A 144,179-nucleotide genomic window follows, 5' to 3' on the forward strand; every position below is an offset into this window, starting at 1 on the left:
ATTTTATTGGAAATCATAAATCTAGTTAATTATTATTATAATTGATTATTGTTTGAGATTTATACAATATGATTTTTTGTGTTTCAGATGCAGGAGGTTTCATTTAACTACTGTACTTATTTTTAAGTTATGCCATTTTCAAGCCTTTTGACCTGATTACTATATCCTGTTCAGTATAATTTAAATAGCGGTAATGTACAGTTTTGTTAGCATCGTCATATTAACTAACAGTATTTTTAGATATGAATATTAGATTTTATTCGGTAATAGGCACATAGATTAATAATAACATCAAACATTTTGGGTTTAAGATTTTAAAATTATTTTTATTTTTTTTTGGTTTCAGATTTAATTGTTACCATTTAACACTCTAATCATTTCAAAAATTAATGCTTTCAAGACTGCTTGACTGGGAGGAAACTACGAGGGCCGATCATAAAGTAAGTTACACCTGGTCTATGAAACAAACATATTTATAAGACATTTATATCGTTTTTACAACTCTATTGCACTTGTTCTGTGTGTGTTTAATAGAAGTGCCTAGAGAAGTGTTCGTTTGTAAAAAAGAATGTAGTTAGGATGCTAATAATACGGTCAGCTGTTCAAAAGTCCAGCCTGATTCTAATCCTGATCCTAAATTTATAGATATCGTTAGTGATAATTATTCACTATCATCACCATATTTTCTATCAGGTAATAATAAGTTTTTTATGATAAGTATTAGATAATATAACTATTGTTTAAATAATATCATCAACATTATATATCTGACGAGTCAATTTTTTTTTTCAGGTACATGTGTTACATATAAAATCTTTTGCTTCATAATAAATTCATCCTGTTTCAAAGAGTTGTACGGTGTTACTAATAAATACACGATGTTCAGTATTAATTCCACAAAGGTAGTAAACATTTTTGTCAGTAACTTAGTGCTATATATATTGTTGGTTTACACATGTTGATTTACAATTATAAGATTTTATTGGAAATCATAAATCTAGTTAATTAATATTATAATTGATTATTGTTTCAGATATTTAAATATGTTTTTTTTGTGTTTCAGATGCAGGAGATGTCATTTAACTACTTTACTTTTTTTTAAGTTATGCCATTTTGAAGCCTTTCGTCCTGATTAATTTATCCTGTTCAGTATAATTTAAATCAAGGTAATATACAGTTTTGTTAGCATCGTCATATTAACTAACAGTATTTTTAGATATGAATATTAGATTTTATTCGGTAATAGGCACATAGATTAATAATAAAATCATACACTTTTGGTTTAAGTTTTTAAAATTATTTTTATTTATCCTAAATTTATGGATATCGTTTGTGATAATTATTCACTATCATCACCATATTTTCTATCAGGTAATAATAAGTTTTTTATGATAAGTATTAGATAATATAGCTATTGTTTCATTATCATCATCAACATTATTTATCTGACGAATCAATTTTTTTTTCAGGTACATGTGTTACATATAAAATCTTTTGCTTCATAATAAATTCATCCTGTTTCAAAGAATGTTCGGTGTTACTAATAAATACACGATGTTCAGTATTAATTCCACAAAGGTAGTAAACATTTTTGTCAGTAACTTAGTGCTATATATATTGTTGGTTTACACATGTTGATTTACAATTATAAGATTTTATTGGAAATCATAAATCTAGTTAATTAATATTATAATTGATTATTGTTTCAGATATTTAAATATGTTTTTTTTGTGTTTCAGATGCAGGAGATGTCATTTAACTACTTTACTTTTTTTTAAGTTATGCCATTTTGAAGCCTTTCGTCCTGACTAATTTATCCTGTTCAGTATAATTTAAATCAAGGTAATATACAGTTTTGTTAGCGTTGTCATATTAACTAACAGTAATTACAGATACGAATATTAGATTTTATTCGGTAATAGGCACATAGATTAATTATAAAATCATACACTTTTGGTTTAAGTTTTTAAAATTATTTTTATTTTTTTTTGTTTCAGATTTAATTGTTACCATGTAACATTCCAATCATTTCAAAAATTGATGCTTTCAAGACTGCTTGACTGTGAGTAAAATATGAGGGACGATCATAAAGTAAGTTACACCTGGTCTATGAATGAAACATATTTATAAGACATTTTTATTGTTTTTTCAACTGTATTGCGCTTGTTCTGTGTGTGTTTAGTTGAAGTGCCTAGAGAAGTGTTCGTTTGTAAAAAAAAATGTAGTTAGGATGCTAATATACGGTCAGCTGTTCAAAAGTCCAGCCTGATTCTAATGCAGATACTAAATTTATAGATAATGTTTGTGATAATTATTCACTATCATCACCGTATTTTCTATCAGGTAATAATAAGTTTTTTATGATAAGTATTAGATAATATGACTATTGTTTAATTAATATCATCAACATTATATACCTGACGAGTCAATTTTTTTTTCAGGTACGTGTGTTACATATAAAATCTTTTGCTTCATATTAAATTCATCCTGTTTCAAAGAGTTGTTCGGTGTTACTAATAAATACACGATGTTCAGTATTAATTCCACAACGGTAGTAAGCATCTATGTCAGTAACTTAGTGCTATATATATTGTTGGTTTACACATGTTGATTTTTAATTATAAGATTTTATTGGAAATCATAAATCTAGTTAATTAATATTATAATTGATTATTGTTTGAGATTTTTAAATATGTTTTTTTTGTGTTTCAGATGCAGGAGGTGTCATTTAACTACTGTACTTTTTTTTAAGTAATGCCATTTTGAAGCCTTTCGACCGGATTAATTTATCCTGTTCAGCATAATTAAAATCAAGGTAATATACAGTATTGTTAGCATCGTCATATTAACTAACAGTAATTACAGATACGAATATTAGATTTTATTCGGTAATAGGCAGATAGAATAATAATAAAAGCATACACTTTTGGTTTAAGATTTTAAAATTATTTTTATTTTTTTTTGTTTCAGATTTAATTGTTACCATGTAACACTCCAATTATTTCAAAAATTGATGCTTTCACGACTGCTTGACTGTGAGTAAAATATGAGGGACGATCGTAAAGTAAGTTACGCCTGGCCTATGAATGAAACATATTTATAAGACATTTATATTGTTTTTTCAACTGTATTGCGCTTGTTCTGTGTGTGTTTAGTTGAAGTGCCTAGAGAAGTGTTCGTTTGTAAAAAAGAATGTAGTTAGGATGCTAATATACGGTCAGCTGTTCAAAAGTCCAGCCTGATTCTAATGCAGATCCTAAATTTATGGATATCGTTTGTGATAATTATTCACTATCATCACCATATTTTCTATCAGGTAATAATAAGTTTTTTATGATAAGTATTAGATAATATAGCTATTGTTTCATTATCATCATCAACATTATTTATCTGACGAATTAATTTTTTTTTCAGGTACATGTGATACATATAAAATCTTTTGCTTCATAATAAATTCATCCTGTTTCAAAGAATGTTCGGTGTTACTAATAAATACACGATGTTCAGTATTAATTCCACAAAGGTAGTAAACATTTTTGTCAGTAACTTAGTGCTATATATATTGTTGGTTTACACATGTTGATTTATAATTATAAGATTTTATTGGAAATCATAAATCTAGTTAATTAATATTATAATTGATTATTGTTTCAGATATTTAAATATGTTTTTTTTTGTGTTTCAGATGCAGGAGATGTCATTTAACTACTTTACTTTTTTTTAAGTTATGCCATTTTGAAGCCTTTCGTCCTGATTAATTTATCCTGTTCAGTATAATTTAAATCAAGGTAATATACAGTTTTGTTAGCATTGTCATATTAACTAACAGTAATTACAGATACGAATATTAGATTTTATTCGGTAATAGGCACATAGATTAATTATAAAATCATACACTTTTGGTTTAAGTTTTTAAAATTATTTTTATTTTTTTTTGTTTCAGATTTAATTGTTACCATGTAACATTCCAATCATTTCAAAAATTGATGCTTTCAAGACTGCTTGACTGTGAGTAAAATATGAGGGACGATCATAAAGTAAGTTACACCTGGTCTATGAATGAAACATATTTATAAGACATTTTTATTGTTTTTTCAACTGTATTGCGCTTGTTCTGTGTGTGTTTAGTTGAAGTGCCTAGAGAAGTGTTCGTTTGTAAAAAAAAATGTAGTTAGGATGCTAATATACGGTCAGCTGTTCAAAAGTCCAGCCTGATTCTAATGCAGATACTAAATTTATAGATAATGTTTGTGATAATTATTCACTATCATCACCGTATTTTCTATCAGGTAATAATAAGTTTTTTATGATAAGTATTAGATAATATGACTATTGTTTAATTAATATCATCAACATTATATACCTGACGAGTCAATTTTTTTTTCAGGTACGTGTGTTACATATAAAATCTTTTGCTTCATATTAAATTCATCCTGTTTCAAAGAGTTGTTCGGTGTTACTAATAAATACACGATGTTCAGTATTAATTCCACAACGGTAGTAAGCATCTATGTCAGTAACTTAGTGCTATATATATTGTTGGTTTACACATGTTGATTTTTAATTATAAGATTTTATTGGAAATCATAAATCTAGTTAATTAATATTATAATTGATTATTGTTTGAGATTTTTAAATATGTTTTTTTTGTGTTTCAGATGCAGGAGGTGTCATTTAACTACTGTACTTTTTTTTAAGTAATGCCATTTTGAAGCCTTTCGACCGGATTAATTTATCCTGTTCAGCATAATTAAAATCAAGGTAATATACAGTATTGTTAGCATCGTCATATTAACTAACAGTAATTACAGATACGAATATTAGATTTTATTCGGTAATAGGCAGATAGAATAATAATAAAAGCATACACTTTTGGTTTAAGATTTTAAAATTATTTTTATTTTTTTTTGTTTCAGATTTAATTGTTACCATGTAACACTCCAATTATTTCAAAAATTGATGCTTTCACGACTGCTTGACTGTGAGTAAAATATGAGGGACGATCGTAAAGTAAGTTACGCCTGGCCTATGAATGAAACATATTTATAAGACATTTATATTGTTTTTTCAACTGTATTGCGCTTGTTCTGTGTGTGTTTAGTTGAAGTGCCTAGAGAAGTGTTCGTTTGTAAAAAAGAATGTAGTTAGGATGCTAATATACGGTCAGCTGTTCAAAAGTCCAGCCTGATTCTAATGCAGATCCTAAATTTATGGATATCGTTTGTGATAATTATTCACTATCATCACCATATTTTCTATCAGGTAATAATAAGTTTTTTATGATAAGTATTAGATAATATAGCTATTGTTTCATTATCATCATCAACATTATTTATCTGACGAATTAATTTTTTTTTCAGGTACATGTGATACATATAAAATCTTTTGCTTCATAATAAATTCATCCTGTTTCAAAGAATGTTCGGTGTTACTAATAAATACACGATGTTCAGTATTAATTCCACAAAGGTAGTAAACATTTTTGTCAGTAACTTAGTGCTATATATATTGTTGGTTTACACATGTTGATTTATAATTATAAGATTTTATTGGAAATCATAAATCTAGTTAATTAATATTATAATTGATTATTGTTTCAGATATTTAAATATGTTTTTTTTTGTGTTTCAGATGCAGGAGATGTCATTTAACTACTTTACTTTTTTTTAAGTTATGCCATTTTGAAGCCTTTCGTCCTGATTAATTTATCCTGTTCAGTATAATTTAAATCAAGGTAATATACAGTTTTGTTAGCATTGTCATATTAACTAACAGTAATTACAGATACGAATATTAGATTTTATTCGGTAATAGGCACATAGATTAATTATAAAATCATACACTTTTGGTTTAAGTTTTTAAAATTATTTTTATTTTTTTTTGTTTCAGATTTAATTGTTACCATGTAACATTCCAATCATTTCAAAAATTGATGCTTTCAAGACTGCTTGACTGTGAGTAAAATATGAGGGACGATCATAAAGTAAGTTACACCTGGTCTATGAATGAAACATATTTATAAGACATTTTTATTGTTTTTTCAACTGTATTGCGCTTGTTCTGTGTGTGTTTAGTTGAAGTGCCTAGAGAAGTGTTCGTTTGTAAAAAAAAATGTAGTTAGGATGCTAATATACGGTCAGCTGTTCAAAAGTCCAGCCTGATTCTAATGCAGATACTAAATTTATAGATAATGTTTGTGATAATTATTCACTATCATCACCGTATTTTCTATCAGGTAATAATAAGTTTTTTATGATAAGTATTAGATAATATGACTATTGTTTAATTAATATCATCAACATTATATACCTGACGAGTCAATTTTTTTTTCAGGTACGTGTGTTACATATAAAATCTTTTGCTTCATATTAAATTCATCCTGTTTCAAAGAGTTGTTCGGTGTTACTAATAAATACACGATGTTCAGTATTAATTCCACAACGGTAGTAAGCATCTATGTCAGTAACTTAGTGCTATATATATTGTTGGTTTACACATGTTGATTTTTAATTATAAGATTTTATTGGAAATCATAAATCTAGTTAATTAATATTATAATTGATTATTGTTTGAGATTTTTAAATATGTTTTTTTTGTGTTTCAGATGCAGGAGGTGTCATTTAACTACTGTACTTTTTTTTAAGTAATGCCATTTTGAAGCCTTTCGACCGGATTAATTTATCCTGTTCAGCATAATTAAAATCAAGGTAATATACAGTATTGTTAGCATCGTCATATTAACTAACAGTAATTACAGATACGAATATTAGATTTTATTCGGTAATAGGCAGATAGAATAATAATAAAAGCATACACTTTTGGTTTAAGATTTTAAAATTATTTTTATTTTTTTTTGTTTCAGATTTAATTGTTACCATGTAACACTCCAATTATTTCAAAAATTGATGCTTTCACGACTGCTTGACTGTGAGTAAAATATGAGGGACGATCGTAAAGTAAGTTACGCCTGGCCTATGAATGAAACATATTTATAAGACATTTATATTGTTTTTTCAACTGTATTGCGCTTGTTCTGTGTGTGTTTAGTTGAAGTGCCTAGAGAAGTGTTCGTTTGTAAAAAAGAATGTAGTTAGGATGCTAATATACGGTCAGCTGTTCAAAAGTCCAGCCTGATTCTAATGCAGATCCTAAATTTATGGATATCGTTTGTGATAATTATTCACTATCATCACCATATTTTCTATCAGGTAATAATAAGTTTTTTATGATAAGTATTAGATAATATAGCTATTGTTTCATTATCATCATCAACATTATTTATCTGACGAATTAATTTTTTTTTCAGGTACATGTGATACATATAAAATCTTTTGCTTCATAATAAATTCATCCTGTTTCAAAGAATGTTCGGTGTTACTAATAAATACACGATGTTCAGTATTAATTCCACAAAGGTAGTAAACATTTTTGTCAGTAACTTAGTGCTATATATATTGTTGGTTTACACATGTTGATTTATAATTATAAGATTTTATTGGAAATCATAAATCTAGTTAATTAATATTATAATTGATTATTGTTTCAGATATTTAAATATGTTTTTTTTTGTGTTTCAGATGCAGGAGATGTCATTTAACTACTTTACTTTTTTTTAAGTTATGCCATTTTGAAGCCTTTCGTCCTGATTAATTTATCCTGTTCAGTATAATTTAAATCAAGGTAATATACAGTTTTGTTAGCATTGTCATATTAACTAACAGTAATTACAGATACGAATATTAGATTTTATTCGGTAATAGGCACATAGATTAATTATAAAATCATACACTTTTGGTTTAAGTTTTTAAAATTATTTTTATTTTTTTTTGTTTCAGATTTAATTGTTACCATGTAACATTCCAATCATTTCAAAAATTGATGCTTTCAAGACTGCTTGACTGTGAGTAAAATATGAGGGACGATCATAAAGTAAGTTACACCTGGTCTATGAATGAAACATATTTATAAGACATTTTTATTGTTTTTTCAACTGTATTGCGCTTGTTCTGTGTGTGTTTAGTTGAAGTGCCTAGAGAAGTGTTCGTTTGTAAAAAAAAATGTAGTTAGGATGCTAATATACGGTCAGCTGTTCAAAAGTCCAGCCTGATTCTAATGCAGATACTAAATTTATAGATAATGTTTGTGATAATTATTCACTATCATCACCGTATTTTCTATCAGGTAATAATAAGTTTTTTATGATAAGTATTAGATAATATGACTATTGTTTAATTAATATCATCAACATTATATACCTGACGAGTCAATTTTTTTTTCAGGTACGTGTGTTACATATAAAATCTTTTGCTTCATATTAAATTCATCCTGTTTCAAAGAGTTGTTCGGTGTTACTAATAAATACACGATGTTCAGTATTAATTCCACAACGGTAGTAAGCATCTATGTCAGTAACTTAGTGCTATATATATTGTTGGTTTACACATGTTGATTTTTAATTATAAGATTTTATTGGAAATCATAAATCTAGTTAATTAATATTATAATTGATTATTGTTTGAGATTTTTAAATATGTTTTTTTTGTGTTTCAGATGCAGGAGGTGTCATTTAACTACTGTACTTTTTTTTAAGTAATGCCATTTTGAAGCCTTTCGACCGGATTAATTTATCCTGTTCAGCATAATTAAAATCAAGGTAATATACAGTATTGTTAGCATCGTCATATTAACTAACAGTAATTACAGATACGAATATTAGATTTTATTCGGTAATAGGCAGATAGAATAATAATAAAAGCATACACTTTTGGTTTAAGATTTTAAAATTATTTTTATTTTTTTTTGTTTCAGATTTAATTGTTACCATGTAACACTCCAATTATTTCAAAAATTGATGCTTTCACGACTGCTTGACTGTGAGTAAAATATGAGGGACGATCGTAAAGTAAGTTACGCCTGGCCTATGAATGAAACATATTTATAAGACATTTATATTGTTTTTTCAACTGTATTGCGCTTGTTCTGTGTGTGTTTAGTTGAAGTGCCTAGAGAAGTGTTCGTTTGTAAAAAAGAATGTAGTTAGGATGCTAATATACGGTCAGCTGTTCAAAAGTCCAGCCTGATTCTAATGCAGATCCTAAATTTATGGATATCGTTTGTGATAATTATTCACTATCATCACCATATTTTCTATCAGGTAATAATAAGTTTTTTATGATAAGTATTAGATAATATAGCTATTGTTTCATTATCATCATCAACATTATTTATCTGACGAATTAATTTTTTTTTCAGGTACATGTGATACATATAAAATCTTTTGCTTCATAATAAATTCATCCTGTTTCAAAGAATGTTCGGTGTTACTAATAAATACACGATGTTCAGTATTAATTCCACAAAGGTAGTAAACATTTTTGTCAGTAACTTAGTGCTATATATATTGTTGGTTTACACATGTTGATTTATAATTATAAGATTTTATTGGAAATCATAAATCTAGTTAATTAATATTATAATTGATTATTGTTTCAGATATTTAAATATGTTTTTTTTTGTGTTTCAGATGCAGGAGATGTCATTTAACTACTTTACTTTTTTTTAAGTTATGCCATTTTGAAGCCTTTCGTCCTGATTAATTTATCCTGTTCAGTATAATTTAAATCAAGGTAATATACAGTTTTGTTAGCATTGTCATATTAACTAACAGTAATTACAGATACGAATATTAGATTTTATTCGGTAATAGGCACATAGATTAATTATAAAATCATACACTTTTGGTTTAAGTTTTTAAAATTATTTTTATTTTTTTTTGTTTCAGATTTAATTGTTACCATGTAACATTCCAATCATTTCAAAAATTGATGCTTTCAAGACTGCTTGACTGTGAGTAAAATATGAGGGACGATCATAAAGTAAGTTACACCTGGTCTATGAATGAAACATATTTATAAGACATTTTTATTGTTTTTTCAACTGTATTGCGCTTGTTCTGTGTGTGTTTAGTTGAAGTGCCTAGAGAAGTGTTCGTTTGTAAAAAAAAATGTAGTTAGGATGCTAATATACGGTCAGCTGTTCAAAAGTCCAGCCTGATTCTAATGCAGATACTAAATTTATAGATAATGTTTGTGATAATTATTCACTATCATCACCGTATTTTCTATCAGGTAATAATAAGTTTTTTATGATAAGTATTAGATAATATGACTATTGTTTAATTAATATCATCAACATTATATACCTGACGAGTCAATTTTTTTTTCAGGTACGTGTGTTACATATAAAATCTTTTGCTTCATATTAAATTCATCCTGTTTCAAAGAGTTGTTCGGTGTTACTAATAAATACACGATGTTCAGTATTAATTCCACAACGGTAGTAAGCATCTATGTCAGTAACTTAGTGCTATATATATTGTTGGTTTACACATGTTGATTTTTAATTATAAGATTTTATTGGAAATCATAAATCTAGTTAATTAATATTATAATTGATTATTGTTTGAGATTTTTAAATATGTTTTTTTTGTGTTTCAGATGCAGGAGGTGTCATTTAACTACTGTACTTTTTTTTAAGTAATGCCATTTTGAAGCCTTTCGACCGGATTAATTTATCCTGTTCAGCATAATTAAAATCAAGGTAATATACAGTATTGTTAGCATCGTCATATTAACTAACAGTAATTACAGATACGAATATTAGATTTTATTCGGTAATAGGCAGATAGAATAATAATAAAAGCATACACTTTTGGTTTAAGATTTTAAAATTATTTTTATTTTTTTTTGTTTCAGATTTAATTGTTACCATGTAACACTCCAATTATTTCAAAAATTGATGCTTTCACGACTGCTTGACTGTGAGTAAAATATGAGGGACGATCGTAAAGTAAGTTACGCCTGGCCTATGAATGAAACATATTTATAAGACATTTATATTGTTTTTTCAACTGTATTGCGCTTGTTCTGTGTGTGTTTAGTTGAAGTGCCTAGAGAAGTGTTCGTTTGTAAAAAAGAATGTAGTTAGGATGCTAATATACGGTCAGCTGTTCAAAAGTCCAGCCTGATTCTAATGCAGATCCTAAATTTATGGATATCGTTTGTGATAATTATTCACTATCATCACCATATTTTCTATCAGGTAATAATAAGTTTTTTATGATAAGTATTAGATAATATAGCTATTGTTTCATTATCATCATCAACATTATTTATCTGACGAATTAATTTTTTTTTCAGGTACATGTGATACATATAAAATCTTTTGCTTCATAATAAATTCATCCTGTTTCAAAGAATGTTCGGTGTTACTAATAAATACACGATGTTCAGTATTAATTCCACAAAGGTAGTAAACATTTTTGTCAGTAACTTAGTGCTATATATATTGTTGGTTTACACATGTTGATTTATAATTATAAGATTTTATTGGAAATCATAAATCTAGTTAATTAATATTATAATTGATTATTGTTTCAGATATTTAAATATGTTTTTTTTTGTGTTTCAGATGCAGGAGATGTCATTTAACTACTTTACTTTTTTTTAAGTTATGCCATTTTGAAGCCTTTCGTCCTGATTAATTTATCCTGTTCAGTATAATTTAAATCAAGGTAATATACAGTTTTGTTAGCATTGTCATATTAACTAACAGTAATTACAGATACGAATATTAGATTTTATTCGGTAATAGGCACATAGATTAATTATAAAATCATACACTTTTGGTTTAAGTTTTTAAAATTATTTTTATTTTTTTTTGTTTCAGATTTAATTGTTACCATGTAACATTCCAATCATTTCAAAAATTGATGCTTTCAAGACTGCTTGACTGTGAGTAAAATATGAGGGACGATCATAAAGTAAGTTACACCTGGTCTATGAATGAAACATATTTATAAGACATTTATATTGTTTTTTCAACTGTATTGCGATTGTTCTGTGTGTGTTTAGTTGAAGTGCATATTTAAGTGTTCGTTTGTAAAAAAGAATGTAGTAAGGATGCAAATATACGGTCAGCTTTTCAAAAGTCCTGCCTGTTTCTAATGCAGATCCTAAATTTAAAGATAATGTTTCTGGTAATTATTCACTATCATCACCATATTTTCTATCAGGTAATAATAAGTTTTTTATGATAAATATTAGATAATATAACTATTGTTTCATTAATATCATCAACAAAATTTTTCTGACGAATCAATTTTTTTTTTCACGTACATGTGCTACATATAAAAATTTTTGTTTCATATTAAATTCAGCCTGTTTCAAAGAGTTGTTCGGTGTGATTTATAAATACACGATGTTCAGTATTAATTCCATAACGTAGTAAACATTTTTGTCAGTAACTTAGTGCTATATATATTGTTGGTTTACACATGTTGATTTATAATTATAAGATTTTATTGGAAATCATAAATCTAGTTAATTATTATTATAATTGATTATTGTTTGAGATTTATACAATATGATTTTTTGTGTTTCAGATGCAGGAGGTTTCATTTAATTACTGTATTTATTTCTAAGTTGTGCCATTTTCAAGCCTTTTGACCTGATTACTATATCCTGTTCAGTATAATTTAAATAGCGGTAATGTACAGTTTTGTTAGCATCGTCATATTAACTAACAGTATTTTTAGATATGAATATTAGATTTTATTCGGTAATAGGCACATAGATTAATAATAACATCAAACATTTTGGGTTTAAGATTTTAAAATTATTTTTATTTTTTTTTGGTTTCAGATTTAATTGTTACCATTTAACACTCTAATCATTTCAAAAATTAATGCTTTCAAGACTGCTTGACTGTGAGGAAACTACGAGGGCCGATCATAAAATAAGTTACACCTGGTCTATGAAACAAACATATTTATAAGACATTTATATAGTTTTTACAACTCTATTGCGCTTGTTCTGTGTGTGTTTAATAGAAGTGCCTAGAGAAGTGTTAGTTTGTAAAAAAGAATGTAGTTAGGATGCTAATATACGGTCAGCTGTTCTAAAGTCCAGCCTGATTCTAATGCAGATCCTAAATTTATATATAATGTATGTGATAATTATTCACTATCATCACCATATTTTCTATCAGGTAATAATAAGTTTTTTATGATAAGTATTAGATAATATAACTATTGTTTAATTAATATCATCAACATTATATATCTGACGAGTCAATTTTTTTTTTCAGGTACATGTGTTACATATAAAATCTTTTGCTTCATAATAAATTCATCCTGTTTCAAAGAGTTGTTCGGTGTTACTAATAAATACACGATGTTCAGTATTAATTCCACAACGGTAGTAACCATTTTTGTCAGTAACTTAGTGCTATATATATTGTTGGTTTACACATGTTGATTTATAATTATAAGATTTTTTTGGAAATCATAAATCTAGTTAATTATTATTATAATTGATTATTGTTTGAGATTTATACAATATGATTTTTTGTGTTTCAGATGCAGGAGGTTTCATTTAACTACTGTACTTTATTTTTAAGTAATGCCATTTTGAAGCCGTTCGACCTGATTAATTTATCCTGTTCAGTATAATTAAATTCAAGGTAATATACAGTATTGTTAGCATCGTCATATTAACTAACAGTATTTGTAGATATGAATATTAGATTTTATTCGGTAATAGGCACATAGATTAATAATAACATCATACATTTTGGGTTTAAGATTTTAAAATTATTTTTATTTTTTTTTGGTTTCAGATTTAATTGTTACCATTTAACACTCTAATCATTTCAAAAATTAATGCTTTCAAGACTGCTTGACGGTGAGGAAATTACGAGGGCCGATCATAAAGTAAGTTACATCTGGTCTATGAAACAAACATATTTATAAGACATTTATATCGTTTTTACAACTCTATTGCGCTTGTTCTGTGTGTGTTTAGTTGAAGTGCCTAGAAAAGTGTTCGTTTGTAAAAAAGAATGTAGTTAGGATGCTAATATACGGTCAGCTGTTCAAAAGTCCAGCCTGCATTCTAATGCATTCTAATGCAGATCCTAAATTTATAGATAATGTTTGTGATAATTATTCACTATCATCACCATATTTTCTGTCAGGTAATAATAAGTTTTTTATGATAAGTATTAGATAATATAACTTTTTTTTCATTAATATCATCAACATAATTTTTCTGACGAATCAATTTTTTTCAGGTAGATGTTACATATAAAATCTTTTGGTTCATACTAAATTCATCCTTTTTCAAAGAGTTGTTCGGTGTGACTAATAAATACACGATGATTAGTATTAATTCCATAACAGTAGTAAACATTTTTGTCAGTAACTTAGTGCTATATTAATTTTTGGTTTACACATGTTGATTTATAATTAAAGATTTTATTGGAACAAATAAATTTAGTTATTTAATATATGTTGATTATTGATTGAGATTTATAAAATATGTTTATTTGTGTTTCAGATGCAGGAGGTGTCATTTAAGTACCGTACTAATTTGTAGATTATGCCATTTTGAAGCCTTTCGACCTGATTATTTTATAATGTTCAGTATAATTTAAATAGCGGTAATGTACAGTTTTGTTAGCATCGTCATATTAACTAACAGTATTTTTAGATATGAATATTAGTTTTTATTCGGTAATAGGCACATAGATTAATAATAAAATGTTACACATTTTTACCATCTTTTGCTATCTTTTTTCATTAAGACTAAGCTCTATTATTAGTAAAATATAAATTTAACCAGTAATAACAATTTTACTAAAACTGTAATTATCTGCATAAATATCATGATTAATATAATATGATGAATATTTTGGTGCAGGATTTAGATGACTGTCCAATTACATAAAAATGTATAAAAAAAAATAAGTGATTAACAAATAGTAAAGAGTACGTTAACACTATAAAAAACAAATTTAATTTTTTTTTTAATATTTCATTTGTTCAAAGTCTCCAACAATACCACAATTTTTTTTTTAATTTCTAAAGCAAAAATTACAAAGATAAAGTACAACTCTGATCAATACCCAACTCATTAAATGTCTCCCTAGATCAATACCCAAACTGGTGAATGTTTTTTGTTCTTTACAGCCACATTAAAAAAATAAATCAGTTACACTAAAAACATTTTACTTCATTTAGACAAAATCAGAGGCTCATGAAAATAGAAAAAAAATAGTAAAATAATTCATATTATGAAATCAAACTGTCATATAATTGCACCCGACATAAAGGCAATTTATTATTTTTTTAAAGATATTCCTCCACTGAAAAATAGACACATGATGCAATGTAATTTTTTCTTGACAGATAGGAGCACATATGTGGGTTTATAATTATATTATATTATATTCTTCATTATGTATGTTACATATATAAAACACCTGAATCTCAAGAAGCACCAGTTTATAACAATTTTTCAGGAGAGATTTATAACTCATGTTAGATTGCTTATAATAATTTGGTTATGGTATCAGGTACACTATAGCCATAATATATTTGAATTAACAAAGTAAGAATACGATAACTTGCATGTTCTACAGTCAATTAATTTGTATTAATTTTTAAAACAATTTTTTCTTATTTGTCGGTTAATTTAATCCTTTTTGTTACATTTAAATACTGAACATCAAAAGTAATCTCAAAAAAATTTTGACAGATTATACACAAAGTTAACAATTTTCATGCAGATTCCCAGCAAACTTAAAAATTAATAATGATAATTTCTGGAAGTAAAGTGTATCTCTAGTCACATTTTAAAAGGAACATAACAAATTTCACACTTAAGCATATTCTTTTAAAACAATCAGAAATAGTTTCAGAACTGAAAAAAACAACAACAGTGTTGTATTGATAATTCTGTACTGTAAACAATAGTGTTATAACTTCTTACACATACTATGTGATTTAACAACCTGTACACATATACATTTCTCCATACACTAAGTCTTGTATCACTGAATCATTTAAACAACATTCACCAGTCATTACCTCAGGGATTAACACAATTAATATAACCTAGTGATTTAAAATCGGTGGTATAGAAATTTGCAGAATTCCGTACTTTTCATACCAATAATTAAAAAAAAAAAAAATTAAAAACCTACAGCAATGTTAATAAATTAATTAAACCAAATAAAAATGCAGGGAAAATCCATTAATCAATCAATAAAAATTCAGTTGTCAAATAAAAGTAATAATAATTGTGCAGGTTATCTTTTATTTATAGTTTCGATTATATATTTTATCAGTTTTATTTTACATAAGTAAAAATTATTATTCATCCGTCAAATAATACCTTCAAAAAGGTATTTAAAAACGTAGCAAGCATTAATCTAACATTCAAAAATCAAGCAAGAAAAATATTGTAATAGAATATTTATGACGGCATGTAATCTGCAAGACGGGCTCATACTTTCGAAAAGTTATTAATTAGGTTTTTTATGAGCTGTTTGCAAATGTACATCATAAAAGGCAAATTTTGCATTTTCAATTAAAAGTACTGTCACATTACAGTAAACAATTACAACAATATATATTCAGGCAGAAGTGAATTCATGTGACTAAAATACTTAATCTAACCTAACACTTAAACTCGTTAAAAGCTTTTAAATAAAAATAACTTCGCATAAAATACAAACAATCAAGCAGAATAATTAATTATGAAAAAGTTTGATACTTGTAATAAAAATTAATGTTATTGTGCTTACTTCCAACCAATGTTGAACGTAAGACAGCAGCCACCCACAAACCCGCGACAGCCGCCGATGCACTGATGCGCTCCATGCAGTTCAACTGCTCACGTGCTCCACTCAATAATTCCCTTGGAACGGAACGGAACGCAAGGGTAGCGGGAGTTAATTATTTCTCTCTACAGATCGCAGAACCTGGACAAAGTCCCCTGCTGCTGTGTCTTTTATCGGGCGGGTTTGGTTATTTAGTGGCGGTTATAAATTTTTCATGTTTTATTTATGGACCGGATTTGATGATTTGCGTTCTTATCCTATGGACCAGCGTGAAAATTATTTACCGGGACTGATCGTAAGAGACTAAGCTTTTTTTTTTTTTGGTCACGTACTCCCGGCATGATTCCCCTTCAGTCCGTTCGCCGAAGTCTTTTCGGTGCTAGCGCCTTTCGGGCTAGCAGGAATATGCCTACCGGCGCCCTAGTTTTTGGAGGAAGGAATGCGCTCCCTTCTGCGGAGGGAGTCGCATATGCTGGTTGAAGTAAATTGTAATTTTTAAAGGAAGGTGGGTAGTTGGTTAGGAGAGTTTTAGAGCTTCTTCTTCTTCTTTTATGGCTGCCCTTCATGCTGGTTCTCTGCTGGGCTCTTCTACCGGACTCCAATCCATGGCGGTGAGTTGCGTTGTGGTTTTTCGAAACAATTGCCTTCTCATGTGCTCCACTTTTTAACTCATATTTATATACCTATTGAACAGGATGCAGAAAGTTAAGGGTAATGATGTTTCTGTAAAAGAGAGTCTTTTAACTGTATTTTAAACAAATAGGTGGGAAGATTTTTTAAATGGTTTGATCATTTATTTAAAATTGTAAGAAGCATAAAAAGGTTCTTTCTTGTAAGCCAAGGTATTGTGTTGAGTTACAAAAAACAGTTCTGTCTAGTTATAAGCGGATATTATTATTTTTTAATAAATGAATATAAAGATATTCATTTATTAAAAAATAAATTTTTATCTTTTATCTTTATAGCTTTATAATATATAGCTTTATAATAATTTTTTATCTTTTTAGCTGATTGCACATTCATAAATATAATCACAATTACATACACAAATAACTTTAAAAAAGAAATATTGGTTATGGCTTAAAGTTTTTGCTCCAAGAGAATGTTTATAATTTGCTGAAATGACATGTATAACTTATGTATACATAAGTTAGTTTGTTTTTTATATATTTATAACAACACAAGTTGTTTGTTTTTTTATATATTTATAATTTTATCCATAATTACTATGCATAATATTACAATTATGTAGAAACAAAGTTTTTTTTTTAGTGAATATGAATGAGTAGGCTATGTATTCTTTACTTGTCCTTTATTATGAGAAAGTTTTTATATTGTTTTCATTGCATATATTATGTTGAATTTAATGTTTATTTATTAAAAAAATTAACTATTTTAAAATTTTATTAATTTGAACTATGTAATCATTGTTGAAATTGTCTATGGTTCTCAGGTGAGTTTTTATTGGACAGATCATAGATGATGATATCAATAAATTGTTTAATAAGCTATACTTTCTCCTGTGGAATAAAAATATCTGGTACTCTATGATAAGTCCTAGTAAACAGCGACAAGTCCTAATAAAGTCAGTTATTTTTACACGGATCTGAATACTAGATCATGGATACCGGTGTTCTTTAGTGGTTGGGTTTCAATTAACCACACATTTCAGGAATACTCAAACTGAGACTGTACAAGACTACACTTCATTTACACTCATAAATGAGAACCTCTTCTCTGTCTGAGAACCATAGACAATTTCAACAATGATTACATAGTTCAAATTAATAAAATTTTAAAATAGTTAATTTTTTTAATAAATAAACATAGTAAATAATCATCCTCTGAAGTATTATCTGAAAGGTAATTACCGGAGGCTAAACAGGAAAAAGAAAGGTACTCTTCAATAAGTTTTTATGAAATTATGTTTTTGGTGTGTGTGTGGGGGGGGGGCTGCTTGCTAATGACAGCAGAGTTCTGTCAACTGCAGCATAAGAACTATAGTAGTATGGAGGGAAAGTGGGGGTATTCCTTAAAATTTACAGTAGTACATTCAAAGAGTTTTACAATGTCGTTATGTAGACAATCATTATGTTCTACCTCCTTTCATCAATGATTACTTTTGGGTTCTGCATTTCATGTAATCTTTACTAAGTAATTATTAAAATTGCTATTTTATAGATAAGTGAATTTCACAAAACTTAATACATTTTTAGAGATCTCTATCTAAGAACTGTTCTTGTTTCTGAAGGTAGGTGCCTAAATAAATCAGGATATCTCTGCAGTGAGTTAATAATGTTTATGCATGATTATCAAAAAAATCCTGTCTCTGGTTATAGATGGAGAAGCATTTTGAAAAAGTGACAATAAAAAGTTGTTTTAATGTAACTAAAATTCACTGCAAGAATAAAGAATAAATTTTAATAAAACTTAACAAGTTATTTTAGCTATATTTTACTGAAATTGATTAATTAATTTCAATGTAATTTTGTTTTGAGTTGTACTTAAAAAATAAAGCTTTAAAAATAATAAATATTGATGTAACTACTCACTCATAAACAATATTTTACATAAAATACAGAATAAAATGAAAGCACAACTAGTGGCAGAAAATTTATTATCACTAATAAATTGCATGGTTAAGTGGTAGTATCTGACTTTTATCCTGAAAGTTAACGGTTTCAATTTGAGTCAGTGTTAGCATTTTTCACATGCAACAGAATTCACCTCATCCTCATCATAAAATAAGTAATAATAAATTTGAAGACCACAATGTCAACAAAAAAAGCAGGATACACAAAAAACACAACTAGTATTTTATTGTCATTTAGTAGCACGCGCAAATGGATATTGTAGTATACTCATTGACATGCTTCTACACAAAAAAATAAATAAAATAAAAACAAAGGCAAATGGAATCAAATTATATGTTAACTATTTGGAGAAGACAGCTCAGAAATTATAAATACCTAGATTCAATATGTTTTTCAGAAAATCAAACAAAACAAATCATTACACTTAAAATCAAATTATCAAACACATTGCCTTGGAATACATAAACTGAGCTGGTTCAATTGCACAGTATTCTACATCAGTCAAATGGAATTCAGTTTAAAATATACAATGATCACTTAAAAGCCTTCCATTATATCTTAGTCACTTTTTGTCAAAATTTCACTGACATTGACCGTAACCTTGATATGTTACATACACACACAAATGTCTGACTAAAAAAAAAACAGCTGCAATAACATCTGCTAAAGCCAGGGTAAGAAAAGTAGTACCAGTCCCAGAAGGTGGTTGCAAGTACTACTTAAAACATTAAGTACAGACATTGATTGCCAACCTTATAAATATGATTGTCCATTGCTTTAGAAATAAAATTATTTTAATTAAAATTTGCTAAATAATGATTAACAAAAAAAGAGGAGTCTTTTCCAAGTGAGTGTCTTTGCTCCTCTTGGTAGGAGCAAAGAGCAAGAGGGTAGCATCCTGCTTAGCCTCTTGCAAAATGTTTAGTAAAATCATTACTTGGTACCTTAACTAACTTAGAATAAGGACTAGAAAATTTTGTAAAAAACGTGTAGAAAAGAAAAAGAAATCTTGGATTCCAAGAAGGCAAAAAATTCACCCACTTGATGTTAAATTTGGTTTTTATTCCTAACTATCCATTTTATGGAAGGTTATCATATTAGTTTTCAAATAAATTACATATTTATAGAAAACTTCCTACAAACAGGAGTTTACTGTTTAATAATAAACAGTACCAGTATAAAAGTAAAAGTATTTGGTAAGTATCTGATAGGTACCTACATTACCCAGATCATGTCAGAAATAATTAGGCGTACTCCATGATTAAAAAATGGGACTGCTCTGGCATTTGCCTGGATGGATCATTTAAAACTGTGGTAAAACCTTATTAGAGCAGCATCACAAAATACACAATTAATTATAAATAAACAAAGAGACATTCCAAAAGATGAAACGATATTTCAGATAGAATATAAACATATTTGTCATAATGATCTATCATTTTGTGTTTTTTTAACTCATTTTTGGAAATGTTATTTTCATAAGTTGTTGGAGAAGGTTTGAGGAGGGGGTTTTATGTAGACTATAGAGACTATAGCTGTCGGAAATTTTTGCTTTACGTTAAACTTTGGGTAAAATGAGTAAAATTAAATATTTTACTCATATTCTATACTACTGCTGTATTTCATTCAAATGTCTAATTTATGCTTGTTTTGTTGAAGATGTAAATAAAATGTATTTTATTATATTGGTACATAAAATTCTATTCACAGTAAAGTAATTTCTTCATCGGACAAGTGATATTTTGAACACGTAGTGAGGGAGTAACATTTAGCACAGCAAAGCTGATAAGAGATGCTCTTGGATTTTATAAGCAATAATTTGAACATAATATCTTTAAAAATGTAATATCAGTTAAATTAGGAAATTTTTGGCATGATCTGTTTTTTATTGGATTTATAATCTTGTTTTTTTTTTTGTCTGAGCTATAATTTAAAAAAAAAAGAAAAATAACTTAATCTATGGCAGTAACTTATACACGTATGTCTCAGAGAATTAATAAATTATAAAAATTACTATTTTGTAAAAAGTCTAGGCTATTTATTTATTTATTTTTGTTTTAAGGAGCATTATTTTCTTCTTGTGCTTTTTCAAAAAACCTTAAAGTGCTTTTATAAGAACCTTTTGATTTACAAAAAGATAATGCTCCATAAGATAATCATCAGACTGTTTCTGTGGCTGTAGCATAGAGCTTAATAAAGCAGTCACACACTCTAAAAACTGAACAAGCATCTTTATTACCAAAAATATCAAATAAAAGCTGTAAAATTTAGGATAAATCACCTACAGAACTAGAATAATTATTGTAAGGCAATGGTGAAGTTCTTTCCTTGCAATAATTTCCAAATTTCACAAGATTTTTAGAAATGTTTTGAAATGATCAAAACTTTCAAGAAAGCATAATGAAGCAGACACCATCTAGTGGCCTTGGTTTACATTATCAATTTTACATGCCAGATATTAAACAATCACAAAAAAGTGTGGAGGTTAAAACAGCGCCACATATATAAGGAGATATATGCTCCTCTCCCAACTAAACATTTGAATCTTCATTAGTGAAATGAATACTTTATACCAAGAATTTAACCAAACTTTTTTTTTACTTGTATGACATCTATAATGTCCTCGTATTTTTTTTACTGTCATTATCCACAGATACCACCTTACCTATTTGGTAACCTCAAATACACTAAAAAAAGAAAAATAATTTTTAAATTCCTAAAAATTATTTGTACGTAATTAATTCTAACCAATAAAGTAAAACCAACCAATATGAACCACAGCAATCCTGATAAATAAATAAAGTTTTGAACTTCCCAATTCCAATTGAATATTGACCAACCTAACCTGGAACTTCAGTAATAGTAGTAGTAAGAACAAAAATAATAATAATAGATTGCTTTCAGAAATATACATATACACATTGCTATGTGAAAATGTACTTCATCATAATATTTGTACATTATCAATGAATAAATTACTTGACAATTATACAAAACACTTAACAAAGATATACACACAAATTCAAAATGAAGACAAAGAATATTAGAATAATCACAAGCATCATGAATTATAAAACATAGATCACATCAGAACATAGTTAATTTTTGGGGTCCTGCATTCCCCTTGACTGATGGTTGTGAAGCACCAGAATGTTTCAGGGAATAACACAGGGAAATTGAAAGAAATGAAGTGAAGTAAAATGACAAGAATATAATACACATTATTAAAAAGCTAGTTCTCATAAATCACTGATTTTATGAGAACAAAAGATGAGTACAAACAAAAGATTAAATTAAAAAATAGTATAGGTAAATTACACTTGGTGTTATTGTTTTAACTAAGAATAAGAAATAAGTTCAGAACACTACAGTAGGAAATAGTACAAAACTAAACAACCCTTCTAAGAAAGTACTCATTGTAAAAGACATGATCAAATAAACACAAACTGTGCTATAGTAGTTTTATATGATTTGTGGATATGCTGATCATTCAATATAATGATTATGTTGTCTAAATCATGTAATATAGGTTTAATTCCTGGCTAGAATAAAAGAATAGCATCTGATGTCATATTTTATTTTCAGATAAAAAAAGTATTTTAAACTTTTTAATCAAAGAAGTGGGCAATTTTTTTATTACAGAATCATAGATTTCAAAAACACTCTAACTACAGTTATAAACCTCTTCACCTTTTCTTCCTTTATAATATTCTATACCAGACTCCATTAATGTAGAAGAGCATAGCCCACGCTCAACACAACACTGAAATGAACATGTTCATCAAAATGGTTAATTATATAGCTTGATCTAGATAATGTTAGCTAGACTATTCATAACTGGTAGCTCTGAATTTACAAGAAATCCAGGAGTAAACTAACAAAAGCACTTGTCTGATAAATGGTTATTTTCAGTGCATGCCTAGTATCATTGTATACGTGTTATTATTCCCATCGTTAATGAACATTGTCGATAATAAAATCCAGAATTAAATTAAATACAGATGGTAATATCAGTTAATGAATAAATTTTTGAGTAATCCAGTTGAAGTAATTAATGTAAACTAATAAAGTTTAGTATAACTTAATGTAAATAATAAATTATTTTAATTTCTGCACAAATTACTAAACTACATTGATAAGATTTCCTTACTGGCAGTTATGATTAATTCTAAGTGTGCCTGCAGCATCTCATATATAGAGATGGTTAATAGATTGTTAGCTATCTCATGTATAGCTATCAAGTGGGGAAAGCATTTCTTTTTTGGGGGTATTTCCGAAGTTTATTTTTCATATTCCACAAGAAAAAAGAGTTGAGTAACTTGCACAAAAGATTTGTTTAATTACAAAATTTAAATTTTGGTAATTGGTTAATGGTTAAATTTAAATATACGCCTCAGAAATATGGACCATAAGAAAAACAGCAAAGAATAAATTTAAGGGTTTCGAGATGTGGTGTTGAAGAAGACTTTTGAAAGTTTCTTGGAGAGATGTGGAAGACGAGAAATTATTAACAAGAACGGGTGAAAATAGAATATGATTAGCCACTTGCTTCAATACAGTTGGTTTATTACGTTGGTAGAGGTTGTAATGGAGGGAAGAAAGCTAAGAGGAAAATGCAAACAAGAGTTCATGGTTCAAATTCAAATGAAGGAAGGAGACCATTTCACGGAATTTAAGAAACTGGCTTTGAATAGAATAGTGTAAGACCCACCAATCTTTTGGTTGAGGAGAAAAAAATCGTCAGACAACCTACAAGAATGAAATAAAAATTGGGTACTTTTTCCTTTACTAATTCTTTAGTACTGGATCGCGGAAATTTATGCTTAATACAGAGACTTGAAATCTTTTCCTTTAATTTTTTACTTCTTCAGTGGTACTTCCTGGTCTAGCTTCCAATTTAATCTTTTTCTACTTGTTAATACTCATTTTCACTATAAATACTCATATTTCATTTTAAAATCAGAAATAAAAATCCTTATCCAATGGAAATGTCAAAAGTTTGGTATACTGGCACTGGCATGTCAATACACGTGCAAAAATTATGCCAATCATATTTCATTGCAAGAATAACTGATTTGACATAATGTTTATTAGCAATCTATGAAGTAGAAAGTCTGTTAGTATTAAATATGGATCCAAGAATTAGAAAGAAATATTTAAACTTATTTGTGTGGGGTGTAGCACTTTATGGTAGAAAAATATGGGCAATAGGAAGAGCAAAAAGGAAAAGAATAGAAGCCTGTGTGGTGTTATAAACGTATGAAGTAAAAAGGTCTTAAGAAAAATAAGAGTTGAAGGGAGAAATTTATGGCAGAGTCTCATAAAGAGATGAACCTAGTTGGTAGGTCATATATTAAGACATCCAAGTTTAGCTTATTTGATAACAGAGGGGCGTGTAGAATATAAACAGTATAAAGGAAGACAAGGATTGGAATATATAAAACAGATAGTTGAGGAAGTAGGATATAGAAATTATATAATTTACTATTTTACAACAGAAATCTCTTTTACAACGTAGTATTTTAATTCAAATGTTAATTACGTTCATAATTTTGTTACAAACTAGCAGACCCGGCAATGCTTCGCTATTGCTAGATTTAAGTGTATATATATATATATATATAGAGAGAGAGAGAGAGAGAGAGTGTGTGTGTATATGTGTTTAAATCACACAATTGAAAATTTGATAAAAAAATTAAAAAACTAAATATTACGGAACTTCACAAAATTTTACCTTTTACTTATTCTCTTTTCCCTTTCACCTCTCCCATTTCCTTTTTCCCCGTTTTCCATTTTCCTCTTTTGCCCGCGCGTAAATCGGTCCATTAGTTTTTTGGTCTTTAGCGAACACACATACAACAAACATTGCCTTTTATATATATATAGAAATAAAAAGTCTGTTTGTATATTTGTTTGTTTCGTAAATATCTCGACACCGGCGCCACCTAGTGGGTATAGTTTTTGCAAAAATATTTATTTTCACGTAACTAATATTCATATTCTGAATATGACCAAATCGATCCATAAACATAATTTTTCTAAATATTTGAACCCCAGCGGCCATCTAGCGGGTCCATTTTTTGCAGAGATCTTCTCTTTAATCTGTATCCCTTTAATGTTTTGGCCTTTGTATTAAATGCATTTCTCTTAAAATTCAGCATAGTTATTGGCTTGCCTTCTTTATACATTTGCATTTGTTCCTGTATGTATTTTTATTCATTCCACAATAATCAAGTGATTCTTTAAATTTCTTATTATTAATGGTTTTTTTTTTTACCATCTGTCAATCATTTTTCTATCAATGTCTTCTCTTTTTCCTTAATTATTTTCTTTTTAAGAGTTATCTATTCATTAACTACTATTACCAAGAATGAATTAACCATGAATTCAGTTAGGTCATTGTCTTTCCTATATGTTCCTTTGTAACATAAGCTATGAGCTAATCATCGTTACTAACCTGGTAACAAGTTGTACACTTTTTACATGAACATAATTAATATTTACAAAACACAAAGTGTAACAAATTAATCATTAATTGACATTCTGGTAACTGGTTAATGGCTAAAATAAGTGCAGTTTTACAAATTTAAGATACAGTTTTTTCGCGTGGGTTTTTTAATTGCTAGCCAGCGCTAATTCAAAATATTTTTTGACTCAATGCCATTTATAATTCATAAAACTTACAATCTTTACTAAATTTCAATGCACATTCTGTTTTTTAAACCATAATGTACTGCAAATAAATCTTAAATATCCTCTAATTCTGTTTATGCATACTGCTTATATATATCTTGACTAATTTCATTTACATTTTTCATTAGAAGTTAGATAATAAAGACCAAATTTTTAAAATTAGAAGGTAGACTAAATCAGTGTAAATTTGCATGCATTAAGATGCTCTTTCAGACTGATTTATGTTTTTTCTTCTTCTTCTTTTCTGACCCTTGAAAAGTCCTAGACTCCTTCACAACAGCACACTAAGCCATCCGATCCTCAGAAATCAGATCTGAGGTAGTCATGCTGTAGATTCTTATTGGGTAAGGGGTGTGTCAACCTTATGCCCAACCCCCTGACTATGAGAACCAGGGACTCTTTTGTTAAGAGTTACCACACTTTAGCCAAAAGAACCTCGGTTTAGGTGTTATGTACTCATCTTTTCACCCCCTGCTACATAATAACAACCCAGTGCCACAGTCTAGAGGTTAAGCCAAGGACTCATTGAAGTTTGCTGGCAGAGCTGACAAACTGCATAAGCAAGAAACCTCTGACCCCTTCAACAGAATACAGTAAGCAAAACTGTCATTTAATGATGAAACTTATTAGTCTTCAACGGGGAGTTGATGTCCAATAAGTGCTGGTAAAAGGCACTGGCAGGGGATGCCAGTGCCTTTTACCAGCCTTTGAACTCCAAATTAAACTTCTTAATCATATAAATCTTCCTCTATCTACAGATGTAGATAGACAATTTTGTTTCCAATTTTCTCAGTCCCACATTTCCCATTAATCATTATAACCGATCTTTCTACCAGACCCCTCTCTAAAGTCTCTTCCAAGGTAAAACTTGGTTTTCCTTAAGTTCTAGAGCCATTCATTTTTGTTTCTCATACTTTCCTAATTAATTAATTAATACTTTCCTAATAATTAGATCCTGTTTCTTTAATTTTTCTTTCTTATGGTCAAAGAAATATAATTTTACAATCTATAAACTCCTTCAAAAAATTCTTCTACTTTTCAATTTATTCCTCTGATATCCTAAGTTTCAAAAATCATTTTATGACATCTATAAAAGTTGTAGTGCTTGAGTATGTTCCTATTATCTTTGTTTTCTTTTTAAAGCTCAGATTTTAGGCTCAAGCGATTGGTCCACTGACCCTAACTTGGTAATGGAACTATAGCAATTATAGTTTCAGTGCCTGCTATTAATAAATATTGCATTAAAAGTGAATATTTATAAATATAACAACTCTCAGTATGATGACCAGTAAAATATGTATGAAATATTATGATAATATAAATAATATGGCTGAATTAATACTGTAATTATTTTTATATTTAACTTGTTAATATACAGAAAAACAATTTTCATTTTTCATAATTATTATTATTATGACTGCAAACTTCTTGTCAAGATGTGAACATTTCTAGTATATGTACTATTATACTTCTATACTACATGTTACTTTACTGAGAGGATGACTGTATAAAAGAAAGGTATTTTTGTTTAATTGAAGAATAATTTGTAATTAAGATTAATTCTTATTATAATATAATTTATATATCAAATTATTGTATTCATCATGTCAGTAATTTAACATTTTAATGTGAATTCAATACTGATGCTATGGGAAGTTACTACAATAGAATCCTGATTATCTAGTTTAAAAGTGATAAATGAACTGCTGTTCAACTATAAAAATTGGATAATAAAGTTAAGGTATAAGAAAAATAAGCAAATAAATAAAAGTAAATAAAATTAAGGTCAAATTAAGGCCTCAGGATAAACTCTATTCCTTTTAAACCTCAGGTTCTGCAAAATCTTAGGGAGCATCTTGGAAAATATGATTTGATGAAAGGATAAAGAAACTACTAAAGCGCAATTTAATAAACCAGTACTCATAGATCACTGAGGTTAAATATCAATTAATGTTGTTTACATATAGCTTGATGATTATGTTGATTGTTGAGCTGGATGTTGTACAGCTAGATGTTGAGATTTTTTGGTTAATAACCTAAGCAGTTGATACCTTAAAATAGTTTGGTCAAAATAGTTAATAAATCAATAATTTAGTAAACAGCTAATTAAAAAATAATAATTTAATGCTGAGCTAACAGTCATGTTGTTTCAGATTAATTAAAAAAACAAAAAAAACACTTTTTAAAATATTCAATGCAATTATGTGTATTACACTCATATAAATAAAAATATAACTTCCTACGTTTTTGTCCATGATGGTTGGTAATGAAAATTATTTAAATTTTAAACATTCTAAATAACAACCAAGGTTAAAGTTAATAAAACTTTCAAAACTCATCTTATAACATTGTATTTTTCAGATTTGTAGTTTAAAAAAGTTTATATTTACACAATTAAAATGTAATTTGAATACTTTTAGATTAGATCTTATGAGGAATAGGAGTTCTCGCTTTATCCAGTTGACACCTCAGCCTTTAATTTGACTTTTGCAACTTCTAAATAGGAAACAGAGCCCTTGGATGGTTTCACAAGTAAACAAAAGTTACCACCCACTAAACCCCAACAAAGAAGTGGGCGTCTACTGGCTGCTAGAAGATATATGCTACATATGGCAAAATCAAGGGGCATAGACGGAACCAGAGCAACAGCTGAACCTAAGACAATTATCCAAGGAAGGAGGAATATAGAATAAAAAAGGGAGGATAAGAGAAAGGGAACAATCAATCCATAGAGAAACTTCTTGTGATTAGAATAAATTGAAATATTGTACCATCTTGTTTAGGATCAAATTTATTTACGCATGTTTTTTTTTCAGTGACACCTCTTTTCACTTTCTTGCCATATTGTTGTGAGGTTTAACAAGATGCCCACTGTATCAATATTTAATAAGTAGGATCCATTTTCAGTTATTATGACCTCATTATTGTGTAGTTTAGAAGGAGGGCAGTTCTGCCTATGGAGACTTATTCAGAGTCTCTTTATTCTATCCAGTGGTTGAATAGGAGTCCAGCCTAGGACTGAGTGCTTATCAGGTAAAACTAAGCCTCCTTACCCTTCCTAATATGAACATACACATAATATATGCTCTAGATAAAGGCATTATCTTTATATAATAGACTTTTTGTCTATAAGAAGCATTGCAATCTAGAAAATTTATTAATTTTTACATATATTCTTCTTATTGAGTGATGAGGTACTTACCAAATGGAATGTCTTGAAAGTATACTAATTTTTTTTAATCTTATATAAATAGCAGAAATTTTTCTTTGTTTAATTGCAGGAGTTTGTGGTTGAGAAAAAATTGATATTCCAGATTTCCACATATATTGTAGTTATTCCTCGGTCATACAGTGATTTTTTAAATACTTCTATATCTGTTTTTATCATGGGGCTTTGGCCACTAAACCACCAGCTCATTTCATTTAAGGTATTTTATCCAGACGTAATTCTCCCATTGTCACAATGTTGATTTCATTGTTCTAGTCAAAATCTTTGAAGTGATCATGGTCGTTCTCAGCAAATATCCTACATCTTTGATTAACTGTAAAAAATTAACACATAGTCACCTACAGCAAATAGTGTGTGGAAGTATTTGTGATTCTCTACTTTCTCAACAAAAAAAAGAATCTTTAATTTATATTTTGCATTCTGACAGAACATGTTTTTCTTCTCCAATTCTTCTCATTCTTAACATTAAATTATTGGGATTATTTATGACTTATAAATTGTTAAAAAAGACTCTAAGCAGTTTGAATCCTGAGGTTGCCAGTACTTGTGTTCTTAAAACTACACTAGCTCCTGAAGGATAAACATTTATAATAACAAAAAGAAAGACTTTAAAAACCTACAAACGTTTTTATTGAGTTTTGTCTAGTGATTTCATTTTTGTCATTATTTCTTTTTTTTGGAAGGAATTTACATGGAATTTTTTATGAAAAATTTCTGCATTTATTTTTATAAAATTTATAAATATTTTTTTAACTTAAATTTTGAGTAACTTAACTTAAATTGAGCAGAACTAGAGAGAAGACTTAGGAGTTAGGAATTTATATTTAATTTATATTTATATTTAAGACTTAGGAATTTATATTTTATAAATTTTTTAAGAAAGAAATCATTTTGAAAAGAAATATTTTAAAATCAAAATTCTTCAATTTGGGGGGACTAGTAGAATAAAGGCCCATAGGACTAAGAACCTGAGAATCTTAAACAACTTGATGTATTATATTTTTTTATCGCAGCACATTTTGAAAAAAAGAGCTTCATATGTCACAATAATTCAAGTTTTATTAATTGAGAAGACATGCTAGAGTCCATTACAGACAAGAAGGTCCCCAATCCTGTCGGTCTTTATTTTTGTTTTTTTTTTATTAATTTTTAAAGTAGATCACATTTTGAAGAATAAGAGATCAAATATCACAATATTGTAAATTTTTTTATATTTGAGGACTTTTTACAGGAAGCTACAGGGACTTAGGATGATAGGGAATCAGAACTTCTTGGTTATAATTGTTTTATAATTTTTTTCTGTAGGAAAAACAAATTTTGAATAAAAGACTATTATTTTAATAAAAGACTAAAATGCTACGCTTATAAATCGTTATTAAGCAACTCTCATATAAAGTAATTATTTGTGTTGAAGTTATCATTTGAATGCTGTGACCTACTTAGTTCCGTAACATCAATTTGTAGTGTCTTGATGTTATTAAAAGCATTTGCCAAATTATTTTTTTATTTACTATTTTTAACATTTCTGTGTTGAACAGTTTTTTGAGACAACTTAACTTAAATTGAGCAGAACTAGAGAGAAGACCACTTTTTCAATATCCTTTAAAAAATTACTTTCATTCACATTCAACCTTTTTATTTTAGATTTTTGAGTTGGCCCTCCCAAGGGGATTGGGAGGTGGTAGTCTCATACTGAAAAACAGATCATTTTTTCGAGGTTAAACTGAATTATTTTATGTTTAATCGTTGAAAAGTTTTTTAAGGGTTCCCATGTCTTACCAACATCTAGTACATATATAAAAATTAATACAACTTTTTTTTGATATGAACAATTAATTTTATTTACACATAATAAAAATTAATCACAACATGTTGACATTTTCAGTTCCAGAGTTTAGTATTTTTTTGTTTTTGTTTGGACAATGTTTAACTACATAAAATCTGTTAAATAAAGAAATTTTGAATTAAAAGCTTGTTATCATCAGAAGTAACTGCTTAAACCTTTTACTTTTCATTTTAATACCGACGTTTATTCACATTTTCATTAAATTAAAACAAAATTTTATGACATTTTACCTCTTACATCATTTTAGACAGATTATCGTAAAGAACTTTACTTCTTCCATGATAATTAAGAACTATCAGATTTTCTAATAAGGATGGATTAAAATCATAAACTGTATTTATAATCCGACTTACACCAGAATTAAACAAAACCGGTCTATTCTCAATACTATTATTATTATTGTTATTAATATTATCATTTTTATTATTATCACAATCATCACTAATTCCATTAACAAAACCGCTGTTAATTTCATTTATCGTGTTCAATATGCAATCTAATCTGTTAAGCACAATATCACTTATTACATTTGATATTAATCTTTCTATTTCTTTGGTGACATTTTCGATTTCATTACTTCCAACTTCAGTATTAGCTTTGTTAACGGTGAGTGTTTTTTTACCGGCTAATTCTTCAAGTGAATTAATATTTTCTAAACTTTTAAAAACTTCAGATTTCTGGGAAACCATATTCTTTGGTACATCTACGTATTCAGTACAGTCATAAGTTTCAGAGATATAGACATCATTTATTTCTGTTGTAGCATTACTAGTTTTTTCTGATAAATACACAACACTTTCATTATCATCATTTGTATATAGCATTAAACTATTTCCTTCATATAAAAGATTAATAGTTAAAATTTCTTGTTCGCTTGGATTTTCTATTACATTTGAATATTCATCATTAAATAGCGAATGTAAATTATTTCCCTGATTCGTTGTATTACTTAAAGGAAGTACCGAATAAGTTATTGTTTGTTGTAATCCACGCGATATTGACCTAGGTGTAGATAATTTCGGTAATTTTGATAATTTCCAGTCTGAATGAATAGTAAAGGTAGTACTCGACGTATTTGTACTAACAGATGTCACATTAAAATTTTCCTTTCGGAAACATATATTGACATTACTTTCATTTCTTACTTTTTGGGTATCGTTTGATTTATCTTCTGCTGTTTGTTCCTCATTCGGTGTCGTCATAGGTAAAGAAGAAAATATGTTTTGTAATCTTTCACATATTTCTAAATAATTTTTTTTTACTTTTGATTTTTCATTAGTACCTTCTTCGGCTTTCTTGAGCGATACAATCATTGTGCTTGGACTGTCATAAATTGTTTCTATAAAATACGCTACATCTTTACTGCTACTACCTGCTTTGTTTTGGTCTTCATTTGCTTTTGTTTCTTCCAGGTTTGCTTCAGGCTCTTGTTCCACATTAGTTTCTTGTCCTGTCACCAACTCTTGTATTTCTTCTAGTCCTGCTCCTGACTCTTGTATTTCTTCTAGTCCTGCTCCTGGCTCTTGTATTTCTTCTAGTCCTGCTCCTGACTCTTGTATTTCTTCTAATCCTGCTTCTGGCTCCTGTATTTTTTCTTGTCCTGATTCCAGCTCTTGTTCTACTTTAGCTTCCTCTTGTATTGCTTCTGGCCCTTGTTTTATTTTTGTTACTTCCTCTGTTTCTTCTGGTTGTTGTTTATTTTCATCTTGCATTGCTTTAGCAGATACATTCTGCATAATATCACTCAGAATTTGCTTTATTTCTTCTGCCTCTTGTTTCGCTTCCAGCTGTGGCTCTTGTTTCGCTTCCGGTTCTTGTTTTGCTTCTGGCTCAGGTTTTGCTTCCTGATCTTGTTTCTCTTTATTTTCTTCTTGTGTTGCAATAAGATCAAACACCTCTTGTATTATTTTGGCTAAATATTTTTCTATTTCCCGTTTTATTTTTGCTTCTTCACTTTCTGTCTCCGATTCTTTTGTATCTTCATCGTCTTTTACTACAACTTTTTCAACAACTACTTGTGGAATCGGATTATCTTCTCTTTCAGGTAGATATTTTTTTAAAAGATACTCTATAAAAGATTTCAGAGTTTCAATAAAACTAAATCTGTAAACATCATCAAATAATGAATATTCATAATCTCTGGCTGAATCATCCTTTTTTTCTACCCCTTTCTCTTCTACCTTATCTTTTTCTTCTTCTACTTTATCTTTTTCTTCTTCTACTTTATCTTTTTCTTCTTCTACTTTATCTTTCTCTTCTTCTACTTTATCTTTCTCCTCTTTTTCCTGCTTCTCCTCTTTCTTTTCATTTTCATCTTTTTCTCCCTTTCCATCTTCTTGTTCTTTTGCAGCTGTCTCTCCTTTCTCATCAGTTATAAAATTTACTTGGGTTTCTTTATTCATTGTTTCTAGTTCTGTCTGTTGTTCTTCATTGGATTTAATTACTTCATTAAATCCTGAGGCATCTAATTCTGACTTTGTTATATAACTACGGGATACCTCAGTAGTTGAAGTCGCCACATCTAATGACTTATCAGATTCAGTTTCAGACTCCATTTCATCTTCAGAACTACCCTTCTGCTCCACTTCATCTAATTCAGTATCTTGCCATTTATCTTTGAAAACAGATCTTTCTGTACCTAAAGTAATTTCTTTTACAAAACAGACACTCTTTTTTTCTCCTGATATTAACTCATCGAATTTGATTTCTTCACATTCAAATTCATCCGGTGGTTTCAAAAATTTTTCTTTTATCTTATCAGCTGCACAACATTCATTACCCCATATTTCCTGTAAACCAAAATAAACTAATTTATAATAAATATTCCTCCTGGAATTAATTAGCATTATTTTCTAACTTAATCTAGTTTTTTCTTTTTGAGTATTATGTACTGTTACACAGCAACAGGTGAAGTATATTGAGTTTTATGTGGTTATGTACTTATTTTCATTGTGAAGACATGATGGGCAACATGAAGTGTCCATAAAAGAGTAACTAGAACAAACAAACTCATATAAATAAGCATTGTCTTTCTGAAAATATTCTTCATGCAACTGTAAAAAAAGAAGCTAATTGCAAGCAACGTCAGCATATTCCACTTCACATATCGATTTATGAAAATTATAATCAATAATGAACACAAAAATCAATTGTTGATATTTGTCGATGCAATTAAAAACTGATCCAATTTTTAATTCATCTTTTTAAACTGAGCTTCCTATTAAATAAATTATTTAATTTAAAACCATTACTGGGATTAATCTCAAACAGAAATTAAAGCAGATATTAGGTGATCCCCAGACTAAATAATCATCCGCTGAACTCATTTTTACAGATACACATTTACAAAACATCACAAAGTTGTCTACAAAAAAATGTAATAACTATACGCATTACAATAATAAAGAAACACTTAATTGCTTTATGACATGAAATCCAACTCTGAATGATGGAAAGATCACAAAGAGATAATTTCCTGAACATAAAATATTTTTATGATTAGTGTGAAAATTACATAAAAATATTACTTTTTATTTCCTAAACTAACAAAGCATAGAACAAGGGAAAATATTACAATAGGTCAAAATTTTGTGAAATCATTTTTTGCGTTTATCATCACCATGAAACTACCCTAAATCCAAATTCGCATGCCTGTATGTATGCAATCAAACATACATGCACATGTGAGCACATGCATGTGTGCATGTGTATTCCTTAATATTAAGAAATCTTTAATGAATGAATAACCTTGATATTAGATGTGGTGTATATATTACTAAATTTTTACCATAAGTTGGACAAGAAGGGTTTTCTAATTATAAGTGGTTAATGTGGTTTCTTTCACTGGATATGAAAACAACTATGATCAAGTGTCCTAAATAAATGTAAGAAGTAAAAAAGTGCTTAACCTTCATAAGTAATATCTTGCTTTTGTTTACTGGATAATGATATTTCATTTTTGATGATTCAAATTAATAACTAAATGAAATCTAGTACTTGTTATTGTTACTGTTATTCAAACTGTACTTCAAAAAAAGATTATATATATTCTTTCAAAATAAAAAGAAATTTAATAAAAATCATAGATAATATTGCTACAAAACATTTATTTGTACAAACTACAGTACTAAAAAATCATACATCAATTTGAGATGAAACTACTGGTTCCAAAACTTACACAAAGGTAAATTTTATATTACCCTATTAGTCAAGTGGCAACACTGTAATGAAGATTACCTCCATGTGGCAGATAAGATAACCTTGTAATACAGTAATGTAATTTCTGTATTCATTCCTTTGAGTTGTGTCAGTTGTTTTCCAAGTATAAGCACATTTTTATTGTAGAGAATTATTTCATGTATAATTTTTTTTTAATTTTCCAGCCTGCAATTCTTAAATCAGTACCATGTTTCATATATAAATTTTTTAGGCTGCGAATGTACAGACTAATAAACTAGCTCAGGATAATCATCATTACAGTCCATAAGGTTTTACAAACAAGCAAACTTCACAATTCACTTGCTCACAAAACCTCTTGGAAAGTTACACTCACAGATTAGCTGTCAATGGCTACGATTTTTTAGGGCAACAACAAAGTTAATACACAAACTGAATTAATTTCTTAAAGTTGCTTTAATACTGCACTGGTATTTATAAATTGAAAAAACCAAACGACAAAAAATCATTTGCATTATCATAATTAGTTTCAATTTTTTATCAATGAAAACCAGATTGAGGTGCTACTGCACTGACCTAACTACAGGGGTACAGTTCACACGGAAGGAGCGGTTCACTCGTCAACCGGAATAAGTATCATTTTGAAGAAAGAAATTGCAGAGAATGTTATCTAAAAATCTGATGAATTCTCCAAAGTAGATATCAATGAAATCAAGTGACTGAGAAAACATTTACAAATGGCTGAAATCAATTAAGAAGTTTGCAAGAAGCAGTCATTGTTGAACTTTTTGTAATTAATAATTGAAATGTAATTTTCTGATTCTGTTTTGAAATTTCCTTTAGCATAAAGATTATATTTGAAAATTTGCATATCTAATGTGTGAACAGTTTTTCTAATGAAATCAAGTGACTGAGAAAACATTTACAAATGGCTGAAATCAATTAAGAAGTTTGCAAGAAGCAGTCATTGTTGAACTTTTTGTAATTAATAATTGAAATGTAATTTTCTGATTCTGTTTTGAAATTTCCTTTAGCATAAAGATTATATTTGAAAATTTGCATATCTAATGTGTGAACAGTTTTTCTAAACTTAAGGTGATTAAAAGTTATCTTCGTTTCATCATCATCAGTTGAGGCTTTCAATTTGGCTATTATATCAGTCGAACATAAGACATCTGACCAAATTAATTTTGACTATATTACCAGTAAATTTGCTGAAATCAAGTTACGAAGAAAAAAATGTTAATGTTTCTAAAATCAAAGTTAAAGCAGTATAAACAATGTACATATAAGCAACGTATGTATTTAGTAAATTCCAAGTTATTTAAAACGTTAAAGGTGATTTTAAATAAATCAAAATGTATATTTTGCTTGATAAAAATCTATGTTTGTTTTTATAATTTTACTATTAATGAGCTACAATACTGATCCTGGTAACACGTTGTACAAAGTATTGTTTCAGTATCTAGCACATGCTAATCAAGTTTAATATGTAATAAAAAATATGTATCCTGCTATGACTACCCTTCATATTGTTTTGATGTTGTTGCTGAATTATTAAATATTATACTTGCATTGTTGAAAAATGACTTAAAATCTATGTTTAAAACAATACTATGTTTAAACATAGTATTGTCTATGTTTAAACAGACCAAGTCACTAGGTGTTATTATTAAGACAATACATCCAATCATTACTCAAATCTGAGTACCATTTAAATGCTAGGATTAGGGAGTGTAATATTCTGACGGGGTGTGACAAAACCTAAGTTCCGCTTTGTGTACCAAATAGATTAATTGTGCCCAGAAACCATCTTTAAGCCTTTCATTCTACATGATGGTGAAAACTCACATCAGTCTATAGTGGATCTTTAAAGGTATAGGACCTTTACAAAATCCACTCTAGACTTGCATGTAGCTGGAATCTCACTTCTGTCTGGTGACTTTATTGCAAATAATTTCACTTAAAAAAGACATATCCAGTGTTTTTTAAAGACATATCACTAAATTTTTTCTCCATTGCAACTTTATCTACCGTCTAATTGACAATGGGATCCCAAAGATACATGATTAATAACAACAGTGCAGCATTTTTCATTATTTATTGCAACACAAAAGCTAAGAAGCAAGGCCATGTAAGCCATCACATTTACTTATGATACTGGAAAAACTGCAGTATGTTTTAAGACCTATAATGATGTGTTTTATAATCATGATTTTGTTTTGTGCTTTTTGTTTTGTTACATTTTTACTTCCTTGTAGAAAGTGAAGGAAGTATTGTGATTACAAAAAATTTTTGTAATCACAATTACAGTTAGTTTTAGTTTAGTTAGTTACAGTTAGTTTTTAGATTTCAACGGAAATATTCGTTTTGACCATCCCTGAATCCATTTTGACTAGTTTCGGCAAGATGTCTGTACGTACGTGCGTACATATATATCTCGTATAACTCAAAAACAATTAGCCTTAGGATGTTGAAATTTTGCACTTAGGACTGTTGTAACATCTAGTTCAAAAAATGAAAAGAATCAGAAATTATTAGTGAAATAAAATGTTATGTACTTTTCATTTTAATTCAAAAATTTTTACAGAGAATAATAATTATTAATACATCAATCTAATTAAATTAAAAAGAAGAAAGTTAAAAAAAAAAATATGTATATGAAGTTGGATTCAAACCAATGTGTGCATGGTTACAGACCATACACACATGAATACATGCACATTCTCCTTGAACTCACTTACACCACATAACTCCTTGAACTATGTGAAACAAAATTAATATATAAACTAGTATAAAATGCTTATACAAACACTACAAAAAAATGTGATGCAATATGTATGGTGTCCACCACAATGCAATTGTGTCCACTTTATTAAAGAATTAGAGGATCGTAACTCACTTTCAAATGAAATAGGATTAAATGAGCTGCAGCAAATGTGTATATATGTAATTTAATAGGCATACAAGGAAGTCATGTAGTGTCCAAATCAAATTTTTAATGGAACATTAGAGGTTTCCTCCTTATAGATTATAAAGATCTTAATATATTACCTAATTATCTTACTAAAAGCTTAAAGTTATCAACTTATTCATGTAAAAGGAGAATTTTACTTTCCTGGCTGTAGTGATGTACGCTTTTATAGAGTTCACAGCAGCAACTAACAGGAACATATATATTTACTTTAACATATCATGTTAAATTTTTTTTTAAATTTGCATAAGGAAAAGTTTTAAAAAAAGTTTTTTTACAAAGGTTTAAATAAATTATATATAATCTACAAAAAAACAAATTTTCATTCCAATGCCCCCAAGTTAAAAAAATATATTTTCATCGGGCAGATGTTTGTGCGTATGTTCGCCTGTATTTGGTCTTATTACTCAGGACCCATTGACCGATGTTGGGGGATTTTGGTGGAAATAGAATTTCAAACCTTTACTGGGGCTCTTTAGCAAAAAGTATTTCTTACAAAAGTTGAAGTTTTTTTTATCAAGATAAATTAACAAAACATTTTATTTAATATTTACACCTCCCCACCAAAGAATGATTATATATTTTTCTTTTTTTGGCTATGTGAATTACTTCAGGAAAGAATTTAATGAGAGTTTTTTAGATCTATATTTTCTACATCAATATGTCTTCACACCACTATAAAATGTGTGTGGTACAAAAAATATGTTTAATTTTTAAAAAATCCTAATTTTTTTATGGCTGTTACTCTTTAGTATTTCATGAAAAAGAAATTAGCCCCCTCCTTCCTAAAAAATTGCAATTTTGTTTATTTTGAATTATTATGGGTATATCTTTGTATTTTTTAAACAATCTTAAAAAGTATTTTTTTTTAAATTTGTAATCATCACTTAATCATTTTCTTAAAAGTTAATTTTACCCAAATGCTTCCCCTGGACTATGGGGCCCCCAAAATGAAACAAAAATTATTTTGCTGTGTTAAATTTGTAATGCTCAAAATGTATTTTGTTGAAAAATAAAGTCATTACAATAACTTATATGTCTTGTCTCCTCTGAAGGGAAAGCTCCCAAATTTAAAAAAAATCAAAAATCATTTTTTTTTTAATTTGATTTTAGTTTATTTAAAGTAAATTTTAGTGAATATTTTAATTATTACAAAAAGCCCCCTGATGCATGAATCCCAAAAAGTCAAAAAAATATTTTAGAAATTGTGATGCTAATATTTTGGTTAGTGCTTTATTTTGTTGAGTATTTTGGCTTCAAAAGTTAAAATTAAAAGATTTAGATATAATCAAACAAGTAATTAAATATTAATAATCTTTTTGTTAAATCAATGACTTTAAAATTCTTTATTTTAATATGTCGAAGAAATAACTGAAGATACACTTATATATATGAATATAATATATAATGAAGCTACACTTAGATAATTGAATTGAACACTTGATATTTTGTAACACATTCCTATGTTATATTTTTTCTTTCTGTTGGCTATTGAAGTTTACATTTTCAGCTTTTTGGATATCTATAAAGCTTTTTTTTGTTTAATATTTTACATGAATGTTGTATTTTATTCATCATAACTTGTCTCCCGTCTTTTTTTTCCAAAATGTATAGACATGATGTCAATAAAGGCCATAACAAAAAACACACAATTCGTAAGAATCAGTTGGGCACTGAAGTTGTAAGATGTTGTTTATATTTCTAACATTAATTCTACCTACATTTCTGGCTTGCTCAAAAGTTTTCCAAAAATGAATTGCGTAACTTGACAGCATAGCAGGAAAAGTTATGCAATTCATCGCTGCCTTTTTCGTATTATCAATTCTAATGTATCATTGTGTACTGATAATATACAGTAATGTTTTCTTATTCATATCATTATAATTACAACCCACTGCAATTAAGAAAATAGACATTAATTTCAAAACAAAAGGAAGTATATACTTACTGCACATGCACTGGCAGCCAATAATTTATCAATATAATCTTCCATTGTTATAATGAAACTTCCAGAAATATAATCTTCATTAAATGTATTTAACTGTTTTTTTTTATTCTTTTCTTTACACGAACATGAACAAGAATGAATTATATCAGTTTGGGGTTTAGTTTTTCCTTGGACTGTTTTTTTTGCAACACGTTGGTGCTCTAAACTAAAAACAAAAAAGTATTAATATGAATGTACAATAACAATAAATATTAATGGGATACATAAATAATAATAATAATAACTGTGAAAGAACTTTCATCAAAAAGGCAGCTAATGATAAACTATTTAAAATTCTCCATAAAACAGAGAAAAAGCATTCCTCTATAACATTAATGTACAGTATCAAATACTTTAAACAGCATCATATTGGATGAAGAAAACATAAAACAATGGAAATCAGATGAACTGTGTGGTCATTAATTTTGCATAATTGCAACAAAACAAAACAGAAACTAATTTCTTATATAAATGAAACACCTTATGTAAAGGCTCTCATATGAGGGCCATTCAGAAAGTTCTCTACTTGACAAAGAAATTGTGTTTCCTTTCAGAAAACAATTTTTCAAAAATTTTTTTTAATGTTGAGTCACCTTGCAATTCAATACATTTAGACCAACAACTTTCAGACTTTTTAATATCCTCAGTAAAATACAATTTGTCCAACTATATAAAGTAACCAGTCATCTCAGCTTTGACCTCATCATTTGAAGTGTACCTTCATCCAGCGAATCATTTCTTCAGATTTGAGAAGTTATCACTGAGAGACAAATAGGGTGAATGTGAAACATAGGTAAGCAAAACCTGAGGCACATGGGTGGAGCATTTTGTGATATAAGAGCGGATTTTTTTCTTTTTTTCTAGACGTGGACATTTAGCCTGAATAGCACCCTTCAATCGGTCCAATAATGAAAGTAATACTCCCCGATGATGGTTCATCGCTAGGTAGTCTATGAGCATCAGACCTTGAGAATCTCAAAAAACTGTAGCCATGGTGTTTCTTGCAGATGGGACCATTTTCGCTTTCTTTGGTATAATTTCACCTGCTCCCACCCACTGCCTGGACAGCAGTTTGGTTTCTGGCAAGTATGGTGAATCCATGGTTCATCTACTTGTATAAAACGTTGACAAAACTCTGTGGAAACATTTTTAAATAAGTCTAAACACCTTGAGAAGTGTAACTGTAACAAACACGGCACCCATCAAGCAAAAAGCTTTTTCATTACTTTTACATTGTGTAAAATGTAGCGGCTACATCTATAGAGATGTTTGCGACCTCAGGAAGCTCATGTAATTTCAGTCGGTGATCTTTTAAGATAGCATAGAGGATTTTTGTGACTGTTTCATCAGTAGAAGCAGTTTTTGGACACTCTAACTGCTCATATGTTGAATGGATGTTTAAATTCAGCAGCACATTTTTTTTATATTCAGAAACAAAGTGGAAGAATCCTTTAACAAGGAATCTTAACTTCTGCATGACCATTGGAGATCTTTTAAAACTAACTTCTTTATAACAGCATGAATTTCAGTTTTAACAGAAAATCTCAAAACTTGAATACTCAATTGCCACAAACAAGAAACACATTAATCTGTAATTTTGGAGCCATCTAAACACACCATCTAAAGGATCATAGTGGCAAATATCATTGTCATTTGGTCATACTTGCACCATCTGTGTCACGCCAAGAACTTTCTGATTGGCCCTAGTATTCTTAGAAACTGGGAAATTCATATCAGAAATTCAGATCGAAGTTGTTCCCACAACAGTTCACAGGAGGCACATCATAAGATCAAAAAAGAACTGAAGTAAATGAAAAACACAGAACACCTAGCTGAAATGTAGAAAATAACAATGTCTTAATATAGAGAATATTTTAAGTGTTGTTAGCACCAAATGAATATATTATAAGACATAACTGAGTTGTAGGAGTTATATGTCAGAATTATTAAATAAGAAACCACATTTTCAAAATGAGACAATTAAAATTAAGAAAATGTGTGCTTAAGTTAAAGCATACTGGAACCAATATTGTCAATAACAGATCTGATACTGTAATGGGTAAAGAACATAAAAGAACGAATACCTATACAACAGACATTGCTATTCCAGTACTAATAAACTGCATAAACATAAAATAACTATCTACTGCTAGCTGATGTGATAAAGTAAAAAAACATGAAAAAAGGAAAATAAATGTCAAACCTTAAATTGGTCTTTGGAACAACAAAAGAAACCTACAAAAGTCTGCACCAAGCACTAGAAAAATTGACCAGATTGTGAGATATAAATCAAAAGCAAAAACAATTATATTAGAAACATTCTATATTATGCAAAGGGTTCTAAAACAACAATAATGAATAATACAAATAACAATCTCTATTTCTTGTAATGTATGCACCAAAGAGAACTCTATACAAATATAAGGTACACACTATGCTCATGGGGCAAGTTAGTCAAGTAAACAAAAAGAGCATTTTTACGAAAAAGACATTCATACACTGGCTTATTAACGCAGTAATAAAATTTCCGCATAACAAACTTTATAATGCTAATAAAATGAATTCATAACACACTGTTAATAAATAAATTTTTATCATACAGAAATCAACAAGCAATGTGAATGAGCTTGAATTTATGCAAATTGGAGTACAGTTATGATTAATTATACTTATAATATTTTGTTAAAACAAAATATTTATTTTACTTATTAAAATTAAATTAATCATATTTTTAAATTAATTAGAAGACTGAAAAAGTAGAATATCTTTCCTTTCATTTTTGATTAATAACTTGTATGATTTTCAGATTTAAAAAATCATAATCAATAAAGTCACTGAAGAGCTGGTAATATTAACAAGGTTCTTAGAAGAAAAAAATTAATATATAATCAATAACCTAAGTACATTTTTTAAAATTACTTATCAGTTATTCCAAGTTCAGGTGCTGTATCATATGACAAAAATGTTTTACTTATCGCCTACTAATCATTTTGTATTGATAATAGTAAATAACTACAGCTTAACTAATTAGCACAATTCTTTATGTATTTCCATTCATTTATGAACGCAAGGTTTTTTATTCATAAATCACCTGTCCATGTGAATTGTTCTAGAAGTAAAAATGTTAATTTTTATTTAATTTTACTTTTCATTGTTTTCCGTTCTTTTCATCATATATTTTGTTTTACAGTTACATTATTTTTGTTAGTTTATCACAGTAAAATAAATAATTATAAGTGGTAAATTAAAAGGTGCTTGAAGCGATGAATCTTTCCATTTTTATTTTTCTTACTATTAACCAAAGATCTTGTTATAAATGGTAGTTTCTTGTCTTTATTACAAAGGTAATAAACCTAATAACTACTGAAACTTGTCACAGGTGCGCAACAAAGTTTTCCATCGGTTTTCCTTCATCCTTAAAATGAAAATTTTAAACAGTTCCTTTCTTTCACCCGTGGAATAGCTCACCCGCCGTTCCTGAAGTGATCTATTTATCATGTATAATTAAATTATAATTCAGAAAATACTTTATTCAGATAATAATTGTTAAAATTTTATTTTAAACGAGGCACAGGAAGAAACAAACAATTTGGTAAAGTTGTTTGTTTCTACCTTAAGAGTGAAGTGAAGTGTACAGTCATTATTGCAATCTTTTGCAATTTAGTATCACAAATTATGTATAAGAAGTTGTATCAAAATTATTGTGGCTTGCTGATCGAGTCGAGTAGTGTATAGACTCACCTCCAATGTGTCAGGAGATCAGTTCATTGGAACAACAGAGATAATAATGTATAGTTAAATAATGTAACGCTTAATGTTTATCGACCATTATATCTGGCAAAATGTAATGATACTCCTTTACCTGGAGGAACTGGACATTTGCTTCAAATTGTATCAGTAGGAATTCCAAATTTCAAATTGTGAATTGTTCAATGCAACAGCAGAATTTCACATTACAATGAACTATTCATGTTATCACCTTGTTTCTGGAAATTGGCAAGCATTATGCCTTGAGAATCCCAAATACTGTAAGCAATCATCTGTGAATATTACCTCAAATTTCTTGCATGAAGATTAAGGAGGATGTTTCCATCGCACTAAAATGCTCTTTTAACATATACTCCTCAGTCCCCGTTTTTAGACTGAGCAGCATGAATGTGCATCTGCTAACTAGCAACACCTACTAGACTGCTAAAAATCAAACTGGATTGTGTTGCCACTTAATGACACCTTTAGAAACTACTCCACAATTAGTTTCAGTCATCCCAGATCAGTTTTAACAGACTTCCTCTTGTAAATTTGATTTCATTTATTCAGACTGCAATATTAAAACTATTGCTTTAATTTAACTGATATACTCTGATGTCTGAGGAGAAGGAAATAAAAAATAAATGAGGTTACACATTTCTTCCATGATTATAGAGACGGTATGCTAGCTGTATTTATTCTCACATAATCTAATAAATTTTGTTCTTAGTACATTAACAGTAAGCATGGAAAATGGACAAATAGTAAGCATGGCAGAACAAACTGTACAGCCAATCCATAAAAGACAAAACATCTCAAATTTATAGTAGACTAATATGCTTATGGTTAGTGTTAGTTTGTTAGATAATTCCGAACAAACAGCTGAAAACAAATCCATGCAAGTGGGAGGTCAGTTGTGACAAACTACTCAACAAATAATATAATATAAAATATAATTTTAAAATCCTGCCAGTAAACACCTTTTAAAATCTTTTATCTTGGAATTTATTTGTAAATTTATCCTCTTGAATAGTAATCACATCAATCAAATTTATTAAAACATCAACAAGATTAATTTACTGAGCTGATAACTGTAAAATTATCAATAACTATCACCAAGCAAATAATAATTCCAATTTTTAATCGCATTATTTAATAAAAGCAGCAATATATAACACTAACATTTACAGAAAAATAAATTCATCTAAACACAAATATGTTGAATGTAAGCAATAATTTTCAAAGCAAAATTAATATCTATGTGATTCATAGATATTCAAAGCAAATCCCCAGAAGCACTGCAACCCCTCTGTGTTACTCACTGGGAAGCACTAGAATCAAAATAGTCCCATAATGAACCAAATCTTAGAATATAGTAGTGAATGTTATAGTGTAGTGAATGTAGAAAACTATAAAAATTCGGCCACTGAAGGCAAGATTTTTCAAAAAGTATGACATAAAATAACAAAAATATGACATAAAAAGGACATAAAATCCAAACATATGTTTTTTGCACTATAGTGAGTGCTTCACGATGTCATTCTTGTGGTAATGTATTAACATTTGAACCAACAAGAAATTCATAATTTACTTAAAGAGAAGCAACACAGGTATATTGAACATTTTTGAATTAAAATATTTTAATAAAACTAATACATTTGTGATATTTTTGAAAAGCTGGATGCTACAAATCTCTCCCTGCAAGGAAGCCACATACACTCACCTTTTAGTTGATTGAGAAAATGTTGGCTTTTGTAAAAACCTACGAATGAAGACAGAGGAAAAGAATATTTCCTCTAGTCACAACAATTTTTGACCATCAATGAAGTTGATTTCTCTGGAACTATGAAATCCATTTTTGAAAAAGATTTATTATATTTCAAAATAACATGTTTGCATGGATTCAAGATCTACTTAATGCCAATGCTGAATTTACTGTTCCTAAAGAAAAGAATCTGATAAAGTTGTACTGTGACAATACATTTAAAAACAGAATTTAATAGTGGAATTAACTGATTTTTAGATGCAAATAAAAGATGAATATCTAATGTAAGCGGTAAAAATCAAAGATTTTGAATTCCATTTGCGATGATATCTTATTTGTGTGAAATTGGGTTTCTGGCAGTTGCTGTGATAAAATCTAAGTATCATGTGAAAATCAATGTGGAGAAGGAAATGACAATGGCTTCCAGTTTAGTTTCAAGAATTTAGAAAATGTGTCACGATTAACAGGCTCATCCACTCCACTTATTATTGTAATCAATTGAATTTGTTCAATTATAATTTTTTGTGAACTGAAATTTATTTTATTTACTTTTATTAATACTACAGAAACATTACTGGCTACTTCACAAAGTGTACTAGTTAGAATTTGATATAGGATGCCTTGGGAAAATCTGGATTCAACAATGCTGCCAGGAATCAAAAATGTTTAGGAATCACTGCTGTAATATACATAGTAACTGTAATATTTACCAATGTCAGAAACTATATGTGAACTCAGTAAAGTAACTGAAGGCAGTACTTACTGACACGTTAATGTGTGATGCTTCCCAATCAAGATTGCGTTCACCTCTCTCAAATGGTGTGCAACTACTGGCTGTAACTACTTTAGTCATTACCAGAACACCTACCATCGTTGCTTGAGTTTAAGTTTAAGTTAACAGTTATTTTTATCTTATCGACTTCAATTTCAATTAAAAGACAACATTAAAAACAACAGCCTTCCTCGATCTCTTAAAATGATCAAAACATTCTCTCATTTTTCAATTCTACACTTTTAAAGAAGTCTGACAAATAATACCTCTTTTCTTACACAGGTAAACTCATTTTTTGTTCAGGAAATGAATTTTTTTATTTTAGCCTAAATTTTATTTTTGATGATCATGGTGATAACACGGTAGCCGTGAATCAATATAATCATACTCCATTCTAATTTCATTTTTTAACAAATTTTTTTCGCATATGCGATTACAGATTACTTATATAAGTTCTGCTTTTGTTCATGAAGAATTGTAAGTCGGTTCATACATAACGGTAGCTCTTACATCACATCGCTTTTAACGGTTGCAGAATTTGTTTGATTTCTTGTCCTTTTGTTCAAAATGTTATTTAACATCAGGCAGTAGTCACACACAGCTGTTGTAACCAAAGCATTTATCAAGTCATTCATTAAAAGTGATGATACAGTAATTATTTATAATTATGTTTAATGAACAATTATTAATTATGTTACAATGCTAGTCGATTGTGAATGAAGTTATTGAAAATATATAAAAATGTAAATGATAATGTAGAAGCAGATACTTCTGTTACCGTTACTGTATTATCAATGGAAAAGAAGAAAAACAGTGACAAAGGTGAGTATATGTTTGTTTACTTGCAAGGTAGGGTTTAGGTGGGAACACATTAGTTATAAATGGAACACAGTTATAAAAAATGTTTAATAATTATTTAGCTTACAATGAACTCCTACAAGAAGAATACTGACTGCTCTTATTTTTCATTAAATGCTGTTGCGGTACAATCTGGAAGAAAAATTAAAACTTAATTCATTATTAAAAACTTAATATTTAAATGGTATTTATGTCTAAAATATTGTAACTTTAAAGTTCATTATAACTTTTTATTATTTTGGCAATCGTTAAGTTTAAACCAGCATATTTTTTCCTCAAGTAACTTCTGCTGTCGACAGCGAACACTATCAAACTAAAATGACCTACTTTGATTACAAACACAGCTCTGAAGGAAAATCAAGATGATTTTCACCCCTTTACTGTCACCCGTGTACACTTCTTTGCCATATTTTTAGAGATAATTCTTACAAACATCTTCATTACCAAATGCCATGCCAGTCTGTTCAGTAGCATGGTTCCCATGATGTTATGGTGGGAGGAGGGGGTGTTAAACATGCCAAATATGATCGCCAAATAGAACCAAAAAATGTGTTTTGCAGTGTCCTATCTTTCATAATAATCACATTCGGTAGAGGATGTTTATACTTCGGTTCTTTAAAGGAACCGTGACTGGTCAGGGAGAGGGTCAACTCATACCCCAGTTCCCCGTGCTTGCAGTCTATCCATCTCTAAAGGTCTATGATCAGTCTATAAGTCCATCTACCCCTCAGTTGACTGATCCCATTTCTTGCCCATCTGCAAACAAGTGATGCCTCTGTCTTCATCGTACTTAACCCCTGGTACATAGCATCCCTCTTCCAAACAATGAGGTCCAGGGGTGCAAGTCAGGACCATCTTGGGTGACACCAGCAGTGTCACCCAAGATGGTCCTGTAACTGCAGCATACTCAAAGGGAGACAGCCCTGTGCACCCAGTTATGAACTGTTCTGGCTCTCCCTTTTTCCAGCGCAACAGACCCAACTGATGCTCTGCACATTTTCAAGAGCACCACCTATGACAAAACCTTCCACTCTGATGTGCAGGGATTCCTGATGGTGGTCATATCTGACCAATAGCAGCTGTCATTCTTTCAACCCTCTGAGACAACTTTGTCACATGCTCCAGGAACATGCAGTTTTGTCTAACCGTATCCCAAAGTACTTCACTGCAGGGAAAGGATAGACAACGGTGTCCTTTCTTTGAAATGGTGGTGGTCCACCTGCCCAAGACCATGACCAGTTGGGTCTTCTCCGCCAATTCTTAAGCCTGTTTCTAAAATTAATTTGAAAGCCAGAATGAACACCTTGTACCCATGCTTTTTAATACAGATCTCTAAAATGTGGATGTGGGAGTTATACCTTTCTTTCCTTCTGCTTTCTTTGGTGTGGTAACATTCTTATTAAAATAACATTATGCATACCTTCAATACAACTTAAAAACAAGTACTATTAAAAAAAAAGTCAACAGTAGCTTTATCTATCATGTAACTTCGTTGATGTGTTTGCACTTCAGAGCATTGTTACATCTTACATTTTTCATTATATTTAAATCACTGTTAAAATAATGTTACACATAAGTAATAGATATGTTACTGTTTATTCTTCATCGCACAACTTAATTATCAATAAAACATTTTTAAAGGTGAGCACTATAATACCAAGTAAACACATGGAGTGTTAACAATAATGTTAAATCGAACAGCAAACAAAAAGTGTTTATTTATAAATTTGTAATGTGATTCTAATGAACTGAATAGAATGAAAAATTTAAATATGGAACATATTTTCTGAAACACAATTATATTTAATCATATTATGTGACATGACAAATATATTATTAGGCTGAAGTTAAGTTTTTAATCCTTATATGATATGACTCAGTTAAAACAAAAATTTTAAGAAATAACCCTATCAACAGACGGGTTCAATATTTTTTGTGTCTTGTGATGATGGGAAAGAAATTTACAACCCTCTGGGCACAAAAATTGAATAATCTAATATTACTCTTAACTTCATAAAGAAATAAGCTAGAAATCTGAGGAAGAGAACAGAAGCGATGAAATAATGATATCGCCAATAATTTTAATCGTCAATCTTCTTAAACGTATCATTATTCACAACAATTGATCACTACTTCTATTTTTCATCCATCCATTTCTAAATATACCACACATTACAATATCTCTATAAACTTCATAAAGTGATTTCAACCCGTTTCTCAGCTTTTTTATCAAACAGTAAATTAATTACTAGATGCACTTTACAGCTAGCAAGAATTCAATTTATTTATTTATTTTTCTAATGATAACAGGCTCATTTTAATCACAATCACTAAATTTTTTGGTAATGCATGACATGAAATTTTTATGTGAAAACCCAGAACATTCCAGATGAAAGGTAGAGACACTAGCACCATTTTGCTATAAAGATTGGTAGCACGCTTTACAAACAGCTGTTATTAAATAAGTAACAGCAATACAAAACCTCTTTCTACCACTAATATATGCACACAGAGTCCCATTACACTGTGATGCTACGATGGCGTCATTATCCTCACTCCTCAAGCATTACTTTTTAATTGTAAGTTACTTTCTGGATAGGTTTTGAATTTTATACATTCAGAATAACTATATGGAAAATAAATATACAAATGAAGTTGTTTTTAACAATATCTATTAAATAAATATAATTTAGAAAATTAAATCTTTCAATTAATTGACAAGTTATTAAGACTCACTATACTTATTTAATTAAAAGCTTTTTATTTAAAGACTAAAAACCTACAGAACAAACAGAAACTTACATTTTTTCAAAATGATTCATAGGCATTAACAATTACATAAACAAAAGGAAAATTAATTAAAACTTTACTTCGTTTCCATTGATTTCTTTACATTCTACAACACATTTTTTAATTGAATATTTACTACACAAGCCATTTTGACAAAATGTGTGAGCAGAACCAGAGAATTTGAAGATCATTCTTATTAGACGATTAAATAAAAAAAAAACAGAATACAAAACTAGAATAAAGCAAAGTTACTGAAGTATAACAGAAAAGAGATAATGAGAATTTAAATGCTAAAGGGTAGGCAAAAATAGTATTTCAGAAGTTGCAGAACTATTTTTATTTTCAGCTTTTAGCTAATAATGAACCTATTCGCAAAAGACGAATAGATTCAAACACAGTTTTTTGATTGCATAAAGTTTTGGTGAATATTAAGCGAATGAAATATATTTTCAAGTGATATTTTTAAATTTGCAAAAGGAAGTGATCCATATTAAATTACTCTATATATAAAACATATAATTTTCTAATGCAAAATGTTCATCGGGTTAGGATGAAGTGCACTAATTTGGTACAAAGTTAATAAAAATTTTACTTTAGTTCTTTACATTTATCTTCTTGCACCCACCACAGCTGATGCTGCAATAATTGTCATGGCTGCCAATATCACAAAATAACTGTAATACCAGCAGATCAAAGTGAACAGAATGATCATTATTGTGACTAATCATGTGCTGACTTGGCCGATCAAGAGTAACCTATCACTAGAGTATCCGATCAAGAGTATCCTATCAGCTATAAAAGAACATAATTGCACAGTCAGGCCAGACCATCATTGACAGAGACAATGATGATATTTGAAGAAAAAGAAGTAGATACTCTACATACCAGAAGGAGGCTGCAGCAAAACTGTGAACTACCCATCACAGTTAGGCTCTTGACTCGTGACTACCTACCGGCGAACCAAACCAGTTGTTTTTAGAATCACTTATACGAGGTACAACAATAAAGTTTTCAGTCTCATTTTATTGTGAGCGTGATGGCAACACTGGGAAGTTTGCAATAGTGGCACAGCGATTGTTAACACATTTCATAGACATGCAATTGTTTTCAATTGTCTCAACATCTTGTTGAGTATAGCTCTGTTTTTGTACACGTGTGTTTTGCTATTGTGAAAATTGAAATCTGTTGTGATTTTGAAAAGCAGCTTCACCGCCATCACTGTTGTCAATTTCAGAGTTCAGAGACCAAGAGCCCAAGTGAACATCAACCAACCTTAGTCTCTCTCTACTGATGACCACTCCAGCAGCTAACCTACTAGTATTTTTATTTAAAGTGCCTCTTGCTGTTATATGATATCAATAATAATGTAACAACAGTTCATTCATATTCTGTAGGGAGTTACTAATGCCATAAAGAAACTTTTTCCAAATGTTCTTACAACTTTTCAAGAAGACTCTACTCTCTTATAAAGAGTATAAATGTAAATTAGTATCCAGATGAGCACAGATGGGTTCAGCCTTTTGAAAAAACATCCTCATGCTAACCAATGAAGACAGAATTTATTCTTCAAGAAATTATTTGCATAACGTCTGGAAGACATAAAACAATTTCTATCTAATAACCGCTTATTTAAAATTAAGCCACAATTACCTTCCCATTTATATCTCTATTGCTGCTGCAGTAGCACAGCTATAAAGAGAAAGTATAGTGATCAGCCAAAATTTTGGGTATCAGGATTTTTGCAAACGTCAATGTTAGAAGACTCCCCTTACTCCAAAAAAAATACTAAATATAAAAATTTCTAGAAGGTATATGTATATATGTGCACATGATGCCCAGTATTTTGATTAATATCCAGATTGATTGAATCTAAATTCTTTAAAAGTAGCTAAAAAAATTTCTATGTATGGGATGCTGACGGCATTATATTTTGGATAAAATTAAAAAAAAGGGAATTTTTCAAACTTTTGAATATTTTACTTTTTGTACGGTTATAGAAAATTGAATTTTAATACGATGAAAGTACTTCAGTTATTTAAAATTCCAAAATCTTAAATCAAATCAAATTTTGGGTGGAAGATATTCAACAATATTTCTTAACAGTTTATGCCTCATATCTCGAAAATCAATTGACCAAAAAAACTGAAATTTGGCATAAATATTTTAATGCATATTTATTTTGAACATTTAAATAATTCAATTACATTTTGACCACTGTGCAAATAAAATACAGTTTATATATATATATATATATATATATATTATATTAATCCAATCAAGATAAGATTAATATACTTTGTATAGTGCAGAGGAATACAATTCTCAAAAGGATTTATTTTAGAAAAATATATATATGTGTACAAAAAACTAGTGCAGAAGATGCTGGAAAAAGGTAAGGGAATTAATAAAGCAAAATGTAAACTAATGTAAACTGGTTAATAAAAGAAAGCAAATGTTTGGCAAAAAACAAGAAGGTGGTTACATATACAATACACATCAGGAAGTAATAGAAATAACTGAAAAATTTTATTGTAATTTATACAAGAACTAAGATCAGTCAAAAATGGGAAAGCTTCAGAAATAGATAATATTACTGCTGAGATACTGAAAAATAGTGGCAAAACGTTGCATATAGCACTTGCAAAACTGTACTCAAAATGCCACAAAAACCAAAAGATTCAAATACAAAGAAAACTGCTGAAGTGATTTTTCTACACAAGAAAGGAACTCAATAAGACTTGAAGAATTATCTTCACTTTAATGAGTGAAGATAAACGAGTGAATGTATTTATGAGTGAATGAACTAGGATAAGCTTCCTTCCAGTTATCTAAGGCTTCTCTATCCCAGTTATACAAGGTTTTCATTAAGATAAAGAATGCCAACAACACTGAATGAATCACAACCAAAAGAGCAGACATCTTCAAAAGCAGTTCTAGGACAATGGATCACATCAGGTTGTTCGTTCAGTAAGTCATAGAAAAACACAAACAGTATACCATGCTCCTATGTATGGCTCTTCTCACAAGAACCAAAAGAAATATAAAGACACATACAGGAACTGCAGGTGGCTGGTGAACCCTATGGTCTAAGGATGAACCTTAAAAAGAGAAAGGTCATGTTCAACAAATTTGGCAAGGAAAATAAGATTTTGTCTCTGGAGAAGGTCTTGAACAGGTAGATCATTACATATGTCTGTCCATTGGATGTTACCTGAAGGTGATACAATCAAAGAAGTTGGATGACAAGTTAAGCTTGGGTGACAGGCATTCAGGAGACTTACATTGTTTTCAAGAATTACTCTCAATTTGCCTTAGAAAAATATTTTTAATCTTTACATCCTGCCAGTCCTTTCCTTACCTACTTGGCCATTAACCACTATAATTACTTTAATTACCACATGGAATAACAAGACCTGCGAATGGATCAAAGGCATGGTATACTCGTGTCTTTCTATACCTTTCTGAACAACCTGATGTGATCCAGTGTGCTAAAACCACCTTTGAAACCTCCGTGCTCCTTTCATTGTGATTAATTCAGTGTTTTTAGTATTCATTGAAAATCTTGTAGATAACTGGGAGGAAACTTATTGAGCAATAATTCTTTTTCCTGAATTCCTTTCTTGTGTAGAACTGAGTTTCTTTCGCAGTTTTCCATGCATTTGGAATCTTTTGATTTTTGAGGCACCTTGAGTACAGTTTGCAAGTGTTGTGTGTAATGTTTTATCACCAGCTTTCAGCATCTCAGCAGAAATATTATCTCCTGAAGATTTCCGATTTTTCATTGATTTTATAGCCTGTGTTACTTCTACTAAAACTCATTCTTCTTCTTCTTCTTCTACAGGGATAGCAAGTAAACCAAGAGTTAGCTTATTTGGTACGGGTTGTTATCATATGATGTTTCAGTACACAGAATCATTAGTTACATTAACTAACCTAACCTTGACCAAAACCTAATTAACCTTACATATTAACCTAATATATAGTCTAGTTAATTATCACATAAATACAATATTCTACTCAGTCAGCATGCAGTAACAAAGCTTTCTTCCACTTCATCAACATGAATAAGCATCTGAACTGCAAGCTGAAGCTGTACAAAATTTGGGAAATAGTTTTATTCTTCATGACTGATAGCCCTGTGTCAACTGCTACAATTTTGAGTAGCAGAAGTGAATTAACAACCATGCACAATGGTGTTGTAGATCATGTGTACCATAGTGGAAGAACACAAGATGACTGTAAACCACATAGTAAAGTAGCACCTAAAGTTCGTAATAAGGCAATCTACTCTTTTCTTCTTTTTTGTTGTAAGATTATGATTTACATTAGTATAACAGAAAGAAAAAATAAACTTTACCTTTCCAGAAACTGGCTGTTGTTTCAGTATAGCTGGAAATCTTGGCATATTATATGATCCAACACCCTAAAACAAAAATATTAATAAAATTACTTCACTTGGCTAATTTTCATAAATATACAAAGTTTTCACTAATAATATTGGATGTTTTAATAAAAACGTGGATATTTAACTAAAGAGGATTTTACCACTCTTTTTGGCAGAATGAGAACATTCTTTGTTTCTTTTTCTAATTTTTTTAAATTTTATTTTTAAAATAAATATATTTTCAATAAATAAATGTAATATTTAACAAAATATTAAATTAAAATTTGAAGAGGGAAATGTATAGAATAATAATGTATAGATGTAGTAGGAATTAGCGAGGTTCGGTGGGAAGAGAAAAACAACTTTTGGTCAGGTAATTTTAGAATAATTAACTCAGCTTCAAATAATAGGCAACCAGGAGTAGGTTTCATAAAGAACAAGAAGACAAGGAAGAGAGTAGATTATTTCAAAATGCACAGCGATAGAATCATTGTAATAAGAATAAAATCGAACCTACAAGAGCCCATGATGATGATAAGGTAGAGTTTGTATACAAAGAAATTGATGAAGCAATCAAAAACATAAAAGGAGATGAAAATTTAATAATAGTTGGAGATTGGAATGTAAACATTGGAAAAGGCAAGGAAGGTAATATAGTTGGTGAATATAGGCTGGGCAAAAGGAATGAAAAAGGACTTATAGAGTTTTGCACAAAGTATAATTTAGTAATTGCCAACACTCAGTTTAAAAATCATAATAGAAGAATATACACATGGAAAAAGCCAGGCGATACTGCAAGGTATCAGATAGATTATATCATGGTTAAGCAAAGATTTAGAAATCAGCTTGTCGACTGCAAAACTTTCCCTGGAACAGACATTGATAGCAACCATAATTTAGTGATAATGAAATGTAGATTGAGGTTTAAAAACCTGAAGAAAAGGTGTCAGATGAATCGGTGAAATTTAGAGAAGCTTGATGAAGAGGAGGTAAAGAAGATTTTTGAGGAGGACATCGCAAGAGGTCTGAGTAAAAAAGATAAGATAGAAAATGTAGAAGAAGAATGGGAGAATGTTAAAAAGGAAATTCTTAAATCAGCAGAAGTGAACTTAGGAGGAACAAAGAGAACTGGTAGAAAACCTTAGATTTCAGACGATATATTGCAGCTGATGGATGAACGTAGAAAATATAAGAATGCTAGTGATAAAGAAAGTAAAAGGAACTATAGATAATTAAGAAATACTATAAACAGGAAGTGCAAACTAGCGAAAGAAGAGTGGATTAAAGAAAAGTGTTCAAAAGTGGAAAGAGAAATGAACATTGGTAAAATAGACGGAGCATACAGGAAAGTTAAGGAAAATTATGGGGTACATAAATTAAAATCTAAGAATGTGTTAAACAAAGATGGTACACCGATTTATAATGTGAAAGGTAAAGTCGACAGGTGGGTGGAATATATTGAAGAGTTATATGGAGGAAATGAATTAGAGAATGGTGTTATAGAGGAAGAAGAGGAAGTCAAAGAGGATGAAAGGGGAGAAACAATACTGAGATCTGAATTTAAGAGAGCATTAAAAGATTTGAATGGCAGAAAGGCTCCTGGAATAGACGGAATACCTATAGAATTACTGTGCAGTCCATGTGAGGAAGCGATTGATAGATTATACAAACTGGTGTGTAATATTTACGAAAAAGGGGAAGTTCCATCAGACTTCAAAAAGAGTGTTATAGTCATAATACGAAAGAAAGCAGGAGCAGATAAATGTGAAGAATACAAAACAATTAGCTTAACTAGCCATGCATCAAAAATCTTAACTAGAATTCTGTACAGAAGAATTGAGAGGAGAGTGGAAGAAGTGTTGGGAGATTTGGTTTCAGAAAAAGTATGGGGACAAAGGAAGCAATTTTAGGCCTCAGATTAATAGTAGAAGGAAGATTAAAGAAAAACAAACCAACTGCTTGGCATTTACAGACCTAAAAAAGGCATTCAATAATGTAGACTGGAATAAAATATTCAGCATTTTAAAAAAATTAGGGTTCAAATAAAGAAACAGAAGAACGATTGCTAACATTTACAGGAACCAAACAGCAACAATAGTAATTGAAGAACATAAGAAAGAAGCCGTAATAATAAAGGGAGTCCGACAAGGTTGTTCCCTATCCCTGTTACTTTTTAATCTTTACATAGAACTAGCAGTTAATAATGTTAAAGAACAATTTAGATCCGGAGTAACAGTACAAGGTGAAAAGATAAAGATGCTACGATTTGCTGATGATATAGTAATTCTAGCTGAGAGTAAAAAGGATTTAGAAGAAACAATGAACGGTCCTATGCAGACAATGAACAATGAAGTCCTATGCAAGAACTACCGCATGAAAATAAACAAGAACAAAACGAAAGTAATGAAATGTAGTAAAAATAATGAAGATAGACCACTGAATGTGAAAACAGGAAGAGAAAAGATTATGGAGGTAGCAGAATTTTGTTATTTGGGAATTAGAATTCCTAAAGATGGACGAAGCAGTAGCGATATAAAATGCCAAATAGCACAGGCAAAATGAGCCTTCAGTCAGAAATATAATTTGTTTACATCAAAAATTAATTTATACGTCAGGAAAAGATTTTTGAAAGTATATGTTTGGAGCGTCGCTTTATATGGAAGTGAAAGTTGGACGATCAGAGTATCAAAGTTGGACGAGAAGAAAAGATTAGAAGCTTTTGAAATGCGGTGCTATAGGAGAATGTTAAAAATAAGACGGGTGGATAAAGTGACAAATGAAGAGGTGTTGCTGCCAATTGATGAAGAAAGAAGCATTTCGAAAAATATAGTTAAAAGAAGAGACTTATAAGCTACATATTAAGGCATCCTGGAATAGTTACTTTAATATTGGAGGGACAGGTATAAGGAAAATATTGTGCAGGCAGGCAACGTTTGGAATATGTAATACAAATTGTTAGGGATGTAGGATGTAGGGGGTATACCGAAATGAAACGATTAGCACTAGATAGGGAATCTTGGAGAGCTGCATCAAACCAGTCAAATGACTGAAGACAAAAAAAAATAAGCAAAATTTGATATCAATTCTTTTAACATTTTTTAACAATTATTTTCATTTTGAATCTGTAAGAAGCTACAAAATATTTATATTCATATAAAATGGACTTTGGGGCTCTGTTGTTACGAATCAGGTACAACAGATCAATATAATGAGTATTATATCTACGTTTTTTTAAAAAGTCTGTATTCTGTTGTCTGGTTTTAATCAACACATTCTGACCTCCAGATTCTAGTAATCCACAGATGTAACAAGCTGTACTCATGAATCAGAGATTGTAGTTTCCTTATGCCTTGAATCAGGAAAGTTGCACGTGGTATCTGAAAATTCCCAGAGTATGATACAAATCAAAAAAAGAGTCAATAAAATTGTATCAAAAAATATGTAAGTCAGGAGACCACTTTCTTTAAAACAAAGATCTACTGCAACCAGTACGAAGCACAGCCCTTGTTCAGACTGAATACACAAAACAATTCTACCTTTTGAGTAGGATTGCAACAGTTTGGTATTAATTATACCAGTGCATTACCAAGTATTATATACATTATGTAAATATGTTGTATCACATAACCAAATAAATTATATGTACATTATGCCATAAATGTGTACTGAAGGGCCTGTCCTACAATGTATTATTTTATCTTCCACATAACACAATGCTACAATTTACACAATTCAAAAAACCAACACTTTATTTAATAAACTAAATTAATCAGAGTGGTATTGCAAAGAACTGATGATTTTATTGTAGCCCACAGTATGTAAAATTAGGATCAATTCAAAATTTCGAAACAGAAATTACTCATAAGAAATTAGAACTTTAAAGAATAAAAAATTAGAGTTCTATTTTACTTTATTCAACACTTGACTTGTTAAGTCTGTTCAAAGCCTTATGTCAAGAATAATGTTTAACAGTGACGCACTAATTATATTCTTACAACTATATAAATAAATAAATAATCCTCAATACTACAAGAACAATTAAATAATTATATAAATTTTGTTTTAGTGACTCAATTAATTTACAATATGTTCAAAAATAATACTGGTTATTATGATAAAAATTTATTTCTAAGACACTAAATAATGTCATTTTATTAAAGAAAAATAAATAAAAATTAAGAGTTAAAATACCCATACTGGAAATATGATAATAATAATATCTGATATTAATGCAAAGGTACAGACATTGAACCGTGCTACCAGCTTCACCATAACTATCTCTTTTCCAAAGCATCAAACTTATTGTTAAACAAAATATTCCATAATATACATTACTTATCAAATGTTCAGTTTATTTCTTGAATCTAAAACAAGATCTGCCGCACTCCAATTCTGAACTGCTAATAGCTTCAAAAAAGGTTCAAAATAACTATGGTACATAATGATACTGAATGATTCTAGGTCAATAAAAACATAACTCTCTCATTATTTATATTTTTTATTCTGTAATCTATGTTTAAAAGTAATTTTTTAATAGATTTCAAAAAGTGTGATATTCTCAACTCAATCTGTATATACTCATTTATTTTTAAAAGTATGTGTAGTCTTTAACCTTCACTCGCAAGTAATAATATTATCGTTTTAACAACCTTTTCATCCAATTTTTAATTCTACGATAAAATAGGTAATAGTCACACATCATAATTGTGTACCAATATTAAATTCACAATCACAATAATAAATAAATCCAATAGTTGCACTTAATCTGTAATTCATTTTAGTTCATGTTATTTGGTTTCTGTGGTGTTCTTGTTTTTTAAATAGTTGTTTTATTTATTTAAGTTTAAATCAGTGACACTGATTAAAGATGAATCACTATCTCCAAAACAGTAGAACCAATGTTTTAGTTTATAGGCTGTTATACCCCCTGTGCTGGTACCCAAACTTAAGAGACCAATTCAAAGCATCAAAATATACAAAAAAATATATAAAAAAGTTTATATGGACAAATAACCAACATCTCATCATTTTCCCTCTACCTGCCACTTTATATCTATTCAAAAAATGCTTTTATCTTAAGAGAGATTGAAATATTTTAATAAATATGGTGTACACAGGCCTGCTGACATCCAGAAAATGAATAAGTTTTGAAAACTTTGCCTTTGAAAATTCCAAAATGATGGCCATTTAAATTTTTTTATCGTTAATATTTTCATAAATATTAGTTTTATCAAATTATGTTTTATTAGACAAAATATGTTAAGCAAAATGTCATTTTGTTCAAATGTCAATAATATGTCAATATGTCAGTGTTCAAATCAGTCAATAAACAGCCAAGATACAGTTGAAATTGTTTAAGTGCATTGTAAAAATTAGGCAGTCTGACAATTTTGTTTATTTTCATTTCCTTAACTAATTAAATTAAAAATAATTTTTATTATTAGTAACAGATAGATTAGGCACAAAATTATCAAACTGAGATCTGCGATCAATTTCTTAATGCAAGAAATATGCAACTGTGTGTTATTCACTGTCAAATCCAAATCAAGTTAAGTTTACTGAAATGCGATAGATTACATCAGTACAGCGACAGTGTAAGAATGTTAATGCAAAAAGGAGAATGTCCACGCTGCTGAACAAACTAGATCATGACACACCATGTTTGAAATGGTGTGTTTCTATTCTACCACCATTATTTGTGAAACTGTTTATTCACCTTGAGTTGAAAGAAACAGGTGCAAGGTGATTTCCACGCACACTTCATGATAACTCAAAAAAACCAAATGGAGGCTGTTTTGTCCATTTTTTAATTATAATGCAAAGGACGGGGATGAATTCCTAACTTACAGTGTGACAAGGAAAAAACCTGTATTTTATACACTACGCCAGAGGGCAAATATCAATTTATGTAATGACTATCATCCTTGTTCACCATCCAAACCAAAAACATTTAAGCAAGGAATTTCTACTCAAAAAGTTATGGCTACTGTCTTTGATCAAAAAGGTCCATTCCTGATTAAGCTTTTATACCCCATGAAGCCACACTAAATGCTCATGCACACTGCAAAGCATTACAAAATTGTAGCAGCCTATTCAAACCCGCAGGAGGGACCTTTTGATTAACAGCATTTTGCTCCTCTATGACAATAAATGACTGCACAGCTGTACGGCCTCATGGTACTGAAAAAACAAGTCTTTTAATTTAAGCAGGAAAGTTTTTACCATCTAGCCCACAGCGCTGACCTGCTCTCTAGTGATTCCATCTATCCGCTCATCAAACCGAAAGATTTTTTGGGAGAAAGCATTTTAGAATTATGAAGACTAAATAACTGACCGATTATCTCAATGAACTGTCCACAAAGGAGAATGTTAAAATGATGCAGAAATACAAAAACTAGTCTGACTATGATAGATGCTTAAGATACGAACAAGACTGTATAGAAAAATTGCTCAAGACTGGTTTAAGTTACATAAAAAATTTTGTTCAAAAATCTTTGTGTTTTATTTTATTATCATAAAATGGGTACTACTTTCTGAACAACCTTTGTAAATTATGAAGGTGGACTGAAGGCAAGACCTACATTTATTATTTTACCATAAGTGAAGAAACCTGAACATACAGAAATAATTGATTTCTCTTCTTTCATTCTTTTAAAAGAAGAGAATGCAATATATATTTCATATTTCATTCTTAAAAGAAGATAATGCAATAAGCAACAATTTATGAAATTATGTCGTACTTGAAATTATCTCCTGTTTGGCACGTTCATTCACTCATATGGCATCTGAATGAGTTTTAAACCTAATGTGAGAAATAATTAATGAGTACTTGGCTTAACTATTTTACTTTACTCTATGTGTGAATTATAAAAACCATTTGAATTTCAGAAATACAGAGTATTAGAATGTATAAAATGATATTTGAAGAGTGGAGATCGGACCACATCAAATTAAAATAATCAACAATTTGTCCACCATATCTAACAGAATATCTTGACAATTTTAAGGAGAATTGAGAGAATCAATCGAGTGACATATTTAAATTGTCTTGAAATTCGATTAAAACACATAAATTAATTTCTCAAGTTTATATTTATTAAAAATCACTCGGAAAGTAACGTGTATATTCATCATTACAAAATTATTGAAAAAGTTAATAAATTAAAACTCAGAACAGATTAAGTTAAGTAATTATTTATTTACTGAAATAATGTTTACATTTTAAATATTTCATGACTGTAACAACAGTTTGATGAATATTTCACGTCACTCGCTCAATATTTACTCTTGAAACTAGTTTAAATTTATTCTCTCCCGGTTATGTAGCGGGCTGAAAAATAAATTAATCTTTGTTAGTCAATTTAAAATTTTTAATTGATTTTTTCTGTCAGAAGATTAACAGAATAGTTAGGCCTAAGATAGATTAAAAGATGGATATTGGGAACGAGGTTTCCATGCTTTTATTAAAAATAGATATAGATGTCATGACACGCATAGATCAGGGAAAATGAATTTTTAAATCTTTTAAAAAATATGATTTTTTGAATAAAATTAGTATTAGATCAAGTAATTTTCAAAAAAAGCACAAAAGAGAAATCTCTAGAAATTCCAAGAAATTTAGAGAATTTTGAAAAAAGCAATACCATTGTGTTCTTTATTTTGTATGAGGAATATAATTCAAATTATTTATTCCAAAATCTATTTCTAAAAAGTATGTAAGTATAAATACATGTAATAGCAACTATTCTTTCTTTTAATAGAACAATACAAATAAACTTGGGTGAATAAAATAAAACAAGGGAACAAAGAATAAAAAGGATTGTATATTACACCTCTTTTCAAAAAAAAAATCAATGTATATCTGTTGCAGGTGATGCAATTAAAATGAAATGCCACAAAAGATCCATCTACTCTCCTTCTTCATTGTCCATTACAATAACAGTAACATACCAAATATTCCAAAACAATTTTATTTGGTGTCTTACTGTATCCCACAATTTTTTATTCTGTTTACATGAAATTTTTTAAACACTAACAAATATACAACTTCATTTTTAAAATGCAATAGGTGGAAAGACAACATTTATGTACAAGAAACACCAAGTATAAGTCATCATGAAATTTAGCATCCATTCTTTGTGCAATGAGAAATCTAATAAGGGCAAAACAAGTTTATGTAGGTATTTATTGAACGGTTTATATGGGACTGACCAACAATATTCATTCTTCTCCTGAATATTTTTGTAAATAAAAAAGTCAAACAAAGGTCTAGTTCCAAGTAAAATGTCTGGGCATTTTAGTAACAAACACAGCCACTTCTGTAACTAATGTAAGAGTACTTCAAAGGACTCATGAAATCTGTAAGCATCCAAAATGCAAGCTTTGTAAAAAAAAGCACTGCTTTTAATGAAATACAAAAAGCAAGTTACTTGACAAAGATCTTCCAGCCTAGTAGATGAAATCTCATAGCATGAGTAAGTCGCTTTTACTTCCTGCTTGTTTAACTATTGTGAGCATTATTATGTTCGGAACAAAAGTTAAGACTAAAAAAAAGAAAATTCTTAAACCAAGTGGCACTCAAACACTTCTTAAACGAAACAGATGAACTAGCAATATCTTTTGGTGAAGAAACATTATTTGCTTGATGAAGCGATCGGTGAGAAAACAACTGGTACTGCTTAAAGAATGTTATCCACAATAACAAATTAAAGGGACAATTTTTGTTTTGTGAAGAACTGGAAGGAACAGATGACAAGGATGTATTAAATGTTATGAAAAAATACCTGATTTTTATGAATGTATCATGAAAATCTTGTGTCGGCCGGAGAACTGATGCTATTCCACATCTGGGTTTTCAAAGAGATTTCTATCATCGCCAAAAAAAGGAAAACCGAAACATTATCAGTGTCCATTATTTTCTACACTGAGGCATTAATTTAAAATGTTCTGAATTTATATTTGAATTTAGATGTTACAGTAAAAACAGTAAAATATATTATAAATAATCTATTTAAAATTGGGCTGCTTCATCATATGTTGTAAAAAGAAATGAACTAATATATCAAAAACGTGATACTTCATAATAAAGTCAGACAATTGAATCGGGGACATACTTTTAAGTGTTTCAGATGATGAATGAACATAAATTCTTTTTAAACAAAAACAAATTTTTCAACTTAATTACAGCAACCTGTTGTAAATAACTCAATGTTATCTGAAAAAGAAAATTCAATGCAGAGGTGTTTCTGAACAGTAACTATATAACTACTATAGCTTTGCTAAAAATAAGTCATTTATTCTTAAAAAATACATTATTTATCTCTACCAAACCAGACAACAGATCTGTTTTTACTCGATAGACTAGTTCAGTTTATGAGAAAGGCCTGATTATGTTTCCATAGCTGTTTTTAACAAATTAAAGAACAGTTTAACAAATTTTCCCACCAATTTATTAAATAATTTTTTTTCTGATAGGAACATAATATAATACATTTAATAGATAAATTTATACATAAATAATAAATTTCAATATAAGATAATTCATAAATATATAAAATAACAAAAAATAAATGTAATTAAGGTATATCCGTATTGATCATTTAAAATTACACATGAAATAATGTTAAGGTAAATATATTAAAAAATAAAAGATTACTACTTTATTCAGAAGGTACTATTGTTTGGGCACATGTTTACGTACACATTGAACAGGATGCAGAAAAGTCATAAGTATTATTTAAAGATTCACAACAAAGTAGTACTGTTTCTGGAAAAAAAAATCTTTTAATAGTATTTTAAATAAACTGGAGAGAAGATTTTTCAGCCTGTATGGCAATTTATTAAAAATAGTAGCGGAGTATAGTAAGGCCCTTTCTTATAAGCCAAAATATTGCAATGAGTTATATGAAAACAGTTCCATTCTACGGTTTGGTAAAACAGTTCCATTGTTTCTTTTGTCGTTAGTCATGTTTAACGTCGATATTTTTTACGAATAAGCAATAATTCTTTATAGCAAAGATTCAAAGTTAAAAATGGAATTAAAAAATCGAACAGAATAATATTACTCCATTGATGGTTTTTTTAAAAATACTAGTCAAACAACAATAGCAAAATACCCTGAATTTTCAGCATCCTCCTTAATGTATACATAAATATGCGCTCAAATAATTTTCAATAATAGTTTCTAAATTGCGATTTGTTTTGTAGTTATTCTTTAGTATTTTCATGTATATAATTTAATATTATTTCATGTGTTATATTTTAAATAATTAATGTGGACTTCAATAATCACATCTACTTTTTACCTAATTTATTTAACACATTCCTGATGCGATCTATACAATCTAATATATGTACTGATCAGAATAAAAGATTTATTTATATATTCATTATATCAGATAAGCTGCCTAACATTTCTTTATATTATTTTGTAGCAAATTATAGTTGTAAAATGTAAAAGAAAAAAGTACAACCTGAGCCTATAAGATCTAAAATTATAAATGCAGAACAAGACAGCTTTTTCATCGCTTAGGTTACAACATAAGTTATTCTCAAAAAAACAAGAATTTTTTTGACGGGTTAAATGAACATCCATAATAAAATTATTTTATCAAATGAAGTGACATAAGAAAAGTTAAAAATGTCTGATGTGATGGATGATCCTGGGAAACTTTACACGATCAGTCAAGTATGCTCTTGATGGTTTAGAAATAAAACATACGTTATATAAAATGTTCATGAATACATTCTGATCAGCAGATAAATAAAAATGTTTAAAGATATAAGCTCGCTTGAATGCAGCAATATATTTGTTTTCTGACTAATTTTCTTGAATATATAAGCAAAATATATTAAATAACAATAATGAAAAATAATTAACTATCTTCATATTACCCATTAATATAGATAATACAATTTAATGTTTCTTTTAAAATTTTGTCTGTAATAACAATCGAAGTTAAAAAAAAAATTTCCTCTACAAAATAAAAAAAGCTGGCCATGACCAAATACAGAGGAATGTACATGTATGCATACACATGCACATAGGTCTGTCTGACAAAAATAGTTTTTAACATTAGAATAAAAACTTTTTTCGCAGATTATTTACATTTTATTTAAATCTATTTTTTCTTTTTAATTTTTTTCTGAAAATGTCTCAAGGCACAAAATTAAAGAAAAGACCAATTTTTTTATGCTCTAATACATTCAGCTTAATCAGGCTCTACTATTGCCAAATTTCATCACTGATATTACTCACTGTTGCTGAAAAAGATAGGGAGGATAAGCCAGAGTGGGGATCATCCTGACCTTAGTCATAGTTGAGTGTGGAACGATAACAGATTTGAAAGCATTCAATGTCAAAGGGTGTTTGTTAGCTTGTGTGTGGGTCCACTAATGTCCACACACAAGTAAAATATTGCAGAACATTTTGAATAGCTTCTATGTGTGTTTTGGGAAATCGTCATCATCACACGGCAAATGTTACTGGCAAGAAAGAAGGCTTTTAAAACAGGAAATGTTCTTGATGTGCCGCGCAGCAGGAGGCCAAGAACTCAAGCCGAGACGTGTGCTGCTGTGGATGCATCGATTCAAGAATCACCGATGAAATCAATGCACAAACATTATGCAGAGTTAGGCAATCCAATATTGACAATGCAAGATCATATGAGGAATGACTTGAAAGTTAAATGTTTTCGTCCAGCCACAGTTAATGAGTAGAGTGAAAAATGGATCGACACATTTATGCACATCAGTTATTGTTTGAATGCTTTCAAAAATCAAACGATAAAAAGAACATCATGTTCTCAGACTAGTGTGTGATTTATCGAAGCTCTCTTAAACAAAATGATTCTTTCTGGGTAAAAGAAATACTCTTTTTTGAGGAAATCAAACACCACCCGCCTGATGTTATGATTTGGGCTGGGATGACAGCTGAACATTTTCCTTGGTCCTTAATTATCGATGAGTGGTCGCTTCCAGTATTAATGGCAAAAGGTGTTTACGCCAACGCGTAAAGTTTTTTTATTCCAATGAATTCAAGGTTATGGTCGAGTCTTGTAGTTTACAGGCTTGGTAATTTTATTTTGCATTTTTGTAAGGCTTATCTATGTGTATTTTAAAATAGGTTGTTTGGGTTTGTTTTCGATATCATTGCTCACAGTCTTCAGTTTGACTTGCTGATTGCATCATCATATTGGTGTCAACGTATTTCATATCTCGCATTATTTATTGCTGTTTGGTCTTAATAAATATATTTTTTCTTAAGTGTTTTTGTTCTCAACCAATTTCAATATTGTCATAGTTCCTAGAAGTCTATTTCTCTTTGTCTGCCCTGATGTCATTTCTCCAACTTGCGTATTCAAATTATTTTATCACTCTTACGTATTTCTTTAGTGGTCTGCTTGCTTGTAAATTATTTTTGTTATGTCTTCGTTCCCGAATTCCGCACGATTTCTATAATCGTTCTCATACTAACACTAAGACACTACTCTTGTTGTCAACACACTCTTCTGTCCATTGCTTTGTTCGCTTCCCCTACCTCTCACCACGCCAGCTTTGTGGTTATTCTAGTCCTGACTTTCACGTTGTGCGGTTCCGCAACGCTGATCCTTCCAGCCTTGGATGGATCAACTTGCAATTGTCTGTCTTGAATAATTGTTTAAATATTTTCATCGCATTCATACTCGCATAAATGTTGCGGTATTTCTCTGTCAAAATATTCTCTAGCTCTACTCGGCAGTGTCTCGTAACTTCACCGATCTCTATGTTTGGTTTTGCCTGGTTTCTTTGTCAAGTTTAATCTTCTTTCTTTACTGTTTAGCCTCCGGTAACTACCGTTTAGATAATTCTTCAGAGGATGAATGAGGATGATATGTATGAGTGTAGTCTTGTACATTCTCAGTTCGACCATTCCTGAGATGTGTGGTTAATTGAAACCCAACTACCAAAGAACACCGGCGGTATCCACGATCTAGTATTCAAATCCGTGTAAAAATAACTGGCTTTACTAGGACTTGAACGCTGGAACTCTCGACTTCCAAATCAGCTGATTTGGGAAGACGCGTTCACCACTAGACCAACCCGGTGGGTCTTGTCAAGTTTAATCTACAAATTCTGTATATTACGTCTATGTTGAAAGTGCTTCAATTACTACAAACTGCCAATTCTATCGACGCCGAATCTTCTCTAGCTGCTGATTATATTTTCATCGATGCAGAATCTCCAAACTTGTTGCTACATATCTGAGATGCTACGTATTATTCTACCTCTAAACCACATCTCACCCCTGCATTCCTGATACACCACTGCAGACTACGCCCAGGATTACTGTATGTATTCATTTACCTTCATTCACGAGTTCGTCTCTTGCTAATATTTGTGTGATACAGGCAAGTTCAATTTTCATTATTTATTACGTTAAAGTTATTTTATCATTAAAATTTGTGGAACATTCAGTTAATCGTACATTATCTCTTCTCTTAAATTAATCTAAAGAAAATTACTCCTGTTGTGAAGTTATGTTTTAGGACTTCTTTGCAATTTTATATTTTCAAAAAACCATACTACTAAAATGAACTCTATTATATGTTTAATTATTTCAATTTGATTATTGTAATTAATTCCTTTTGGACTAGAATATTATTGTGGCCTTTTTTCTATACTAAACTAGAATTACATGTTTTAATTATTTAATGATAAGTTTGTTGTTCCTAAATCAGGAAAGGCCAGTGCCAATAATTAAGATTTACTGTAATTTATTTTTCTAAGCTAATGACATTTGTTCATTGCTAATTTTTCAATATTACAGCATATGTCAGTAATGCAATAGTTTTCCAGTCATGCTATGTTTATTGATGTTATGTTTTTCTAGGTATATAATTGTAAATATGGTGTTTTATGTTCTCTTGTTTTCAGGCTTTGTTACATTGTGTATTTAAAAAATGTATATTCATGTATTTTTTCATTTAACATCGTTGTTCATATGTTGATTCAGCTGATATTTTAAGTATCATTAAGTCATGTTAATTTCATAATTTCTTTTTTTTTAAGGTTATGATTTAACTTAAGTTCATTTGTTTTCTTTCCAATTAAAGTCCAATTTCTTTTGGCAAATACGAGCTGTGTGTTTTTTGTTAACTTTACCCAACAAAAGGGATAGCTGACGTCATTACATTTCAACAAGACAGTACTCCAGCGCATTTCGCTTTGAATGTCTGTAGACGGCTCAATGAATTTTTCCCAAATCACTGAATCAGACACGGGTCAGAAAGAGTTATCGGCACAATTGCCTTGGCCAGGAAGAAGCCCTGACCTCACCACACCTGACAATGCACCCTGGGATTTTGTAAAAGAAGAGATCCCAAAATGCAGATATGTCAACAACAAGCAGCTCCAAGATGCTGTTCAGTGAGCATTTGAAATGATCACCTCAGACTGGTATTGCAGATGAACAACCGGACGGAGGCGCATACATAGCGGAACCCACACAAACGTTTTAGATCCATAGAAAGTTAGCTGCACTTATCCTAATAATTTCATAACATAAAGGGACTTCCTGCCCACAGCGTATATATAATTCCCTATTATATACTGCCTCTAGCTGCTCTACAGTATAACGCTATAGTCGGGAAAGTAAAAAGAATTATGAACATCAGTCTGCTTGATAAATAGAACTGAAAATACATTACAAAAAAATATTTTTAAAATATTCTCCAGTCAACTTGAGAATCTGTTTTTTTATAGAATCAGCTAACAAAAGAATAATCAGCATAAATCTGAAAGTAGAATAAGATCAGGGAAAATGGGTTATGTATCGATTAGGTGAACACAAATTTTGAGTAGATAACAATCCCATTTGAAAAAAAAGAAATGAAATAGGTAAAAAAAGAAAAAAAGAAATAGGTAGAAGAACCTGTTTAGAGAGGGTATCATTCACAACATGTCATACTTTAGAGCAAAGAAGAAAAATCTTAGACGACTAAGAAAGTATGTAATCAATTTTTTTTGTGGGAATATAAAGAATTTACAGTTGTCATCTTTTTACAGACCATATTTTCTTGTCAGGAAGTTCCCACATCCATATTTATTATACCTTTAATATCTTATGAAGAGAAAAATATTTTCACTAGGAACTTTGGTACTTTATATGAGGATCATTCAATAATTAAAGAGTCAAATGACTGTAGAAAAATTATTATTTATTCAATGAAATTAATGTTACTTTTTAAGATAATTCTCAGCTACATTTAGCCACTAGTCTCTCTGTACATTTTCTTATTCCAGTAGTAAAGTAATATTCACCTCAGTGTCTGAACAATTCTTGCACTGCATTCTCAACCAACTCATTGTTCCTGAACACAATGCCAAATAAAGATTGTTTGACAGAACCAAACAAAAAGAAATCTCATTGTGCTAGATTGAGGCTATAAGGTGGATGTGACAGCACCACCCAACCCAATTTTTGAATGGCCTCCTCTCTAAATTAGAATTTAAAGAATTTTTATTTGTTACAGATAAAATTGTTTGGATAAAGTACAGTGAAAATTAAGGATCTTTTATTTAATTTTTATCCCTGATAATTAATTCAATTGGTTGCAGTTGGACATATACTCGTTTGACAGACGGTAGAATGATAGCAACACTAACATGAATGTTTATTATTAAATTTCCATGTTTACAAAAAAAAAAACAATATTTTTATTCTTGTTACTTTATGAACTTTTACAGGGAATTTTCAAGTCATCTCAATTTAATTTTCTTTCTTTCTTTAAAGTATGTGTAAAATAAGTCTCATAAAGCTATGTACATAAAAAATCATTCGGTTACAAATCAAAACAATAAAAACGGAATGTTCCTGGTAATTTAAAAATTATAGTTGAGTAGAATTTTAAAAATTTAGATACATGCAATATTTATGTAATAATGAACGCAATTTGTAAATCAGGAAACTAAATTTCAAACAATAATCAAAGTAGGTAAATTTGGTTCATTTTTATTACAGCCATTCTACAAGTATATGAAATCCACCAAGACATTACTCTCCAGCAATAACTATATTCTGCTATTTTTAAATTGTATGCCTGAAAATGATTTTATTCCTATGATTGTGATCAGTGATTCCACTAAACTGTACTGTGATATTATCTACATCCATATTTATACTGTAATAACTGCAAAGTTAGGGTAAGCTTTAGAGCCTCAAAAAAAGTAGACTGTATGCAACAATGAACTTCATCTTGAAAAGTTGAGAGATCTACTTCCAACTCTGACCGAATACTTGCATCGTAAAAAGAAATAATATAACCGATTGACGTGTAATCCACCAATCACCATAACTAAAATTTTACCCAACAGAAAGATTTTAACTTATTGACAGACTTTGAAGATCAAAAGAGACTAACTGTTCTCTCTTAAATGCCTATTCAGCTTCCACAGTAAATACTATTCAAATCTTCTATAACTTTCTTGCTCGCTTTGAACTTTCAATACGTCTAAGAATAAACCTTGTCTGGTATACAATTAATAAAGACGGGAACTTTTTTCATTCATTAACTCATTTAAATACATCGCTTATCGCAATGTATTCTGAAACTAAAAACCAAACAATGTATTCTGATTCCGAAACTTAAAAGCCTAGTTCTTTTCCTAGATACAATTTAGATTTCAATTACGGTTATTAAAGATAAAAATATATGTAAAAATATATATATTTATCACCTTTCTCCCACAGCATGTTTGTTGTTTTGATGATGCTTGTGCTGCACAAATAGTTTGTCTGCCACTTTGCACTGTATTAGGTTTATTCTGAAAAAACAAATTATACTTGAGTTAAATTTTACTTACAGACATTTTTTCCTCTACTTTCTGCAATCATCATTTTATCTTAATATATTTGCTACAGCCTTCATCATCTTAATTATTTGTTTAAATAATTCTGATCATTGTCTTCACCTTCATTTTTGTATTTTTTTATTTTTCCTTCAACTATTGCGACCAATCAAAATACTTCAATATTTAGTATTCATAATAGTATTATCTACTATATATTGTCTACTTTAATATATGTGGTAATATTATCTTAATACTCCCAGCTACATTCTTACTGTTAGCTAAAGGTCATAATATGACTTTTTCAAATAAAAATTTGTTATAGCCTTATCTGTCTTCAATCCATTACAAAAACCCTTCAGTTATAACTTTATGAATCTATTTAAATGTTAACATTCTTCTTCGACACTAACCAAATTTTTAAAACCCAATAATATTTTTCCTATTTTGCATGTTGGTTTTTCTATTATGTTTTCCTACTTTGTTTTGTGGTTACTTCAAGTTAATATTTATACAAATTTATTATAGCAAGAAATTTCTTCACTGATGAAAACTCACTTTTTTATGCTAACCTAATTAATTATGATGTTTAGCCTGCTTCTGATTATATTTTTCTATCATACCTTGTAATATTTTATGCTGCTTCTATGAAAGCTGTTCTATGATACATGTTTCTGCATTGCAGTGGAAAAAAATATCCAGCTCTGCCACGCATTGCTATTAATATCTATTGCCTTTTATATAAGATATCTATGCAACTATTCTTTTTAATCACAATCAAACAAAGCAAGTTAGATTTTAAAAATAACTTGAATTTAGTAAATAAACAGAATAATTCTAAAAACAAGTGATTTTTTTATATTTTAAAACATTTCACGGTTAAATGTTTTTTAAAAACAGTAACAATTATATAAAAAATGATCATCCTTTTTCCTAATTAAAACATCATTTTAAAAAATATTTGAGAAGTAATGTGACAGGATTCCCAACGAATTTTAAGATTCATTTTTGCTGACTTTTCCTATCAATTTAGTAAAAATTTTCTGACTCATAATGTTATGCTACTGCCATTTACTCTACAAAATATATAGATATTCTATATTTTTTGCAGCCTCCACCATCCCTATAGCTGCCCAACTCATGCCTTTTTTTTATTATTTATTATTACATTCATTTTTAAAGTTTATTTTTTAACGATTTTTTACAATGTAAATTAAAATTTGGCTATTTTTGTGATAAATTGTTTCAGTAAATTACATTGCAAAGTACAAAAAAACAACGATATTTAATAAGCTACTTGGATAAAAATGAGCATCACAGTAACTAAAAGTAACAGAGATAAATAACAACTAACTAAAAATTAACCGAAGCAATTTTTTAAATAATCGGCTTGCATCTAAAATCGCTTAAAAACTTTTCACAAAAACTAGCCAACATTTCTTTTAAAAGTAAACAAAAAACAATATTTCTTGATTTAATTTGAAAAACCATGCTCGTCTGTGCACGTGTTGATGCTTCACTATCGTCTAATGCTTGCTTACGCCCATTTAAAAGTTTATTCATGATTCTGAATAAATCTACTGTCGTGAATTTTAAATACAGTGAATTGCAATTAACACAGAAATTACAACAAACACATGCACAATAGATTCGAGAGCGATCAAAATATTGACTCGACTGAAATTGGCTGGAATTGAACAAGGTGCATCATTTATACACATTTGTGCAGATGGTCTCACAGAGATTCCAGAATATTCAAATCGGAACTGCTCATAAAGCCACAAGAATGTCCGATATGGTGAAAGTAAGACAAAGAGCAACAGAGAAGCATCAATTCTGCTTCATATATCAATAAATGCCAAATATCAATAAATTTTGGTAAAAATCCCATTTCATAGTACACAATTTGCCATTAAATTTGTGATTTTTACATACTGATTGTGGTAAGTGAAAATACACTTGGAAAATGATTTAGGATGATTAATGACACAAGGGATTTTGGCAAGGGCCTTAGTCGCTATCCATCTCTACATAATAAAATTTCTATATAATGTTGTACAGAAAATGTATGTCTGAAATTTCCTCATGTTTCAAAATCATAAATTTATAAGTTCACAAATGAATTCTTGTGAATTCACCTCAAGAAATCTTTAAGTGACCAGAAGTTCAACATCGATGTGAAATAAAAACATCAAGGATAGTTTCAAGTCACAGACAATGGAATTCTACAACAAGATATCTACAAAATTGGTGCCAAGATCAAATTTTTTTCAGTTTGCACCATAACTATAATGAAGCATACGTTGAGATATATAGAATTTAATGGTAAAAATAGATTCAATTGTTTTTCCACCATGTACTATTTTTAATCGCCAAATGGTAAAATTAAATGAATGCATCTAAACATCATAACTTACCAAAAGAGGTGTAAATTGTAAATAAGTATTAACCAAAAAATTTTTTTTTACATAAATAGCGCAACAGTATAGTACAATTTAAGTGTAGGTATAATTTTACATATAAGGTTGTTAATATTAAATTTAATACTTTCATAAACCTTTGTTTCTTTCCACTCATTATATTCACTCCATATTACACATTATACTCCAGTCTAATTACTCTACATACTAGTTAAAATTATGTAGCTGCAACAGTCACACAACAAACTAAATTTCATATCTAAATATTAGTTACCTTATATCCACAAACACATGGTGTAAATGGCTGTTGTGGTGATGATTGTCTTTGTTGTTGTTGTTGTTGATGTTGATGTTGATATGGTAGGGGTGATGGCAACATTCTTGCAGTTTGTTGTGCACCTGCTTCATCAAACTGTAAAATAAATTACAACATATTTATTATTTTTCATTTGAAACTCAAATCTCTGTAGACCATAAATCTGATCATACATTTTGGTATATATAACATTTTCGTAAAAATTTTAATTGAAAAATCAGAAGTATACTTACTAGATCCAAAATTTTAATTTTTTTCCAGGCCACTTTGTTAAAATGGTAATATTATAAATTAAAATGGTAAGGGAATAATATTACATTAATAAACAAAATAATATAATATCTTAGAAGTATTTCCAAAATATTGAATAAGAATGATGCAAGATTAGGTCAATATTGATATATTGAATGCAATATGAAACCTAAAATATAATTTGTTCAAATCCCTACAAAAGATTAGGGGGTAGAAAACTTTTAAATTCACTTAACATTTTTAAATTACATACTTTATAAAATAAACTTTTAAATTAATTTTTTTTTAATTACTAAGCAGCAAGGCTGTTTACATTATTAGTAAGCTAAACAAATGTTATTTTAATCCCTCATTTTCCAAAAACTTGTATTATATAATGTATTATATAGTTGTTTTGTAAAAGAAAAATAAATTCTCAACTTAACTTTTGTTATATATTCTATATAGAATTTTTTCCAGAACTAAAATCTAGCTAACGTTGAAATATAATACTTTAAAATATTCATTATTAGTAATATTAAATCCACAATTAAAATATAATAGTATTTAATTAAGAGATAAAATTATGATTAATATACAGAATTATCATCTTAACAATACCTTATATAACCAATGATTACATAAAACCTGTGGGTGCAATAGTATAATTTTGTTAATGAGCTGAATTTGGTGGTGCTGCTGATAAACCTTATTACTAACAAGTATATTACTACAATTATTGCAGTATTTTAAAATTAATTGAATGATCTACAACCAAAGATAGATTATAACACGATAGATAGATCATGTTATCTGTAGATATATAGATAACATAATACTCTTTTACAGTGGTGACACCAAGTAGTGAAAACAACTCCAAATGATAAAAATCAAAACAACACACGCTGCTGAATATGAAAAAGTGAAAAGCATAACATTTTTGGACTTTACAAACACAGAACATCTTTATAGATACACGTTCACAATCTAGAGAAAGCTTAACACAACTGATGAATTCATCATGTACACCTCAACTCAATGGGCATAGCCAGTATTTTCTCCAGGGGGGAGGGGCAGAAATAAGGTAACATTTTTTGTTAAAAAATAGTTTTATTTTTTAACATTTGAAAACGCTAAAAGTGATTAGTTGCTATTTGAGCCTATCTAAATCTTATTTCAGTACTACCCTACAAGAATTCTGACTAAATCTTGACAAAATTTCTTTCTCACATTTATTTTTAACTTCCAGAACCCTCCTTTTATGCACATTCATCATACAACAAAGACAACAAGCCGATTTTCTGTCATTGTTGAGCGTAACCAAGTTTTTACTCTGAATAAGATGCTGAAGGATCTTTTGATAATGCATGTTTGCAGGGCTGTGCAAGTGAGATAGAGCACCTGTTTTATGGACAAGTTGAACAATTGGGTTTCTTTAAACTAGTGCAGCTAGTTCTATCTCCTATCTCCTTCAGTTTAACATTTGGCACATTTCTTCCTTTCCATTGGTTGTACCAAAGTTCAGCTTCACTGAGCAAATCATTCAAATTGTAACTACAAAAACTTGTAGTTTTTTAAATTCTCATATGTCACATCATGCATCACATGAGGGTACAATGGAAGCAATGAGAATGCGGGCAAGTCCTCCTCAGAAAAACGCTGTTCAAGAGACATTATTAATGAATCTATGAACAGAATAATAATTAGTGATCTCCAAAACTCACTAGGAGTCATCGTGGATGGATTCCCACGATGTTTCTACTGATTTGACTTGCGGCATATCGAAATCTACTCCAAGATGCTCAGTGATTGTTTCAGCCTCTGCTCTAACACTTTCATTTTCAACAACCGCACTTCCGCTGCGTTTTCTCATGATGTCTGTGATGTACAAATAAAACACTGAAATAAGTCCACACTTGTTGACTGAGGAGTCAGCTCCCTGTCTTAGCCTTCTCCGAAGGCATCAGATACCTACTAGCTCTTCCACTAAGCCCCCTAGAACTACTCTACCAAACTCATGGAAGTACGAAACCCCGCACCTTACTCTATTGCCACCTGAAACGTATGTGCCCACTTACAAATACGATTTAATTACATCGCCATGCTATGACAGCAACATAAGTTACTGATTGGAGTGCAAACCAAAAACAAGTCCCAGAGGACCTCACATCTGGTCCATTCAGGAGCTGAGTATAACCTCTAATCTCCCACTTCAGCTTCAACTTTGGGGCTGGCTTGGATAAACTACAAAGTTGTTTGCAATTACAGTTTCCTTATTTGCCCTTAATAAGTGCACTCCAATTCAACCAAGAATTGCCACATTATAAACACTAATAATTAATTCTGATTTTGTAGCAGCACAATGCATTTGAAGGGCAGCTTTTCTCGTTGCATTGTTACCATCTGTTGATAGTTTTTCAAGCGCCATAACGATTTGCAAATACTGTTTCTTGAATGTGGCAATACTTTCATATTTTTGAGACCAACAGGTTACGCAGACCATTGGTATATTCGGTATGCATTATCAACGAAGGGTCAATTCTCAAAAGAATCTTATTATTTCTTTTATTGTGGAGAACGTATTTCGTATCATTGTTATTTTTTTTTGAGTCATTTACAACTAAACGCAATTTGTAACTAGCACAGTAAAAGTATAATTTTCTGGACATCACCATCCTTTCCTGCCATATTGGAACACCCATCGTATACTTGTCCGATGCACTTTTCAAGGCCTACCTTCTCTACAACCTTGTTAATTGTAGATGCTACATATTTTTCATCCATGTCAGTCAACTCTACAAAACCTAGAAATTCCTCATGAACCATCATCTTTTCTTCGTCAGAAAATCTAATCCCAATGGACAGTTCCTCTTTCCCTGATATGTCACTGCTCTCGTCTGCCGGGATACAGTAAGCAAATGCTTTCATTATGTCAGTAGTGATGTCTCTAATGACGTCCCCACATAGGCCTATTATTTCATTTTGAATCCATAGTGACAAATAAGTGTCATTTTTTGCGCCCTTTACTACTGCTATTTTAAAATGTGGTCACCAGCATCAATTAAAGTCTTTAAAAACAACATGATTTTCTTTGTCCCCCAAAGGTCATGTGTACCACAAACCATCACAGTCAAAATTGTTGATGCAACAATTTTCTTGTTGGTGGACAGAAATCCGCTGTACATCAATGGGTATATTTTAAACACACGTTGCTGCTGTGTTTGTGCCACTGAGATGACGTGTAATATTTCATGAATCGTGCTTGTCTTTATAGCAAGTAAAGGGCCTCACTATGAAAGAACTCAAAACATCGTGCAAATTAATTGATGGAAACAACAAACAGTAAATGCACAACACACCCTTTAATTCTTGGAATACGTCAGCCAAATAAAATAAATAACTACTACTACTACTACTACACTTACCAAAAAAATTAAAGCAACTAAGAATTTAAGCTTCTGAACAGACTCCTTACTAGAAACTTCAAGCTTAAAAATGTTTTTTAGTCTCCATTTTTCACAAAGTTAGTGTTTTGAAAATCAGTGAAAAATTTTTTTTTTGTTCATAACAAATGTTTTTAACTTAATTATGAGTTGATGAGTTTCAAAACCATCTCACTGTCATTTTTTTCAAATTTACAAAAGTAAATTTTTTTCATTTCTACAAAAATGTAATAGTGCAATAAGTAGAAAAAAACACGTATAAACTGGTGGAATGGTAAAATCTAACACTGTAGCTGTGTACAGAATGAAATTAATGTGAACCAATGGTTCTGATTTGAGATTAGAAATTTTTGTTTCAAGATTGTGTTTAACATAACTTTTGTAGTGATTGAACTTCATCACAACAAAAATTTGATTATTATGAATTTTGTACCATTCACTATTTATTATCTATCAGAATTTTAACGTTTTATTGTTTTTTTTAATATCAATGAATGATGGTATTTTTTAATAAACCTTTAATATTTTATAAAAATTGTTTTATTTGCAACTAGCAGAAGTAGCTAATTGCAAAATCAACCATTTCAAAATTCAAATACAATTAATTAAGCAAAACTGCTATAAAAATAGCTAATTCCAATTTTCAGTCATTTTAAATTATTGGAGTGGTATATTTGTTATTATCTTTTTATTATTAGCTCCTTTGTATGATTTTTCTTAAAATTTCAACAATAACAACATCAAAATCATCAAAATCACTACTATTACAAACAAAAAACCAGTCTTCGCATTTCCTGAAAATGTTAGGTGCTTTAATTAGATGTTTTTGCAACTTATTGACTCAAATGAAAATAATATAGATACATACTTTTCGTGCTAAAAAAGTTTCTAATATCCATTTTAGATTGCTATTGTTATGGGATTGTGGTCTGAACTAGTTCAACTGCATCAACACACTCAACTGACTCACTCCTATAGTTTAAAGTTTTTTTTAAAACTTTAACCATTAAAAAAGTATATAATGTAATTCATTTTTAAAACTTCCTATTTTTTTTTAACAAAACAAGTGATTAAAAATGTTTAAGTCAAGAGTTTAGAAATGAGTCAATCATTAATGTTTGGTGAACTAGTATTTGTTGTATACGAAATAATTTTATTATGACTTTACTCAAGGTTATGATTTATAATTTTACGATTTTGATTTAGTTATGTGTTCTGGTGTCTTGTTATTTTTTGTAATAAATTAAAATGTAGAAAAATCTATGATATGAAATATCATATTTTTATAAATAGTAAAAGTCTGTGTTATAAAATGCAGTAAGTCAGGACTTAGAGTTGAAGAGGTGAGCCATAAACTATGTATCTATGGAGAGTCTCTGTATATGGAAGTGAAGCATAAACAATGAATATGAGGGAGAGGGAATGTTACAATAAGGCTTTTGAAAAGTGCATATAGATACGGATGGAGAAAGTAGGATGGACAGATAAAAGGAAGGAATGGGCAAATAATGAACAGGGTTAAAGAAGAAAGAACACTTATGCAAGACGTGCACAAAAAAAAGGAAACCGGTTAAGGACATGCGGTTAGAGGAAGTGGAATCTTGATAACCGCATAGAAGGGTCAGCAGAATAAATGAAGAAGAAGAAAGGAAGTTAATACATGAGGTGAAAATCAAAAACTACCAGAGGACAAAGGAGAAGGCTTGGGACAGGGATGGATGGAGACAGCAGTAGCGCAAAGGACCTGCCGTCAGGCAGAACACAGATGTTTATGATGAATAAATAAATATTTATTATACTTACACTTATTCTTGTCTGAAATATAAATTTCTTGGGACTCCCTCAAAAAGTCAGAATAAATTTCAAGATACAATACAAAAACAGACTATCAGATTGTTTGGTTCATAAGTATGAATCATATTATAAAATTAAACATGTTAATTTACTCAACTTTATATTAATGAATGTGCATTCTTTGTTAAAAATAACAATCACTTATTATTAAAAAATAATAATATCCACCTCAATCAAACCAAACAATCGAACTGCTTACATATAACTCAATATGATACAAAAAATTATTGTCTTACAAAAAAGACAAAGTATAATACTTTATTATGCTCCCATTGAATTTTTTATAAACTACCAAACCATTTAAAAAATCTTATCAGTTTGTTTAAAATACAATAAAAAACGTTTTATAACAGAAACAATACTACACTTCACTTCAACATTTCACAAAATTGAATTAACAATATTAATAAAAAAATTAAGACAAAATTTTCATATCAAATACTTATATTTTATTTGATTCAAAGATAGTATAAAAAAGAACAACATTTTTAACGGGAAACCATTAATAACAGCAATCTTACAGATACTCTAAAGCAGTGATTCTCAACCTGGAGGTTGCAGTGATATAAAAGCGAAATTGCAAAAATAGCCTACAACTTTGCATGTAAACAATAAAGAAATCATGTTATGAAAAAAAAATCATTTGTAATAAACATTTTACTTACATTTACAAGTACACATGTAAAAAAAATTAATTAATGAGATGGTAAAAATAAAAATAAATAAAAACACAAAAGCAAATTGTTTTCAAGCAATAAAAGACTATACTTATATTTACTTTTTAGCATAATCATAGACGAAAACACCTTTTCACACAGGTAAGATATGGCAAAAAGGATTAATACTTTCAATGCTTCTGTAACTAAATCTGCATATTCGCTTCGACAAGCAAGCCAAAATGTATCTAAAACTTCAGATGTGAATTGTAGTTGAAATTATTTATCAGCAGACATTTCAATGAGGTGGTCGTGAATCTCAAATAGTAATGTAACTTAGCAGCTGCAAGGTTTTCACTAAATTGATTCAGTACCAGTCTCTTTGAGAAATCATTTTTATCTTCCAGGAAATACTGCACCAACTGAATTTTTAGCTCATGCAAATGATTCTTCATGCTACCCAAATTATGGTGGATAATAGTGTCTTCTTCATCCAAATCTTTCTCAATATAATCAGAAGTGAGTGGAAACAGACCAAATTTTTTTTTTTTTTTGAAGGCAAAGAATCCAGATATCAAGCTTCTTAATAAAAAGTATCAACTTTGTTACTAATAAAATGTTTTTATCAAGTCCGTAAATTCACATTCAAGTTGTTTAAATGTGAAAATATATCAGAGCTACGTAAGCCTAAAGCAACATATACTCATTATTCTGTAAAAACATTGTGAATGGCATTTTTAATCCTGGAAAAATATTATTACTTCATCTCACAATTCCAATAACTTCATCTCGCAATTTCGATATCACGGAAGAAAGTGTTATTGGAATAACACTTTTTCCCGCGATATCAATCTGACTTCAGTATGGAAAAGAAGAAATTTTTCTTTTCAACCATTTCATTGCATAGTTTGGAAAACAACATATCTGTAATGGTCAATGTTTAATAAAATTAACCATTTTTATAGCTTTACAAAGAATTTAAGATTTTGCGACATTTTTTTGGGGGCATGTCTGAAGGAAGCAGTACATCCATTCCACCCTTGGTATAAGATGATCTTTTATTTTTTCAAAAATTCACTGTTCTTTCTTGTTATTGCCTTTGCACCATCACTACAAAGTGCAATACATTTTGTCCAGTCTTTGTTATAGTTTTTAGTAGCGTCTTAAAAAAAAACAAAGACATCCTGTTGCATGAACAGGTATTGATTTACAAAATGACATTTTCTTTAATTCATCTGTCCCCATCACATTCATATCTCATAAAACAAGAACTGAAAAATGTTTGCTACATATGTTGACTCACCAAATCGAACTTATTTGCTGAATTATCTGATTGCGAACATCAGCCATGTCATCAATTTGCCTTGATACTGTAGAAAGCGAATTGATACTGTAGAAAGCTGATCAGAAAGCGGAATTTTTTTAATTTTTTTGCTTCTTCCACGTCTATTAAAACACTGACATATGAATTGCAGCAAGTAACATGAGTTTTTCTGCAATTGTATGGGTTTTAGACATCTTAGCTACTCTTAATGCTACAAGATAAGATGTTTCAAGTGTAGTTTTATCAGAATGGTTGATTTACAAATAGAAGCTTGCTGATTTCTCAACGTGTGTAATTTTCTTTCAAAATATTCCAAGGGTTTGCTTTTATGATATGGATGTTTAGTTTCCAAGTGTCAAATTAATTTTGATGGCTTCTTGCTTTCGTCAGAGCATTTGAAAGCAAACAACACACTGTGGCTTTCCATCCAATGAGGTAAAACGATAGTTGACATTCTACAATCTTATCTTTTTACCAACAAATTCACTGGATGTAGATGGCCCTTTGTTTTTTCACAAATTTATCCATTTTGCAAAAGAATCTAATTGAAAAAAAAAGGTTACGCCATTTGACCATACATTAACAATCCAAAATCTCAATTATTATTTTCAATGAAACTATGCTTTTAAAAACTTAAAGGGCACCAGTCGCACGCTTCACATTCAACACTAAACTAACATTCTGCAATCCCTTACACCTCTTTTATTCTGCTGAGAGCATGACAGTGTTTAAACATATCATGTGCTTGTTCGAATATGATGCTGTTATAGTAAATATTACACAAGCAACCAAATTACAAGGAGCACTTACACATCAAGTTGGAACCTGTAAATTGCTCATGTTTGTACACTTCATACATACACGCATGTTCACAACCGTTGCTATCAACACAGATTTAGGTCTAGGTTTCACTGGTTCGGTGTTGGTGGGGGTCGCCAAATAATCATTTTTTTTTTTTACTTTTTGGGGGGAGCTAAAAAGGTTGAGAATCACCACTCTAGAAAAAGAATTTCAGAAAGTTAATGGAAGAAAAATTTTCATTAATTTAAAAGTTGAGTTATTTAAAGTGAATTTTACATTCACTTTTGCTATAAACCAGTTAATGCTAATAATAATAAACTATAATATCCACATGAGTTTTCATCAGCTTTTCATAGCTTTCATACATAGTTTGCCCATGGTTATCAGTGGTTAATTAATAACCACTGTATCCTTCATTATTCTAATTCTCAATTATACAATTTCAATGCTGATCTTTCTTCACTTATCCCCTTTACTTGATTAAGTGATCATCTTATGTTATTTTCCTATCCAATAGCCTTTCTCTGAATTTGGAATCCCTCCCTTACATCTACTTTCATTAAAGCTATAAAGCTAAAAGGTTAATTAAATTTCCAATGTGTAGTTTGCTTTCCTCCTATGTGAAAATAACCTAAGCTTTAGAACCACTTTATCAGAATTGGTATATAGAGTGTATTACGAAGTTCTACCAGAACTTTCATAATCTATTGTTCTTGTGAAAAATAATGAAAAAAGTTGATATAATGTATGTCCTAAAATGCTTTGTCTGCAAGTTACATTTAAAAGTTTTCACTCAAATTTCAGCTACACTGGTGAAATGAGTGTTAATGAAAATTTTAGTTAAGTTAATTAAGGGGCAGAATGAATGTTTTTTTTATGATTTTTAACCTGAAAAATAGAATAAAATAGGTTCCAGAACTGTATCTGTAGCACTTTTTCAGAAATCTGGGAAGAAAACCATTAAATTTGACTAAAAAATCCTGTTTTTTATGTTTGATATACAATAACATTGTTAAATTTATAATAAACACATTGGTGAGAATTTAATTCAGAACAAAATGGTGTAAGTTAAGTTAAATAAGCAAAGAAAGGTTAGAAAAATTAAAATTTTATTTAGAAACAGTACATTACTACAATTGTCAGTAAAGTACTTATTTAATGTAAACAAAAACAGAATTTTTTTGTGATATGATGCATTGATAAAAACAAAGTTCTGTTAAAAATTTCTTTAAGATTTTTTTTAAATTGGAAATGACACCAAAATTTTAAAATAAAAATTATTTGGGTAATAATTTTTTTATTAATGATAAAAAAATAATAAATTATTTGAAAGATTATTATTTCAAATAACTACAGCTAATCAACAATGCATAATGATATAAGTATTTAAATCATTCTGTAAGGTACATTAAGTAAATTAAATACAATGAACTGTGCTGTTGTTAGCGAAGGTTTTCTTGTGAATTTTAGTTTGAATGTGATCGGTTTGCAGTTGATGTAATGCCATACTTATTCACAGCAGAGGAATATGCTGAATGGTATTTATTTTTGATGTGTGCAATGGTAATGCTACAGTAGAATATTAAATATGTTTTCTGAATCACAGGATTCCAGATACCACAACAATTAGCGTGACTTCACAAACTTCAGGAAACAGGTTCATTACGTAATATTCGTATCGGCTACCAACAATATTTGCAAAACGATGCTGTTATTGATGAAACTATTATCGATGCAGTTCAGCTCAGTACAGGCATCAGTATACATCTTTCTAGTAAATCATTGTTTCACATTCAATGGTTTGAAGGAAACAAACAAAACAAATTTTATCTTTATCATAAACAGCCAACATCGTATCTTTATCATATCCCAACATCATCTACACCCAGGAGACTGTCCGCTTCACTTGGAGTTCTGCAACTGGTAGAATACAAATTGACAAACCAAAAGAAACCCAAAAACAAACCAAAACCATAAGAAACCCGTAATTCTGCCCCTTAATTAACATCCTAAAAATTTCAATACAACCTCATTTCACCAGGGTAGCTGAAATCCAAGCAAAATCTTCTACTAACTAGCTTGCAAATGAAACATTTTAGGACATATGTTTATATAAACTTTTTCCTTTATTTTCATGAATAGATTAAGTTGAAGTTCATACACGCTGTATACATACACTATTAATGTGCCCAGTAATAATACTTTTTTTGTAATTTCCTGTGTGCAGTTGTTTTAACATTGAAAATTATAATTCTTTAAAAACCTTATAGTAAATATAAAAAGAGATTATTTAAAAATAGATAAAAGAGATTTTAAATGCACTGAAAGATCATCAATAGGATAATAAAATAAAACAGATCATCTGACCAAGTAAAGCAGATGACTTATGGCAAAGGAATTATTTAACTTAGAAGTAAAGATTTTCAATTTTTACTTGGCAATTGAAAATTGGGTTTTCACACGCTACAAAAATTGTCATTCATCTCATCGTCTGAAGTAATACCTAACGATGGTCCCAGAGATAAAAAAAAAAAGTAAAAATTGATAAAGGTCAAGAGATAGACTCAGGAAAAATTACTATTTAAGGAAAAGAAGGGTATGATTATAGATAGATTTTTTAATCTAGCATTAGACCATGAATCAGGATAGGTGAATATAGAGACGATAAATACGAAGTTTGATAAAAAAAAACTGATGTGGATAACCTATGACTTCCTTGTACGCCTATTAAATTACATTTACATATTTTTTTTTTTTTAAATGTAAAGAACATAATTTTTCTTTTCTTTTTTTTTGTTATTGAATTACTATTCATCGTAAATATTTTTTTACAATGAGAGGTTAATAATTATTAATAAATCAATATATTAAGATTAAAAAAGGAGATAAGTCTGATTTGAATTGATGTGCCATCCCCTAAGATTAAAATATTTCATTAATTAAAATTTTATTTAGCTATAACTCTGGAACCAATGAAAATAAGTACCACTTATGATATATTATTGAAAAGCTCTCAATGAGGGCGCTTATTACTGCAGTTAAGAAAAAGATCCAATTTTTTTTTATTTTGGGCTTTATTGGACATTTTTGTTTCAGTCAATTGCAATCAAAAGGAGAGGGGCACAACTAGATGTTACAACAGTTCTAAATCCAAAATTTCAACATCCTACAGCTAATCATTTTTGACTTATACAAGATACACGTACATACATACATACAGACCTCACGCTGAAACTAGTCAAAATGGATATTTTCATTGAAATCTGGAAACCTAAATTTTTTGCAATCACAATACTTCCTTTACTTGATACAAGGAAGTAAAAATACATTAGTTTTTCTCAAAAAAATTGGTTTTCTTTCAGCATGGGGAATAATAGGAAGAAATCACATGGGGGCCATGTCCAACAAATACGGAAGATGAGGCATCAAAAGGTTGTTTTTGGACAAAAATTCACAAACAAACAGTAAAGTGTGAGCAGGTGCATTATCGTGATGCAACTGCCATGAATTTTTTCACCACAAATCCAGCTACAATTTCGGGTTGCTTCACATAAACAGCGTAGAACTTCCAGGTAGTAATCCTTACTGATCATACAACCTGCTGGCAAGAACTCATGATACACTAAGCCGTTGAAATTGAACACAATGATCAGAACCTTCACATTCAATCAAATTTGACGACACTATTTTCGATCTTGGCTCAGGAAGCCTCCACTGGGACGATTGGGCCTTAGTTTCGATGTCATACCCATACATCCATGTTTCATCACAAGTTATGACTTGTTTGAGCAGTTCTGGATCGTCACTCACTTTATTCAATAACTCCTGAGCAACGTTGTTTGGGACTGCTTTTGGTCAAAATTCAACAATTTTGGAACAAATTTTGCTGCCATATGTTTTATACTCAAAACATCCAAAGAAAATTGCTTTGGATGAGCCAAATGATATCCCAACATCATCAGCAATCTCTCTGGTAGTGGTTCAGCAATTGTCCACAATCATTTTCTTCACTTTTCTGACGTCATCAGTTGATATGCTGGGACGGTCAGGGCGCTCATAATCAAATGTCTTCATAGCTCTCTTGGAAACGTTTTCACCACTTGTAAATACTTGTTTTATACATAAGAGGAATCACCAAAAGCAACAATCAACATTTCCTATATGGTATTGCACTTTATTCCATTCTTAAAGCAAAATTTAATGAAAATTCTTTGTTCCATTTTTTCCACAAGTTAAAAATCACCGACCATACCAAAACCCCTTTTTGACTGCAAACAATAAACTAAGCATCCAATATAGCTACCAATTATACAATTGTACTAGCAATATAATAACAAAAAATTGTGACAATTGGACTTACAGCCCAGGAAATTAAAAAATTCTACATATTTTTTATTGTATCTAGTATTTATTTTAATTTTATTAAATACAAATAAAAATCTATGCTAAATGGTTACTGAAACAGACTGAAAAAACCAAAACAAACACTTCAAAACTGTTTACCTAGAATTTTACTTAAAATTTAAACTAGATGCCCATTTCAGTTGTTAAACAATCAATCATCAGTAAATACTGAGGAAATAATATGAAAAATATTTGTTATTGTTATTTAATATTTATTATTTTTTAATAATAAAAACTGATTAATTATATATTATTTTTATTGTGTTAATTAATTTATCAATTTTCATGATTAATAAATTAAAAAAATAATAAATATCGATTGACTAACAAATTATTATTTTTTGCTCAGTTTTACTGATGATGATGGTTTAACAATCAAAATGGCCATCTATACTGAACAAATACAGTAGTTCAATTTATTACCATTCCACTGCTATGATGATCAAATAATTCCTTTGTTAAATTTGTCGTCACACAAAGTGTCTTAAGGTGAACCTGTTTAAAAAAAACAATTATTACAAATTTATAATTTAATTTATAACTTCAAATATACAAGTGAAATAATCATTAAAGTTAGAAATATGTTATAATCACTTAAAAATATGCTTTCTAAGAATATCACCTAAAATAGTTCTATACCACTTGATTTAAGCATCAATAAAGAAGTTATTTGAAAAAGGATGTTCCAAAAAACATACTTAGATATAATTCCTTAAGTCAAAAATTTAAATTCTGTTACTAATATTCCTGAAAATTATTTGACTGATTTCCTGCAATAGTCATTAATAGTATGATTAATCAGAAACATTTCATGTAATGCACTTGCAAAATATACTACATTATAAATTATTATTATAATCTAGCATATTTTATTAATTATTTACAAACATCTGATGCCTGGCTGAGATGTTTTTCTATCAATTATTTTACTCGTTTGATATGCTTCATCCTTTGTTCTATTCTTCCTAGATAGTTTAAGCTCAACATAACTAACTGTTATATTACACATACTCAATTACATTATTATTATTACGTTGTATGTTATTATGTTATTCAATTATGTAATTATGTTATATTATAACTAACTAACTCCTTCTATGTTTTATTACCTACAGTTTCTTTAACAATCTAATTAATCCTGAATGTCTTTTATATGGCCTTGCAAATCTTGATCATACTGCTAGGCACAATTTAAATAAAGTAATCTCTAAATCAATCTTTGACTTCTTTTCTTTACAAAAGGTCTGTACAAAACAGTGCTTTTGAAATACTTCATTTGAAATTTATGGTTTTATTATCTAAATAACAAAATCATAATCATTGTGTTCACCTTGCTTACACAAATTTTGTGGGATTTTTATTCACAACAAATTCCTTTGTGATAATCAAATAGAATTTGTTTCACAAAAAAAATCATATCACACTGTTTTACTTTAAAGCACCTTATTAATAAAATGCTAAGCATATCATCATTATTAAATATTTATTACACCTGCATATATTCTAATCCAAAATATACAATGTCTTTGATTTCCCTTAAAATGTCAGAAGAGGATCTCAAGATACAAATATGGGTTGCCAAATGATGTCAGAAATTTGGCTTTAAATAAATGACTGATTAAATAATACTGACCATGACAGGGAGGTTATTGCAAACTCATAGTTTATTACTGTACTGAATAATTTAAATAATAAATTCACTGTAATACATAATGAAAATTATAACAATTTCAGTAACACAGCATATTATCTCAAAAAAATTCAATAAAGAGCAGCATCCAATAGTATAGATCTCATGTATGTGAAATCTGATTAGATCAGATCAGATGTGCTCTATGCTTCAGTAATACTGCATAGTATCTCTTCCAAAGATTCATAAAAGAACAGCATTCAGTAGTACAGATTTCATGTACACTTACAATGTATTTTCATGTCCATTTAAAAAAATAACCGAATATTTTTAATTATGTGTCAACAGAGATATTTAGTGATGTGAGGTTGGCAGCATTGTGTTCCACATGACCTCCTCTGTAACTACATGTTCTTGGATTGTTGATATGTTGTTTACTAAAGTGGTCATCAGTCAATCAATGATGACCCTTGACCAGGTAGGCTTTTGACTTCAACTGATGACACCCACGTTCAGAAAATCAACGATCTAGTGGCTGAAAATCGCAGCCACTGTCAGAAAATTGCAAAAGAGGTTAGCATCTTGATTGGATCATCCCATGACATTTTAACTGAAAACTTGAACATTCATCGAGTCACAGCAAAGCTTGTTCCTTGTTTGATAACCGAATAGCAGAAAGAACAATAGCAGAAAGAACCAAAAGCAGAAAGAGTGGATGTTTGTGGCAACTTCTTGTACATGCCGATGATGATGAAACATTCATGCAAAGGATCATAATGAGAGATGAAAACCAGGTTTATGGCTACAACATTGAGACAAAAGTTCAATCATCACAATGGATTGGCTAAGGATCTCCATGATCCATTATCAATTTACCTCAAAAATGGCAAACTATATCAATTAAAACAGCACAAATTTGGTTTGATAAACTTCATTTAGAATATAAAACAACCTTGTTTTACTTTTGAATAAAAATCTGGAAAAACTTTCTCACCAACTCTTTAGATCCAAATGCATTCATTAATAACTATTTTATTAAAAGTTCTGTAAGAATAATTAAGAGCATAAGTAATAATACTAGATGACTTTACCATCCAGTAAGAACGGATCAAGAACCAAATCAAATATACTGGAAATTTGATTACCAAAGTCAACAAATCTGATTTTTACAAAGCAGAAATTAATCTAAGTCTAATTTAAAGTAATTGTATTTATAAATTTCATCATCTGATATAAGAGACAATAGGTCCTAATATTTAAGCTTAAAATAAATAATGTTTCAGGACAGTTAATTTTCTTCAAGTGTTAAATAAAATACTCATTCCCATTTACAAAGAGGGTGGCCAAACAAATCTAGGTGGCTACTGACCATTAAGGTTTATTCCTCTGCTAACATAATAGAAAATCTGATTTAATAACAGGTTGCAAGACACTTCCTCAGCTAACAATTTATTAACCGACTCCCACAATGATTTTTGTCCATGCAGACCAACAACAAAGACATAAGAGCGTGTTATAAATGACTTTGAGGAAAGTGATAGATATTATGCAAACTAACTAAACCTTTTGATGTATTTTCTCATGACTTCTTGACTTTATGCTGAGGAAATTTTTGTCATACAGTGTTAATATAAAACATGCTTTTCCACTTTTTCACTCATACCTTTCTAACAAAAAGCAGATTACTCAATATGAATATAAAATGTTCTGACATTGGTATTATGTGATACCGATGACATAACACCAAACACACACCCACAGTTAACTACTTTTACACTATTTCTTTTAGTTGTTATGATAAAGTGTTATCATCGTACATGTCTCTGAAACCAATCCTGTAAGCTTATAACACTATAATTATCTTAATCGTTCCTACCATTGAGGAGCTAACCGACTATTTTAAGTTGAATTTGTGTTAGATTATATTTTAAGTGATTTACATTTAAAAGATAATTTTTAATTTTATAAAATCAATGATCCAAACAATTAAATTAATGACACAAACAATTTTTAACATATTTCTAAAATACTTTATTAATCCTGAAAATAGAGTTTTTAAATGTGATTAAATACAGTATAAAGTTTTCTAGTTCCCTTCATTTTATACCTAACATTAACTCTACTTATAAGCAACATTGTCTACTCTTCTAAACAATTCCATTCAACTGTTTATTATCAATTCATTTCACACACATCCACTAAATAATTCACTCATCAAATTAAACTTTGAATTGAGATGTAATAACTAAATTTTTCTAATTAATCATTGCTACTTCAACACTTATAACGATTAATAGTAACCGCATACAAAAAATGACATGTGCTTGTAAACTGTAGTTTACAGCCCCTTGCGTTTCTTATTGTTTATCAACAACTTATCTTAAAAATACTGAGGCATTCATTTTAACTCTCTTCACAGATCACAGAACTATACCTATATAAGAAAATAATTATATAAAAAGAACTGAAAATTCTACATTACAGGTTCAAAAAATTATTCACCGGATGGATTACTATCATTAACTTTAAATATAGATAAAACCATAGAGCATTATGTTCTCAGGTACAGATAACATTGCTAATCGTATGATTATAATTCCCAGAAATGATAATATTTCTATTGCCCGTAAGATGAAATTACAGGGGGGGGGGGGGGTTCAAACTATACTATTCTGCTTTGAAGGACCTTCAATGCTAAACTTGTCTTCGTTATCAAATTTATTATGCCTATATACATAATCCCATTTTAAGTATAATGGCATCTCTTAGGGGTTCCTCAAAACACCAGAATGAATTTTTAAGATGTAAAGTGGCCTGTCTGGTCATTTTTTGGCACCCAAAGTAAGAATCTTGTATATTGATATTTAGAAAATTAATTGTGTTAACTTATCTTGTGTTACGTTTATGAATGTGCAATGTCTGCTAAATAGAATGGTTACTTATTCTTAAAAAAATAATAATATCCAAACTGGGTGATGTAACTGTTTTTATATACCTCAACACAATACTTTGGGTTATGAGAAAGGGGCTTATTATGCATCCGATGCTGATTTTAGTAAATTGTCAAATCGTTTTTAAAAATATCAATTTAAAAAATATCAATTTTTTAAAAATATGATTGAAGAAACTATACTATTCCAGTCATAAATAATTTACTAATTCAAATAATTTAAATAATACTAACTCAAAATAAAAAAACTGATTTATCAGTATCCCGTTCAACGTATATGTAAAATTGTGCTTAAAATAATCTTTAATACAAGGGTTATTTTTGTTTCAAGGTCTGATTGGTCGCAAAATAAAAACGCGCGCAAAAATCGAATGAACCTTTACGCATATGTGTTGCGTGGTGTCTCTAGTATGGCCTTCAATCATGCCGCGTCACTTCGTTTAGTTCTAAACACACAGCTAGCTCATAAACATGTCTACAACAATAGCATCTCCCGCCAAGTGTGAAGTGCGTGTGGTAATTTGATTTCTTCAGGCTGAGGGGTGTAATGTGTCAACCGATGATCTCGTTGAGCGAGTGGATGAAGCGATTCAAGAAGATCATCGGTTCACAATTTCTGTATTCAGTGATTCATTTCCTGAAATTTCAAGGTTAGCTCTCTACACCATTATGAGTGAGAGACTTCAGTACCGCAAACTGTGTGCGAGGTGGGTTTCCAAGATGCTGTCCGACCATCACAAAACAATGAGAATGGATGTCTCCCTAACGTTCTCCAGCGTTACCACAATGAAGGAAAAGATTTTTTGAACAAAATTGTCACAGGGGACGAGACATGGGTCCATTTCGAAACTGAAGAACAAAAGAACAATCCAAACAGTGGATGCATTCTCATTCTCCCAGTAAACCAAACAAGTTCAAGAGAACCTTTTCCAACAGAAAGTGTGTATGACTACTGTGTTCTGGGACCGGAATGGTGTTCTCTTGGTGGAATTCATGGAACGTGGCACGACCATCACTGCAGCCTCATACTGCATGACTCTTCAACGTCTACGAAGGCCAATTCAGAATAAACAGAGAGGAATGTTGTCATCAGCCGTTGTCTTTCTCCATGACAATGCTCAGCCGTACACTGCAGCTGTATCAAAGAAGCTCCTGCAGCGTTTTCGTTGGGAAGTGTTTGATCACCCACAATACAGCCCGAACTTGGCTTCATCAGATTTTCACCTCTTTGCTCACATGAAACGCTGGCTAGGAGGACAACATTTTGGCACAGACATCGAGCTGCAGACCAGCTAGAAACATGGCTGAAAACTCAGGCGGCGCCGTTCTATGACAAGGGTATTGGAAAGTTGGTACCACGCTATGACAAATGTCTAAATCAGAGTGGCGGCTATTTAGAGAAATAGCGTAACTATGTAAGTACTGGTTACAAATAAGAAATGTTTTATTTTCACTGTGGTTTTAATTTCGTGACCGATCAGACCTTGAAAAAAAAATTACCCTCATATTATCTTCTGAAAGATGAATTATTTTGTAGTAATATTTTATGTTTAATGCATTTATCCTAAATTATTTCCATATATCTGTATTTAAATAATTATTATGGACTTTAACCAGATCTATCTTTTTATATTATAATTTATTTTTTTTAAATTCATAATTTATCATATTTATGTGAACTATTATCATGTTCCGATCAGAATGTAATTTATTTATTTAAGGACAAAATAAGTTATAAAATTTATCTCACTCACTTGTCTTGCTGCAACTTTTAGATTGTGGATCTGTTTTTGTGCTTTAGTGATCCTCCTTCGCGATGCACAGAGCTGAAAGTAAAGGGATTACATAAATTTTAATTACAGGTGTAATTTTAGGACAACAGTAAAAAAATCATAAGTATTTAATTTTAATCAAATTTTAATCTGTGAAAATGTGTTAAAATATTTGCATAATTTTATTTAAAAAAAGAATATTATTTTTGAGGTTTATATTCATCTTTAAGTCTGAAATTATTGATATTACAAAATTAGATTTATATAATATAAAACTTTGTGTAAATTTGATTGTATTTGTTTAAAAAAAATTAATAGGTTTAAAATAAATGCACTAACAAAATTAGAACAAATCAAAACCAAACATTCTTGAAGTACAAACTGGATGCTCATGTACAAGAACAGTTTAGATGTTACATAATTTGAAATTATTTTAAGAACAAATATTAGAACATAAGTTGTAGTGATTTTGCAAACACTATATTTGGTTATTATTCCCCAAAACACATGACCAAAAGTACCAGATAACTCACAAACAAAGCAAATGTTCAGAAAAATCAGCAAATTAAATGTAATGAAAAACATATAATTTTTTTAAACAAAATGTTTGTAATCAATCTTTAATCATAGAAAATAATGTGAGAAAAAATATAAAAGAAGAAAAATAGAATTGACAGTAACGTGACTTTATATACACCAAATGGTGATATAAATATTCACACAAATGTATGTGAAATGACAGTTAACTGTCATTGACTAATTGACAATTCACTGGGTTTAAAAACTAAACACAACTAAAATGGGTTAAACTGATTACAACTGGACTTATAATGGAATAATTCTTCCTTTACCATCAATAAGATGGTTCATATTACATTTGAATTTACCTGATAATGAATTCTATAAAACAAACAGGAAGTCTGCTAACTGACAGTTAATGTTAACTGTATAGAAGTTAGTATGAACAGATTCACTGATAAAAGTTGATAAATTAGGTTGTTCAACAATGTGAAAAAGATATAACCAGAGTACTCATTGAAGCTCTCAAGTTGGTGTAATTTGTGAAAGTTTCTTTAAACCTGCTCTTGAAAACATCACACAGAGGATCCTGTAGCTGTATTTTTATATGACATTATAGATCAATGTCAAGAGGGAAGGCTCACCAGTCTGCTAAAACATAAATTAGTAAAGTAATGTACAGCATCTAACACCATCAATGCTGTTTTCATGGCAAAAGAATAAACAATTACCTAAGAACCATAACCTAATCAAGATCTTACTGAGGCTGTATAAAATTTAATTATGCACTCCAAAAGCTGTTACCAACAACTCTTAACATACCAAAAATTTCTAAACAGAGTTGAATTCTTTCAATCTCACATTATACACTTGTCAAAATAAAGACACAAGAAATTCACACGACGTGATACTGAGATTTCCTGTCTGTTTAAAAATAATTTTGGTGTATTGCTCATAAATGAATAAACAAACATATTTATTGAAACTGAAGTTAAACTCAATATTCTAATGAAATACTTCACTCTATTTCTAATGAAATAATTTGATGTAAATGATCAGTAGCAGGCGATGAGCGACATGACACAAAAATTGTAAAATATTCTACGTACAATGAACAAATGATGTGACTTTTTAATCATACTTATATGACATGTACAACATATTATACCTACATGACATGGCATTTTATAATACTATTTACAGATATGAGAGAGTTACACTCTAGGATATTACCCTGTGCCAAACCATTTAACAAAATTATGGTCTGAAAATATAAACATGGAAATTTCCATTGTGTAAAAACCATACAATGAATCCCAGAACACACCCACTCATTTTATTTCTTTACTCCACACAAAATAGTAGTTCTACAGAGATCCAACATAATTCCTCCAACAATCATTTGACTTTTGTTTAGCTACCCTTATATATCTTTATTAATTTGAAGTTCATATTCGGAAAATTTACCCATAAACAGGCCTTCGGCCAACAATAAAAATGAACACAATTTTACCGAATGGCAATTCCGAACCAGTGGACAAAGGTGTTACACCTTAACTGCTTAAATTCATTACATTTATCTTTTATGCACATCCATTGATAATATGACAGTTTGTAAATCATATTATGCCCGTGTACACATCTCTAGGATTATGTAAAATATTATACTGTTGCCAAGAGTCTGATTGCATAATTTTCATTTTTCTCTTGTTTGACTCGCCTAATAAAATTCATGTAAGACTCATATCTACATTCATTAATAAAAAAACTATCAAATGTTGCTAAGACAAAAGTATAAGTAATTAATGAATAATAAATGTACAGATGTGTTGTGACTTGGGGAGACAGCAAATATGCAAAGTTTACAATTTGAATATTGTTTGTTACATTACTAATAAGTAATGTAACAGACAGTATTATAAAAATGTTATACTCATGACTCAATAATACAAAAAAAAATAAGAAAAACATTTGTATTGTAGAGAAATCTATTTTTTGAAAGATAACCTGATAAATCCCTAATGTAAAAACATACGGCTGCTCAAAATACAATCACCAATGCATGGTAATTTTTAAATAAATAAATTTGTAAATTACCAAATTATGTTTAAAGAATTAACCTTTTTGTTAATCTAAAATTCATGCCTTCTCAGTGCATTGAAAATCAGAATATATAATTATATATTATAGCAAATACAATATATTCAAGTAAATTAATATTAGTAAAAATAAAAGGAAATCAAAAACCATATAAAAAAAGTCAATAGTTAACTCAAGCTGCCAAATAAATGCATAGCTAAATTTCACATAACAAGTAATTTAACTACTTCCAACGAAAGGCATGCTTACACTTTCTTTTAATAATATAAAGTGCTGCCTATTAACAATGAAGAGTCACAAAAATTATTATTCCTAATTTAGAATGTAAAATTACAATTATACTCACATCTTCTCTTGCTTGAGCAATTTTTTTGCATACTTTTAACCGTGCTTTCCAAGCTGCATCACATTCTGGATCTATCTGTAAGGTAAACAAGATAATTAATAATTATAAAATCTGCTATTAAAATAGCATCGATCAGTGGACTTTGAGCAAGAATTTATTTTTGTTATGAAAAAGTACTTGTTAGTCATGCAATGAAGTTATTGAAATCCAGTAATATCTGTTTTAGAATTAAATTCTTTTAAAGATTGGACTCAAGAATTTTTTTTTAAATAATTTGATATTAATAACATATTATTGGTACATATTTCTCAAAAATCACTGATTATATATTACCACAATTTGTAATTTATAGAACATTATTTATGAGTTTCAAATATTGCTTTTGGTCACATTATTTAGAAATAATTTATTTTCCTTAAATATTGAAATAACATACATATTTTTTTTATAAATGAAGTTGTTAATAGTTAGTCATAATTCTGTTTTAGAAATGAATCGTTTGTGAACATTATTGAAAAAAAATAAGACATTCTCACAGAATACTGTATTCTCTGATGAGTTGATTCATAATAGCTGCTCTTAGAAAACTTAACTTTTTTCTAGATTAAGTATTATTCAACAAAACCTCGATTAAAAAATTGTTCCAGGGAAATCTTGACAGTGAAGTAACTTCCTACAACATTTATTTGATGTAATTCTTCATCTGTAGTAATTTTGATACAACTGTTTTAACCTAATCATAATCAGTGTCTTCTTTAAAATATGTAATACACTTTTTAATCTACAAAAATTAATTGGATGTTTGAATTTGTATGACCAGTTGTTATCTCCCCATCTGCAGTACATGCAATTTAAATATTTTTGTCACCTTTATGTCAACATGAGTAATAAGCTTGATTTGGATGGTACATCTAATTGCTCCACCCAGTCTAAAATAAACATATGTTTGAAAACTTATTCTTTTTTTCCCAGTTATTGAATAAAAAATGTTACGAATCTTATTGATTACATACAAATGTATTTCTTATTAATCTCAAATAAAACTGACAATTCCGTTTTAGAGCTAGTTATAGCAACTAGAGAATTTTATCAAATTTTTTTCACGGGCAAACACCACGATAGGGTATGTTAAAAAAAGAAGAGGTTGTGTTCTAAAAATAAGGAGGAAGACAAGGAATAATCTAATCCATTAAAAAACGACATAATTGTATTAATAAAATTTAAAAAGAAGTCACGGTAAGTTCAGCAAACAAACTTTAGCAACCAGTAGCATAAACAAACAAAACCAAATACGGTACCCTTCCAAAAGATGCCCGTAGCAGCTCTGTAGTTAGTTGTTAGATGGCGCCACACAAAGGAGGAAATAAATTAAAATTATAATCTAATAACTTTAAATAATAAGATAATCTAACCGAACTTACCCTATAGCGTAGGTTAAGTTTAGTTCGATTACATTTATACTTTTAGATTTATTTATTAAATAAATTTATATTTATTTCTTATACATTGCACCTTCAATTTACGCGGGTGTTACATTCCGGATAGTATTCGCGTAAATTGACTCACATTTAATGGAGAAATACAGGTTTAGTTCTTGTTAAGTTATACAGTAAATGATATACGTAAATTACTGTACTAAAAAAAAACTGTTCTTTATTTTAATATTTTATTATTACAATGCCGTTGTTATCTTAATTATATTACAGTGCAAAGTATGTATTTAAAAAGGTAAAATATGTACTATTTATTTATTCTCTCCTTTCAGTGAGATCAGCCGCGGACATCTTGAAAAGAACCGAAACAAGTGGCTGTAAAAGGACCCCCGCAAATACCATCGAACTAAAATTGATATAAAAATAAACTATACATAAGATAATAAAACACATGTGAACGTAAATAAAAACGCTAAAATAATCCCAACCACAAGCATTAAGTTTATAACATAAATTAACCTTAAATAAATGTGGTTACTGCTAAAATGTTAACAGCAACTAGAAATGAAGACATCTAAAAGACATTAAAAATGATGACAAGATATAACACATTTTTGAAATTTAAAACAATCACTTTTAGCCATATTTTTACCAAAATTATCATAACTTAAAACAAATAGTTAGAATCTATGGTGAAAAGAATAATAACGAAATCAGTAGGCAAACAAGTTAAACGTGACTATCCAGAAGTTAGTAGAGGGACAAACGCAGCAAAACTAGGTTAAATGAATACGATACACAAGTGGAAATGTCACAAGTGACGGATGATTTCATGGGTACTGTCTAATATTGTGATGATATGAAATTAGTTTGTGACATGACATTCAAATACAATTTTTAATGGTTTTTGGAGTTATTTTAAGAAGAGACTACTCAGTATCTTCTCTAAAATTATCGCCTTTTGTGAATTTTTATGAAATATTAATTTTATAATGATGACATAATCGTTTTCCCATTTTTCTTAACCACACGACTTTTCTTATAATTTTTATTTTTCAATAATCTATGTACTTACTTATGGAAACGGTTAGTAAACTAATTTCTGATTGTATGTCATCGAAAGATTCCACGTTTTTATTTCCTAGACCCATGTGAATTTGGGTGAGTAGGTGTTAGATATGAACAGTACACCATGATGTTTTCTGTTTGTCGATTTTACTGTGCCCCACATTTGTGTGTTCTATTGGTTTATTCACGACTAGATAAACTAATAAGCGTGTACAATTGTACATGATAATAAGCGGTGACTTCCAGTTAGTCAATGTTTTATGTACTCAGATAGCCTGGATAAATCAAAAAGCCTGGTTTGAAGTGATTAATTGACGTCATCACCGTTTCAAAAGCAATTTTGAGTATTTTTACTGCTAATGCTTCTCTATAAATTCTCCCAAAATTCTCCAAAACACCGTTATTGGAGGAAAATCCATCTGCAGTTTGTTTTTGTTTTTTATGAAATGCTTATTCTGTGGTCGTTATACAAATTTCTTAACTTACACTGACCCTTTTCAGTCATTTTATAACTCTTATTGAGCTGATGGTTGCATCATTCTAGTCATTTCTTCACTTTAGCAATAAAATAATCAACATACAAGAACCTTTAACAACATTGCTATCAGTCTACGAACCCTTGGTTTATTTATCAACAAATATTCTTTCACAAATGGTGAAACTGTAAATATAAAACTGTCAGCAGAGTAAAGAGAAATGTAATCTGGAATTCAAGATAAATCTTTATTTTTTTGTAGATCAATCTTCAGCCTTAACAAACAAAGAAAGATTCACTTTTCTTCTTGAAAAAACAAATTTGTTTCACAAAACTTGCCACCTTCTTCCAGCTTTACTTTATGCATTTTAATCACTTATCCCTGGAGACCCACAACTTAGTTTGTACTCAACTGTGTAGAAGTAAGAGCAAGGCACTTCTTAGATCTTCCCAATAAGAATTGAGGAAAACCTCCATTCTTATTAAGTATTAAGTTTTGATACCAACACATAGCTAAGAAGTAGTGTCTCATGTTTCTCTAAAGGAGATGGAATCTCTGTAAAATACTTTCACTGTAATGTATGTAGGTGCAATTTTGTTTCCAGTTTCTAGCTTTTTTTTTTTTTTTTTTCCACTACATCCCTGGGCCGGACATCCACTCAAGTATACACGGCCCACTCTATCAGATTGGGAATAAGTCTCCTTGTCCACTCACCTGTTTGAGCGGATGACCATGCGGTTTGCCAGTTGCTAACGACTGTGTCTTCTACCTTGGCTCTTGGCACACCTGCCGCCCTCATGCTTCGACCTTTTATCTGTAATTCAATGGGAGGCGTTTCAGCTAAGACACATAACGCATCGTAAGAAATTGTTCTATATCCTGAGACAACTCGTATTAGTGCTACTCTGTGCACGCTTCTAAGTTTGCGTTTATTGCGTTGTACATTCATTGCAGTGCCCCAGACTGGTGCCGCGTATAAGATAGATGACATCATTGCCGTTGTGATCAACCTTCTGACCACCAATTTCGGTGCACAGTGGTTATTAACAGACCTCTTAGAGCCTTAATTGTAGGGGCCACCTTTTGACAAATCATATCTATGTGATAACCGTACTTTAGACTCTTATCTATGAATACGCCCAAGTATTTGACGTTACTGACTTCACGAATAATTTCCCCCCTTATTTCTATATTTATTCCTCTGACCCTTCTCCTGCCAGAGAGCAAAATGCATTTTGACTTAGCTGGGGCTACTCGGAGTTGGTTGTTATCTAACCATTCGTCTATTAGTTGTAAGGCCTGATTTGCCTTAATTTCAAGACGGTCCACTTCCCTATCCTCCACCAGTACCGCAACATCATCTGCATAGCCGACGACAATCCTCACTCCTTCCGGATAAGGAAGCCTGAATATTCCATCATAGAAAACATTCCAGAGTATGGGTCCTAGAACGGACCCCTGTGGAACGCCGCCAAACATCTGAAAATTTACCGTGCCCTCAACAGTCTTGACCTCAGTATGTCTATCGTGCAAGTACTGATTAATCTGATTTACAATGTAATCACTGATGTTCATGTTTATTAGAGCATCAATAATCGCCAGCCATGGTACAGATCCAAATGCGTTTTTTACATCCAGTAACACAAGTAGTGGCAGACTTCTAGATCTCCGAGTACCGCTTTTGGCTGCTGTTGCCCATTCTGTAACTCTCTTAATCGCCTGTATCGTGGAACGCCCTTTCCTAAAGCCGTACTGTTCTTGGTGTAGGCAGTTCTTCTCCTCTAACTCATTCTGTAGTCTGGAAGCTATAAGTCGTTCAACCAACTTCCCCATATTATTGATAAGACTTATGGGCCGGTATCCAGCTTGATCTATATTCGCGGCTTGCTTGGGCAGGAAGACAGTTCTTGCCGCCTTCCAGCAGCTTGGAAACATGCGGTTTTGAAGTCCAAAGCTGGCCACGTCCACCATCTCCCAGGGAACAGCTTCTGCCAGACCCTTAAGAATTTCTGCTGGTATACCGTCTGGTCCTGGGCTTTTCTTATTGCTGAGTTTCTTGATCGCATTTAACACCTCTTGTTGATCGAATCTACCCCTTTCGCATTCAAGTATCACTCTGTTTCCAGTATCCTCCCTGGGGAATAAGGTTCTTAGCTGTTGTATAGCTTCATCACTGTTTAGTATTGGAGCTTGCCGACCAAGACGTTTTGCTATGATTTGGAATGCTTTACCCCAAGGATCGTTATCCAGGTCTTTACACAGTTCTTGCCACTTCTTGCGTTTAGCTAGTTTAATAAGGTAATTTAGGCGTTTTCTAACGGTTCTATATTCTTCCATGGCTCTACTACTTTCTTCATTTATACCGAAGTGGGTGCGAAGCCTCTGCGCTTTCCTCTTACATCTGTGCATATAATCTCTTTGAGTAGCTATATCACCATTCCACCAATACACAGTAGTATGCCTTGTTGCATTACATGGGATTCTGGACATTTCATCGGTGATAATGTTTTGAAAGCTCACAGGATCTATTTGCATGCACTCTGCGATTCTACGAGCTGCATTCCTTACGATCCTTTGAATTTGGTTGTTCGACCATCTTGGTGCGACATTTTGTTGAGTGCTTCCTGTGACTTGATCATTGATATCTACGGCTACCGCCTTGTGATCACTCGCCGTCACTTCCGTCAATACTTTAAAGACTACTGTGTCCAGATGTATTCTGTTATCGATGATTGCTAGGTCTATTATTGATGTGTGCCCTCTGGCATTGTATGTAGGTGTTCCGTCATTTATGCACATCGCCCCTGTAGTAGCCAGGAATTCCTTCAGTATTCTACCTCTTACATTGGATGAGACGGCGCCAGCTGCCGTTGCTCTGCAGTTGAAATCACCGAGTATTAATATGCGTTTCCTAGACTGCATGACTATGCGCTGTAGACTAAAAATTCTATCTTGGAATTGATCCAAAGCACAGTTTGGGCTGATGTAAGTCCCCACCAAAATCAAATCGCATAGTTCAACGGCAACAATATCATCCTCTCTGATATAAAGTCCGAAATCCCTGTTGTTGGCTACACGTCTGATGGCTACCACACCATTTCTGTCCGGAACCCACTGCGGCCTGGCCGCCAAACGTGCATTGGGCTCCGTGGCTACAATAAAGTCATATTCACCTCTCATGGCAATTTCCTCTGCAAGGTCACCGGACAGTAAACTCCTGTTGTTATTCAGTAAAAGCACTTTAATCATGCGGCTTTCTACACCCTGTGCTTCCAGTCCTATGTGACCGGCTATCGCAGTCTAGACATTTGGTGGCCTCACGGCAGTCCCTGATTGAGTGACCCTGACCCCCGCAGTTAAAACACAAATGGGACCTGTCAGGGCCACTGCAGTCCCTTCTGCCGTGCCCGGTTGCCCAGCACCTATAACACCTCTCGTTCTCAGTTCTTATATACGTACGGCAGTTCACCCACCCTACTCTTAGTCTTTCAGCCACCAGTTTTACAGCGCCCCTGTATGTTGTTATCACAGTCGCGTTCTTAGTATTACCCGATGCTTCTCTAAGAGAAGTTACTTGGAAGCTCTCTCCCGTTCCTATGACTTTCTCAACTGCTTCCTTAATTTCACTCTCTGATGTGTCATATTCTAAGTCTTTGACATGAACGACGGTTCGACGATCACCCCTAGTCCTGACATCTACTTGGAGATCGGCTACACGACTTCGGAGCAGCAAGGTGAACTCCCCCGCTTTTTGAGAGCCTTTAATTCTCACCTCGACCTCCTGATTTCTGCCCCTTCTAATAGACAAGACCTCACCTGCCTCTTCTGCTCTTACTTTCTCTTTCATCGTCTTAACCAAATCTGCATATGACTTCCCCTGGGCTTTTACTACTACTGTCTTACTTTCAGCGATTGGAGGTGTACCTCTTCTCACCGAGGCCGACCTCGATCTTGACCGCACTTGTTCTCCCTGACTAGGCAGCACCATTTTGGGAAGCGTCTTGCCCTTTCTCATGACATAAATGACGATCTTTTTAATTATTATTCCCACCGGGCCTGTGGGGACTACAAATACTGCCGAATCGGTTTTCCCTATCACTCTCCTGAGGGCTCTGACAACATGTGATGCCTTATTTCTATCCCCTTTACTAGAATCGTAAAGTATGGTATATCTTGTGCCCCTAGTTGTTGTTCTATTATCCTCAAGTATAGTTGAGTCCTGCAGCACCAATGCTCCAGGACTTGCGTCAGCAAATTGACTGTTGGGACCTATGTTAGCTAAATCCACAAAATGACAGTTGTCTTCGCCTGGTTTTATGGCCGCCACCTGGGTAAGCCGGTTCATTACCCAGGTCGACCACCTCGCCGGGAGCCTATCCAGCAACTGTTCCTCAGTTAGATCCGTATCCAGTATATCGGACATCTCATCACGAAAGTGTCTGTCTGCGTCCCTACGTCTTCCAATTCAGGTGTCTCGTCATTAATTCTTTGTAGCTCTTTATAAATATCAGTGAGATCTCTCTCATGGGCCTTCATTGTGGAGATACTGGCTTTACCTAGGTTCTGTCTTAGCTGGATTAGTATTTGACCCAGTCTGTATGTTACATCCTTAAGTGTCGGGGAGGCTTCTTCCCCCTCCGACGAGCCGGCTCTCACTCTTTTCGCTGCTCTTCCCTCAACCGGTTTCCAGTTCTTAATCTCTTGTACATTGCCAACCTCTACGCTGCTCGTTTCCATATCTCCTGCCTCATTTGAAGTGGTCTCCTTCTTTGTTCTTGACGTCCCGGATGTTCCAGCCGCTTGTGAGGATTTAACCTCCAGCGGTAAAGAGCCACGTCATCTCATGACCTTAGGTTGGACTCAGGGCCCAATCCCAAGTTCAATGACACCTTACTCGGGGAGGGGGGGGTGCCCCCCCAGAAAAAAAATTGGGGGAGTTGTGGGGGTAGGTAAAATGTATGTGTTAAAAAAATGATTAAAACAAATTTTTTGGGGGGTCAACGGATGGAGAAAGTTGTGATTCGGAAAAATATGGAAAATTTTTTTTTGGATAGGATGAAAACTGTAGGTGTTATGTAAGGAAAGGATTTCCCCTAGTAGAGTGTCTGTAGGACTTTGTAATATTTCAGTCTTATAAAATTTTCTTCGAAAATTTAACTAAGTCCTTGTTTACTTCAATGAACTATGACGTATTGACAGGCCTAGGCCTGTCTATTGACTTTGAAAAATTTTACAATATTCTATTATATTAGTATAACCTATAAATTCAAAAAAGCTTACTCAAACAATGTTTTTTCTCACTTAGGTACTGCAGAAAGTTTTGTTTGATTACTAAACACAGTTTTCAACACTCTTGGTCACTTAATACCCTTCAGGGTCACGAAGAAATCCAAAGAAAACTTCGCTAACCTCTAAATTTTTCAATTTAGAAAAAACGCTAATAATTCTGTTAGCCCGTGTCCAAAATTCATAAAAAAATTCACACAATAGTCCGTTATCCAATTCACTTCGATGCCTGTATGTCCAAACCGAAAAATTTACCAAAAACCAGTCAAAATAACTCAAAAACGCGGAGCGGCCATTGGGAAAGATGTAGCCTGCAGATTCGTTTTTCACAAACACTTAATGCACAACAAAATTATTTTTTACAAACTTGAATTTCATATTCGTTCATCCTTTCATTTTAGAATGAAACAGCAAATTCATACTTCCATATTTAGTTATTGATTTTTTTCTTTTTGAAGTTTCATTCATGATACATTGACCATAAATTTCAAATTAAGATTTGATGATTTTATAATAAACCTTACCTACCGTTAGAATAGCCTTAACAAATATTATATATTTTATTTCCAGATTTTTTCCCCCAGATATTCTATTTCCAGCTGTTCACCAGAGCTCACATAAAAATATTTTATTCAGAATTTTTTGTTATATTATCTGTAGTTTCAGTATGTTAAGGACAAAATACTACATTGAAAAAAAGTGATAGATGTTGCAAAGTAAAGACAACGGACAAGGGGCATTTTCTTTATAGAATCTTACACAGAGTATCTTGGTAGATGTTGACCAAACAGGCACTAATTCAGGACATCAAAGTAAACAAACTTCACGTGGACAAATCCCCTAGTTCACTTCATTTTCGATCTGTCTGCCATTTCAATAAAAATGTATAACTTAAGAAAGGATTGAGACATTTTAATTAAATTTGATGTGTACATACTCTGTAACATCTAAAAAATAAATAAGTTTGAAAATTCCAAAATAATGGCCATTTAATTATTTAGTCATCAATATCTCTATAAATATTAGTTTAACTGAATTATCTTTATTAGATAAAATGTTAAGCCTTTGTGAGAAATTTGACAACTCATTAGTTCACATCAGTTGAGAAACAGCTGAGATATGGCTGAAATTGTTAATGTGGATTACAAAAGTTTTGCAATTAACAATTTTGTGCCTTTTTTCATTCCCTTCACTAATTGACTTAAAAATACTAATAATAAAACTCACAAATTTTTGTGTTTTTTCCAAAATATGAAATGATGAACAGAGGGAAAACAAAACGAAATAAAACAGGGCACTCTTGCCCACAGAAATTTATTTATTTTGAAATCTTGAATCAGTTCCTATTGGGTAGCACTTTTATATGTGTTTATAAATTTGTAATTTAGTAACATAGCAGTATAATAATAATAATAATAATAAACTATTATTAATAATAAAAATTACACTTATTGCTTTTAGTTTCTTAATTTTACCTGAGCACTGTTTTAGTGATCACTACTTCAGATATTAAAAATCGTTTTTCTGTCAGAATATTAAAACAGAACAGAAGGTTGTTTCATGTCCTTTATAACTGCCTTAGAAGATAAAAAGAAAATGACAAGTTGTTTCATATCAGTTATAACTGACTTAGAAGATGAAACGACCTTCTGTTGTTTTAATATTTTGACAAAAAAGTTTTATATTATCTGATGAAGTAATGATCTTTACAAAAGATGTATGTTTCTAAGCTTTAGCATTAGATTTAGATTCTATTATGAACATTAAAAATTCTCTCACATCTGTTAATGGTTTCTTATTTCTTATTATTTCCAATTCTGTGTTTCCATTATCTGACCTTTTATTAATTATCCTGCAATTCTTTGACCACAAATCTTGCTCATGTTTGCCTCAGATTACCTCACTGATATTAGTTATTTCTAACCATAACCAAACAATTTCCCTTCTCAGATTATCTTACCTTCTACTTTAGTAATCTCTAATATTATTTTTTCCAACTTTCTTTGATTTTTTTGATAATCTGCTCTGTACTTCCTTCCCAGAAACACAGTTAAGAGAATATTTTCCCAGAGCATGTCATTATATTTCATTTTAGTACACTTTTTTCATTATATTTTATAGTTATCCATTTCTTTCAATAATTAGGTGTTTAAAGCTTAGCATATGCTGAGGTTTAAGTACAATTAAGAATTTACTTAATTTTAATTTTCTTTAATGGAAAATTAAATATTTACACTTGTTCTGGTTATATCAACCATTAAACAGTCATCATTAACAAAAACTACTTATTGCTGCTGTTATTACCCCTTTCAAGAATTATTCCTTAGCCTGATTTTTCCATTGCTGTCTGTAGAATGTAATTCAGCTAAGAGCTATGCAACCAAATTCTCCAACAAGATCTTATGATTCCTTGAGTGTATTCTTCTGTTTACTACAAGTAAATTCTGAAAAAAAAATTGTCTCTTTTTCTAAACTTGAAAGTTAGCATGTTTTCCCATTATTAAAGTCTTTTTTTTAGGAACTCATTGAGATCAAGATTATTGTAGTCAAGTTGTCCCTAAATGATGGTTAATTTTGTTTATATATTAAAATTTTAAATGCGGGCTCTTAGCTTTATTCTTTATTTTGTCATTTATATCTGAGAGTTCTTCAAAACAGGCATTCTAAACCAGGAGGGAAATAGCAATAGAATATATTTACAAACTCTTCATAAAACAAATTGCTTCTGTCAAGCTGCAATAACCGGTTTATCACTGGAATTATGTCTGTAAGTCAGAAGGAAATCACATTTGTTGATTTCCTTCTGATATTTAATTCACCACACCTGCTCCGAGCTTGAGGTTTGAGAATATAGAATGGAAAGTTTGTAGTGTATGAAAATGCCATGCCTGATTAGGATTGAAACCCAGGATCTTCCGAATAAAAGGTTGAGATTCTACCATTCCAATCAAGATGACTGGTGCAGGCTCTGAATTATCTTAAATTATATATGTTTGTACTTACCTTTTTTTATTTACCATTTATTTTTAGTGGAAAAGCATATAAATCTTCAATCCATACGCATATTGCATGTAAAATAATACAAAAAGAATGATTTAGTAACTTATACCTTTTCATCTTCGCCAAGAGTTTTTTCAAATTCTTCGTCATCATCACTTTCATCGCCTTTAAGAAGTCGAGCCGCTGCCTCAGGAAATGACATCTAAACAAAAAATTACTTTTCATTGTTATCATTTTACAAAATAGTCAGAGGTACTTTTAAAATCTTTCATAAAGTGAAACAATTAAGAGACGAATAAGAAAGCTATTATGAGTAGAAGCATGTAGTTAATAAAGGACTACCTAATCGTAGTCCTAATCGGGCCATAAAAGTTAATACAAGTGAACAATAATGTTGTAAGTTGTTCTAATCTGCCAGATATGCTGTTCAATCCACATTAATCATATATTACATAAGTAACGTGCAAATACATTGCCTTATAACTATTTTTAGTGCACAGTCATTTCAACAGTTAAGGTTTGCAGTATGATTCTTTTACAAAGTCATAAAGTGTACTTTGGTTTGCTTATTAATTTATTTATATATTCCACTCCAGTAATTACAACAGTCTTGTACCCGATTATGGCTGATTATGTATTTTATGATAAAAACTAAATTTTGAGTAGTTAAAAAATTCCAAGGCTTATCAGGATTCCATAATTAATGAATGAAAAAGATCAAAATTTTTCCTCAGTTTCCTGTAAATATAAACTTGAATTCAAATTTGTACTTCATGTTATCTCCTAAAAATAGTTACGCTATTAATATTATGTAATCTAAACAAATTTTCTGTCTCTGCAAATTCAATTGTGAACTTTTTATAGCGTTCAATTCTTTATAAACTCAGCTAATATTCTTCAGAATTTGATTTCAATCATATCAAAAAATTCACTGATAACACACACAAAACATGAATAATTCTAAATAATTACTTTCCCTCGTGTGTAAATGAAACTTTCCGATATAAATTACAGAATATGTTTTCTTTCTTTTTATAAATAAATCATATTTCTTATGTGAATATATATATCTTCCGGTACTAATTAAAACTTAAGAACCACTGGGCTTATATGAATGATTTTTTATCATCGGTTTCATTGAAAACTCATTCAATCGCATAAATTTATCCAAATGACTACATAAATGGCGAGCAATAAATTTTTAACAGAGAATGTGTCATTTTACTACACAATTTTTTTGTGTAGTAATACTATAAGTTGCGGACTAAATCATATTCTATAAGAATAGTAAGAAAGTGAGGTAAGTACATTGTTCCTGTGAATAAATTAAAAAAGACTGAATTTATTCTAATATTTCATTTATATATTCAGTAAACTATTTTCCTGACATGAAGATCGATGTAATTTTTTGTAGCGAGTGCATAATGTTAATACGCATTAATTTCACGTTAAATTTTTATTCCATAAAAAATTAAGATGGGATTTTGTCAAGTGAAATTTTTACTTCAATTTGTGTGTATTCCACTACTTTTAAGGATTTCTGACGAGCTGCACAACCTGTTTGAAGTGAAACTTTGAAAAATAAACTTATTTTAATAATGACATATGCACAGAAATCTTAGGTAATAGTATTAGGGAATCTTAGGGTTCCCTTCCAAGTAATAAATATCTGGTACCCGCATATCACTATCCGGTTCTACTTACCTGTTCATACCGGTTCTGCTTGTTATAAGATATGTGACAAGTGTTATAATATGTAACAAAATTTGTTCTGATATTTTTTTAACCAACCTTTGCTAAAAGACAACTGTTTGCTACAAATTTTTATACTCGCTATTACACCTTTTTATAAGTACAGTATCAACAATAATTTAAACATTTTTGGCTGCAAACTGTATGAGATAAACCAAAGCCATCTAAACCTCAGACTTGTTTAACCAAACTCATCTAAATTTAGTCAGTTGCTTTTAAAAATGTGCATCACAACAAATCACACTTTCAGAGTGCCCTGCAGCATTGTGTAATGTTAAATAATGTTGTCAAGTACACCTACTCATTATCATATATTCTACACTTGGTGGATACTTGATAAAAACAAAAAAAAATAAATAAACAGAATTTTTTTATAAGCACAAACTTAAACTTAGTTAATAAGTCTGAAAAGTTGTCATGTAGCAGTGACTTTGATTAAATTTATAATCATTAATTATGATGAATTTTTTGTAAAACAAAAAAAATATTATTTAACCTTTTCTTATGAAATTAACCATTTCTTTAGATTAGACTATTAACAAAAATAAACTCAGACTTGTGATATCTCAAGCTTGTGTGATTAAATAAGAAATTATTGTCTTGTTTGGTTTAAAATGTTACAATACTGAGAATATAAAGTGTTCTTTTTATCGTATTTTAATTTATTTCTGAGATTTCATACTACACTACATAACTAAATGTTAAACAAAGGAAAAGTGAAAATTATTTTAAAATAATTATTGTACACAAGCATTGTTTATATTATCTATTTAAATACATACAAACTATTGACTAATGTCGGCACTTAATTAAGAAAATTATTATTTTATTTATAGTTTATTTTTATTTTTGTCTGAATTTTTTTTATTTGTTTGAACACATTAAGTTCCATATGACAGAATACAGATTGTTTTTCAAAACTAAGTATGCGTGTTTCAATGCCTGAACTACCTCACTTAGGTAGGTTCATTCTTAATGGATAAATCTCTCCTCTGGTACCTGTTGTAAAGGATTAGGTTATAACAAAATACTAATTATATAGTCATTATAAACACACTAATGACAGTAAGATGTACCAGAGGAATTCCATCAAAAGAAAATAAAAAGAAAAAACCAAGGTGCATTAAAAAATCCATCATAAGAATATAATGTGAAGAAAAGATAAACAATTACATAAAAATTTAATAGTATACTTAAAATAACAACTGATAGCGAATATAACCATTTACCGAAAGGAACTTTGCAGGAGTGGTACTCATTTGACTCAAAGAAACTATTTTATTAAAAGAAGCTATTGTTTCTACTATTTTAACCGTATCATCAATACTACCATTCTGAGTTCTAGTTGCCGAGTAATTGCATCATAGTACTATGTAATGTACACGATCAAGAAAAATGGGATTAACAAACAGAGAACTCGTAAAATTTTATCAAACAAAAATTAGATTTCAATTTTATTCAATTTAATGGTCATCTACGCAAAACAGCAGCTGCTTCAAACAAAAGGAAGGGAAAAAGAAGTAGGAAGTTATGTAGATTTTTATTACACAGATTATTCACTTTGTTACCTTTTCCCATCTCTCTGGTAAATACCCTACAAAAGCGCTGCCATTTTCTTCTTAAATATACTAATTTACATACTTACAAGATATATTATGGCTGATATAATACCGGCTGCTATGAACACTGACCAAATCATATTTTATTTTTTATAATTTTTGTACAATCAGCTAAGGTTTTATAAATAATTTGGCTAAATATATTTCAAAACAACATTTTGGTAATTACTGTTTGATTTTGAAACCAAAATGATATAATAATAATTTTGATGGAAATATTTATTTTAGTTTTTAATGCATTTTGTTTCCTTGGTAATAATACAGTAGTTGAAACTACCGATGTATGAATATAATGTGAAACGATTTAAGTTATTTGATGGTATATTAAAAATTGTCATTTACCTTATTGCTGTATTTACTAGTAAACAACACATCGATGCATAAGATTTGCCATCGATAAATTATTTGTATTGATTTATTTGTTTATGATTATGAAAAACTATGCTTTACTTTTTGTTGGGAGATACCACTTTAATATGAATGTTTGTTAGGTGCTGACATGAGATACAAGTCATGGCTTAAGTTGACGTAGCAATTCTCAGGAAAACAAGCGTTCTATAACGAACTCAGAGGAGTGAAGTGATTTCATATTACATTCTTCACTCATCCAAATTTACTGTTGTAAATTGGCATGTCAAGCCTGCTGAAATGCACACGTCGCATATCACTGTGATCACCAGGGGCTGGTGGTACTGAAAATTATTACTCTCAGGGAAAGTAACTGTAAACTATGTTTTTTGTACTTCAGTTATTGTGCTGCCACAAATAGTAAAATGACTTAGTTGAATTAATATTAGTTTAAAATAGTCATCTAAACCGTAGAATGAGTTTGATCAAGTGTTTTAATTTACATTTAGTTTTTTAATTGTTACTATTCTTTACTTCATAATAAGTACTCATATCTGTACATTTTGTGATGCTCCTCTGATTGAAATTTAACACAGTTCCCCATGATCTGTTTGGCAAATACTAAACGGTTTCTTTTGTTTTAATCTGTAAAGTCGCATGTCTACTCATTCCTTACATGATCTGTAAAATTTATTATTATATGTCGATCAGAATAAAAGATTTATTTATCGGTATGCTTCACTGAAATATTTATAACTAAACCGTTGTACAAGATGGTACCAAGATAATTTACTGACAATTGTAAACCAAATTTTTGTATTTGTTGGGAATTTAACGCTATTTGTTTGAAGAAATTTCTGGAAAAATTAGTGACTTGGAATGAACCCGGATGCTTCATTATGAGCAAGAACCTGAGCAGCAACTCATGGAGTGGAGAATTTCAGTTCTACAAATAGGAAAATATTCAAGACCAAACCATCAGCCGATAAATTGATGGAAAATATACTTTGGAACGGTAAAGCTCCAGTTTGTCGTAATTTTTGGAGGGACAGTATACTATTAAAGACACGTATTACAGAGAAATAATTGAAAATAAGGTGAAGCTGCAGCTGAAAAAATCCAGTTTACAGAGATAAAGTGCATAGAGATTACTTCTTCAGGGTGTCTGCATATAGAACAACCAAAGTTTGAAACCGCTGAAAAATTCAATGGAAGGTTTTGCTACTGGGTGGGTGGTATCTTACATTAGTCCAAAATTTGCCCTATCAGACTTTTTTTAATTTTGAGTTCCTTGAGGAGTTACTGTTTGCAGCCAAGTTTTACAACAAAGAAGTAAAATCAAACATTCAAAACCGGCTCAGACTTCAATACAAAGAACTGTTTGTTGCTGGCACAAAATAACTTATAGTAAAGCAGAAGGTGAATTGTGTAATAATTGTAAGGAGAGATTATTTAAAAGAATACTTAAGATCAGTATGCAATATATGTAGTCAGCATATGAATATTGTAATTATTATTATCACTATCACATTAGATTAGTGAAATCACTACATGTGATGAGAGAAAAATTAATTTAATTTTGGTGAAAAAAGTAATAAGTCAAGGTCTTGCTACAAAACATACAAGAATAAGAGACAATATGCCGGGAAGAGATATACAGTCTCACAACTAAGAATTCCTTTGTCTATAATTTTATAAATAATAATTTTTTTTTGTTACATTTTTACAATTTTAATTTCTATTGAATAGCACAATAAACATAACACTTGAAAATTGTTTAAAAATAATAAACAAATATTGAACATCTTTTGGGATAATAAATAAATCTTTTATTCTGATTGGTACATAATTATACATTATATTGATCACATCAATGTCGCTAAATATGCTATTACAGCGTTTTAAACAGAAACTGTCCCGGATGATCAAAGGAAACCGCGGTAAAATCTTGATGAAAGCAGAATCACTAAGTACACATACAATAGAATAAATATACATGTGATTAAAGTTCATATTAATTATTTAAAATATGAACGTGTAAAATAAATTAATGTGAAGGAAAATACTAAACATAGAAGATTATTACTAAGAATGTGATAATGAAAATTATTTGATCAAAGTATTTACATACACGTTGAATGGAAATCAGAAAATTCAGTGTTTTTTTAAATTATTTTTAATTAGTATTATTTAAAAAAAATTAATATTCTTTTAATAATTTTTTACTGCTCGGTTATCTTTTAATAATAATTTAAATAAATTAATCGGTTGAATAATCTTTCAAACGGTTTGGTAATTTATTCCAAATAGCAATGGAAACATAATAAGACTCTTTCTCATATGTCAAAGTATTGTGTTGCGTTACATGAAACCAATTATGTTGTCTGATAAGACAGAGGTGCATATTGTTATTTTTTTCAGAATAAATGGATATTCTTTTAGCAAAGACTGAACATTCATAAATATTAATTTATGAATTAAAAATATAATTTTTAAATGATTGTTCTATGTTATCCTTATTTATGGATGCTAATCATTGATATCGATTAGCCCACTTTTGTATCCCGACAGCCCATTTTTATATCTTGAATAATTGTTCTGACTATTTTGAGGAAACTCCAAGAAATGAAATTTTACTTTACAAAGGAATATATGCAAATATAATAAATATTTAATGAGACACTTCTTTTCTTTATTTGCCCCGCTCCGTAGAACCGGACACACTCAAACAGAAACTCAGCTCTGGGGGGTGCTGCTGCCTCAAACTACCTGGACAATAACTCTGGGCCCAGCTACGCCATTCACAAGGCCCCACCCAGGCAGCCAGAACTTTGTCTGTCCTTGCTGTGCCTCAAATAAGTCCCTGTGAGGGTACCCCCCTCACAGGGACTCCAGTCTTTACATTGCCTTGCCTCAAATGGGGAACCCCCACCAGGAGTACGGTCTTAATATTTCCCCTGGAAAAAAGGAGTTCCAGCTCGATCATCAAAAGTGAGACTCCAAAGCATCCCACCCCTCCTGGACAGGGCTGTCCCAGACCGGAACCATGTGGTATCAGGTGCAGCAGCAGCCGATTCTGATGCTGCATGGGTAATTTTGCAACCCCGCCCTCCAGGAGCGTGTCCATGCACATTACAGGAAGAAGATCTGGCCTCCTGGTGACAGTCCTTTGACATGGCCAGCCTCCCTACAATTAAAACAGTGGTCGATATGGTCCAGGCTACTACATGCTTTTGCCCTGTACCCCGGAGCCAGTAGCGGAAGCAGCAATCCTCCAGGTTTACCACACTACTCTCCAGACCACCCATCCTATATGCACCTGACCATTTGCCAACAACTTGTCGGCGATGATGTGTGGCACAGCCATTGCATCACATGTGTCTCACCATAGGCCGACTGCATAGACAATACGTTGAGCGTCATTGCCTCAATGAGACACACTTGATGTTTTATTAAGTCACATCAAAGCAAAGCAGTATGGTTTAATTTTGTTGGCAAAGCAAAATCAATTTGATCATCCCAAAATAATTAATTATTGTGTCGTCTAATAAAATACCCAGAAATTTTGATTTATTTGGTTATTTTTAATTTATAAATAAAAAAAACCTTATCAAATATTACTATTATCCCTAACAGGAACTTTATCCAAACGATAAACTGTAAAACAGTGTTTTACAGCTACCTGAGAAGCATGATATAACTTTTATATCATGCAAATTTATCCATATTTAAAGTATTACAATCCATCTAGTGAATACTTCTTTGATCTACTAAAATGTGCATCAATATGTGCTCAAATAGTTTCCATTAACACCTTCTAAATTTTGTTATAGTTATTTTACAGTTTAGAATCTTTTTACATGTTTGCTTTACTATTATTTTCCTTTATAACTATAATTTTATTTTATTTTTGCAATGTTGCCCAAATCAAGATTTTAACATTGTTTCCCTTGATTCATCAAGAAAATTGCTGGGGCAGATCTTTTTTTTTTGTCTAGGGGATATTATATCTATTTGTTCAAGGTATTGGCATACCATTTTTTAAAAATGTTATTCATATTCTTGATAGCTCAAATGATGCTTTATGTAAATTTTCATGAATACTATTTTTCTACTTTATAACTTTATACTGTAACCTTCTGTGACAGATAATTTTTTTAACATAATGTAATGAATAATTTCTATATATGAAATTGCATAATCTAATTTGTTTTATTTAATTAATAAATAAATAACAATATGATTAATGCAAAATAAAATCGGTGTGAAACGGATTTTTTTATGCTTAATAAAATAAGAATACTTTTACTTCATTAAAATAATTTTTTTCTTTTTTTAAGGAAAGTTAACGTTTTTGTGTAAATTAAAGTTTAATAATTCTTATTGTAAATTTTAATTTGTATTTATTGAAGTCGTTTGAAGGATTACTTAATACTTAAACAAAAATCATTATTATATCATTCATTAAAATAATTTTTTAAACGTAAAACAGACAGGTATCAATGAAGAAATGAATGAATGAATGAAACAATTGTTCGTTACAATAGGGAAATTTTGTAGCGGTTGGCAATGGAGACGCCGTGTAGATTGCAGTTTGTATCCGCGGCAGTTGGCAGTAGTACGTTTTACCTGTGGTTATGTTTACTTGAGTGATGCCAGTGTTTTTATATTAAAAAATAAGTGTTGTGACGTGTAGTGAGATATTTATTATTTGATATACATACTGACATATTAAAGGATTTAATTACAATCGGATAACACTTTATAATTGTAAGTATAATTATTAAATCTGTTATTTATCGATCATAAACAAACTGTAACTAGGAATCCTTGCAAGGTTGCTGCTGGTGCTGATTCACAGCTGGCTGGTAGGAACTAGACAAGCTGCTACTGGTTATATTAATGTTATCGTGAATAATATTTTACCTTATTGTTATATTGTATACGTCATCAAAATCTAAATCTTGGTTATACGAACCGAGTGTCATTTGTTATATTAAAAATGTTTCCTTGTTTAACATAACCTCCCCTCCACTATTTGATTTTGTAACCGGTATTTTGCAATTATGAATTTTAGGTTAATCGTCGAATTTAATTTGTTTTATTCTATTAATGAGCCTAAAACTATAAAAGTTTGGTATTTCCCTTTAATAGTACTTAAATATTAATAATATTATACTTAGTATTTTTTCTTTGTGTTTCCGATTAATTATAAATTTTTGTTAGGTGGGTTTGTAATTTATAGATTCGAAATTGTCGCGTGTTTCAGAACTATAAAATTCCGAGATAGAAACTTATAAATTCGTGGTAGTATGAATAAAATCATAGTATATTAAAATTACATCAGTTTGTCTGTTATATAATCATTTTTACGAAATATATTTTCGTAAAGCTGTATTCGTTTTGTGTATTTTCGTGTTTTAAGATTAATTATTCTTCTCAGTTAACCCCTTAATGATTTTTTCCCTTTTGTGATATTTTCAATTTTATTTTTATCCCGTTAATTGGTACTTTAAATTCATCATGATCATTTTAAATATATTTTTCAGTCATTCGACCGGTTTGATGCATTTCTGTATTATTTTTTAATCTGTGGCAATCTCTTAGCCTCAGCAAAGTATATACACCATGCATCTTAAATTTTCAGTACATTCTAAGCTTCATATGTTTCTTTTAACAATAATGAAAGGGACTTATGCTAAAATTCGGCTAATAAAAAACTATTTTATAATATTATTGTAGTTTTGTTTTCAGTTTATCGTCTTTCGAATGAAAGTAGGCTAATTTCTTATTACTTTAATATATTTTTTTAAACTCTACTAAATTTTTTTTAAAATTAATACTAAAGAATAACTAGCTAGAATCGAATAGAGTAGTTGGCAAGTGTAATTTTTTTCTCTTAGTATAAAATATATTAATTTGATCAAATACGAATAAAAAAAATGTAACCTATTAGGTAATATCGTGCTGATGTGAGGTGAAAAAAAAATAAATTATTCCATTCTCTTATAGAATCTATTCATATTAATTTTTTCTTTAAAAATTATGTGTTAGATATTAACATTAAAAGTCGGGTAGATATTTCTGAGCATTAGATTATTTATTGATATCATACATATTTATTGATATTTTTTTTATTTATAATTATGTGTTTTAGTTCATCAATTTCCAAACTTTTTCGCCTACCGCCCAAATTGAGAATCAAAAATTTTCTAGCTCCCCAAAATTTGGTCTTGGGTTGAGCAGAGAACAGTGATACATGTTGCAGTACATTTCAATACCCCGGGACAAAATGAACAAAAGCCAAAAACCGCAACGCTACATTAAAGACCTCACAATTTATCATTAAAACTAATCGGTTAGATAAAAATCCTTTAATCTCCATATTTATTTGTATCAATACGTTGCTTAGATCGGAAGATGGGCAGCATTAAAGACACACGTTGCCTTTTCTCTTTAAAGTGGAATATTTGAAATCTGGAGTATACTGTTAAAAAGTAAGTATTCAAGCTTGAAGTTTTTTTTTTATTCGTCTCTCTAAGCATCTTCGTTACAAAGTTGAAGAAGTTTGAACGCATTCATTTTATATCATAAAGAGTAGGTGTCCATTTAATTTTTTGTACTAATGTATTAGGTATTTAATTTTAGTTTGAAATATCAGGAAAACAAAATTTTTGCTTTTTTTTATATCATTCATCGCCTTCCTAGACCTCCTGAACGCCCCCACTTGTCTGTCGGCCTTCTCCCCCCCCCCCCTGAAGCCTCCAGCGCTCACAAGGGGACGTTATGGAGAAAAATATTCTAGATTTTGCTACGTTCTTAGGTTATCAATAATTCCTATTCCTTACATTCTTCATTTACGTATATGTGTGTGTGCGCGCACGCGCGTATATGTTTTTGCGTTATGATTCCTGTTTTCTTGAAGATTATTATTTATGTAATTTTATTTATTATTTTTTTGTTCCACTTTTAAATTAGCAATGTTTCAGTGAAGAAAATTTACAAAAATTAGTTTTCGAAAAAAATTTTCCCTTTGTAAAAACTCTACAAAGCGAAATTTTCTTACGAATGAACGATATGTTCGGTTGAAACTTGTTAATTTGAACCGTAATTGTTTCGATTTCTTTTTTTTATTTTGTAAATTTAATTCTTTTCCATTTCGCTTTTACGTGATTTTAAAACGTACCGATTGATCTTAGAAACGCAGTTTTTGAAACCGTAGTGGAAAGACCGTAATTTTAGCCGTATATCGATTTTTAAAATGTAACTAAATTTTAATTCTTTGTTTTAAAAAAGTTGAAAATAATTTTCATCTATTAAGATGTAAGATAAATACATGAAAACAAAGTTGTCGATAACGGAAGAGAAATCGTTACAGAAAAACACACGCATATCTTTATAGTAGTACAATAACTAAATTGCAGGTCAGAATAATAGAAATGAAATGAAACATTAATCTGATTGACACTAGCACATACCGACGCGTTTGATTTTTCATCGTAACTTTAAAATATCGTTGTAAAAATCTCTAATCGTATTTGCGATAGGACAGCTTTTAAAAACGTGTGCGGTAATTATTTTAATAACAGAAAAGCTGCTTTCACTGTAAATAAATCGGTGTTTTTTTTACCGCTAAAAATAATTTGAATGATTTTTCTTGATTGAAAAATTTGCGTATTTAAAACCTAATCGCTTAAAGACGATTAAGCGATCGAATGAGTTTTACGGTACTCGCCATAATAAAGTGGCGTTTATCTGTGTACGTTTTTGGTTTTTTTTCTACCGATGACTCGGAGAAACCCCCATTTACGGGCAAAATGTCGGACTCTCTCACAGGTTCCGGAAGATGTGTTGTTAAGATTGCGTATATGTACCTGCGCCCTACCGACTAAACTTCCACCACTCACCGGTCCTCCAATCCCGGGACCGGACCAGCAGCCCCGGGAGATGCTTTTGAGCTCAGGGGTTCAGGAGTCTCCGTGCATCATCACCGTAGCCCATCCGCACAAGCGCGGACTAACCCTACGGCTCCGCAGGAAACTGCCCACCCCCCCTTGCTCAGAGGTTCTTATCTTCACCTTATTTGTTGTATGAGGCTCTTGTATTCGTAGATCTTGACACAGGCTAGTCAGCTGTCCTCGCCTGTAGCTCCTTGTTACGGATAATGCAGCTAACCAGTCTGGAGATCAACTAACCAGCTCTCTTCATCACGCAGCATCTTTTGTACTATGTTACCCGGTGTTTCTGGACCCAAATACCTGTAGTTGTTCCGTAGAATCTCCCATCTAAGGCAACGTACTACGTTCTCCGCATCGTCAATCTCTCTACAATAAGAATACGCGTTGTCATCGGATCTTCTAGTCTGTAGCAGGTGATGCCGGAAACAACCGTGGCCCGTCAAGAATTGAGTAAGCTCGTAACCGAGCTCACCAAATTCTCTTAAGGACCTACGGCTTTACTTCTGGGATTAAACGACGTGTCCACGCTTCTGGGGAAGCGGTGTTCCAGCGTGTCTGCCATTTCTTGAACGGTAGGTCATACGACTCTGTTTTGTCAGCTCCCTCATATGACTCGCAACGCAGTTTTACAAGTAGTTCCAACGGGGACAGGCCTAAAAGTACGAAAACGGCCTCAGCCGACAGAGCCCGATAGGCTGAGCAAGCTCTGAGGGCCATACGCATAGAAGCGTATGGCCCTCAGAGCTTGTACAGCTCTTCAGCATGTGTACATTTCTCGCCGAGTCGAGAAATTCTATTAACCGATCGATGTTATATTTTGTAATCGATAATATATAATGTTATGAGTATTATAAATACTCGGTAATGTTTTTAATCACCCATCGCAAAAGAAATGAGGTATTCTTTTAGATTCGACGGCAGTATTTTTTTTTTATGTTTGTTCGAAAATAGTCAGACATAATTTTTATCTTAAACGGTAGTAGATTGATCTTATTACAGTCCTATCGAGCTATGTTTTCTTTACTTTAGATTTGAGATGTTATGTAGGGTGCGCCATTGCGCCATATTAAATTGTCTTGAATGAAAGACGGACATATATTTAAGTGAATTGTTATTTTACCGTAATTTGGAATTCTTTGTTAGAGGTAAATTTATTTATTTCGTCTGTATCATCGCGTGGATATATAGTTTTATTTTGAAATTCCGATGAGGTATCGTTTACCAAACTGTTCGCTCCTGTTCATCACCCGGAGGCGCCACGGTCGCCGAGCAGTGTAAGAACCGCGCAGATAGGTCTGTCAAAGCTTCTTTTTTGTAGCTTATATCTGTCTCCACTTAAGTTTTATATATTGAGGTCGGAATAGCTTTTTTATCCTTTGATTAATATTTTTCTCCAGTTATTAGTCGTTACTCTTAATTTAATGTTAGGTACTTTCCTCTATTCTCTTCTGTTCACTGCTAAACTCGACATAATTAGTGCATCCTGCGTCCTCGGCTATCCTTTTACGTATTCTAATCGTTACCTTCCTCTTTTGTTTTTACGTATTACACAACCCTCTACGACGGAATCGATTAAACCCGAATGTCTGTAACGTATAGTACAAATTCTGACGCAGATTTTACCGGCACCTGTATCTTAAGGTTTCTGACCTTGAGAATGCCCAAAGCGATGATTTAAATAACGATGACAAACTTAACGTTTCTGTTTGACCGGTACAAAGAAAAACTGTAGATTTGATTTTGTTGCAGACGGATCGATTAGATCGTCTCGAAAGAATTTTTCATTTAAGAAAACACCCAGAACTTTCGCTTTACGGGCAACAGAAATACTATCGTTGTCGTTAATGGAAATTTTATCCGCGTAATTAACAATTTTACATGTATTCGAAAAGTAACGCGTCGGGTTTATCCGTTTAACGTTAGTCGGTTACATTATCCGCACAGAGAATACGTTTTGAATCGCTAACGTAGAATTTTGAAATCCTTTTGAATAATTATTTTCAGATATAGATACAGATCTGTCTCTTAGGAAGAGGGAACGATGATCGATTCATGAGTTTGAGGCAGATCATTTACGAATATACAGAATAAGAAAAGGAAGGACGTTTCCTTACCGCAGTCCGCCTTATACTTATGTAGTTAAGTAGAAGGTGGACTATTGCGTTGCCTTCTATTGTGACACGGTTTTAGTGAGCGGTAGCAGTTTCATATTACGGTCTCCTTTCCAGAAACACGGTGCCTTGAAACGTATCTATTGTTTATCAAACTTTGCTGGATTTTTCTTATGTCAAATTTTCAGGAAAAAGCTGGCATTGCTTATGAAAAAACCGATCGACAAACTACGTATATGTGTGTCGGGGAGAGGGCATATTTGTTGGAAAACAGGTGAGTATATACTCAATAAAATTTGCGATTTGGGGAGAAGACAATTGATCCTATTTAATTTTTATGAAAATCGGGCTAGGGTGTAGGAATCTGCGATTTTTGCATGCTTCCTGATTGCGGTTAATTTGAATTAAGATGCGGTACCTTTTTGTATAACGTTTCATGCCTTTTCTTCCGTTTAACTTATTATTGTTTATCAAACTTTAACTTATAACTTTTTTACTTTACTTTTAACTTGAACTTATTATTTTGTTTTTATTTTTTTAGGCTTAGTGTTATAGAAAATTGATTGGAAATGACCTACTACTTGTAAGGCATATAGATTGCGATTTAAAAAAAAATGAAACATATCAAGTTTTGATGGCGTATTATAGTAATAGTAAAAATTCGTTCATCGCGAGCGCTTGCGATTCCGTTCAGTACAGCTAAGAAAATGGTTACGCGATCACTTTGTACCCGCGATTTGACGCCGCTTGATTTTTTCGGGGAGGTTCCGTTAAAGTTTAGCCGTTTGTTCTTTTCTTACCTTTGTAAAAACTTATATAGTACGATTTCTTTCGAATATTATTGAACTGAAAAATTAGAGTTGGCAGTGCAGTTGCAGAAGATATGGATATTTATTCTGTGTACGATACATAATGATGATTTATATGGATATGCGGAATCTAGTTCGCATTTCAGTCATTGGGTTTGAGATCACATCGAACTTTTGTTACTATTTTATGAAAAGCTTGTTACGTTTTGCTATAAAATTGCATCTCAGTCGAATGCGTAAATATACTGACTTATTATCGTCGCGTTGAGAATTTTAAAGTCCTTTCTGAATCGTTCTGTATATATACATATATATATATATATATATACACAATTTTTCATAAAAAAATATTTTCCATTTTTCGTTTGATTTGTTAGTACACGTAATGTATGATTTTTTTAAATAAAAGCTTCCATCGATCCATATAAGGTCCTATTAATACGTATACTGTACATTTTTAGAGTTCATTCAACATCTGTTTAGCGGCCTTGAAACACTTCTCTCGTTAGTCCAGCTGTGTTGTATCAGTCGCCCTTCAAGACCGATGAGCGTATAGGAAGCCTTATACTGTATTATGTCGGCTATACGTGTACCTTTTATAAGTTAGGGTAAAATTGGGGTTGAATATTTTTCACTAATACGTTATTATAAAACAGATACGGGAGATTCACTGATAGACAAAAAACTTTTTTAAAATATTTCTCTAATTGTGATACCATCTCGTGAATTGCTTTTTTGCGTACATTACAGATCTGTAAATACAAAAATATAGGAGCTTAAAATGCTAACTATACGTTGAAAAATGAAACAAAAATCCTTTAATTAAAAATTTAAAAGATTTTCAAAAATGGTGGGTGATAGAAAGATTTCTAAGTTCGTATTCGTTTTCAGCATCAAAAACCAGATTAAAATCACGTATCGCATATTAGGAAACAAAAATTATGTTTATCAGTGTTATCGTTGTATAGTTTTTTTTACAAGTATATTCTTTAACTTTACATTTACATTATTTAATTATTTTTCTCTTTTTAAAATTTTATTTTTATAGAATTTATATATAATGAACTTTTCTTCTTTTCTAAATATGAAGACGAATTTAAGAAATTTGACTTTTATTAAAAACAAAACGGACCGCAACGCTGAAGAAAAATATTGTTTTATTATTTAACAAAACATCGAAGCGAAACAAGAATCGCTTCGATGTTCAAAAATATCTAGAAACAAATCGATTAATAAAAAAATCTGATGTGGACACCACATGACTTCCTTATACGCCTATTAAATTACATATACACATTATTTTAAAAAGAAAAGTACATAAAATTTTATTACATTAATAACTTCTGATATTTTTTATATATTTCTTATTAGCTTCAAATATTTATAAAATTATTAATTCAACAATCGAACCTGAAATTTTAGGTAGAGTAAAAGTTCCTTTATTACTCTTTAAATAAATGTAAGTCTTATATCTATCTAGTAGTGTGTTTTTTAGATAATTATCATGCAACCATCAACAAAAACGAATAATCTGATGTGGACACCACTGACTTACATTTTTAATATGAAAATTAAAAAAAAATTTATTTCTCTAATAACTTCTGATTTTTTATTTTTTTATTGTTATTGAATATTTTTTATTGTAAATTTTTTTTTTTACTATCAGAGATTAATAATTAACAAATCAATATATTTAAATTAACGAAAAATTTAAAAAAAGGAGATAAAATCTGATTTTGGACACTGTTGTTTAAGTCGATTCTAATCAAAAGGGAAGGTGCACAACTAGATGTTACAACAGTCCTTAATCCAAAATTTCAACATCCTACGGCTAATCGTTTTTGAGTTATGCGAGATACGTACAGACGTCACGCCGAAACTAGTCAAAATGGATTCAGGAATGGTCAAAATGGATATTTCCGTTGAAATCTGAAAGCCCAAATTTTTCGCGATCATAATACTTCCTTTACTTCCTACAAGGAAGTAGTAAGTAAAAAGGAAAATTAAATAAAATGATATTTGAATAGCATTAATTAAATCTCGTCGCGTTATGTTAAAAATGTAAAGAAACTAGAAATCATTATTTAGATTTTTTTTTTTGTCTTCAGTCATTTGACTGAGCAGCTCCAAGATTCCCAAGCTCCAAGGTTTGATGCAGCTCCAAGATTCCCTATCTAGTGCTAGTCGTTTCATTTCAGTATACCCTCTGAATCCTACATCCCTAACAATTTGTTTTACATATTCCAAACGTGGCCTGCCTACACAATTTTTCCCTTCTACCTGTCCTTCAAATATTAAAGCGACTATTCCAGGATGCCTTAGTATGTGGCTTATAAGTCTGTCTCTTCTTGAAAAATAAATAAATTGAGATGTTTATTTTTTAGTCGGCAGTATTAACAGCCGATCTAATAAAATTCGTGTAACGCATTTGAACGGTTTTGCTTGCTTTCAAAAAATTAAAGAAAATTAATTACTACGCTTGAGTATCAGTTTTCTAAAAATGCCTTTTCAGTTTTTAAAAAAGAATATAGATGTAGAATTTTTAAGCGGAAAAGAATTTCAGTGCGGCTACATTTTACCTGTGGAACAGAAATCAGGGCGAAATTTTTCGCAACCTATAAATGGAAAACGAGGCGTTTCCGGACATGTGTTCATATAAATTGTTTTAAATTTATTTTAATTTTTAGAAAATGCCCCGATATTGTTTCCGTTTCTTTGCGAGTTACCTACATACGAGGTCTATAAATAAAGTAACGAGACTAGTTTTTTTGGCAGCCAAAGTGGCAACACTGTAAAGTTACTAGTAAAAATACGGTTATATGAACGGCTGATTTATATTACGTATTAATAGTATTAAAATAAAAAATCAAAATCGTGCCGATTTGTTTCTTCGATAGTAATGCCATTATCCGTAAGGAGTTTGTTTTGCCTACAGAACAAACTGTAAATCGATACCTTTACTGAGAAATTCTTGAAAGACTGCGGAAAAGAGTTGCTTGCGTGAGACCAGCTATCGAAGACATCTGGATGGTGCATCATGACAATGCACCTTGGCACACTGCACTCTTAAGAGTTTTTGACAAAGAAAAATATTCTTGCAGTTCCTGAATCGCCTTATTCATCTGACATGAGTCCCTGCGACTTTTCCTGATCCTGACTTTAAAAAAACACCTGAAAGGACACCGTTCTAGAACTGTAGAAAACGTAGAAAAATGTAACCGATCGTCTGAAGAATATTCCGGTTTCTGAGTTCCAACACTGTTACGATAAGCGGGGAAACCGTCTGAAGCGTTGAGTGGGTTCCGCGGGTTAGGTGGGTTGGGGAAATATTTAGAAAGTGAAAGACTCCATGTATAATTGGATTGTAAATAAAAAGTTTTCCTGAACCGGTCTCATTACTTTATTTACAGACCTCGTATATAAACGAATCTCTATTTACTAACCGTGTCCTTAAAATTCGAAATTTTAAGGACGTTTAATTTTAAGGAATTTTAATTGATGACGTTTTTAATGCGTTTCATAAATTTAAAAGGTCTTGGAGTCGTTTGTCAGGTACAAAGGTTCTGCCGAGGATTTTTCATCATCCACCACTTTACCTTTGATCTCTACTTTTCCAATTTCAATTGTATCTGTGTAGGTCGGACTCTCCGGTCGCTGTTTACTAAGAATGCTCCAGGATGTGGGAGTAGTCATACTTTGTAACAAATCCAGTTCCCATTAGATTTTTGAGTTAAACTTTTAAATTTATCACAAAACTACACCAGAAGGCATAACGGCTCCTAGGTTGTTAAGCGAATAACCCTAGATTAGTCCATTTAACAAATAAATAATGGGGGGGAGGGGCGTAGACCTTTATTTCTACATTCTAAGTAAATAAAATAGTCTAAAACTGTTCAAGTGAGACGTCACAATAAACCGATGAAATTAAGATTGTGTGTACGCGCGCGCATGTGTGACATATTTAAACGAAATTTAAAAAGAATTAATAATTTATTTTTTCGTTGTTAAAAGTGCTGACAAAAAATTTAAAATAAATTTGATCTTCATTTTAAAAAAAATTTGTTACGTAGATTAATATTAATGAACGCTTTAAAAAAAATTTGATTGAATCATCGGATGATTTTCTTTTAGAATATAACAACTTATTTGTCAAAGACCTACTATCACTGCCGGATACGATATAAATAAATAAAAACAGAATTTACGAAGTTAAATCGGTTAAATTACGATATAAAGAAAGAAATACAATCTGTTGAAATTTCTTCTTTTAGAGCAGCATAAGTGGGAAAATAACTTTAATAATAAATTTCAGCATAAGTGGGTAAATTTTTCAATTTACAATAACAAACACGAATAAAGGGAAATAATTACAAATTACGGAATTAAAAATATTTAATTTAATTATTTGGATGATGAGTTAAACAAATGTTTGTTTTGAATAGGATATTACAAAACAGCACCGACGATACGGTATTAATTTTTATCCTTGTCAAGCGGAAAATATGAAATTGAAATATCGTAATGGAAAATTTGTATCGTATTGAAATAATTATTGCAGAGTGAAATCAAAAGAACAAAGACCACTTGAAAATTAAATTAATATTTTTCATTTAAATATTGTCGTTTCAGTATTAATACGTTTTTTTGAATTTAGAGAATAAGATATTAACCTGTTCGTCTATTTCCTGAAAGTCTTATCATCGGGTAAAAAGGAAATCGCTACCAAAAGGATCGTCTGATTTTCCTCCTTTTTTCCATTCTGATGTTAACATCGAATATATCGGAGGTTTATTCGTAGCGGGTTTTATTAATTTTTGACAGCTTTTTGTTTCTGAATTTAAAAAAATATATATAGGAAAATGTTAGGCGTTGTTAAACCGAATTTAAAAATTTTAAAGTAGTGGGACGGATAGTCAGTCGTTGGATCTTATCGTAGTGTTTACGCCACGCCGCGCCGACAGCCTGGTATTTCACGCCGATACAGCTGTATATTTGTTGCGCTGCTGCGGCTGTTGCTGTAGCCGATGCAGTCTGACTTTCCGGTCAGGTGAATCCAGGTGCATAACCTTTCTCGGTACAGTAGTGTTCACCGACCGACACTTCTTATACGGCCTATACTGTCTTTACTTAATAGTGTAAAACGTATTTTCGCCGTCGTTATTCATTATGAACTGTCTTCCTGTAATGCGTTTTATAATAAACAGTTTCGTTTAATGTCGCTAATCTGCGTATCGATAATATTATTTCTTTAAAATAATATTATAACCGATAATATAGATTTAAACTTTTTTAAATTAACGTTTACTTTATTTAAAATAAAACGGCCTTAAAATAAAAAATATATTCTTTCAATACCTATTTAAATTTTAAAGATTTAAATCAAACCGAACTGTCGAGCGAGTATCCGCAGTTTATTTAGCGCCTGCTTAAAACGATTGAAATTTAAAGAAAAATCAAAAAAATCTTAATATATAGATACGGCTAAAAAAATCCACCCGTTCGTAAGAAACGTTAAGGCGGGGGAACTTTGCGTAATTATAAAAATAAAATAAAGAATCGAAACAAACTACCCGAGAAGACTTGCTACCGAGTTTGAATTAAGGATTTACGAAGTACTTATATGCTGTTATGATTTTTATCCTTAGATTTCCAATTAGTTTTTTAAGTTTTCTCGTGCAAATAATTTGAATATCGTGCTATGTCTGAATAAGATCGTGCTATATTTCAGTACCGTAAATAATACGATTACGACAAAAAATACATATATCCGTTTACGCTGTCTGAAAAAAGAAGTTACAACGGATCGTTGAAGTCGCTTCGTGTACAACGTAAAAAGTAATCGTTAAATTCGCTCCGTTTGCCGAATAATTGTACGTAAGTGGAGCAAACACTTTTTTGTCGTTTTTTGAAGTATTTTTAAAACACTACGATTTGATTTTGCGTTACGTAAAATGAGAAACGCTTACTGTAACTCGTATGCTTCTATAATTCCGGTTTTACTTTATTATGTTTTTCGTTTAGACTTGTGTCGGTTTTACATCGCTATCTTTTTCGTCCGTCGTGTTTCGGAATGCGTATCGACGATAACGCGTAAATTCCTCGCACAATGGATCACAGCGTATACAGATGAGAGAGCTCGATATGTTCTTCCTCTACATTCAACGATTTGTATCTGTAAAACAAGATGTCCGAACTGTTAAAACAAGGTGTCCTAACTGTTGTTGGATAAATCGATGAAAATTTGTATACTTGTTGTTCCTGCGGTGTAAGTGACGCTAAGAAAGAATTTTCCGAAATTCCTTGTTTAAATGGTTTAAACGGGGTAACATTGGATTTTACTATTTTTTTTAATTTCTCGGTAACAAATTAAGATATCTACTGGATTTTTGGTGTATGTAATCTTCATGTTAATATCTGAAAACGAATTAGTATTTTTTTTTTAATTTTGACCGTGAAAGGGGGTGAAGAAAGGTAAAAACGTTTCGATCGGTGATCGCAAAACCTCTTCTGAAAAATATTTAAAAACCGTCTTCGGGAATTTTTTAAGGGGTAAAAAATAAATTGTTTTTTACATTTTTTGCCGTCGCACGCTTCTCCTATTGAACAGGTCTTTATGGTATTTGGTAATACCGTGTGATGGTAATTTAAAGAAATTCTATAAATGTTGTTTCACGTTGATATCTCAAATAGAAACTGAATAATTACAGAAAATAAAAATTATCCTTACATTTTTCGGTAGGCAAATAAAATTTACAATCCGTCGTCTTAGGGGATCCTGGACCGTGCAATTTATCAACAGATTTACATTTAGGTAAGCGAACTATCATAAGCCGCCTAGGTCGCGAGTGGGAACCTGAATCCCATTACATATCGCATTTAGATATTGCTAATCTCCGCATTTTCTTCAAAAATAGAATAGCTACGCCCACCAAGATGAAGTTGTCAAACATAATTAACTCTTATGCTTATCAGATTCCGAACCGACCCCTCCCACCCTTCGGCGCACATCAAAGACCTAAGAGATAACTCCCGTACGATGGGTGGAATGACTGTGTTACTGGCTCGGGACTTTCAGCAAACTCTGCCGGTAGTACCTAAAAGAACTCGTGCCGATGAGGTTAAAGCACTCATAAAGTCATCGTATTTGTGGCCACACGTAGACAACATTTATTTGAGAAAAAACATTCTGCAGATGACTTTGCCAGTCGATTAATTTTCTCTACTTCTTTTGAGTATAGGAATCGGTAAAAAAAAAAACACTCTTTCGTAATTTCAAATTTTTAATGTTCAAAACGTCTTTTATTAAACAATAACTTGACTAAGTCAGTCGTTTATGTTAAATATCTCAACATAACCGAGTCCTAAAGTAATTTAGGGACCTGATGAGGGACCACCCAACTTTAAAAAAAATGAAATGTTTTTTAATTTATTTAAAATCAATTTTAGTGAATATTTTAATCGTTTAAAATCCCTAATGCATGAGCCCCAAATTTCCAAAAAGTCGAAAACATATTTCAAAATCGTGATGCTAAAATAATAATATTAAAAATGTTTAGAAACTCGGCTTCAGAAATTAAAATTAAACGATATAAATAATACTAACGGTAATTTTATATTTAATTTTTAAAAAAAATTGTTTTAAATCAAACATTAAATTTTTATACTTTAATTACGTCGATGAAGAAATAACCGAAGCTGGCTAATTGAAATTTTTTTTAATTAATATTTTGTAACGCATTCGTACGTCTTATTAGGTAGATTTCATAAGAAATCTACCTATTGTAATGAATACCATGATTCGACTCCGGAAAATCTCGACATATCTTCGCCTTTCACATCCCTCAGACCCCAAAACCACAATATATATATATATACACACACAATTATATATATATATTTTTTTCACTTTCTTGTGGACACAATAACTGCCGTAATTTTGCGCCAATCACTTTCAAATTGTTCCTTAAAAATAACTCTTCCCAAATTCTCGATCGAGTTCGTTAACGACCAAAATCGGACCTTGGGGGTGGAAATAGGGGGCTTTTCGAAAAAACAAAATATCGATGGCCCAAGGGGTGGGAAAAATAGGGTATTGACGAAAAAGTCATACCTCCCTTAACAGGCACTGTACCGAATCTGTTTAAAATTGTCGTTAGTTCTTTAAACATTATCTAAAACTTTTGTCCGAAACCATTTTTGATATGACCAACCCTTACGGTAAGGGACAACCACAATGTTGCCGGAATTGTAAGAAGATGGGGTTTGTCGTATGCTGAATATGTGAAATCTTTTTCACACGCGACTATTGAATTGAATAAATTTGAAATTTTTCTTAAGTTTAAGGTGGAAATCTTTGTTATCCCCTGCTTAGCGCTGGTGAAATCAACCTCCGCATTCTGGCGTGCCGAAAGGAATTTTTTTTCTTTCTCCCGGCTATGAAGTTTACATTTTCTGGCGTATTTTTTCAAAAACGAATTGCCGGCTTTTTCGACTAATTTCTTTTAATATAAGAAAAGTTTTCAAAAATTTGAAAACAGGAAATAATCTCGGTTTAAAAAAAAAATATTTTTACCTGATGTTGAATTACAATTATTGTACATTTTCTTATTTGAATATCGTGATAAATTACGGTTAATCTAAAAATATGAATTTTCAGAGAAAAAATAACTCTGCCTATTGTACTAGTAGCGGTATCTTAAAAAAAAAAAAAATAGATTTCTAGTTCTTCAAAATAATTCCTATTAATGCGGTTAGTATTCACAGATCCCAAGGAGTAAGGCGATTGTGAATAACGGATATAACGAGTTTCAAGCCGATCTAAATTGCGTCGCTCTTTCAAGAGTTAGGACGTTAGAAGGACTACTGTTAAAACTGTCTTTATATTTTGAAAGGTTATTGAAAGTTAATAAAAGTTCCGAAACGTTTTGACGTCGAGGTGAGACAACGAGATGAGGTACAAATACTATTGAATATCGCTAATAAAATTTGAATATTTTCATAACCTGTAAAACAATATACGCGTGAGACAGATTCGAAAATCATTACGTATTTGTTATATACGTAATTATGTTTTTCAAGACTTTATTGTAAGCGATCGTTAATAAATCGTATGCAAATTAAAATTTAGGATTCGGCCGTAATTTCAATTTCTCTTAGAAATGAATTAGAATCACGGCTCCCACCTGTTTTTGTGTTAGACACTCGTAGTATTAAAAAGGGTTGTAAAATTCGTGATGGTACCAAAAACATCTCAAGTAGAGGTAACTAAATAATTTCTGGGTTAAAAGCATCATTTAAAAACGTGTAATCTTTCGATTAAATTAAGAGTAAGTAGTTAGCCTCCGCCGCCGTACAGCCTACCTATTATCAGATAATCATCTTCGCTTGTCAGCGAGTAGAAAGAAAACTTTAAACTTTAGTAAGCGCCTATTATAGAGAAATTGCCCGGACCGAATCGAAGAGGCGACAGGAGAGACGTTAGGCGCATCGATTCGAACGGTAGAGGATCGTGAGCTATGGCGGGTTACGAATCGGGTCACCGGCTCTCAGACGTGAGAGGAGGGATCACTGATGATGTTTATAGAGAATAGGTCTGGAGTCGCCCTCTGATTGAGAAATTATTATTATTACGAAAAAGAAACACTCTGGATAAAAAAGTAATCCTTAATATTTCTTTAAGCGCCGAAATGAAATTTTTTATTAAATCAAAAATTCTAAATCCGGTTAACTTCTTTGGAAAACATTTTATAATAAGAACCTGTTTTTCAGACAATCTAAGCGAATAAATAAACACTTCTTGGTTGTAATTAAAAAAAAAAATATATATATATATATTTATTTATTCAAAGAACTAGCTGCAGAGGCGTGCCTACGGCACGTCTTACGCAGGTAGGCCCTCCGAGCGGGTTGCCCTGGCGGGCGGCGTCTCTGAATGGGATTATTAGGCGTCCAAAATTGATTACCTCTTATGTAAAAATTTTTTTTTTGAATGATGAAAATTGTTAAAACGAAAGTTAAATTAGACATTGATATTAACGAATCGGGAGATTCCGTTAGTGATCGGTACATTCCCGTGCCTACTACTTGCTTATTGTTCATTATTTTATGAAAAAAAAACAATCACATAAATAAATAAAAATATATTATTAATATACATTTCGCCTCTATATCTATATCTAATATTATAAAAAGTATACAACCTTCTTTTTCTGTTTAGCCTCCAGAACCACCGTAAGGTATTACTTCAGAGGATGACTGAGGATGATATCTATGAATGTAAATGAAATATAGTTTTGTACATTCTTACGGTGACCGTTTCTGAGATGTGTGGTTAATTGAAACCCGACCACCAAAGACCGTGATCTAGTATTCAAATCCTTATAAGAGTAAATAACTACCTTATTTGAACCTTAAAACTCTCGACTTGAAATCAGCTGATTTGCGATGTCGAGTTCACCACTAGACCAATCCGGTGGGTTAAAAAGTATACACCTGACCACCACGAGATATGTACTAACGATTCGGCATTTTCCGCTAGTGATCGGTACATTCCGGTGCTAAGCTAAAGAGGACGGACACACACACCCAGAGATCCACATACAAATGCCCTTTAGTAGGGTAGGATATTGTATTTTTTTCAGGAAAAATATCATTATTATTAGTATTATTAATGATTAAATAATAATAAAATTTATTACTTTTATCTCCTTCTTCTACTTACGAAAGTGTAAATGGAAAATTAAAAAAAAATTGAACAATAGAATTAAAAGATGGAACATTCGGTATATTTTTTTAGACGACATTGAGTTTCAGAACACGTGTTCTTTTTAGGGCGTACAAACTAGCCGACGGAAAGTAATTTTCGTAAATAAAAACCATCGAGTCAGCAAGGTAATTCGTACAAGAAGTATTATTACCTATAAGTAGTTTACACTAAACAAATTACCGTACTCGTATAAATAGCGTCATGTATAAATAAATTTAAAAAAACAAATTGGAAAAAAATTTCAATAAACTAAAATATCTACACTATAATTAGCAGTCTGTAGAAAATACAGTCGTACAAAAGTAAGGTTTAGGATTCTAGTAAAATATGATAGAAATTAGTAGTTAAAAATCTACAAGGATGTATAAAAATAATACTACAAAATTACTCGTGAATGACTTGTCTATTAACGAAAAGTTGTGCACATCTACAATTAATCGATTACCTCTATTATTAAACGTATTATTTATAGAACAAGCGACTTTTAATTTGTCCTACTTACCTTGTTTTTATGCTGCATATAAAAATGCAATTATGCTTTTTTTTCATGAACTACATTTCGAGTGCGTTTATCTATATTTATTTTTTTTTAAAGGCCATACTTACATCGATTGTTTTTGTTTATTATTATTTCCTTTTTATGGTTTATACAAGGTAATCTAGTCGTCTGTCACTGTCGTACATGAAAAGAGAAACAGCGGTACGATATGTAAAGATAAGCGATCGACTGAAAAAAAGAATCGTTTTTATTACTTCTGACGAACTGTGACATCGCTTCAAACTTTTTATTTCTATTGCCGTGTTCAAAAGAAACACGGAATATGTAAACAGATACTCTATGAAATAGAAAACTGGCGGTAATGTAAGTTATTTTTTCGGGTATTTAACCAGCCATATATTTCTACTTACGACCTTTTATTTAAAGAGAGTAATAATTGTAGGTATTGATTTGTTATATAAAGATTTATTACCGTCATTCCTGGGCTAAGATACGCTTTCAGAAGATTTATAAAATAAAGTTTAAAAAATAACAGTGCTAAGCTCAACATTACTTGGCGGGTGAATTTGTCGGTAAACGAATTACATCATTATAAATAATAAATATTTCCTGCTTAAATCTATAAAAAATAAAACAACACGTGCGTGTCATTTTCAGTTTTACTGGCGAGAGAAAAAAGAATACGGCTTTTCAGGAAAGTTCTAGAAAAGTAAAATTTGAATACCTATAAAAAAAATAACCGAAAGGAATAAAAACTTTACATCCTAATATGATTTTTTTAATCGTCTATTTCTTTAATAAGAACAGCCCCGCGGGAGAATCAGGGAGATTTATTCACCTCTGCACTTGATCCTCTTGACCATTATTGTGAACACCGCGTGCCATACCCGTTCGGTCTGCGGAGTCCCCGTGATATCTGCGGTAAGCACGCCCAGTTTTCTCCGGTTTGCTTCCCTATGCTTCTTTCTGCAGTAGTTGTTCTCCGCGGAGGGTCTCGATGTCCGCGCGCTCAGATATGCCTTAAAGCAAGATCGCCATATCACCCCCTACGTTTCTAATCCTATTGGGCTTTTAGGCCCTCTAAACACGATAACTCATCACAGGTTTGACCTCTTTCAGGATGCCATCGATGAGATGCAAATGCCTCGACAGACATTTCCATTAGTGTATTTGCATAACCTCCTATCTCCTTCGTATGGCTATTTCCAACCAAGATCACCTACCTTAACTTAGCTATCAAATTAATAGATTCGAGGAAGCGCGATCCCCACACATTTCTCTGACACCGAGAATTTCACACAAAAACTCATCCTACATTTAACTTCAATTAGACTGTTCAAATCATTATTTGATACAAAACAAGTGATGTTCGCAACGACGATCATTTAAGACAGTAAGAGAGTTTTGTCTTACAATTCGGTTTACTAAAGTCCTCTTGATTTACTCAAAAATCAAGAAATAAATTCACTGATTAATAAGCTTCGCAGATTTTATAAAAATGTACCCTATATCTCTCTGCTCTGTTCCACTTTCGAGAGCGAGGTCAATGTCTGCGCCCTCTCGCATCGCAGCTCCATCACAGAATTCTCAACACATCCGTTCTCATCCCAACTGGGAATATCTCGGCTAACTGGGGTTTGATGCCAAAAACGCCTGTTTGGCGAAGTAAGCACCCAGGCGGGTCTCTAGCCACCCCCCGCATCCGCATAACCGGCTCACCTATACATCTCCTCCCCCTTCCGAACGAGGAGATCCAGGTCCGGCTACTACGCCGACCGCTTCGTCAAAGATAGTTCTGTTCTCGCAACATACCTGAAGGGAGACAGCCCTGTGCACCCGACTAAGGATTGCACGAGATCTCCCTTTTTCTAACTCGACGGACCAGACCGATGCTTCTTACAACGCTTTCGTCAGCTACGCCGGAGACCAGAACTTCTGCTTTGATCTGCCTGAACTCCCGTTGTCGGTCATTATAAGACTGATGGCGGTTTTAGTTTATTCGGCTTTATTCGACGTTTCTCCGATGCGTTTCAGAAACGTGGCGTTGTTATTTATCCACACCCTGAGGTACTTCATTGCAGGGATATGTTGAACTTCCGGGGCTTTCGACTCTAAATAAAATCGGGTTCGGCTTTTTCTACCCGAGACTACAACCGTTTGAGTCTTCTCGGGCGAAACCTCAAAAACCTCAAAATCGATCTTCTGCAGGCGAGACACGATAATATTTATCGCTTCGTTCCCAGTGTGATGATACTCATCTCACACTTATTTATTATCACCGACTACTAATTGGATTAAATTATTTTTAAAACACTCCATTACGTTTTTTTAGCGAATTTCGGATTCGGGCGTTTTGCGATTAAATTTGGTACGGTTGAAATCATCAGTGCAACACGAATTGCATTACAACAGTTTAAAATGGAAATAAAATGATGGAGACGAATGATTTGAAACTGTTTTATGAATTAAATAGGCGCGCGAAGAGCGGCAGTTTTCTACTTCGAGTAAACTTTGGTTGAAATTCGTTATTATTAATTTGTATTTTACTATTTGCTTAATTCGTATTTTTACAACGTGCAGCAGAATGTACGTTCAGTCGAATATGTTTGTACACGAACGAGAGAACTGCCGGTTCTACACGGCCTTTTTTAATTCATAAAATAGTTTCAAATCGCTCGTCTGCATCATTTTATTTCGATTTCAAATTTTTATATTTGAATTCCTCTTGCGCTTGCGATTCCAATGGTACCTAATATATTTCCAAACGTCCGTCAGATTTTGGAATGCGCAAACCGTTGTAAAAATCATTAATTGAACCGGTTCTCGGTAGAGTGATAAATAAGAATTAGATAAACAGCACATTAGAACGTTAGACAATTTTCGTTCCCCATTGATTTTTTTTTCTACCTATCTGTAATTTATTTTTTTGAAATCTACTTAAAATCGGCCTTTTCTTTTTATTTTCACTGCAATAAAAAAAATAAATGGAAACAATATAAAAGTTTTGTATATTTTACGCAGAAGATATTGATGATTCTAATGGCGTTATTAGATTGTTTTCTACGATTTATTATTTTTTTTATGACAGTTACTTGGCAAGTTGTATAATTAAATTCCATCGCGTTTAAGTTATGAATACTTTACATTTTATTAAAAATTAAGAGAATTTATTCGCCCACTTATTCTTAATATATTTTTATTTCTTTGATGAAAAAAGCTAGCTTTTAATTTTATTAAATCTGACATTTAACATCACAATAACGATATTTATAAACATAAAATTGTGATTTCTAAATAAATATTTTTTATATATTTAATCTTTCAAAATATTTCAGGATACTTTTAAACTTTAAACATTAAGGATACGATAGGTTGGAAATATATAAAATAGCCAGAGGAATGATTGTGACCCTGTTGGGCGAGTGATGTTGATGATCCACTTACTTGGAATAATAAAAAGGAATTGGAATCCACCCGCTTAAGTTCAACATGCTGCTTGAATCGGCAATTTAAATTTTATTATCTCGGTCGAGAATTATTATAATAAAAAAGTACGCTTATTAAGTTAAAAAATATCTGTTATATAATTTGTAACGCATTACGAATGCATCACCGACGTGTGTAATCTCTGTACTGTTATTATTGCAGGTAGGCCCTGAATGATATTTTTAATTTTTTTTTTTTTTTAATTTTAATTTAAAGGGTTCTACACCTTTATGTGTTTCACAGTTACATCCTGCTTTCATCATCGGTGAGATACCCCTTTGTAGCAACTGTTACCGTCCTCTGGCCTGTATGAAAATTATTCTCCTTTTTTGTTGAGGTTATGTAAAATAAATTTCTGTAATTCTGTTTACGGTTATCGAGGTAATATAAAATAACGTATATAAATAAATTATAAATACTGTTAAATTACTTATTAAAAATTACATTAAATTACTTTTCCACCGGTAAATATAGAAAAATAAAATTTAGCAAACGCTTCTATCTCGATACGAGAGGTTTACACTCCAAGTCCCAGACGCCCTCGTTCGGGGGACATACAACGATTAATTTAGTTTCAAAAGCGGTCCTCAGTATCTCTTAATTAGTACCTCAATAGTGAAGCACCCTGGTACGTGGAGTGTACTTTTCAAACTAGCTGTGAAAAAAATATTAAACTGCCGTCAGTTTAGTTAATGTTGTATCTTAATATTTTTTATGTCAAATTTTTTTCCGACGTCTTAAATGACGTCACACACACTCCTAACGTTTCCAAGCTCCTGGTAGGGGCTTGCAGTTGTGATGGTCTTATACCGAAAATAGATCGCTTTGGGATAGGAACGTTTATTAATTCCTTTTTAAGTGCAGTATCTCATTGTAGACCGGTTACTTAAGAGGTATTTTACGGCGTTTTTTAACTTAGATGAAAAAATATTAACGCCCGGCATTTGGTTTAGCGTTGTCGAAATTTTTTACGCCAGAGTTTTTTTTTTCAATACCCTTCAAAATGATATGTCTTAATACCCTTTCCGTTAAATCTTTTTTCGTTCTTTCCCGCGGGGACTTCTCGATACTTCTGGTGCGGTAGTTTCATACCGAAAAATAGATCGTTTTGAACCAAGTGCGTTTGATTAATTGAATTTTTGTATTCTTAATTGTCGAAAAGTTATTTAAGGATGTATATACTTCATACATTTTAGGATGTATATACTGTATAGCCGACCGACAAGCCGTATAGTTTTTTAAAAGTTCACTTTTTACCGACTGGAAAATAAAGATTTAATTAAAGATCGTGTTTTAATGACGTTTACAGTTTTGCGCTTAAATTAATGGCGACTTAAATTCTGATTTTTCTTTTGTAATCGAAGTTTTGGTCGGTCGCAGAATAAATTAAAACTGAAATTTGTCTGTTGTCAGTATGTTATTATTGTACTTAAATGTTGATAATCAAGTCGATAAATCCCTTGAAAATGAAAAAAGACTTGGAAGGAGTTCGTGAAAATGACGGTAGGTAAATTAAGTTGACAAACAAGTTAATTTAAGTTTAATAATAATTTCAAGTTAAATAATTAACTTTTAAGCTTCGTATTTCTTTAGATCGGTTTATATTATCGGCTTGTTCCTATTAATTATATCCTGGATTAGTTTTTTAGCGACTTTTTTGAAACGGGTTGTTTTATAATTTTTCATTCGTTACATCCAAACTAAAATCTGTATTGTTACTTCATTCTAGGCGACGGTGTAGATTATCTCTGTACCTTTAACAGATTAGACATACGTATTGATTTTGGATGTGGAAATAAGTTTTTACGTACGGAATTCCAAAAACCTTTGGTGATCGATGTATTTTTGAATCTATCGGTTTTAAAGCTTTCGATTGGCATTTGTCTTTTTTTTGGTCTTGATACTCTTTATTTGTATTCTACTCTTAATAATTATTTTCGTAATATTTTAGCTTAAAACAATTTACTACGTTTTAACCGTCCCCGTAACGTATACCTATATAATTACATAACATTTACCGTGTTTTGCATATATCGTGTTTTCATTCTTTGTATCTGAATTTTTATCTATACGACCCATATTTAGTACGATTTCGTAAAACGCGTTATTTACGGTTCCAAAAACAAAACTTAATATTATTCTGTCTTTAATAATAAGTTTCATCATCCTACCCTACTAAAGGGCATTTGTATGTGTGTCTGTCTGTATGTGTCCGTCCCCCTCAGCTTAGCACCGGAATGTACCGATCGCTAGCGGAAAATCCCGATTCGTTAGTATCAATTTCTAGAGTTAAATTTCTAATTTAACTTTCTTTATATCGATTTTCATCGTTCAAAAAAAAATATATATTTACACAAGAGGTAATCAATTTTGGACACCTAATAATCCCGTTCCTAGACGCCGCCCGCCAGGGCAACCTGTCCGAAGGGCCTAGCTACGGAGGGCGTGCCTACGGCACGCCTCTGAAGCTAGTATTAATTATAGAATGTGTGTTGCGATTTGTAAAGTTTCACGTATATTTTTCCAATATATTAGGTTGCTTTGATTCAAAAAATAGATATTTTTTTAACGCGTTGAAAAATTCCCAACAAAGATTTGCCGAATTTTTTTTTTACTTTCCCGGTTTTATATTTATACAGCATTATAGGTTTTTTGCTGATCGTGACGTTTCGTGTTTTCCTCTAACCGAAAAATACAATTTTAGTGTTTTAAAATTCCAGAAAGATGGCTCGTATGTTCGTACGTTGGTCTGTATTTTTCTTGATATCGCCATACTGAGTAGACCGATTTCAATTAAATTAGGCACGATGATTTCTGTATACCGGGCGTTGTCGCGGTCATAATTTGAGCCCGTTATATAGCTAATGTACTTTTTGATGTCGTTTGGTCTTATTCTAAGCCCTTATAAAGAAGCGGGGGGAAAATCAGTTTTTCTTTTTTCTCGTTTTTATAATCGTTCTTTTTCTCGCATTCTTTTACTAATCGGATGACACCAGTATTCGGGCGATTTAGCTCAGGGGTGGGAAATAATAAGCCTAATTTTTTTTCGTCGGTTTTCATTTCGTTAATATCTTCAAACCTGAAAACACGATTTTTATGAATTTTTTTACGTTAACTTCTGAATACAGCTCATCGATACCGTTTAATTTTGGTTGCGATCCGTAAAGTCGGCGGGGTGGAACAGTCACCGTTAATTCCGCGTCTCAAATTGTAGAATACGTTGTTTTAAATAATTCTTTACTCGCATACTTAACTTTACGTTCAGGAAAGTTTGGCGACTCTGCCTGTTTGTGTTTTTTTCTTTTAGTGAAAGAGATTGTTTTTGAAAAATCTATTTAATCATCTTCCATTTACGGTAGGTGTATTAAATATAAGTTTTGTCGGTTGCGTAAAGTAAAAACGATTTTGAAACGTCGGTTGAAATAAAATTTTAATTAGCGTGATTGCTCCTGTATTTATTCTTCGTTTTATGTCGATGCCTAAAATGAATGTATTTATTTGAAGTTGTAAATAATCTATTATTACAGTCGTAAATTCATTTAAAATATTTGATAAAAAAGCACCGTTTAAGTTCATATTGTATATTTTACAAAGTCAACGTTATATCGTTTTATTTTATTTTGACATTTATCGGTTCGTAAAATATTTATTACCTCCATATGAGTATATGTTACGTACCCGTAAATTTGTTCCTCGTAAATTATGATTTCATTGATTTTTAATTTATTTAATACTGTATTCATAATTTTGTTTTGGAGTATTTTTTTTCGTGAATTCAATTCGTTTCTATTTCGTTAATTATTAACTTTTTTCATAATTTTTACTAAATCTTGTATTTTTTCTCAAAAAACGATCTCTGTACAAAATTTTCACTCGATTTAATTCTTTCTTTTCAAAGAGGTTTTATCATCCAAATTTTCCACCGTATTGAAATCGCCTTACTGCAATTTGATCGGATTTTTTTTGTCTTTTCCTCAATAATCTTGACTAAAATTTTCTCTTTTTATTATTACTAAACGCTCATTCTGTAAAAATTTTCATTATTTCACTGTTATTAATTTTTCTCTTGTTCTTAATTTTTTGTAATTTGTATCAGGTGGTAAAACTAAGGGGGAGTTTTGAGCGCAGCGACCTTAATGCATTTAATTTCTATCAGATTTTATTATTCCTCTTGAATATAATAACGTTGGCTAATTATTATTGAGCTTATCGATACAAACGCAGCTTTACGTCTCCTTACTTTGCCGGCATTTGCTATTAAATAGTTATAACGGAAAGTATGGCGATCGGTCAAAATTTTGAGTGTAAGGGGTTTTCTAAATCTCTCCGACGTTTTATAAGATTTGATTTAAGTGTTTTTCAGTATACATCTGTTTCTAACATTTTTTCCGCTTTTCAACGGTTTTCTTATGTTCGAAATCCTCTGTAGGTTAAATTTAGTAATTGAAATTTGACACGCTTCCCGTTATCCGATCGAGCTGAGATTTTGCACCGGCTTTTATAATACAGCATATTTAATATCGTTCTAAATCCGATATAGCGGACATTGTGAAAACATATTCCTTTGTTTACATACGGATAACAAATCATATATTTCGGTAACTAAGAGTTGGTTGTGGCAGCGAAACGATTTTGTTACGATTAGAAAATGGATTTGTTACTATAACGTATTGTTACTGTAAGTTATCTGGTTTTTCTACGACGAAAAACCGATTTGTATCGTAATTAAATGAATTTTGTTATTATAACAAAATAATTTGACGTTCGTCCCGTCTTTTGCTTTTTTAACAAAATTATTTTTCTTCGTGTGAGGACAGTAAAGGATTCTCGCGGGAAGAAAAATGAAACCGAAGAATACAAAACAAAAAGAAATTTCAACACGACGTAAAAGCATTTTTACGTAGAAATATCCGTGCAATAACGCGGAGCTAGTAGAGTTACAAATGAGAAAAAATTATAAACCGGTGTGATTGAATCGTTGGCATTTGAACGAACAAATGCCGGCGGGAGATTAAAAAGTAAAAAATAAATAAATTTAAAAAAGTTTTTAAAACAATTTTGTTTTCTTTTAAAACGAAATCGGTCTAAAAAGTAGAAAGTAATTGTTCAGTAATCGTAAGATACTCAAAATAACTTTCAAAATTTGTAAAAAGCGCTTATTTTTAAACCGTTGTGCGCTCATAAAATATTAATTTGTGTAATCGTTTTAATTTACGTTCACATTTTTACCTTCGTGGATTGTCACAGAACATCTATTCGAATTCATCAGGAATATTTTATGGACAACGGTTTTCTTTTTACAAATGTTGGAAATTATTTTGATTATCTTATAATCACTGAAAAGTTATTTTCTAATTTTTAGAGCCATTTCGTTTTAAAAGAAAACCGTTGTTTTAAAACTTTTTTAAAATTTATTTACGTATTTAATAATTCTTTTCGTCAATTATAAGCAGTTAATAATAATAATAATATTAAAGTAATTAATAGTTTTAAAAATTTTACGGGGCCTATTTGAAATAGAAGACTGTCAAAGTACGAAGCCAGGAAAATTGTTCAACCTTTTGGCATTTTTTTTCTTATTCTTTTCGTAAATTTAAATATAGTTTTTTTTTTTATAATTTGCTTTAGACGGAAAAAATAAGGGGCGGTCCTGAAAATAGCGGCGGTAATGATTTTATTTTAAATCGGATTTTAGAGGTACTTCATCATCCATCCCAACTCTAATTATTATTTTCCCTTATCAAAACAATTGCAACTGGATTTCTCTTTCTTTATGCAATCATTCCTTATTAAAATAGCTGTTAATTGAAAAAACTGTCCGGTTGGGTAACGACGACGAAAAAAGATCGGTGTCAAGCAGTTAATAGAACTTTTAAAAAGCTTTTTGTGTGTTTACACGGATGTATAGTCAAGTTTTGGAAAATAGAAAAAAGAAAGCTTGCATTTCTTTACCTTTACTTCAGTTTCTTTAAAAAAATTTCATCAATAGAATTAATCGATTTGATTAACGTTAATAGAATTATTGATCCAGATATTCATGTTTTTTTTAAATTTAAATGATCCGTAGTATATTCCTCGTCCTGTGTGTATAAAGTTTAAGATAAAGAATAATGATGCTCCGTTTGCGTTTACGTTTCGAATTATTCATCCATAATTTACTTCTCGTATAATATGTACAATTCTTTTAAATGCTTTATCAATTCTTGGTGAGTAATGTATTGCTAGCAATAACCCTGAAATGATTTGCATTATTAAACATAAGCCTAGAACTGAACCAAAATTTCATCATAGTGAGATGTTTGAGGGTCTTGGCAGGTCAATTAAGAAGGAATTTGGTGGTCTTGATTTTCGTATCGATTTAAACATAAGTTTTTTTTAATGGTCCTTCAAATGTTCTTGCGATATTGTTTACTGAGATTATTGTGATAATTAAGATTGTTATTATTGTAAGTGTAATATTTATTTTATAAATTCTAAAAAAATTTCTTGTTGATTTTTCTTCAGTTAGTTCCTAGACTTAGTTTATGTTAATTTCTCAGTTTTCCAGTTATACGAGTTGGGGCCCTTTACATCCCTCTTGGACTTTATTATATTCTTTTTATTTTTGTTAATTTTTATGTTTTTAGTTTTACATTTATTTTAAATTTTAGTTTTACGTTTGTGGTATTAGTTTTAAGTGGTTTTTAAAGAGATTTTAGCTGTGATATTAGTTGTAAGTCTTTGTTTAATTTCTTAGTAATTAATGTAGTTCTATTCCTTTTTAACTATTTATTTTTCTTATTTATTTTATAAAACTTTATTACGAGCGATGACCAAAACGTTCTTGCTCAACCCCCCTCCCAGAAAAAAACGAAGTTCCAAATTCATCGGCAACGATATAATTGTAACTAGAATAGATGAAAATGTTAATCTTTATTGTAATTTTTAACACTTATTATTAATAATTTACAGTCGACTTAAAAATACTGGTTGGGTCGTATATGTCCTAATTCACATTCACCTGCAGTTTTATCAATCTCTTCCAGTCTCGTTTTATTATTATTGAGATCTGAAAGAGAAAGTTTTCTTGGAATACCCATGTACTGTCTGCATACCATAGATTTACTGAAATGCATCACTGAAGACACTTATTATTATAGTTGTCGTGTTTTATATGAACAATTTATGTGTTATATTCTAGAATAAATGTTACTAAAATACGGGTTATAACTTAAATATAAATTTAATTGGTTCTATTAAAATGTTTATATATATATATATATATATATATACATACACTAGCGGACCCGACAGACATTGTCCTGACGCGGCATTATTCTGTAATAAATGCACACACATAAATATAACTTAATTAAATTAAAATTAGAGGAATGTGTTCTAAATTTCATTAAAATGACTATTAGTATGATATTATCAGTTTGTGATTGTTGTATTATTGTAATGGGTTTATTGATTAATTACGTGTAGTACGGTTAATA

The 144,179-nt window shown here is 30.6% G+C and overlaps 1 protein-coding gene and 1 long non-coding RNA gene across 2 annotated transcripts; both read right to left on the minus strand.

Annotated features, from left to right (window-relative positions):
• Positions 1 to 40,300: 40,300 nt before the first annotated feature.
• LOC142328156 (uncharacterized) lies at positions 40,301 to 54,534 on the minus strand. Its single transcript, XR_012757206.1, has 3 exons — positions 54,472 to 54,534; positions 47,392 to 47,456; positions 40,301 to 40,348 (listed from the first exon to the last, which is right to left on the minus strand). It is a non-coding gene; the product is annotated as an uncharacterized LOC142328156 (long non-coding RNA).
• Positions 54,535 to 69,080: 14,546 nt separating this feature from the next.
• Positions 69,081 to 107,556, minus strand: LOC142328381 (uncharacterized). The gene is made up of 7 exons (XM_075372088.1): positions 107,464 to 107,556; positions 96,092 to 96,166; positions 93,109 to 93,180; positions 87,198 to 87,269; positions 74,020 to 74,157; positions 71,215 to 71,301; positions 69,081 to 69,170 (listed from the first exon to the last, which is right to left on the minus strand). Exons 1-7 carry the CDS (start codon positions 107,554 to 107,556, stop codon positions 69,081 to 69,083), a joined length of 627 nt encoding a protein of 208 aa, XP_075228203.1.
• Positions 107,557 to 144,179: the final 36,623 nt, after the last annotated feature.

Source organism: Lycorma delicatula, chromosome 7 (genome assembly GCF_047948215.1).
Source record: "Lycorma delicatula isolate Av1 chromosome 7, ASM4794821v1, whole genome shotgun sequence".
Lineage (NCBI taxonomy): Eukaryota > Metazoa > Arthropoda > Insecta > Hemiptera > Fulgoridae > Lycorma > Lycorma delicatula.

Coding starts and splice junctions, on each gene's coding strand:
- LOC142328381 (XM_075372088.1), bottom strand. CDS start 107,556: ATGTCATTTCCTGAGGCAGCGGCTCGACTTCTTAAAGGCGATGAAAGT. Junction 74,158..87,197: donor ATCATCATAGCAGTGGAATG/GTAATAAATTGA, acceptor TTTATTTTACAG/TTTGATGAAGCAGGTGCACA. Junction 69,171..71,214: donor AAACATGCTGTGGGAGAAAG/GTGATAAATATA, acceptor ATGTATTTTCAG/TTCTATTTATCAAGCAGACT.